The 140,234-nt window shown below is 50.1% G+C and overlaps 3 protein-coding genes across 6 annotated transcripts; 2 read left to right on the top strand and 1 right to left on the bottom strand.

Moving 5' to 3' along the window:
• The first annotated feature begins 4,102 nt into the window (after positions 1–4,102).
• Positions 4,103–40,027, top strand: PSTPIP2 (proline-serine-threonine phosphatase interacting protein 2). 3 transcript variants are annotated; one of them, XM_044431080.1, is made up of 15 exons: positions 4,103–4,463; positions 17,140–17,240; positions 17,681–17,758; positions 18,759–18,793; positions 20,364–20,470; positions 22,253–22,315; positions 23,112–23,210; positions 24,005–24,050; positions 26,132–26,211; positions 27,146–27,244; positions 28,074–28,170; positions 28,819–28,897; positions 30,260–30,294; positions 38,520–38,582; positions 39,425–40,027. In XM_044431080.1, exons 1-14 carry the CDS (start codon positions 4,431–4,433, stop codon positions 38,570–38,572), a joined length of 1,005 nt encoding a protein of 334 aa, XP_044287015.1. In that variant the 5' UTR covers positions 4,103–4,430; the 3' UTR covers positions 38,573–38,582; positions 39,425–40,027. The 3 variants fall into 3 exon arrangements, with proteins under 3 accessions (XP_044287015.1, XP_044287014.1, XP_044287016.1); XM_044431079.1 differs by lacking the exon at positions 4,103–4,463 and having other exon boundaries at positions 15,946–17,240; XM_044431081.1 differs by lacking the exons at positions 4,103–4,463; positions 22,253–22,315 and having other exon boundaries at positions 15,946–17,240.
• A 7,434-nt stretch (positions 40,028–47,461) lies between these two features.
• On the top strand, positions 47,462–113,494 carry EPG5 (ectopic P-granules autophagy protein 5 homolog). 2 transcript variants are annotated; one of them, XM_044431077.1, is made up of 44 exons: positions 47,462–47,538; positions 53,438–54,328; positions 56,421–56,664; positions 58,009–58,145; positions 59,752–59,859; positions 60,084–60,157; positions 60,625–60,730; positions 61,535–61,649; positions 62,751–62,901; positions 64,698–64,853; positions 67,280–67,437; positions 67,975–68,129; positions 70,337–70,477; positions 71,454–71,618; positions 73,026–73,145; positions 74,691–74,950; positions 75,636–75,776; positions 76,700–76,844; positions 77,510–77,707; positions 78,493–78,603; positions 78,785–78,904; positions 79,038–79,204; positions 81,448–81,675; positions 83,041–83,164; positions 83,510–83,654; positions 84,405–84,576; positions 84,898–85,060; positions 87,232–87,374; positions 89,320–89,476; positions 90,160–90,357; positions 90,951–91,164; positions 91,933–92,090; positions 93,653–93,860; positions 95,186–95,261; positions 96,481–96,584; positions 98,751–98,926; positions 100,325–100,510; positions 102,799–103,008; positions 103,499–103,643; positions 104,200–104,442; positions 105,304–105,523; positions 108,821–109,036; positions 110,455–110,569; positions 111,087–113,494. In XM_044431077.1, exons 1-44 carry the CDS (start codon positions 47,482–47,484, stop codon positions 111,267–111,269), a joined length of 7,704 nt encoding a protein of 2,567 aa, XP_044287012.1. In that variant the 5' UTR covers positions 47,462–47,481; the 3' UTR covers positions 111,270–113,494. The 2 variants fall into 2 exon arrangements, with proteins under 2 accessions (XP_044287012.1, XP_044287013.1); XM_044431078.1 differs by lacking the exons at positions 104,200–104,442; positions 105,304–105,523; positions 108,821–109,036; positions 110,455–110,569; positions 111,087–113,494 and adding an exon at positions 103,761–104,180.
• A 3,007-nt stretch (positions 113,495–116,501) lies between these two features.
• SIGLEC15 (sialic acid binding Ig like lectin 15) lies at positions 116,502–130,800 on the bottom strand. Its single transcript, XM_044431356.1, has 5 exons — positions 130,661–130,800; positions 129,705–130,088; positions 125,808–126,167; positions 118,404–118,434; positions 116,502–116,900 (listed from the first exon to the last, which is right to left on the bottom strand). The coding sequence occupies exons 1-5, from the start codon at positions 130,710–130,712 to the stop codon at positions 116,828–116,830; spliced, it is 900 nt and encodes a 299-aa protein (XP_044287291.1). The 5' UTR covers positions 130,713–130,800; the 3' UTR covers positions 116,502–116,827.
• Positions 130,801–140,234: the final 9,434 nt, after the last annotated feature.

The following is a 140,234-nucleotide window of genomic DNA, read 5'->3' as shown; positions in this document are numbered from 1 at the left end:
CTTTAGCTGAGGAGGGGGCTTGGTGGCAGATCCCGCTTTGCATGAAGAACACCTCAGGTTCAAGCCCAGGCATCTCCCAGCAGGCCTGGGAAAAAATCCTGCTTGAAACCTGACGGGCCATTGCTGCACTCGGGGTCCAGAATGCTGGGCCAGCTAGGCAAATGGTCTGGCTTAATGGCTTCTCATTCACAGAATCATAGAAGAGTTGGAAGGGGTCACGAAGGCCATTGAGTCCACCCCCAGCTGTTGCAGGACATCAAGTCACACCATCCCACTCAGAGGGCTGCCCAGTTTCCCCTTGAATGTCTCCAGTGTGGGAGAGCCCACCACCTCTCTAGGCAGCTGGTTCCTCTGTCGTGTTGCTCTGACAGTGAGGAAGCTTTTCCTGATGTCCAGCCTGAATCTGGGTTGTTGCAACTTTTGAATGGATATTCTGTGTCCTACACTCTGGCATTAGTGAGAAGAGATCTTGACCTTCCTCTTTGTCACAGCCTTTAAGGTACTTATAGAGGGAGCTCATGTCCCCCCTCAGCCTTCTCTTCTCAAGGCTGAACATGCCCAATTTTCTCAGCCTCTCCTCACAGGGCAGTGTTTCCAAACCCTGGAACATTTTTGTTGTCCTCCTCCAGACCCTTTCTAGTTTTATTACCTCTTTCTTAAATCTGGGTGTCTGGAACTGGACACAGTATTCCAGGAATATTGGGGAACTACTTCTCATGATTTGGAAGTAATACTTAGAAACACAGAAACAGAGAGAGTCAGAAGGGGCCTCCTGGGCCATCTAGCCTGACCCCTGGCTCCAGCCAGCTCCACTCACGACATGCATACCATGTGTATGTCTAGCCTATCTTTGACCACCCTTACCAATGGGGCCTCAACCTCCTCCTGTGGAAGCCCATTCCACACCCTCGGGGTCCTGACTGTCAGGAAGTGCTTCCTGGCATCCAAATTGAACCTTGGCTCCCTGAGCTTTGCTGTTAATGCTTCACTTAAGTTCCTCTGGGACTGAACTCGGATCTTCTGCATGCAAAGAGTGCAATGGTGCATCTTTTTCATGCATCTTCCACCATAAATGAGAGCCAGTGTGGTTAAGAGCATGGGACTGGGACTCAGACGATCTGGGTTCCAGTCCCCGTTCAGCCATGGAGCCAACTGGGTGACTTTGGGCCACTCACAGACTCTCAGCCCAGCCTACCTCACAGGGTTGTTGTTGTGGGGATAAGACGGAGGAGGAGATGTAAGCTGCCTTGAGCCCTTTGTAGGAAAAAGGCAGGATATAAATCAGAAAATAAATAAATAAGTTGCGATAAAGAGGGCCAGCCACATCCCACCGTGGTTCAAGGGGCCACCGGACGCCTTGCTGCAAACCCCGCACAGCCGCAAAGCTCTGAGCGAGTGCCCAAGAGAAGCTGGGTCCAACTCAGGCCTCTTTAGACAGCATCTTCTTCCCCACTGCGGCCAATCTGGTGCTTCAGCAGGACGGCTGTGGGCCGGCTGGCAGAGCCACTGCGTCCTCCTCCAGTCGTCCCAGAGCAAGTGGCACCAGAAGGGCTGTTGTGAGAATAAAATGGAAGAGGAAAGGCTGAGCTTCCTTGCAGGATAAGTCTCATGAGTCTGGATGAGCTCCTTGCAGGAGAAGCAGCACTGTGACTATTTTTGGTGGTGGAATATCTTCTCTCCCACGGTGCTCAGACTGGGGAGCTTTTGGGACTTTCTTTTCATCCTGTGGTAAGTAATTGCAAAATCCATCACAGCTCCTGATCTTTCCTAACAAGTCTCTTGCCAGAAATCCCCTTTCATTTACAGCCAGATGATCTTTCACCATGAGGTGAAAAGTTAACATCCGCATGTATTTTATTTTTACAAGCAACTTGAAAAACAGAGGTAATAGTTGCCTGACAAGCTTTACTGGCGTCGGTACTTCAACTGATTCTCCCATTCTCTTTCCAGACAGTGACGATTCTAATGTCAGGCCACCTTTTTGTCACAGTAATATTCCTGGAGGTATGTAGCCAGCAGAAATTCAACAGATGCAGCTTTCTGGTAGACAGAACAGCTTTACCTGTTGGATGCAGCTACCAAATAAAAACATAAGAACCACACTGGAACCACATTTCTGCCATATAAAAACATAAGAACCACACTGAAGCAGCCCAAGGGTCCTTCACAGGCAAGTATTTATACTCCCAGTCTGGTAATATAGTCTTGAGGCTGCCAGAAGGGTGCAAAAAATCCCTTTCACCTTCCATTGGCTGAATAATTTTAAAGAGTGTGGATATCAGTGAATATTAAACACTGTTCCAGGACAAAATGTATCTGCATAATAACCTCCAAAAGACTACTAAATGTTGCCAAATATCTTTAAAAGAAGTTTTAGTTTGATTGCACCACCAGCAATTAAAAGGAAGTTGAGATGTCCAATGGACACCATTTTTTGCTGCCTAAACCAGTAAGATTCACAAACATGACAGGCAGATGCCAAAGCAATGTTCACTGATTAGGTATTTCCCGTTGGTGCCTGTATCAGTTTGGCAAATTCCCTTATGTCCAAAATGTTGGGACCACTTCTTCAGACCCTAATTCTAACCCTATAGATTTTTTCCCCCATAGAATGAAAACTAAACTAAACCTTAACTGAATGAAATCATCTTACCTACTTGGCAGAAAGTCCCATTGCAATGGATATGACTTTCTTTGGAGTAAACATATTGAGGATTGGGACTACTGAGGTGCAATCTTATGAAAGTTGAGATGGAAGAAACACTACAAAAATGCAATTTTGGGGTATAAACTTGCACGGGATTGTCTCTTTCTTCCAGTTCTCTCCACCTGTCCTACAGGTAAAAGAGGGCAACACATTTTAAATTTTAGCTGTCCAGAAGAGACTTTTAACGTCCTGCCACATTTCCAGAATTTAATGCGCAGGGGTCCAGATGTGGACCCTGCTTGTGGTCAAAGGCCATTTTTAATCCACCCATGTCAACCCACTGCCTCCTGCCTTGGCTTTTTTTACTGCATGAAACTGTTAAGAAAGGACAGAAGCCTTTTTAGGTGTAGCCTAGGGCAGCCTCCATCTGGAAGCACCCCTCTTTTTCAGCGGCAATGGAAATTTTAGCAGAAACCACCTTCCGCAATTGCAGTGTATGGCTGTGAAAGCTGGACCATAAGGAAGGCTGAGTGCAGAAGGATTGAGGCCTTTGAATTGTGGTGCTGGAGGAGACTCCTGCGAGTCCCTTGGACCACAAGGCGATCAAACCGGTCAGTCCTAAAGATCAACCCTGACTACTCTTTGGAAGGCCAGATACTGAAGATGCAGCTCAAATACTTTGGCCACCTAATGAGAAGGAAGGACTCCCTGGAGAAGAGCCTAATGCTGGGAACAATAGAGGGCAAAAGAAGAAGGGGATGGCAGAGGATGAGGTGGCTGCATGGAGTCACTGGGGCAGTTGGTGTGAGCTTAGGTGGACTCCAGGGGATGGTGGAGGACAGGAAGGCTTGGAGGGATGCTGTCCATGGGGTCGCGATGGGTCGGGCACGACTTCGCGACTAACAACAACAACCACCTTCCGCAAACTTGGCGTGCCCGGCTACTCCCGCGCACACAACAGCACCCCTGTTCTCTGCAGAGGTGTAAAGTACAGCTCCCATGCGCGCCACACCTAAGAAGGCGACCCGAGCCGGGCTGGGTCACAACCAGGACCGGGTCATCCCGGTGCCGCCAACCGGCCGCCCACGGGAACCCAGGCACGGGAGGCGCGGGCAGCAGCGCCCTGCCTCCCTCCCTCCCTCCCTCCCTCCCATGTTCCCCAGGACGGAGCGCATGGGCGTACGGCCTCTCATATGGGAGGGAGCGTGGCCCGCAGGACGAGGCGCCCGGCAGCCTTCTGCTCCGTGCGTCCGCGCAGCCCGCCTCGAACGCCGTCCCGCCGGGGCGCCGTCCCGTGGAAGCGGCTTCCAGAGCGTAAAGCGGCCCTGTGCGCTAAGCCTCCCACGATCCGCTCCTGCGGCGACCCCTTGAGATCCCGGGCTTCGGCGAGGGGAGGCGAAACGCCCCGCGCCCGCGCCCGCCCCTCGGAGCGGAGCCATCCCGGCGGCGCTTCCCTTTCCCGGCGGGGCGCCGCTCCGGTCCCGCCGGCCGCTCCCCGCTGCATTCCTCGCAGCCGCCACGTCCTTTTTAGGAGCGGCGGCCAGTCGCGCCTCCCGCCGAGCAGGCCCGGCTCCGCCCGGGGCCACGCAACCCGGCGCCGCTGCTCCGGGCCGGGAGGACCGGCTGCCTTGGGCCGGCGCGCGGGCTTTAGGACCCAGCGCGGGCGCGGCGAATTGAGGAACTAGAGCGCCGCCGCCGCCGCCGCCGCACAGCCGCCTTCCCTCGCTCTTCGCACCCTTGGCCCCTGGAGGGAAGCGCGCTTCCCGGAGCCGCGGCAGCCAGGATGCGGGAGACCCTCTTCAAGAACAACTTCTGGGTGAGCGGGGCGCGGGGGGCTCCCCCTGGGAGCAGAAGGTCGGTCCAGAGCGGGGCTTGGCTGACCCGACCCCGGCGAGCGGGGGGGACCCCCGCCGCGGCGGGTCCCGCGTCCTGAAGGCATGCGCGGGCGGGCGACTCCCACCAGGTGTGCCCTCACCTGGCCGGGCATCGGTGGGCTGCCCACTCCCTCAGAAGGGAACGGGCAGCTTAGACGGCTTTGGCTGTGGGGCGGTAGAGAAATAGAATAATGAGTAGGGGCATGGGATGCCCTCGCCCAGCCTTTTCCAAGCTTGGCACCCCTCCAGATGTGTTGGCTGGGGACGATGGGCATCCTAGTCCTGTCTCTGGAGGACTAAGGCGCACTGACCCGGAGTCCTGTGATGTCGTGAAGGCTAGCATTGCGCGTGGTGAGTTAGGGTCACACAGCGGAATAATGGAACAGCGTTCCCCGGCTGAGGTCTCGGCTTCGTAGTTCTCTGTAGGCTCGTGGGTGTTGTCGTCCAGTGCGTCAGACTGAGAAAGGCGGATTTGTGGATTGGTGATGGGGCTGCTGCCCCAGAACTTTGAGCCACAAGAAATGCATCAGCTGCTTGGACTTCCCAGGATGTGTGGCTTCCTCGGTCTGCAGCGGCTGGTTAGCCTGCATTACTTCTGCACCGAAGTCTCTTCTCTGGCTCGCTGTCTGTTTTCATTCGCTTGCATGGTCGAGTTCCTGGACTCCGCTGCAAACGCAAGAACATCATAACCCAAGTCTGCACTTGTTGCATGTGCAAAGAGTTCCTTCCCTTCATGGCTGAGTGATCCATAGGCAGGCAAAAAATGCGCGGGGCGATCGATGCAGGGCGATTCTGGATCACGGGGGCTGGGGCTCTGGCTTCTCTTGCTTGAGGAAAAAGCCGCTTCCAGCCTCCGGCTTCGGCTTGCGCGGTGGAGCAGGTACTGCACCCTTTTTCTTGGTTTGTGTGCAGGCTTCTGACCAGAGTTAAATTTGCACGCTAAACCCTGGGATGCAGCTGCTAATTGCTGTGTGTTTGCAACACTTCTGTACAAGCGCCTCAGGAGTTTCTCTCCCTGATCTGGGGTAGCCTAGCAGCAAGCAGAGCAATCCGAGACAGGCTTGCTCAGAAGCAAGTTCTGCTGAATCCCATGGGACTGGCTTCCTGGCAGAGTGTACTGGATGGGGGAGCTGCTGAGAACTTCTCAGGCAAAAAATTACCTGCTCCACGAACTTGCCAGATGGCTTTGCCCTGCGGCTATTTGCTAATATGACTGATTCTCAGATAGGGCTGTTTTGACAGGGCCTTTGCCCCATTCTATTCCACAGGGCCCTGAGTTTGCCCAGTTTCATTGCCCTGGAAGGAAGCAATTTTCAGCTGGATTATAGCTGGCACAGGAAGGGCTCTCTTTCTCAGTATCTCTCCCCTGCAATATCTCCCACACGAACCCAAAATGTCCTCTGCAGGGCAGTTGGGCTGAGAAAACAGTTTTCCATGGGTTGGGGATGAACTGGGCCACACTGCAGATTAATTGAACAGTTAGTTTTGTTTGCAATGATACGGGTGAGAAATTACTGGCTCGGTTTGCCTTCTGTGCAGTCCTACTAATTATTTTTAAATCCCCCCCAATAGATACAAATTAGTACATGCAGATTGCATGTAAATTTGTACCATATTAAATCTGAGTCGTATCCTGAACTTGGAATCTTTTAAGTGCCTAGAAATCACCGCAGCTGCAGGCAGGTGTGTGATGTGTAGACTCGGATGTTGGACCGGGACTTGGGAGATTCAGGCTTAGCCATGAAGCTCATTGAATGACTTTGGGCCAGTCATGGACTGTAAGCCTAGCCTACCTCACAAGGATGTTGTTGGAAGGATAACAATGGAGTGGAGGAGAACTGTGAAAGCTGCCTAGAGTTCCTTGCTAAAGGAGAAATGTCAGGATAGAAATGCAACGCAATAATGAGAATGTTGCGTGAACGGGGGGGGGGGGGTTGCCATCGTCTTTCCAATCCATGGGATGGGGTGGTGATGATAACAATAACAGCCATTTTTCAGGGTTAGTGATGCAGTTGTTGCATTTTTGCACCTTCCACCTGCTGAAACTCTTTGACTAGTTTGCAGCAATTGAAACTATAAAATACACAATGGGAGGAAAACCAAGCAAGTTTAAAAGGTTAAAGCTTGAGTATGGATTTAGAATGATCGTTAAGCAGAACCTAGCAATGCTGCAAGGGTTCAGAATACAGCACCAGAAACAGAACTGCAGAAATGGCAAAACTAACATGCCTGCCACTGAGAATAAGCTGAAAAGAACACAGTGGAGGTGCCAGGAAGAGCCTCTTTGGAGAGCGTGTGCTACCCTTGGAAGGGCCTTTATCTGCCTTTCTTTTGTCAGGACCCGGCAGAGAATGAGCACTGCGGATGACCTCCGGGTTCAAGCAGCAGGCCTGGCTTGCGCACGCACAAAATAAACCACTTATTAACCACCTTACAAATGCCGCTCACAGCTTGACAATGTGTCTCACCCTGGCAATGATGCTTGGTTCGTTAGTAAATCACGCAGCAACCCTAAGACACCCCAACCAGCCACGCTTGCCCACTTGGGACCTCCCAGCCAGGGCGATGTCTGTGCAAATGCGCTGAATGCTCAGAGCTATGCTAAACATGCACGTGCTGCTCCAGTGCCTTGAAATTTTTGCCTTGGATTTTGAAACTCTTGAAGCGTTGGCCTTGGTGAAAAGGGTGATGTCACAGCTGATGCGCACAAATGTGGAGCATCCTATGGGTTTGCTGGAAATACTAATTTCAGAAGTTGCAGCATTAGAGATGCAAACCTGCATGGGTTTTGGCGGAAAGCAGTCCTGCAACACCAGCATTCCCCAGCCCCTGATTGTGTCCGGTTCTCCCATACTGTGTCCAGAGTTTTGTGTCAGCTGTTTTTCTGCCAGGCTGTTTCAGTTCCAGCTCTGGGGCAGTGGAACTTGCAAAAAGGTGTGTGTTTAGCTTTGCATATGCTTCCCCATTTGGTATAAAAATGACAACCCCACCCTCACTCATGTTCTAAAAGTAAATAAGGCAAATACTTAGCCGAAATATTCAAATAGGGCTTTCTGTCGTGGGCCAAAGAGGTGTGTGCAGTTGTGTGGTCAGTGGCCCAGGAAATCTGGGTTCTCTTTCCCATGCATCCGTGAAGCTCACTTTGGGCCGGTCACAGACTTTCAGCCTACAGGGTTGCTGTAATGATGAAATGGAGAGGAAGGCCATTTTCGGCCCCTCTGGGTCCCTTGCAAGAGAAAGAAAGGCGGGATATAAATGCAAAAGAACAGCAGCAGCGGTAACGGTGAGGAAAAGGCAGTGGGCACAGGGATGTCTTGCTGGCAAGCTTCTCTCAACCCTGTTGCCATTGCTCACAGCCAATAATCCTGGCCTACTTTGCAGGATTGCAAGTGGGAAATTGCAGAGATGAATGGATTATTTTAATCTGTCTTTCCTGCAGATACAGAGCAGATTACCTGTACTGACGTTTTCAGCAAGTGATCCGAGACCGATGGTGGTGACAAGAAATAGGTTGCTAAGACTTTAATGACAAACTGAAAAATAAATTCCAGCAGCAATTAAAGAACCTAGATGTGAAACTGCTGATTTTGAAACAAAAATACGTAATGTACCCTTAAAACCCACTTCTGCACCAGAGAACTGGAGAGTGACTGATGTAATGCCAATTTTTAAAAAGGGATCCAGGAAATTACAGGCCACTTAGGTTAATGTCTCTTCTGGGCAAACAGTTGGAAAGCATTATTAAAGACACAATTCTCAACATGCAGGGGAAGAACTTGGGGAAATAAAGTTAACAGGGCTGCTGTAGAGGGAAGTCCTGTCTTACGAAGCTTTTAGGGTTGTTCAAGGCATCCTACTGGAGACACCAAAGACTTCTGAGTAACTTTAGCACTCATTGGATAAGAGAAAAGTCCTTTTATGGATCAGTAACTGGTTAAAGAAGAGAAAGCAGAGAACAATGGAGTCCCGCGGGGATGGGTGCTTTTTAACCTGTTCATTAATGAGCTGGAGTTCAGAATGGGCAGTGAGGTGCCAGGTTTGCTGAAGGCATGTTTCGGGAGGTTAAAGCAAAGAGCCAGTGTGGTGTAGTGGTTGAGAATATGGGACTGGGACTCAGGCAACCTGGGTTCAAGTCCCCACTCGGCCAAAGAGCAACTGGGTCTCTTCAGGCCATTCACAGACTCTCAGTCCAACCTACCTCACAGGACTGTTGTGGTGAAGATAAGATTGAGAGGAGGAAGAGAAATATGGCAGCTGCCTTGAGTTCCTTGAAAGGAAGAAAGGTCAGGCTATAAATATAAGAAAGAAAGAATCATTGTGAAGAACTCTGAAAGAATCTTTCCAAAATGGGAAGATGGGCATTAAAATGGTAAATGTAGTTTCGACATAAGCAAGTGTAAAGTCATGAATACTGAGCCAAACCCCTGCCCAAAAGCGTGTATACTCTGATGGGTTTGAGCTGGCAATGCCTGACCAAGAAAGGTTATGGGGTTTGCGACCGACAGCTTGGTGAAATCCAGTGGGATTGGTGGAATCCCCTCTCCTGGTTGTTGGGAGCACTTACGTTAGAAGGGAGAAAGGCCGGCCCCAAGTGAAGCAGGGTGAGGCAGCTGCCTCAGGCGGCAAATGCTCGGGAGAGGGCTGGCCGGAGCGCGGTGCCATTTTCCAGGCCTCCCGAAACGAACCTGCTGCTCTGCAGTTTGGTGGGAAGAAGCCATCTTGTCACCAGTGCTGCTCAGCCACTCATCTAGTTGGACTCTGTTCATGGGATGATGCCCTTTGCACCAACCCTGCGAGGGAGGATTACGTTAGGAAGGCCCGGAAGAAGCCTTTGCTTGAAGATGGAGTGGATGATGTTTGGCGCATGAGGTGCTCAGGTGTTGGGTGATGCCGCCTTTGGTGGATCTGCTTAGCCTCTTGGGTCTCTTAGCCACGGTTTGTTCTTTGGAGCTTGGATGGAATGGCGTCTGTATGGGGAAAACGTTGCTAAAATAACATGGGGGAGTTTGCGTGGATGAATTGTTGGGGCAAATGCCTCTCCCTGGGGAGGAGGTGATTTATATCAGTGGTCTGCCATCTGGCATCCTCTCTATAGGTTGGAATGCAGCTTCCATCATCCCCAGTCAGCATGGCCCTTGGCCAGCACACCCAAGGGGAGCTACAGTGGTGGGGAGAAAGCTGATTTCTGTCTAGCTATTCTGTGAGAAGGCCACAAACAATTACCTGGATTTGCACTGGGAGGGAGTGTCCGAGGGAGAAGAAACAACATTTATTCCCAGAATCTCTTCCTAACAGTACAGCAAATGCTTTTTATTTTGTCATTTATATCAGCAATCCCAAAACCAAAAGCTCCAGCACAGAACAGGCTGCTAAATACTCCAGGCAGCAGGTCACATGCTAAGAGCTGATGGAAACAGTAATGCTCTGTTAACCATTTAGAGATGGGCTGAGGAAACCCGGATCGGCTGCCGTCTTGTAGTTGGCAAAGGTATAAGGAAACAGTGTCTAGAATATATGAATTCCCTTATCACAGCCAGTTCAGAGGGCAGGGAACCCGGTGGACTACAGCCCCCATTTTCCCCAGCTATTTGCCACTCTGGATGGGGCTGATGGGAATTGTTGCCTGTCGAGTTACCCTTGCCATCAGAAGGCTGACTCCTCAAAGACTGATCCGGTGGTCAGCTGTTGGGTGAAACTGTCGACATTTATCAAGAGGAGACCCAAAGAAGTGGACCTGGTGCTGTGGAAATGGACCCTTTGGGCCAATGCCAGGCCCCAGTCCTCAAGTGGGGGCCACCCGCTCCCTCAGTAGCTCAGATCTGGGTCTCTGAGCCACCATTTAAATCTCCCACAATGCCCTCCAACGTAGCGTTTCTCCACAGCATGGTTGAAATCTTAGACGCCCTCTCACCGGATGGATTACAATTACAGTCTGCCTTCCCCATAAGGACCTTCATTTTGCCAACAAGCCCATGAGGCAGGTGTGTGTGTGTGTGTGTGTGTGTGTGTGTGTGTGTGTGAGAGAGAGAGAGAGAGAGAGAGAGAGAGAGAGAGAGAGAGAGAGAGAGAGAGAGAGACTGAGCGTGGTTTGATCCTGGGTCTTCCCAGTTCAGTCCAGTGCTAGAACCAGTATACCACAGTGGGCCGGTTTCCCTGTTATGAAAAGTGCCCATGAGACTTCCTCCCTGGCCACCATTTTGAAAACCCAGGCCATGGTGGAGGCCACGCCACGGCTTGCCGTTACATGCGAACCAGGCCAGGGTGGTTGCTGAGATGGGTTAGGAAGCCACCTGCTGCCCTATCCCAGACCGTGTGGCAGCACCCCGTGGCTGGATCCATGCGTGGTAACCAGTGTGGCGTTCTTGTGCAGTTCTTGAAGTTTTCAAATGCACAAAGGCAAGCCCAGCGGGGAATTTCACCCAAGGTGGCTTGCATAAGAAGCAAGCCACTCTTGGTGGGATAGTCCAGGGTACGGAACAGCTTTAAGCCCAAGGACTGGATTCTAATTGGGAGATGCATTCCAAGGGTGGAGGAGCTCCAAATTACCTTCAGATAAATAACTACCCCGAGGGGAAGAACTGAGCAAAAGCCAGGAAGCCACCGAACAAAGAGTCCTCAGTGGAAAAAGGGAATCATAGAATAGAGTTGGAAGGGGCCAGGAATGTCATCGGGTCCAACCCCCAGCTGTTGCAGGACACCACGTCACACCATCCCACTCAGAGGGCTGTCCAGCTTCTTCTGAATGTCTCCACTGTGGGAGAGCCCCCACCTCTCCAGGCAGCTGGTTCCACTGCTGCATTGCTCTGACCATGAGGAAGCTTTTCCTGCTATCTAGCCTGAGCCTGGGCTGTCGCAACTTGAATTTATTATTCTGTGACCTACACTCCCGTATCAGCGAGAAGCAATATTGACCTTCCTCTTTGTGACAGCCTCTCATTCTTCTCTTCCCATAGCTGAACACACCCAGTGTTTCCAAACCCTGGACCATTTCTGTTGACCTCTTCTGCACCCATTCTAGCTTTTCTGAATCTTTCTCGAATCTTGGTGCCCCGAACGGGACACAGTATTCCAGATGAGGTCTGACTAGCAAGGAGTATAGAGGAACTACTACTTCTGGTGATTTGGAAGTAATATGTCTGTCAATGCGTCCCAAAATAGCATTTGCCCTTTTTGCCACTGCATTGCATTCTTGGCTCATATTTAGCTTGTTCTTCGCAGTAATGCTAAGGTCCTTTTCAAGTTCTGTTGAGCTGCATATTCCCTGTTTTGTGTCTATGCATTTGTTTTTTTCCCCAGCTGGGGAGGGACTGCTTCAGGAGCCCCAGAGGGCTGATTGGGGAGCCCAGGCAGGCCGGTTTGATGGCCTGGTCCTGCGGTTGGAACTGGAGAGACCACTGCAAATGTGGCTTCCGATCTGGGGAAACCCTCTTGATCCTGCAGTGATGCAGTCCAGGGATTTTCAGCTCTGGGTGTCATTGCCTGGAGCCCATGAAAGGCCTTCTCTTTGGATGGGGAATCGCATAGTTCAAAATGTGGTAGACCAGTCCTGCTGCCCGTGAGTGCTCGTCTTCTTGTTGGCCCCAGAGTCAGGTTCTACAGAGGCTGTGAGAATTGCGCCAGCTTCCACTTCTCATTTCTCAGGCTTTCGGAAGTGCTCCGCATCTCTCACTTCCTTCTCGCCACAACTTCTGCCTTGCCCTTGCCTTGCAGATGGTAGCCAGGCAGCAATGGGAAGACTCAGGGAAATTCTCCTGCTCTCATTACAGGCAAACCGGCCCATGTGCGTGTGGGAGGACTGTGAGCTCCGTTCAGTTTGGACCTGGGTGTTCTTCCCAGTTTAGTCCGGCGCTAGATCCAGTATACCACAGTGGCTTGGTGCCGCAACTGGCGATGCTCGTCCCTGTTGTGTTGCCTGATCCTAGTCCCTGTGTTCTGGCCCTTTGTGTTCTTCATTGTGCTTGTTTCACGCCATTGTGTGTGCGCGCGCTGTGCTTCTCCAAGGACTCATGAGCAGAGGACTTGGCACCTCGAAATGGCCCGTCTCCGTTTCCCACAGATAGTCCTGCAAGAAGCTTTTCCGTTTCTAGCTGTTCCACAGAGGGAGACCTAGACACACCCCAGGCTTGCGCTTTGCACTCACGCTTCTGCCTCCTGTGCCGGTGAGGAGCCTGTGCCATGTGACACTAACCTGGCGTGTTCGCATCACATCTGAAACTCCCTGGCCTGTCAGAAGGCCCTCTGGCCGGTCCTTTTCCTGGGTGGTGAGTTACTGACTGAGATTATGGGTTACAAGGGTTGCTAGCTGGCCTAGCAAAGCAGAAAGCAAAGCCACCTGGACTGTTCCAGTGGCTTTAGCTCCAGGCTGATCAGGTGTAAACGGTGGGCAGAACTTGAGTTGTTAAAGGCATAGGAGCATCTAGCAGGTACTGGATGGTTGTGAACAGAAGATGCAGTTGACTGGACCTGCTGAAAATCCTGTGGATGCGGAAGAGCAATTGCACAATAAGATCCCGGTGGACGTCCTAGGATTGTTTTAAGGCTCTGAAAGGTGCCGTTAGCCTCCTTCAGCTTGGCATGCTGGCTGAGTAGGGCTGGGACTTGTAGTCCAAGACTTCCAGGGGGCATCAGGTAGAAGGAGGGCGGTCCACTCTGATGAGCAGGAATGCTCTGCCATCTCGCTGCACTGGGGATTGGACCCAATGGCCTTCTTGGCTCCTCCTGACTCTTCTACTCTGTGATTCTGTTCTGTGATTACATGCACGTCCCTCCTTCCTTCCTCTTGCAAGGAACCCAAGGCAAAGTGCGCCTTCTCTGCATTTTACCCTCACAACAGCAACCCTGCGAGGTGGGCGAGGCTGGCCTGAAATGGTGCAGTGAGCTTCACGGCCAAGTAGGGACTGGGCCTGAGATAAGATCCAGCGCTTGCACTGTTGTACCACACCGGCTCATTCTCTCGCACAAAGAAAGACGTGTCTCTGTATGAGTCCCGGACCTTCTGCTTTCACCTGGCTGCGGCCACTTCCGTTTTTCTCCTTTTTCAGACATCCTGCACATAAATAGCGCTCCTCAGATATCATCCTGCTATTGCTCATGTGTCTTCTTTGCTGCTGAAGAAAGGGATTTTCAACCAAGCTGCCTTTCGTTGGGACCTGGTCTTTGGAAGCTCGTTCTGTTGCCTTGAATCCTCTCAACCATTGAAGCATTGAGATGAGGCAGCCAGAGGATCTTTGCTTCCTAGGCAGCTGTTTTAAAATACTTTGCAGGTAGAGCTGCAGCTTGATCCTTGGATAAGCCTTTGAGGGAATTCATCTCTTTGAAGGGAGCTTCTCACCCAGCTTAGGTCACCGGCTCTTGGAAAAGGTCAGGCCATGATAAGGAGTTCAGACCGTAAGGCAACCTTCTCCAACTCTTTGCCTTCCAGATACACTGGATTACAAGTTCCACCATCTCCAGCTGGTAAGGGAAGCTGGCAGGGGATGCTGAGACACCTGCTTGAGGAGGCCTGCCTTGAGATGTGGCAGGACTCTTTGGGGCTGATGGGACCTGGCAGAAACATAGAAACAGAGCGAGTCAGAAGGGGCCTCCTGGGCCATCCAGGCTGGGAATGATCGGACCCGTTGGGTCACGCGCATCTTGTGGTGGAAGGCTGCTGTGTCCATCTTCTGTAGCTTGCTTGGAACAGTGCGAACGCCTCCAGGGCTACACAGACATTCGTACATAAATGTGCCATGTCCGGTGTGGTCTTCCGGTGATGCATGGAGCACCTCAGCAGCACACGCTGTACTTATATAAGCTTCTGGCTGCAAGAAGCATCTCTCTGTGTTTGGTGTGTGTGTGTTTGGTGCCTCGGAGAGCCCGAAGCTCAAGCCATCTCCCCACCAATACATGTAAATAAATGAATCTATGCATGGCCTGTAGTTCTTCTGCTGTTATTGGAAAGCATCTTCGTAACGTCTGGGCTTGAATGACGTCCGGAGTGACTCAAGGGAGGCGTTCATAACTTAGCTCAGTGAGCGTCTTCTGGCTTGGCTGCTTTTTGTGGTTTATGCACAGGGCTGGTCCAAGGCCTTTTGCTCTCGGAGCTCCAGCAGCCAAGAGAACCTCTGCAGCTGGCTGGGAAGGTGGGAGATGCTGCCCAGCAGGTCCAGAGGGCACCGTGTTGGGGAAGGAGGGCATTTCTGGGGCAGCGCAGTATTGGCATCCCGGGGCTGCCAGCATGCAGTAGCCTGGGGGAAGAGCACGGCTGGGGTGGCTGCCCATCTGGAGCTGAGCGTGCCCTGCGTGGCGTTCATCCTTCGCCACGCAGCTGCAAATGCTCCAGGGCAGTTTGGAAAAGGCCTCCGGAGTTCCTTTATTTTTCAGCCATCTCCGACCTTTCACTTCCTCCACGAGTTACATCAAGCATGTCGAAAGCTCATTCTGTGTGAAGCAGCCTCTGCTTCTCCTGTTCCTCTCTCTTGGGGCCTGCTTTCAGTTGCGCCGCTCCTTCTCGGATGGGGGGCATCCTGTGTGATGATCGCAAGGCAACTCTGCCACTGCGCATCCGAGTGCAGCCCGAAACAGCCCTGTCCTCCTGGGGGATCGCTTACCAGCAGGCTTGTGGGGCACTCCCGGGCTTTGCCAGAGATTAACCAGGGGGAAGGGGAAATAGAATGGAGCAACCTCAGAAAGCACACGGCTGGTTAGGAACTTCCCTGCGCTGCAACTTTTTGTTGCAGGTGCTACTTCTTCCTTCCAGCAGTGAAGTTTCTGGTGCTGTGATATTTACTGGTTTGGCGATGAAGCAGGGCAGTGGAGAGACACGCTTGGTTTCTCCATATTCAGGGAAATTTCATCTCAATATTGTTTAGGAAACAGGAAAGGAGCACTTTTGAAAATTATTATGCTGGAGACCTCAGGGAGGTGGGATTCTCTACTGTTTTATTGCTTTTTCCTATCATCATCATCATCATCATCATCATTATTATTATTATTATTATTATTATTATTTCATTTCTATACTATTGCACAGCTGAAGATGTCTGGCAGTTTGAAACATTCCAGGCTTCCCACACACAATCCTTAGTAGCATGTGCAAGCCGAGTTATTCTTAAATGCTTAGGAGCAGGACAAAAACCCTTAGCTTTTAAACCTGAAATTTTCTTGTTAGGCATTATACCGGAAGATATTAGCAAACAAGAAATGTATTTGATGCTACATTTAATCACAGCGGTGAGGATTGTGCTTTCTCAATACTGGAAGTGAGGAATTACCCACTGAGGAACTGATTTTAAAAAAGATTCTGGACTGTGCAGAAATGGACAGATTGACTCTATCACTGAAGGAGAAAGAAGATACTGACTTCTATCAAACTTGGGACCTTTTTTATGACTGGCTGGAGAAACGGGACTTGGCTTAGATTTAAAGATGTCTCTATAAATTGATTTGAATATGATTATAGAATGTTAGAAAGATATGTTATAGGGGGCTGACCCAGTACGTCCGATGTATTTGATGATTGATGTTTTTAGTTTTTAGTTTAAAATCTTTATTAAAAAAAATGCTTAGGAGCAGGACCAGAATTAAACACTGACAGTTCTTGGGACTTGCAAAGGAATTTGGCAAGGAAAAACTCTTTCAACCTGAGGGCCAAATTCAAGTGGGGAGAAAGTCTTGGCGTGTGCATGAGTGTGAGCGGCTCACAGGAAAAGAGGGCGTCTCTTCAAATGCCGGTATATTTTAGCTTAGACATCTTACTGCAAGGAGAAATGCCTTAGGAGAGTCATTTCGAGCTTTTTTAGAATGGGGAAACACATAACCAAAAGCCGAGAATTTGCCCATGGATTCGGAGCAAGAGGAGCGTGAGAGAGGAAGGGCGAACGCTTGTCTCAAACTCTGGAGGGCCAGATTTGCTCTGGATTTGACCCAAGGCCTGAGGTTCTGCCCTCCAGCAGTAGAGAACAGTGTGGTGTAGTGGTTCTAGTCCCCACTCAGCCATGGAGCCAACTGGGTGACTTTGGGCTTGTCTCAGACTCTCAGCCCATCCTACCTTGCAGGGCTGTTGTTGGGATAAGATTGAGAGCAGGAGGAGGAAGATGACCAAAGTCTCTACAAGTTCTTTAAAAGGAAAATGACAGGATATCACTCTAACGGATAAACAAATAAATAGGGAATAGTGGACTATCCTTGAACAGACACTTTGGACAGAGGGGACTCAAATTTCCATGGGAAGATGGGCTCCTGCTGTGGGAGGGAATTCTCAATTGTATTTTCTTGGGTCAGTCCCACAGCATGCCTAAGGGACAAGTCAGAGTTGCAGCACCTTTACAGAAGGGAAACTGAGGCTGGCACTTCTGCTGTGTGGCTACGTCTGTGAACTGGAGGGGCGGATATGTGGCCCCCCAGATGTTGAACTTCAGCTTCCATCATCCCTAATCATTGGCCAGATGGGCTGGGGCTGATGGGAGTTAATGGCCATCAACCTTTGGAGGGTACTGGTTTCTCAGCCCTGTTGGAAGCCCTTCGTGGGGTTAATGGAAGGGGACATCCTGCTTGACTTTAAAGCCCAAAATGCCACGCAGCCCATGGAGAACCATTTGTAATCTTATCCTAAGCAAATTTTTCAAACTCTCTGCTCAGTGTGGGGACCTCATCAGCACAACCGGCTATGACAGCATCATCCAACACCTCAATGATGGCAGGAAGAACTGCAAGGAGTTCGAAGACTTCCTGAAGGAGAGGTATGTACCAGTGCCATCTCCGGGGTCAGCAAAGACCCTCGCTTCTTTGATCTTCTCCCAAACCGGTTGGCCTTGGTGATGCCTAAAAGATGCTGCCTCAGCCCAGCAGTGTTTTTTCAGAGCTCCATATGCATTCCCGCAGCCCCGTCGCCAAACCTTTCCCGCCTAAACATGTGATAATTATGCTTATAGGTGCTCAACAAGAAAAAATATTCTTGGCTTTGCTTTTTAGGTTTTGCCACGCCTGCTATTCCTGGCTAAGCTCGCATTGGGTTGTTTTGGCATGTACTGCGAATAGCTTCAGGGCAACCAGGTGCTTCCCTGGGGTTTTTCCTGGTGGCCACCCTTTGGATAAAATTCCACCTTCTTTTCTTGGTTCCCTCTCCCACTCCCTGCTTTTCTGCCCAGTCCCTCTAATGGCCTTGCTTCCCATGCAACAGGGCTTTGATCGAAGAAAGATACGGGAAGGAGCTCATCAATTTATCCAGGAAGAAGCCCTGCGGACAGACAGAACTGAAGTGAGTCCATGAGCTTCTTTGAAAGGGTGTCTTTTAAGAACTTGCCTGGCTCTGCTTCTCTGCTCGGAGAAGCTCTCTCCCAGACTGAGGACTGGATTCGGTTTAGAAAAAGCCCTTCAGGCCACATTTTGGTGGCAGGACAGGCCAAAAGCGTGGTGGGGGAGCAGTGGAAAGGCCAAGGGCAGGACAGGAGATAGAAAACTGCCAGCATGGTTGAGCATTCGGTTTTACGGCCAGAGCCTGGATTTCAGGGCTGGAGGGCAGCTGGGGGACCTTCTCCCATCATGCCCTCGCTCTCGTCCCTGCTCCACCTTGCTGGCTTGGCAGGCAGAGAGAATGGGCCGCATCCTCTTCTGGCCTCCTTCCCTATTGTCTGGGGCAGAATTGGGGACAGGTGAGCAAGCAGGTGGCAAGGAGGGGCAGGTCGGGGGGTCCCAGTGGCAGCCCAGCCCTGCCTTCTGCAGACTCAAGCCCTGCTCTCAGCTCTTGCACCCTAGGGCCTGGCCTAGCCCTAGTGAGGGACCTGGCTGTGGGCCATTAGCCCTCCTGCCCTCCCTCCCTTGATATCCTTCCTATTTCTGCAAGGAATCCAGGGCAGCTCACCTAACCCTCCTCCTCTCTCCATTCACTCCGCACAACAACCTTGCCAGGTAGGCCGTGCTGGACATGAGTGAGAGACCCACAGTCACCCAGGGTGCTTCGTGGCCAAGCCGGCACTAGAGCTGCCTCTTCCGCTCCCGGCCCAGCACTCTGAGCATGGCGCCCTGTGGGGCCTCCTCCTCGCAGGGCGCTTCAGGGCCACGTGTACGATGTGCGGCTGAACCTCTCCGGCCACGTGGTGCTTGGGGGTCTTTCCCTGCCTGTGCTGTTGGAAGGGGCATTGGAGGAGCAGGGACCGTCTCACCAAGTGTTGAGAGTCGTTCAGGTCATCTGAAACTCGCTTCAGGGTTTCCAGCCTCTCAGACTTCTGACCTTTCTTTGTGGTTTTTCTTCGCTTCAGCACCCTGAGAAGAGCCCTGGAGGTTTTCAAGCAACGTAAGTAGCCAGGAGTAAATTTGCGAGCATCTGTGACCTTGATGCAAACGTGGGCTCACTCTGCAATCAGTGCATCCAAATCCATCGCTAATTGCAGGTTGTCTTGGAAAAATGTCCCATATTGTGTATCATTTCCTCTGTTCTTAATTAAACTGTCTTCAGCGGTTTTTCGTAGGCCCCATTTCCTCCCTAGAACCATTACAAGGGAATGTGGAACCTAATCCACCTTTCGAAGGTGGATGGAGGTATTGAGTTCTCATTTACAATTGGAAGGGGCACAGCTCTGCAAAAGAAGTACTCCTGGGACAGGGAAGGGGGAGATGCAGAGAAATGCCCCAAAATAGGGACAGCTTCACTAAAGCAGAGGATGAACGACGCACCAAATTGCACCTCCTGATTTATATTTCTGCATGCATGCTTAGATGTAATAGCTAGACATAATAGCTAGAAGTACAAAATATCTCACCTTGGTGGGGAAGATGGTGAACAGATGAGCTGTTTGCCTCTTAATCAGGTCTCTGGGTGTTGTCCATGGACCACTTTGAGAGCCCCAGTCTCCCTTTTGAGGGCTTTGCTCTTCAAACCTGACTTGCACTGCCCATAAGAAGGGAAAGGGAAAGGGAAAGGAAAGGAGAACAAGCTCAAAGAGAATACTGTTTTCTGACAGCCCTTCAAACAGAGGATTCCCGTCCATAAATTAGGAGACCTTGCCACCCTAGCAGAGTGGCCCTGTTGCTTTCCTCTTAGCCACTTCTTTGGTACAGCTGGAGACAGAGATGATTTGGCTAAAATTAAAGAGAGTGTTGCCAGTTTCATTCAGGGCTCCCTGGTCTCCCCCCACTCAATCATGTTGTGTATGGTGACCACACTTTAACTCTTAATTAAACCATGCAGGGTGTAATAATTGGAGACAACACTCAGACCCTAACCTGCCAAATGTGCCCAGAGCCTGTTTCAATGCCGGGGCCTAGACTTGGTGGGAGAGGATGAAAACAGCTGTCCTTTATTTTGCCAAAAGAGCTAAGCACAGCAGAAAAGCTGCCTGCAGTGATCTGTTTTATTTACATAAACAAAGCCGCTTCTTCCTGCAATCATGGACAGCTGCTGTAAAGCGAAGGTGCAGAATCCCTTCCAGCCCAGGGCCAAAATCAGCTTTAGAGGTGGGCATCACACGGTGGGTGGGACTGGAAAGAGGTGGGGCCGAATGCAGAAGGGGCAGAGCCAGGATGCTAAAGAACACAAATAGGACTTTTTGTTGTAGAACTTTTCTCTGCCTAAACAGGCATAGTAATTCTACTGTAAGAAGAGCAAGATGGAGTAGCTACACATGACTTTTTTTCCTGGGAGCCCTGGAGCATCCCATCTAGCAGCACCCTTGTGTTCCTCCCGTGCAGGACATGGCAACGAAGGCAGGGTGGGTGATGGCGGGCAGCGATTCCAGTTCCTGTGTTTCAGCCTCAGTGTCCCATCTGTAAAACAGCAGGCAGGGTGATTTTTCTCCCAGCGGTGGTGGCTGGGAGCTGCCAGATTGCGACCCGTGTTTCCTCACCGTGCTCTTCCGTGCTTTCAGAGGTGGACAGCGTGGGTCAAAGCCATGTCCAGTTGGCCCAGATACTACGAGAAGAAGCCAAGAAAATAGAAGACTTCAGGGAGAAGCAAAAGCTCCACCGTAAGAAGGTCAGGAGCTCTTCAGTAAAATCTGGAATGGGGTCAGTGGGTAGGACTGCTGCTTTTACCCAGGTCTGTGTGATTGACGCTAATGGGGATTCTAGAACATGTCTCTGTCCCTCCGAAGCCTGAGAAGAGGGTCCACAGACCCTCCGTGTCTTCAGCGTTGATTCTAGCTGGAGCCCAGTCTGCGTTGTGATGCCCACTAGAAGGAAGAGGGCTTAATATTGTTGCTGCTGGTGTGCATCTCTGTGCCTTACTTATTGAGTCATTAAAATATTTCCATCCCATCTTTATCCGAAATGGATTTCAAGATGGCTTTCAAACCAGAAAAGCAACAGCATCTTGAGATACAAATCCAATGTATAACAACATGTAATAAAAGGATTCCATTGTATGATAAAACAATCAACCCTTAAAATACCAAGGGAGCCGAGATTCAAGGTGGATGCCAGAAAGTACTTCCTGACAGTTAGGACCTGAAGGCATGAATGGGCTGCCCCAGGAGGTGGTTGAGGCCCCATCGGTGACGATGTTCAAGGGTAGGCTAGACATGCACATGGTGGGCATGTCATGAGTGGAACCAACTGGAGCCAAGGGTCAGACTAGATGGCCTGTGAGGTCCCTTCTGACTTGCTCTGTTTCTATGTTTCTACCAGCTGAATAAAAAGGTTTTGACCTGGCGCTGAAATGAATAAAGCATCAGCGCCAGGTGCACCTCTCTGGGGAGCAGGTTCCAAAGCTGGGGTGCCAGCACTGGAAAGGCCATTTCCCAGGTAGCTGCTCTTCCAAACTCCTTCAGAGGGAGCTCCCAGAGAAGGACCTCTGCAGAAGAGCTTAGTTTGGGCGGGTGTATATGAAATGAGATGTTCCGTCAAATATCCAGGGCATAAACCATTTAGAGCTTTGTATGTCAAAGTTAACACCTTGAAAGGGTATGAAATTTGAATACCTGCAAAAGGAAGCGAATTTAAAATAGGTTGTCTCATTTGGAGAGCAACTGTATGGACCCTAGGCAGTCCTGAGGAGGCCACGGGGATCCTTCAAAGCCCCAACCTTGGAACCGTGGACCAGGCCCCTCCGTTCCGCATGTGTTGGCTGCTTCTCCGAGGTTGGAAAAGTGACCTTGGAGAAGGGGAAAGGGAGTGTTCTGAGGCACAAGGAGGGGAGGAGACGGGGTGGGGGGTGAGACTCCAGCATATTCTGGTGGCACTCCAGCTTCCTTCCTTCCCCCTCTGAAGTGTTGTGGCAAGATGGCCAAAGTCGGCCGTCTTGCTGAGCTGCAGAGTGTGAGCGGTGGAGATCACCTCCCAGGCCTCGGGCTTTGTGCCGAAGGCCTCCGTGTTTATGAACGACAAAGGCACAACCCACTGGCTTTGCACCCTTTGCAGTTCATACACAAGCTGAGCGTTGTGCAGAATATACAGTCTGTAAGTGGTCACCGGCAGGAGGTGTCTTACGGCTTCAATCTTGGGCATACCTATATGCTTAAAAACAGAGGAAGAAGTCCGAAAGAGGCTACCATCAGCTGGGTATCACAGAGCCCACAGGCAGCGTCAAGCCCCCGGGCTTCAAGCATCTTCTGAACTCTCTCAGGTATCAGAAGGCCTGACTTAGATGCTTGTAGCAAGGAAGTGTGGATTTGCTTTGAAGCCGAGGTGGAAGACAAGACGCAGCATCTCTCTTTCTTGTTACTCCTGTGTGGTCTTCTGTTCTTAGAAGGGAAGACCGTCTCCTTTCTTCTTCCTTCAGTGCAGAACAGATGACTAATACTGGGTACTTTCTCGATAGGTTGAACTTATAATGGATGCCATTCATAAAAACCGGAATATGCAGCACAAGAAGACTCTGGAGGTGAACCGTTGTTCTCAAAATATGACATCAGACCCGCGTCCCTCATTTTCCACTAAGCTTGTATGCAGGCTCAGCGATGCCCAGACTTTGCATAGGAAAACGAGGGAGGAATAATTTCAGTATCCTGTGGATATTTCAACAACTGGCCAGAAACAGATGGGATTCCCTTCTTGCTGGTTTGGTGTGCCCCTTTCCCTCACAGGTCCCTCCTCCCCTCCGTCTGGAAAAATTCAGTCCTTTCCAGTTTGGGAAAAGAACGCTAAGAGCAACTTCATTGCCCTTCCCTCTTTTGCTAAGAAGGTTTTGTAGGTTTCCTGCTTTGCAAAACCTGTTTGACCAGTGTTAAATGTGGGTCAGAAGAAGTGTGTGGATACCATGGGAAGTGAAGTGAAGGTCTGACTCTCTTCAAGCCTCTTGAGCTGGGGAACGAAACAAACCGATGTCCCAAATGTTGTCTGAGAGCGTGGGGCCCTTTCATTTCTCAGCCATATGCTGGCTGTGGTGGATGGGAGTGGCAGTCCCACACACTGGAGGGGGCTGGGTTGGGGAAGTCCGAATGATTTCCTCTGCACTGTTGCCCCTTTTATCTGGTCTCTTATCCACTCCATTTTTATCCTCACAAAAACAGCCCTGTGAAGTAGCTTTGGCTGAGAGTCCATGACTGGCCCAGAGTTACCCAGGGAGCTTCATGGACAAGCGGGAACTAAATGCGGCTCTCTCGTGCTCCAGTCCAGCACTCTAACCACTACACCGCACTGTCCCCTCCTGCAAACTCTTATGTTTTGCCTTTCCACAGGCCAAGAGGCTGTATGAGCAGCGGTGCCGGGACAAAGATGAAGCAGAACAGGCCGTCCATCGGAGCACCAACCTGGTCACAGCAAAGCAACAGGAAAAGGTAACTGAGAAGTAACAGGTGTGGGCGGATTGAACCGGGACAGGGCTGAGGCAGAAATTGTCAGGAAAACAGAACCAAAGAAGGGAGAACGGTGCATTGCAGTGGTGACCCCTACTTTCCAGGCCGTGTGGAGGGGGGCAGGGTTGCAAAGAAAAAGCAGGGGGTCAGTGCATCGAGTTTGCAGGTCTTTTAAAGACAAAAAAAGTTTAACAATTACTTATTAGGAAAACATGGAGGTGGGCAGAGAAAACCGAGGGGTGGCCAGGCACCTCAGCGGACGCTCGGTCACCAGTCCACCGCTTCTCCATGATCGCCTTCTTTTCATGGCCTTCAGCCTCAGCAATTTGCAAGGATGTGTTCTTGCAAGGTTGTTTTTCAGCCATATCTTGGTAGGGATGTATAGGCTACACACCAGACATAAACTGGTGTAACTCCTTTGCCCTGAGGAACCCTGGGGGTCTGGGAGAAGTGAAGGGTTATAGTACAGAGCTATCAGCCTTATCAGGATGCAGCCCCTTCTTATTTTCAGCTTTGTTTGATGAAATATTTGCTAATGTGCACATACACACCCATCAGGCTGCACTTAATTCTTCGGGCCTTAAGCTCAGCTTAGTTGTTGGTGTCAGCAGTGCCCGGAAGTCGCAGTGAACGTTACAGATCTAGGGAAGGCTGAGCTGAGGTCTCCTACTCTTGCTCAAGAAGCTGGCGGGAAACCCACAGGGTCCACTTTCTTCCAGAGAGTGGCTATCCTATTGTAGTCCTGACGGCTCCTTTCCACTTTGCTTCCCTTCCAGCTCTTTGTCAAGTTGGCGCAGACAAAAACAGCTCTGGAGGATTCGGGTGAGTGGCCGTGGGGAGTGCAGTCGCCAGTGTTCGAACTGACCTCCGCTCCTCTGCCCTCTTAACAGCGACTCGCTCTGCAGACGTCTCTGTGCCACGAAAGGTGCCTGGCATGAGATCCAGCCAGGATTAAGCAGGGACCAGGTTGGATGCTTGCGCCCCGTGTGTGGCAGAATATGTCATTTCATGCAAGCCGCAGGGTCACCCGGCTCCCTGGATACCGTTCTCGACTGCCTCCCTCTGCTTGGTGTGCGAGCACGGGGGGGAGAGGCCGAGAGGGAGGAACACAGTGAGGAAGCTGGGTTCAGACAACACAATAACAAGCATTTTGGCAATATCCCACTCCGCCCATGACTGGGTTAGCATGGTGTCTGAATGCTGCAGTTCTGCAGACGTTAGACACGTAGAAACAGCGCGAGACAGAAGGGGTCTCCCAGGCCATCTAGTCTGACCCCTGGCTCCAGCCGGCTCTGCTCATGGAACCCCCAGCCTGATTGTCCGTGTTGCCGGCTCTTGGATCCAGTCCTGCTCACCATCTGCGGTGGCTCCTACAGACTTTTGCTGCTGGTCAGTGATTATTCCTAGGGGGAAAACTCGCTATCCCGCTGCCTTCTGCACTGCCTCAGAGCTCTCTTCCTCCACACACGCACCAGCCTACACGTAATGTGCAAACTCCCCAGGGGAGAGACCTGTCTTTTGTTCGTGCTGCCCCCTCTGGTGCCATGTGCATTGATGCCGTGCCCCTCTAGAGAAAAAAACAGCCATTTGTCCGCCAGGTGAAGCTTGTCCCATTAAACAAGCATGGAGAACCCAAGAGGTTGTGTAGGCAGCCTGGCCTCTCTCTGGGCCCTGGTCTCCTGGCTTGGGGCAGGTCTCCTCCCTTGGCAAATGGTCGAAGTGGCTCTCCTGAGGCCTTGTGGCCGACAGCAAAAGCTTGGGCTAAATTCCAGTGGTGTTTTGGCCCTGCTCGGTGTGCCTTTGGCCTCGCTCCGCTGCCTGATGGCCTCACCAACGCTGGAGCATGTCCCCTCAGCTTTGCATAACTGATTTCGGCCCTCGGGTTGAAAGACATCCAGCACCCTTGCTTTAAAAGCCAGACACGGGGGAGAGGCTTTAGGCCAGCGATGTTAAGCCATTTCGGCAGCCGGGGTGTGGCTACAGGGCTGAATTTAGATGATCTGCTCTCTCGAGATTACAGGTGGGGAAACTCAGGAGAAGTTTCTAGTGGGTGAGGTTGGGAGGCTAAATTTTGGTGCTTTTCTCCCTTTTCTTTAGCATGCAGAAATGGTGTTTTTCTTGACTCCGCTGCCGAGAAGGTGGCGTGCCCGATGGCGATGGGGCATGGTTTCCCAACAACACTCTGTTCCTGGAAGGCCCAGTGGGACGGAGTGTTGCTCCTGGACACCGTGTGAGGCATTGCTGGCCCGGGAGCTCACGGAGAATTTTGTCACGGGCAGGCACCCGCTTTCCAAAGAGTTCAAAGCATGAAACCCCATGGCCATCTTGTAAAGCGGGCGTGAGGGACCTCTTTCAGCCCGAGGCCAATTCAACGGCAGAGAAGCCCCCTGGGGCCTCAGCCCAGTGGTGGGCGGGGCCAGAGGCAAAGGGGGCAGGGCTAAATGCATGCATATTTCGAGCTCTTATTGCTGGTCGTGCAGCTTTAGCGGAAGAATTTCAGCCCTTTTGGAACGGGAAAGGCTACATAAACGTGGCAAAAGCGCCAAACAGCTGCTTGTCGGACAGGAAGGGTGTCGCCCGCTGGCCCAAGTTCAACTGTGCCAGCCACCATTCCCGCAAATGCTGCTGAGTTCTCCTGTCACCCGCTGAGAGCCACGCGAACGTCCACAATTTTGCAGGGATGAGGCAGGGCTGATTCCACCCCTGTTTACTTAGGAGCCTTGAGTTGCCCGAAGCACGAAATCTGGCTGGTTATTCCTGGCGGGACACAGGATCTCTCCTTCGGCCACCAGCCCACAAGTCAAGACATTGTCCGTTCGCTGTCCTTTAATGCTTGGTCTAGAATTGTCCCCGGCCGCTCCTCCAGCGTGACCGGGACGCTCTCCTCTGTTCTCCGATTGCAGACAGGGTGTACCAGATGAACATCGGTGCTCTTGAACGAATCCGGGAAGAGTGGCAGAACGAACACATCAAAGCTTGTGAGGTAAGAAAGCAGCAGGAGGAGGAAGATGTATTTGCCCCTGCTCAGAGCTGGGGCGGGTAGTCCGGCTCAGGGAGACCTTTGCCCTTTTGGCACAGAAAGGCAGGCCAGCCATCCTGGGTTGTCATGCCGATTCACCCCAAAAAGGGAAACTCGTCCCCCAGAAAAAGAGGAACCTGGATTGCATATGACATTATGAGCAGAAATACCGTGCATCTCACAGTCGTGTGAAAAACTGCGGGTGTAACCCATGTGCCTTGCTCAGTCCGCTGCCCAGCACCCAGCGCTGATGTCCTCAAGGCTCAGCATATCCTGGATTGTTATCCCAGACTCTGACCGGACAGCCCTGCAAATATCTTTTCCCTGAAGATATTCCAAATGGTTCTCTTTCTACAAGGGTCATGGCCAACTGGGGCATTGAATTTTCACTTCCTCGTGGATGGTTTGAGTCAAAAATGGAGGTTTCCAAACCTGCTCAGCTAGGGCTGGCGAATTTAGGACCAAGGAAGGACAGGGGTGTTGAGATGAGTCTGATGGTTACAGGCAGACTCTGTTCAAAATCTGGAGTAGCTTCTCCAGAGCTACCCTGCCCTCTGCAAAAAGAAGAAAAAGAAAAGGAATAATTCATGTTGAAGTCGTAAAATCCTGCCTGGCAGAATGCACAGCGTAAGCTATGTCCTTCCAGTGGCTTGTGTGGTTTGTGAATTATTTTAAAAGTTGCGTCACAACATTCCGTTCTTCCTGAGTTTCGGTTCAGGTGTTTTCTTTGCCAAGGTTCTAAAGGTTTTGTGACCATTTTATATTTCTGGCTCTTCCACCCCTGTGCTGAGACAGGGGACAGTTATTTTAGAAAAAACAACCAAGTGACCCTTTTGGAAGGAATTCCATATTCACGTTTTGACTTTGGCTTTAATGCTTCTCCTCTTTAATGCTGCAGTTTTTTGAGAGCCAAGAGTGTGACCGCATAAACTACTTCCGGAATGCATTATGGCTTCATGTCAACCAGCTCTCCCTGGAGTGCGTCAAGAATGACGACGTAAGTAAGGCTGCTTCTGCCTGGGTTTCTGCAGCGGTTTCCCCAACTTTCTGGATCGAGCGCTTTCTTTCTTTTTTGAATAGCCTTGTTGCTCCTGCATCCTCCTGTGAGGAGCCCAAGCCTGCTATGCATCCTCCTCTTCGCTACAACAACAACCCCGTAAGGGCAATTAGGCTGAGATTTGGTGATTGACCTAAAGTTACTCAGGGAGCTTCCAGGCCAAGTGGGGACTCGAACCTGGCTCTCCTAGGACCCATTTCAGCCCTCTCACCACTACACCACACTGCCTCTCTGTGCAGATGTGCATTAATGAATGAGATTTATTGCACATTGCAAATTCCCCCCTCAGCATCCCAAGATCTTTTCCACAAATCTGCAGAATCCACATGACTGAGAAAAAGCCAGACTGTTTGTTTGTTTATATGTTTAAAGTTTTTATAGACTGTCCCATTACTAACATCTTGGGAGGGTTTACAAGAAGCAAAGATAAAAATGAAACAGCATCCACCAAGTCACAATAAAATCACAATGAATACCAATTAAACATTAAGGTGTTAATGTTTGCAGAATCTGCTGGTTGGATTCATGGAAATCCAACCCATTTGCTTCTTGCCCTGAGACATTGTGAAGGGCGGGATATAAAATCTCTGAATGAATGAATGAATGAATTCTGTAGCACACCTGGTGCCTGGAGCAGCACTGCCCGCCTAGGGAGCGGGCCTGGACCACGGCGCTGGCTGCAGGGGCCTGAGAGCCTTTGCTTGGAGCCGCTAAGCGCTTCCTGTTGGCTTGGCCATTTTGGAAGAGGACTCCCTTTTGCGTCTCGCAGAGTTACGAGGAGATCCGGAAGAGCCTCGAGCGGTGCAGCATCGAGAAGGACATTGAGTGCTTCGTGAACATCCGCAGGACGGGTACCCTCCCCCCAGGTAGGTGGACGGGTCTTGGGTTTCTGCAGTCCCCGTGACCTGAGCTGGTGCCTGACGCCCATCTCTCCTTAAATGTGGGGTCTGCCCCATTCATGCGTCAAGGGACAAAGGCCCAGAAGCCACACAGCTGTGTGTGTGGGGAGAGCTCTTGCCATCCGTGGCCTTCTCTTGCACTCTCTTCCTCAAGTCACTTTCTTCCCTGGAAGCTGGCTGGGATTGGGGTGCCGTGGAGGCCAGAAGCACTTGCCACAGCGAGTCTGGTGCCACCAGCTCGCAAGGGCGATGAACGGCTGGTCTCTTGTCTTTTAAAATCAGATTAGAATACCTAAGGACCCTCGTCCTGTTGGAGAGTTCCTCAGTGCTGGAGAGTTCTCCAGGGGCTTGTAAGCATCCAACACAGAGCAGAAGTAGTGGTGGATGCGATTTCCACCTCTGTGAAATGCTTCTCGCTCTGCATTTCGGGAAGACGGCGATTTTTGGAAGGCCGGGGAGCCAGGAGGAAGCTGCGCATCCTGGCAGCTCTGTCCTTCCCCCCTCCCCCACCTGCAAAATGCCTCCTTTGCACAGTATCCTCGCGCCGTAGCCTCGCTGCTGATCTTGCAGGTCCGTTTGCAACCCCAATCCTTCCTCCCTTCTCCACCCTTGCAGCTCCGGTGGTTTATGAAAATTATTATAACTCGCAGAAGAATGCTGTCCCAGGAAGGAATAATGCTCCAGCCCCTGGAAGGTGAGACTCATCAGACCGCTTGGAGTGGTTTATTTAGTTGTATTTGTGCCGTGCTTCTCTGCTGAGATGGGCTTAATAGGAAGCCACAAGAAGGCACAGCAAGACGTTCCCTGGGGCCTCCCAGAACATGCCAGGGGCAGCCTGGGAACTGCGCCCGTGCCTGCCCTTGCAGGCTCCCCTGGCTTCCCCGCTGCCCTTCTACCTCCCTGTCTCCTCCTCTCCCGCCGGGAGAAGGAAGAGAGTTGCCTCATGGGGACCGAAGCATCACCACGCTCTGCGACCGGTCCTGCCATTCCCCAGGGCGCCTGTGATCGTATGTGTGAAGGGCCACTCCTGACAAAGTCCTTGCCCCGAGGAGCCTGCAATCCTAAATGCAGGAGAGATGACAAAGCAGGGGTGAAGAACACGCGGGCCGTGTGTCGCTCGCCCTGGCTTGTTTGTGCGCCCCCCGTTGCTGCTGCCACTGAATTGGCTGCAGCAGTGGCGAAAAACAGAAGACGGGTGGGAAACATGATGTCCCTCTATGAGTCCCTCAAAGGCTGTCACAAAGAGGAAGGTCAAGATCTCTCCTTGCTGGCGCCAGAGTGCAGGACACAGAATAATCCATTCAACCCAGATTCAGGCTGGACATCACGAAAAGCTTCCTGACTGTCAGAGCAGTATGACAGTGAGACCAGTTGCCCAGAGAGATCGTGGGCAGAGACATTCAGAAAGAAACTGGTGTAAATTGGAGTCCTGAAACACCAGAGGATTAGACCCAATGGCCCCTTCCGACTCTGCTATCTATGAATCTATGGTCATCCCCAGGTGGTTTGGCCATAGTTCCTGGCAGTAGGAGCTTTAAGCTAAAGACGGCGGTTATTTTGGCTCTTCTCCTTCAGCCTTTAGTCCCCCCCATCCTAGACCTGCTGCCCCCAAGAGCGTCCCTGAAATGGAATTTGGCCCTGAGTTCATACACTCTGCATGACAAAGCCCCGATGGCCTTCGTGTGCCGTTCTAACTCTCCTGTGATTCTGTGGCATCGACTTTGCAGGCAAATATGGTGCCCCGGGAGCAGGTGCACATTTGCCATCACTGCTGGGCTCCCTGGAGCTTTCCGGGGGCGAGTCTGTTTCCCAGGCCCGTGCACCTTGCTTCCCCGCCAGACTGCCTGCTCTTTGCCACCATCGTGGTGCATTTGGGGGCTGTTCCAGGATTGGCCCTTGCAAGAAGGCCAGGGTGCAGCCCCCATTGGATCCTGACCCCTGGAGCTTGCCTGGGACCTCAGGAAGATGGTTGAAAAGCAGACGGAGCAGAAAATGCTTTCTGTACCAAGGAGAGAAGCACTCCTGGTCTTAATTTGTGTCTTTCTTCTGCTTGCAGGAGGCCAAAATTGCCCATCCCAGCCAGCGGACCAGGTAAGCAAGCAAGCCCAGTGCCTTTCTGCAAATCGAGATGCGCTGAGGAAGCCCCTTTTGCCGCTCTTTGCTGCGTATCCGTCTTCCCTCTCCTTTTCAGCTCAGGCCTAACCCAGCAAGAGTTGCACCAGGCCAAGCTTTGATCCTGGCCTATGTTGTGCTTCCGTGGCAGCCAACCAGGTGCATTTGGGAAGCTGCAAGCACTGCGGGAGGGCACCCTGTGACCCGGCCTCCGATTTCCCATTCAAAGCAGCTGGGGGCAGACTGGGACTGGGATGCTTGCAGCCCAGAATTGTCGGCACTGACTGGCAGCAGCCCTGAAGGTTCAGACGGGGCTTGTTCCTGGCTGTACTAGAGATGCCCCAGACTGGCCCCAGGGCATGGCAGCACCAAAGCCCCACAGCAGAGAAAACGTGGGTACACATGCACTTTCTCCAGTGGGTCGTCAGCAGCTTAAAAAGCATGGGATCCAATACGTTAAGTGTTTTGGAGTGCTGCGTCCCAGTTCTGGGCACCGGAGTTGGAGCAGGAGGCAGAGAAAGTGGGAAAGGTTCAGGGGAGGGCAATGAAGGTGGTCCAGGGACTGGGGACAAAGTCCTGTGAGGAGAGACTGAAAGACCTGGGCGTGTCCAGTCTGGGGAAGCCTGGGGGGAGACATGGTACTTGGAAGCTTGTCCTCAGTCCCTCCAGAGTGCAGTAACGGAACCATGAGCTCAAGTTACGGGAAGGCGGAGTTCAGCTGAATGTTGGGAATGCTTCCTGACTATAGACATCTCGCTCAATACGAGAATGGACCCAGTGACCTCGGGAGGCCATCGGCTCCCCCGGGGCACTGGAGATGCAGCTGGACAGACACCTGGGAGGGATGCTTTGACTTGGAGGCCTGCCTTGAGCAGGGATTGGACCCGATGGCCATCAGGGCCCCCTCCAGTTCTCCTTCCTTGGGATTCTGTAATAAATAGCTGAATTTTAAGTGGGAGAAGCAGCACAGGTGATAAGGTTTAAGCCCCACTCCTCCAAACACTGCACGCTCGGTCTAAATCCCCCTATCCTACCCCTAGCTGCTTTTAATAGAGAGAGGAGAGGCTGAATTCTAGGACCCGACAAGCCTGGCTCTGCGTTTCGGGAGTTCCCGGTGTGTCCCGTGTGGTCTCCACCCTTTTAAGACAGCACCGTCAGGGGGGAAGGACTGCTTAAGGAGATGCGTTGGTGAAGCCAGGGCAGCTGGCTTGTGGCTTCCCAGATGCTTTGGCTGACAGCTCCCATCAGCCCTAGCCAGCAGTAAGGGGAGATGGGAGTTGTGACCCTCCGGACATTTTGACCTACAAGCTTCCCGTGCCTGCTTTAAAGAAGAAGAAAGCTGGCCTGGGATTTGGGAACAGAACAACCTCAGAGAGGATAAAGTTGACACTTCCAGTTGTGATAGAGCACAATAGGGCGCTTAAGCTTGGTTGGGGGTGTCATCACACTGGATTGGCAACTACACAAAACCCTATTTCTGGCCTTTCCTTGGATGATTCTCAGGGAAGAAGCAAAGCACACACCGAATGGCTGAATTGCTCACTTCCGAGTGGACATGTGTCTTTCGTGAAAAACAGTTATGGCAGGTCATGAGTCTGAGCAGAGACAAGGTTGTATGGACAGGTGGGGAGAAGACCTCCTTCCCCTCCAGCTGTTTTCCCACTTAGTAACACCTCTGTAAATTCTTGTACAGCTTGAGGAGGATGGGACTCTGCTGCAGTAGCTTCACTGGGCACGTCATGAGCAGGCAGACAAGGTGTACGGTTTATTGCTCCTCCAGACCTTGTGCCTGAACCCGGAGCCTTGTGCCGTTGGGTTTTATTTAAAAACACAAAAAGCCAGCCATGAAGACTTAGTTTTAGCCTAAAAAAATTAAGTGTGAATGTGACAAACGGGACTGGAAGCATCTATGATATACAGAGACGCTAAGAGGGGAACCTGCCGTTGCTCTTACAGTTCCCTTTCCTTGGAATGACCGTTGCATGAGAACACTGCAATTTCTCTGGTAAAGGTCTCATTTCAGAACTGCATTTCTTCGTCGTGGCCTCTGTGCATCACACATATGGGTTGCTGTGCCTGCGCAGTGCCTAGGCCGGAAGATTAGAAAGCTAACGGTTTTTGGCAGGAAAACTCTGCTCCCCTCCCCCTTTGTGGTATAAATAGAGCGGAGTGTCCGCCATTTTGCTCAGTCTTTGCGACCGCCGTTCGCTGTGCCTCGTGCCTGTTCGTCTCTTGCTATAGATCTGTGCCTCTTCGCTGTTTTTTCTCAAAAAGTTTAAACTTCTCTTACTCCAAGTTTGTTCTTCTCCCCGATTCTGTCCGTTTTCTTCTTGAATTCTTTCTCTATATATATATAAAAAAAAACACCAAAAATATTATCTTACCCTCTATACTGTCCCCTTTTCTTCATTTTTCCGCGATGGCGCAGTGGGCGGCATTCCGCAAGTGTATTGAATGTGGATCTAAAATGTCGCCGGCCGATCCACATGATCTATGCCTCCTCTGCCTCGGCGAGGGGCATAGGACCGACAAGTGCGGTCATTGCTTGGCGTTTACCAAGCAGGCACGAAAAAATAGGGAGAATCGTCTCAGAAAGCTCCTATGGGATCAGGCATTAATGCAGTCCGACCAACTGCTCCTACGGCCTGCTTCCTCTTCGTCCGCGCCTCCTCAGCGCTCCTCCTCCACCGTGGGTGCTCCGGCGAAGCGTCCTTCCTCGACCTCTGCCGACTCTCCTCAGCATCCTTCGGACGAGGGCGCCACTTCTATGGGGGCTCAGTCGCTGCCTTCTCCCCCGACTAAGAAACGGGAGAAGTGCAAGCATACCAGTCTGGATAAAACTTCCACCCATAAGAAGCTGAGGAAGGAAAAGGTGGATAAGCCCGCTCGCAAGAGCAAGAAACCTGACCGCCCAAAACAACGAGGCTCAGGTTCATTGGGCTTTTCGGTATCGACGGCCGCCACGGTACTGACCCCCTTGGGACCGGCCCTGCAACTCGTTATGCAGGTGACACCACCGGGATCCCCCAGGCCAACCACTCGGCCTGAGAGCGTGCATCCCCAGCAACAGGAGGAGCCACTACGGGAGTCCATCTCTGATGGCGAAATCAGAGACTCCCCACCGAGGGGACGCTCACCAACACCCATGCCACCGACTGAATCTCATGTGGCCTCAACATTACCTCCCAGAGGTCGCACCTGTTCATCCGAGTGTTGAGATGAAAGTTGGTTGATTCCGGGATATGGTGCTCCCCCCGACTGGGGTGGGTACCAGCCATATCCCTATTTCCCTCGTGAGCAGAGATCACCATCGGTCCTGAGGGATGTGCCATCCACTCCAGGCGTACGGAGACGAGGCGCCCAGCCTCCCCTGAAACCTCCTCCTCCTCAAACGACGACCGGCCGCATTACATGGAAGACTCCGAGGACTCGGAGGTCGACTCCACATCCCCTGATGTGGCTGTCGCATATCAAGGGCCTGCTTCACCCGACGAACCTCATGTTTTGTTCACAGAGCTCATGTCCCGCTTGGTTCATTCGCTTGAAATTGAAGCCCATCAACAGCCAGGCCCTTCGACAGATCGCTTCTATGACGTCGTTCGGGGAGAGCAGTCCGCATCCATAGCTCTGCCGCTTATAACTACACTGCACCAGGCTATGGTCCAACCCTGGGACCAACCGGCCCAACCACAAGCGACCTCCCGCAGATATGAGGCTATGTATAGAGTTCGGGACGATGACATTCCCTTCCTGCTCCATCACCCAAAACCGAACTCTCTTGTGGTTGAATCCTCCCAGGGCAGGGAGTCCAGGGGACATACCGCTCCTCGGGACAAGGAAGGGAGGAAAATCGATATGCTTGCGCGCCGAGTCTATGCGGCCTCTGGACTCGGCGTGCACATATCGAACTACGAAGCGACACTGGCACGTTACCAGTACTTTATCATGCAGAAACTGGATAACGTCGCTTCCTCCCTTCCAGACCACCAAGTGGACCTTGCCAGGGTTTTTATTAAGGAGGCAATGCAGGTGGCGGTACAACAGCTGTCTACCGCTCGTCACCATGTAGACACCGATTCAAGGGCCCTCGTCAACGCCATCTCGCTACGCCGACATGCGTGGCTGCGCAATTGTAATTTCCCCGATGAGATGAAGTGCAGAATCGAGGAAATGCCTTTTGATGGTACCGGTCTGTTCCACCAGAAGACTGACTGAAAATTAAAGGCGATTCATGAATCACGCCTAACCGCACGCCGCATGGAGCTCCCGCAAAAACGTAAGTGGCAGTGGCCCTGGTCGTCCTACCGGAATCGCCCATATTATCCACGCCAGCAAAACTACCCTCGAACCCAACAATACCAACAACGGCAGCGTCAGAGGCAGCAAGCACAACAGCGTTTTTCCCAAGGCCGTAGGCGATTCGATACCGATAAACGCCCACGTTGATGGCTTGCGTGAACCATCCTCTCTATTCCAGCACCACCTTCCCTTCTACCTTTTGGGGACCGGCTCCAGGGCCGACTCCCCATTTGGGAGTCCATCACATCTGATAGGTGGGTGGTATCTATCATCTCGTTCGGATATAGGATAGAATTCGATGTTATCCCTCCTTCGAGCCCGATTTGCTTCACACCTTCTTCATCGGTGCTACGTGATGAAGTCTCACAGCTACTTCTCAAGGGAGCGATTCGAAAATTGTCCTGCTCGGAAGGATTGCATGAATTCTATTCCAGATATTTTACGGTGCCGAAAAGGGACGGTGGTCTCTGTCTGATCCTGGACTTACAAACTCTTAACAAGTACATCAAACCAAGGAAGTTCCGGATGACCACTTTACAGAACATTCTTCCATTATTGAAAAGAGAGGATTGGTTCGCCTCACTGGATTTGAAGGATGCTTATTTTCATATTTCCATCCATCCTTCACACAGACGCTTTCTACGTTTTACTGTCGGATCCGACCTGTTCGAGGTTAACGTCCTACCCTTTGGCTTGGCCACAGCCCCTCGAGTCTTTACAAAGTGTATGGCACCGGTATGCGCACACTTGTGGACTCGCGGAGTACAGGTTTACCCATACTTGGACGACTGGCTGATCGTCTCGCAATCCGAACAAGCTCTCTTGTCTGATATACAAATGACCTGCGCTTTGTTCGATGCTCTCGGCCTCTGCATTAACCGCGACAAATCGACCCTTATTCCCACGCAGGTCATCGATTTCATCGGGGCACGACTCGACTCGACTCGACCCAGGAAAAAGCTTTCCTCCCACCGGAATGTCAGAATGCTTTATGCAGCCATATTCATCGGATTCGACTACACGGAACGGTTCCAGCCTTGTCTGTTCAGAGACTACTAGGACATATGGCTGCTGCTATTGCCATTGTCCCGTATGCCAGGCTACGTATGCGACCCATTCAACTGTTCTTCAACGCTGCCTTTCAACCGCAACAAGATCCTGCCACCAAGCAGATTTGGATCCCGCCTGCAGTCCTTCACACTTTAACGTGGTGGACCATCACAGACAACCTGTCGATCGGCACCCCGTTTCGGGCACCCCGTTTCGGGCACCCCGTTTCGACCACCTCGGCCAACGGTGACTCTGTACACCGACGCATCCCTCCTGGGATGGGGTGCGGCATGTTCGGGACTTCGGGTCCAAGGTACTTGGAACCGATGAGAGGCGAGGAAACACATCAACTTCCTGGAACTTCTGGCAATTTTCAACACCCTCAAGGCTTTCAAGACTGTGTTACGCCGTCAAATTGTCCAAATTGCATCAGACAATATAGCGGCAGTTTTCTACATCAACAAGCAGGGGGGCACAAAATCTCCAGCCTTAGCACACCTATTGATGGACATTTGGGACTGGTGCATACCGAGGAACATCACGCTTATGGTGGTTCACCTGGCTGGAACCGACAATGTCGAAGCAGATACATTAAGCAGACAGGTGTCGACAACACACGAATGGGAGTTGGACAAACAACTTTGTGAGGGACTCTTCCGCCTGTGGGGTTATCCGGATGTGGACCTGTTCGCCACGCAACAGAACAGCCTGTGTGCCCTTTACTGTTCCAGAGCGGGTGTCGGGCCGGGATCGATGGGAGATGCTCTCATGGTCCCTTGGAGCAACATGACTTTTTATGCGTTTCCTCCAATCCCACTTCTGACGAGAGTGGTAACAAAAATAGCCCAGGACAGGGCCACGGGGATACAACTGACTCCGTGGTGGCCGAGACAACCATGGTTTACCACTCTCTTGCTGCTGTCCAGAAGAACGTTCCTTCATCTACCAACTCTCCCGCACTTGTTAACACAACAAGGAGGAGCGATCTGCCATCCAGATAAATTCTCTCTGAAGCTGACGGCATGGCAAATCACCTGATTCACGTCACCGAGTCGGTACCGGGGACACCTCACGCTACGGGTGACCTCACTCAACACACGGTATATGCAGCCCCGACTTCGAATTCGACAGCGAATATCACGATACCGATGCCTCCCGACAGAGAAATTCAGGCGATTATCGAATCTGCATTAAGACCGTCCACTCGTCGTTCCTATACGGCTAAATGGAGAAGATTCTCCTCTTTTGCGGAGTGCCATTCGTTCTCCCCTGCAACGGCTTCAGTCACCAGTATCTTACAATTTCTTTTACATTTGCATCAGGAGGGACTTAAACCGTCATCCATCAAAGTTTATGCAGCCGCTATATCCCATTATCGTGGCACTATACACGGGTTATCAGTCTTCTCACAACCGCTCGTTCGGCGTTTCATTAAGGGACTACAAAATTTGCATCCGTCTATTCGCCCTGCCGTGCTGACGTGGAGTCTTTCTGTAGTACTCCAAGCGCTTACCAAACCACCGTTCGAGCCTTTAGCAACTGCGGACTTACACCTGGTGTCATGGAAAACTGCCTTTCTAGTAGCGGTTACATCAGTACGAAGAGCTAGCGAGCTTTGTGCTCTCCTCATAGACCCACCATTTCTGAACTTCCATAAGGAAAAAGTTGTCCTTCGGATGGATTTCTCCTTTTTATCCAAGGTGGCCACATCGTTCCCCACATCAGGATATCGTTCTACCGGCTTTCTTTCCATCATCGTTGACCCCGATAGAATGTGCTTTACACACACTTGATGTTTGCCGCTGCTTGGCTTTTTACAGATCCCGCACTGAATCTTTTCGTACTACTAATAGACTTTTTGTTAAATACTCCAAGCAAAAAAAGGGATCACCAATATCATCTCAGAGACTCTCTAATTGGATCACCCAGACTATTGTCCTGGCTTATCAGCTATCGAAAATAGATTTACCTGTCTCTCCAACTGGCCATTCTACACGAGCGGTAGCGACCTCGTCCGCTTTTGCCGCAGGGGTTCCGTTGCAAGACATCTGCAGAGCTGCGATCTGGGCTGGTCCATGTACTTTTGCCAAGCATTATCGGCTTGATGTACGTGCCAGACGGGACTGCTCTTTTGGTAAAGCTGTTCTCTCATCCATTCTTTGATGATGACACCTCCCTCCACCGAGTCTGGTAAGCTTGCGAATCACCCATATGTGTGATGCACAGAGGCCACGATGAAGAAAAGCAGGTTGCTTACCTGTAACTGATGTTCTTCGAGTGGCCGTCTGTGCATTCACACAACCCACCTGCCGGCCCCACTCGGTGTTGGTGAGTGGATATCATGTTTTTTCTCGGTACCATACTATAATTTGCATCAGTACCATTTGGATTATGTCGCTGGGTGGTTATTTTTTTTCGGTACCGAAATATTAACGGCATCGGTACCGGGAGGTTATATCGCTGACTAGAGATTGTTCTTGGTACTGTACTATAATTCACATCGGTACCGTGGGAATATAATGGTGTCTTATCATTACTTTATTTTTAACCTTTAGAGGGCAAACGTGCGGTCTTCAAGACTGAGCAAAATGGCGGACACTCCACTCTATTTATACCACAAAGGGGAAGGGGAGCGGAGTTTTCCCACCAAAAACCGTTAGCTTTCTAATCTTCCGGCCGAGGCACTGCGCAGGCGCAGCAACCCATATGTGTGAATGCACAGATGGCCACTTGAAGAACATCAGTTACAGGTAAGCAACCTGCTTTTCCCAGGTTTCCTGGGTGGTTGGGAAATTGGCGTTAATTATGACTTCTTAGGCATACAGTGCTCATTGCTCATGCTCTGGATTTTACAGTGGACCCGGAGTACTGTACTGTGGACGGCTACAGCTTGATACATCATCACTAGCCTGGAAAGAGTAAGTCTGTGGATTGCAGAAGAGACTTGTGTGTGGGTGGGAAGGGATGCTGAGGGTTTGCCGCTGTGCTGAGCCGCATTTCCTGCCATTGGCAAATGTTCGAGGCTGGGGGCTGGGAGAAGGTTTCCACTCTGTTCTGTGTCTTGAGCAAACTGCGAGGCTGTGAGAAATAGGAGGAAATACCCTTCAGTCTTGCAATATCCAGAAAGTGAACCTGGGTGCTCAGAAATGCTGAGGTTGAAAAGTGAATCTCAGGAGCTGAGCGTGTGACGAAATTTCTCCACTGAAGCGGAATATTCTGGGACACTTGTTCCCATGGCCTGATCTTTGCTTGCCTGCCCTGGGCCTCGGAGCTTGTTATGCATTTAGTGATAGAATCTGGAGGGACCCCAGAGACCATCAAGTCCCACCTCCTGCTCAGTGCAGGCTCTGTAGGGCAGAATGAAGCATCAGGATTTCTGGCAGGTGGCTGTGGGGTATCTGTACTTGGCTTCTCCCCTCCTTGCTTCCTGAAATCCTCCCCTTCCCCCTTTCCTGTGGTTGCTTTCCCACCCTTGGAGTGCAGCTCTGCAGCTCTTTCCATGCCAGCTGTAAGGGAATGGGGGTGTGGTGCGGCCGTTCCCAGCCTGGGGAATTGTCCCCAGCCTCAGATCTGGGGATCTGATCTATCCTGCAGCCTCCCAGATGCGATTATGTGGTTATGTGGTCAATGGAATGCTGAATTGACCACACTCGGTGATGTGGTCAGTGGAATGCTGAAGTAGCTTCGTGAGAAAGTCATGCCGTGTACGTCCTCGGAAGTCCCCTTCATGCTTTGCTGACAACTTTGGTTTTTTCTCTAGATCTTAAAGGTTTCTTGCCATGCTGTACCTCCATGAGGAAAACAGATCAGAAAACAGCAAGCAAGCAGTGCCGGAGCTGTGCCTTTTCCGTCTCTCTTCACGATCGCGATTTCTTTTCGGCTGGATTCATTCTCCTTTTCAAAACCAAGACCATCTGGAGATACTATCCTTCTGCAACAGAGGATGTGCACAGAGCAGAAGAGTGGTAAAAACCTGGGACTTTTTGGTATCAAATTCTGCAGACAGATTCTTTTTGATTTCAGGGAAGGCAGATAGAAGTTTTATATCTTAGAGATTTAGGTTTGGATATGCAAATATATGTGCAGATTCTCATGTAGTTATGAAACCCAATGGATGTCCTTCTGGAACTTGCTATTTCCCTACCTGACCTACCTTACAGGGTTGTTGTAAGCGTACAATAAGGGAATCACATTATGTTGTCCTGAACTCTCTGAAGGAAGCATGGCATATCGTGGCAAAAGCTGGGGATGCAAGCAGGGGAGGCTGTTTTTTAAAGTGTAAGTCCAGAATCTTATGAAGTCGAGAGCAAAAGGACCAAAGGACTTTGTAATTATTTTAAATAAATATTAATAACAAGTTGAACACTTACTTGCCTGTGTATGGTTGGGTATCAACGTGCAGGAATCAAAAGATTCGTATTTAAGGCGATTCATCTTCTGTGCTGGTATAGGGAATCTGAACCCCAGAAGTACAGAGCCTAGCTTTTTGAAATTCTCTCCTTGCATTAAAGAGAAAGAAATATCGTCACTAGTCCTCATGGTTTTGAGGCTAGAAAGTGTGTGGGTGCAGTTTGCTGTGATCCAAAGAAAGCCACTGCGAAGTTCTGTGCTATGGACAGACCTCTGCTGTTCCCAGCATGGCTTTCAACCCTTCCCTTCACTCCATAGCTCTGACACACCCATTTCGCAGGCATCGATCCATGTTTGTAATGCTCAAAATATGTACAGAATATTAATTTGGAGTCTCTGCCCATGGGCATTTATTTTTGAAATTATGCTTACACATGATGCCTCGTTCCTGGAACATGCCTCATCACAGCAACACTTCCCAGTATGTTCCCACTTATTGAATTCAGTGGGGCCTCCTGCTGTGTGAAAAATGCATATGGATTTGCTGCCTGCACATTAACTTCCATATAGCCTGAAGTGCCTGATCCTGCCTAATCTTGGAAGCTAAGCAGGGTTGGGCCTGGTTGAAACCTGGATGGGAGACTTGAGTATATGATTCTGTGATTATTGTTGTAAAGTATCCAGAAAGGATAGGCTTAAAATTGAAAAATTTAGGCTTAAATTGAAGAAAGTAGGGAAAAGCACTAGTCCACTCAGGTATGACTTAAATCATATCCCTGATGAATATACAGTAGAGGTGACAAATAGATTTAAGGAATTAGATCTGATAGAGTGCCTGAAGAACTATGGACGGAGGTTTGCAACATTGTACAAGAGGTGGCAACTAAAACCATCCCAAAGAAATGCAAGAAAGCAAAATGGCTGTCTGAGGAAGCTTTACAAATAGCAGAGGAAAGAAGGGAAGCGAAAGGCAAGGGAGAAAGAGAAAGATACACCCAATTGAATGCAGAATTCCAGAGAATAGCTAGAAGAGATAAGAATGCCTTCTTAAATGAACAGTGCAAAGAAATAGAAAACAATAGAATAGGGAGGACCAGAGATTTCTTCAAGAAAATTGGATAGGAAGGGAACATTTCATGCAAAGATGGGCATGATAAAGGACCAAAATGGCAGGGACCTAACAGAGGCAGAAGAGATTAAGAAGAGGTGGCAAGATTACACAGAAGAACTATACAAGAAAGAGCTTAACGTCCCTGATAACCACGATGGGGTGGTCACTGACCTCAAGCCAGACATCCTGGAATGTGAAGTCAAATGAGCCTTAGGAAGTCTGAGCAACAACAAAGCTAGTGGAGGTGACAGTATTCCAGCTGAGCTATTCAAAATCCTAAAAGACGATGCAGTAAAAGTGCTACACTCAATATGCCAGCAAATTTGGAAAACTCAACAGTGGCCACAGGATTGGAAAAGGTCAGTTTACATTCCGATCCCAAAGAAGGGCAATGCCAAAGAATGTCCAAACTACCGCACCATTGCACCCATTTCACATGCTAGCAAAGTTATGCTCAAAATCCTACAAGTTAGGCTCCAGCAGTATGTGGACCAAGATGTACCAGAGGTACAGGCAGGATTTCGAAGAGGGAGAGGAACTAGAGATCAAATTGCCAACATACGCTGGATAATGGAGAAAGCTAGGGAGTTCCAGAAAAACATCTACTTCTGCTTCATTGACCATGCTAAAGCCTTTGATTGTGTGGATCACAACAAATTGTGGCAAGTTCTTAAAGAGATGGGAGCACAAGACCATCTTATTTGTCTCTTGAGAAACCTATATGCGGGTCAAGAAGCAACAGTGAGAACTGGACACGGAACCACTGATTGGTTCAAAATTGAGAAAGGAGTTCGGCAAGGCTGTATACGGTCTATTTAACTTATATGCAGAGCACATCATGAGAAAGGCGGGGCTAGATGAATCACCAGTTGGAATTAAGATTGCTGGGAGAAATTGACTTTTAGATTGTTAAAAAGGTTAAATATTTGGGAATTTATCTTACAGCTAAGTGTACCACTCTGAAAGAAGACAATTATGATAAACTATTTAAGGAAATTAAGAGTGACGTGGAAAAATGGGCTAATTTGCAATTATCCTTGCTGGGAAGACTAGCACTAGCTAAATTGAATATCTTACCCAAGCTTTTGTTCCTATTCCAAATGATTCCCATAAAAATTGATAGAAAATTTTTTGATGATTTAAATTTTCAAATCTCGAGATTTATATGGAGAAAGAAGAAACCAAGGATTAAACTAAAAATACTTCAGGAGGCTAAAGAGAATGGGGGCTTTGGTCTCCCTGATTGGATGCTGTATTATCAAGCTTCTGTTTTAACGTGGCTAAAAGAATGGATAACTTTAAGAATTAAGAGAATCTTGTATCTCGAAGGGCATGATTTGCAAATGGGTTGGCATGCTTATATGTGGTATGAAAAGGCTAAGGCACATGGCTCTTTTTTAAGTCATTATATTAGGAAATCATTAATGTCGGTGTGGGAAAAGTTAAAGACAAAATTGTATAATAAATTACCAAGATGGCTTTCACCAGTGGAAGCACTTGTATATCCAAATGCATTGAACTTTGAAGCGATCCTAAGATGACATATTGGATAATGATGGAGGATTGAAATTGAATTTAGAAATACAAGAACAGGGATCTAATATTTCTTGGTGGCATAAGGTGCAGATGCAATTGAGATATGCTAAAGACTATAGAATGTGGGGCTTTTATAAAGATTTAACAGCATTTGATCAGGTGATGCTTAAATCAGATGAGAAAAGGATTAAAAGACTATATAATTTCTTACTAGATAGGAGAATGGAAGATGAACAGGTTAAGGAAACTATGATAACGTGGGCACAAAACTTTGGATATAATATTGAATTAGATAAATGGCAAAAGCTGTGGAAGAGAAATATTAAGGTAACATTAGCAACTTCATATAAAGAAAACTTGTATAAAATGTTTTATAGATGGTATTTGTCGCCAAATAGGCTAGCCAATATGTTTCCAAATATGTCAAATGGATGTTGGAAATGTAAACATAAATTAGGTACTTTCTATCATATGTGGTGGACTTGCGATAATGCGAAAAAGTATTGGATTAAAATACATAAATGGCTTGAGGAAATTTTACAAAAATCCTTAGCTTTTAAATCTGATGTTTTCTTATTAGGCATTATACCTCTTGATATTAGTAAACAAGAAATGTACTTGATTTTACATGTAATTACTGCGGTGAGGCTTGCATTTGCCGAACACTGGAAAAGTGAAGAACCACCCACCGATGAACTGATCCTAAAAAAGACCTTGGACTGTGCAGAAATGGACAGATTGACTTTGTCATTGAAGGAGAAAGAAGATACTGATTTCTATCAAACTTGGGACTCTTTTTATTATTGGCTAGAGAAACGGGACTTCATATAGATTCAAATATGTTTTTAAGTTATCATAAATAGAAAAAATGTGGGGGCTGACCCAGCAGGTCTGATGTTTCTAATGACTGATGTTGTTTTTAGTTTTTTTTGTATTAGGGTTATTTTGAATAAAGCTTATTATTAAAAAAATTGCTGGGAGAAATATCAACGACCTCAGATATGCAGATGATACCACTCTAATGGCAGAATGTGAAGAGGAATTAAAGAGCCTCTTGATGTGGGTGAAGGAGGAGAGTGCAAAAGTTGGCGTGAAACTCAACATTAAGAAAACTAAGATCATGGCATCTGGTCCTCTCACTTCCTGGCAAATAGATGGGGAAGAAATGGAGGCAGTGACAGATTTTATTTTCCTGGGCTCCAAGATCACCGCAGATGGGGACTGCAGCCAAGAAATTAAAAGATGCTTGCTCCTGGGGAGGAAAGTTATGGCAAATCTAGACAACATACTAAAAAGCAGAGAAATCACCCAGCCAACAAAAGTGCGTATAGTCAAGGCTATGGTTTTCCCAGTTGCAATGTATGGCTGTGAAAGCTGGACCATAAGGAAGGCTGAGCGCCGAAGGATTGAGGCCTTTGAATTGTGGTGCTGGAGGAGACTCCTGCGAGTCCCTTGGATCGCAAGGCGATCAAACCGGTCAGTCCTAGAGGAGATCAACCCTGGCTGCTCTTTAGAAGGCCAGATACCGAAGATGAAACTCAAATACTTTGGCCACCTAATGAGAAGGAGGGACTCCCTGGAGAAGAGCCTAATGCTGGGAACAATAGATGGCAAAAGAAGAAGGGGACAGCAGAGGATGAGGTGGCTGGATGGAGTCACTGGGGCAGTCGGTGTGAGCTTGAGTGGACTCCAGGGGATGGTGGACAGGAAGGCCTGGAGGAATGTTGTCCATGGGGTCGTGATGGGTCGGACACGACTGCGCGACTAACAACAACATCCAGAAAGCTTCTGCTATGGGCAGTATAGAAATGTTAACAACAATAATATTTGCAGAGTTGACTTCCTGCCCTCCCTGCAAAGGCAAGAAGATTTTTAAAAATCAGAGAAGGGCCTTCTCTGTGATGGTGCTCCGATTATGGAATTCACTCTCCTGAGAGGTTTGCCTGGTGCTGTCACTTTATTCTTTTCGGCGCAAGGCCGAAACCGTTTTATTTTCCCAATGTTTTAAGACCTGACTGTTTCAATTGAGGTTTTATTATTAGTTGAATTTTAGGATGCTGTGTTTTAAATCTTTTACATTTTGTATTGTTAAACTGTACTGATACTTAGGTAATGAGTTGGTCTCCAAAAGTTTTAAATAAATAAATAAAAAGATGCTAGACAGTTATGAACTTCAGCACTTCTCACTCTAGAAAAGGGCAGTGACATGACCTGGGTCATTTTAAACCACTAGGGGTCGCTCCAGCAAACAGCCATCTTAACTCACCTGGACTATTTTCCTTTTCTGCTCCTCGCCACCTATTGCTCCCTTCTCACAGTCAATCGCTATTGGTGGAGAAGACGGGGACGATAGACTAAACAGAGGAAGGGTCCCTCTCTTATTCTGAAGATGCTACTTCCTCGTTAATATTGACACTTTTTAAAAAACTCGAGCTGGTTTTGTAAAACTGACAAAATTCAGAGCTTAACTATGGAGAAATTATATAGCTTTCATCATTGCATTTTTAATTTATGCTTATGTCGTGTTTTAATTAAGGTTTTACTTCCATTCAATCTGTATTTTATTGGTAGTCCTGAAGAATGCCATCATTTTGGCAGAAAGGCAGGCTATTAAATAACACATAAATAGAATTTTGGAGCAACAGCTCTTTCAGCCAGAGAGAAGGAAAATTTATCCCCTTTGAAAAACCATATTGCAAAAATTCTGTTGCTCATAACGGCATGGCAGAGTGCAGCTGAGCCTGGGTTACAACAGCCCACCAAGGTATACCACCTATTTTCCTCTCGTGTTGCAAGCTGGAGATAGGGATGAGCAACATAAGCGACTTTGGAAAACCTGCAGTGCATCCCTCTACATATCGGAACAGGGAATCCGACCCAGCAGTGGGTTTCCGCTTGACTGATGTTTCTGCAAACGTCACTCTACATCTCATGCAACAAAACTTCCGTCCAGTGGACACCAAGATGTCTTGTTTGTCCGACTTTGGCTGAGTCGACCCGCTGCTGGAGGAGGAATACCGCTAATGCTTCTTTGAATCATGTTTCAGCACTTGCTTCCTATGGGGTGGAAGCTATAATACAAATCCACTTCCTATTGGGTATTTTCTGATGTTGGCCTTCTGTTAAGGTCTCTGTTTCTTGGAGGTTAAACTTGGTCAATGCAAATGGACTGACAGCTAAAAGGCAGAAACGACAACGCTGGGAAAGGGAAAGCTTGCCTTCTATGCACAACAAAGATTTAACAATGCTTTCATTTTGAATGGATGACACGCAAGCCACTCTGAAGTGGACTTATGAGTAGATATTTGGCCTGCCTTTGCTGAGGCATGTGTATAACAGATATATCTGGATATGGGTTATTCAAGATGTGTGTGCACGCGGCACACAAATATTTGGATCCCCCCCCGCCACTGATACCTGCAGCTGTTAATTTCAGAGAGTTTATGTTTCTGCTTGCATGTGTGTGTGTGTGTGGGGGGGTGATTTTGTTTTGTTTTGGTGAAATTCACAATAAAAATAAATGAAAAAATTATCTTGATTTTTGGACTGAGGACTTGATAGATCCAAGTTCTCTCTCAGCCTAACCCACCTCACAGGGTGTTGTTGGAGTTCTGGAAGCTCCTTTGGGTTCTTCAAAAGAGGAAAAAATGTAGGCTGTAAATACCATGAAATACTGGCAATAATATTGCCAGGTTTGCACAAGCATTTTGCATTATAGTCCACAATCGCCCTTCTCCTATTGAAAGAATGGAGCTGAGGGTGAAAGGAGGAGTTTACAACACTGTGGAAAACGGAGGACCGAGAACCCTTGCAGGAAAAGCCATTAGCAAAGCAGCAGAGCCAAGGTGCATCTGAAAGCTTGCAAAGGAAACGTTGATCAAGATAAATTTCCGAACAAACTTTCAATTCTCTATTACAGCTAACCAAGGTAGATCCTTTGTTTGCAACCCTTCAGTGTAATGCAATGCAACACCTGCAAACTTGCCTCCACAGTATCATCTTAAGAGGATTGTTTTGTTTTGTTTTGTTTTGTTAACATCTTGCCCAATGTAGATAAATGGACATCTGGGAAACTTGCACCTTTTTTTTGGGGGGGGGGGAGATCATGAGTGAATTGGTCTAATGAAGGTATTACACTGCACACATCTTGCTTTTTTACTTATGGCCAATGTTTTTGGCCTTTGCTTTTTCATATGATTAAAAAAATTGGAGTTACACTATGTAAGTATGCGATTCTCCTGTGACTGCAACCTCCAGCTGGCCTTCCTCTGCCCACCTGCTTTTTATAGCAGTTTGCCCGATGAAGAGACCTGTGGATCTTGAAAGCTTACACATTTTCGGTGACCTCTGAGTTCTTCTAATGAGGGTGGCTCCCTGCTCCCTGCGGGGAGATGTCCCAAACCACCGGAGGGCAACGCTTTCAGCGAAGGGGGATGAACTCGTGACTTGCAGGGCCTTGCTGGTGGTGGCCACAGCACCTCTTCCAGAAGCTCTGCGGGCTGACGAAGAGAGCTGAAGGTCCCGAGGCTCGCCCGTTTGGGGCGGGAGGAGTTCCTGAGCTGACGCGAGGAAAGGTTTTCTGCACAACTCCCCCCACCCCCACCCGCCCCGGCGAAGGCCCCAGCGGAGGAGCCCTGGATCCCTGTGGGCGCGCGGCAAAGACGCCGCAGCTCTCGGAAGCTGGCGATCGCTGGGCAGGTCTACACGAAGGACCGCTCGTGCTCAGGTCTATGGCCGCGGGCGGGGCGGGGCCAAGGGCACGTGACCACCGCTCAGGCGGAAGCGCGCCGCGGCCACAACAACAGAGAGGCGCGGCGGGGATGGCGGAGGCCGTTAGGCCCCGGAGCCGGGCCAAGGCCGGCCGCGGCAGGACCAAGGTAGCCGGGCCGCGCGGGCCCCACCGCCGCCCTCCCCGCGGCCCCCGTGCTCCCCCGGCGGCCGGGCGGGATGGTGGGCGGAGGCGTCTGGCTGGCGGAGACGAGTGGCCCCCCGAGGCGGCTGGCGGGGGCAGCACGGGCTGAATGGGAATTGCAGTGGGGCTGGGAGGATGGGTGCTGTGGCTTGAGGCTCCTGAGTGGAGCGGGGAAGGGACCCTTGGCTGGGGAGAATGGGCGTCGCCGTTCAGGGCGGCCGGCTGGGCAGGGAATGGGAATAATGCTGGAGTGCTCGCCTGCCGGGGAGCATGGGCGCTGGGGCTCAGGGCACCTGGAGGGTGCCCGGCTGGGGAAGGCTGCTGTGGAGGCTCGCTGCTGCTCTATTGGCCTGCCATTGGTGCCGCTCCCTCCTCCTCCTCCTCCTCCTCTTCCTCCACCAGAAGAGCGTGTCTGCTGGATCAGGGCATGCCCAGTCCAGTCTGGCCCCCTCCCTCTCCTGGTGGCCCTCCAACTAGTTTTGTTCCTGTTGGGCTGCATCCAAGGTTGGCTCCTCTTAGGGCAGGCTCATGTGTAATGCAAGGCCCTCTCATTTCAGAGGGCCTGCTCTTACCTAGGACCAGCATCAGATGCCAGAGAGTGTTGTCAGGAGAGACTGTGCCTGGGATTGGGGGCCTCGTGTAACTGCTTTGCCTGAGAACTGGCGGTGGGTTTCTTCCCATTCTCTATCAGAAGAGCAAGGCGAAAGTTGCCCCAGTCCACAACCTCTTCCTCACAGCAGCCAGCCAGAGACCTCTTGGAAACCCCAGAAGCAGCACACAAAAAGCTTCCTCACGGTCAGAGCAATACAACAGTGGAACCAGCTGCTTGGGGAGGTGGTGGGCTCTCCCACACTAGAGACATTCAAAAAGAAACTGAAATACCATCTGAGTGGGATGGTGTGACTTGGTGTCCTACAACAGCAGGCAGTTGGACTGGATGGCCTTCTTGGCCCCTTCCAAGTCTATTATTCTATGAGGTGACAGCCCTTTGCTTTTGTGATTTCCCTGCTAGTGACCTTCAGTGTCATGTTCCCCTGAAATAAGGCTTGTGCATGGTCATAAGGACTTGCAGCTGCTGAGAGATCTCTTTTCTGTGCCTTTGTTCAAACTCCTATATCTTGTAGCACCAATTTCATAACTTTTCTATGTGCTAAAGTAATTTCTTGGTTCTACTCTAGATCTTCAGGCAATTATTTCTTTTTGATGACTTCAAATTTTAGTATTTTGAGAGAGGGGGAGAAAGTGTGTCTTCTTTGCTGTGTCATCTTACAAACACATCTGTCATGTTTGCTTTGAGATGCCTTTGCTCTCCTAATCTTGTTGTTGTTGTTGTTGTTAGTCGCGAAGTCATGTCCGACCCATCGCGACCCCATGGACAACATTCCTCCAGGTCTTCCTGTCCTCCACCATCCTCTGGAGTCCACGCAAGCTCACACCAACTGCTTCAGTGACTCCATCCAGCCACCTCATCCTCTGCCATCCCCTTCTCCTTTTTCTGACAATCGTTCCCAGCATTAGGCTCTTCTCCAGTGAGTCCTTCCTTTTCATTAGGTGGCCAAAGTATTTGAGTTTCATCTTCAGTATCTGGCCTTCTAAAGAGCAGTCAGGGTTGATCTCCTCTAGGACTGACCGGTTTGATTGCCTTGTGGTCCAAGGGACTCGCAGGAGTCTCCTCCAGCACCACAATTCAAAGGCCTCAATCCTTCGGCGCTCAGCCTTCCTTATGGTCCAGCTTTCATAGCCATACCTTGCAACTGGGAAAACCATAGCCTTGACTATACGCACTTTTGTTGGCAGGGTGATGTCCCTGCTTTTTAGTATTTGCCATAGCTTTCCTGCCCAGGAGCAAGCGTCTTTTAATTTCTTGGCTGCAGTCCCCATCTGCGGTGATCTTGGAGCCCAGGAAAATAAAATCTGTCACTACCTTCATTTCTTCCCCATCAATTTGCCAGGAAGTGAGAGGACCGGATGCCATGATCTTAGTTTTCTTAATGTTGAGTTTCATGCCAACTTTTGCTCTCTCCTCCTTCACCCGCATCAAGAGGCTCTTTAGTTCCTCTTCACTTTCTGCCATTAGAGTGGTCTCATCTGCATATTTGAGGTTGTTGATATTTCTCCCAGCAATCTTAATTCCAGCTGGTGATCCATCTAGCCCCGCCTTTCTCATGATGTGCTCTGCATATAAGTTAAATAGGCAGCGTCCCCTAAACTGAAAGCCCCCAAATGCTTTACTTTTTCCTTGATGCTCTTTCCTGCACTATACCAGTTCTGTGATTTCTGCATTGAAATGGGACAGCCAGCACTGTACCCGGCACACTACATGCAACTGCCCTATTGTTTGGGGATAGAGAACAGCAGCTGTGGCTGCTAGCATCAGCAGAAGCAGTTTCACTGTAAGAAGTGATTTGGGGAATGTGGCCATCACATTTTGGGGTTGTTGTGCTTGTGACTATTTCCCTTTCTCACTCCAGGCAGCAGTGAACCCAGTACAATGCACAAGTCTAAAGAATGAGGGCTCCAGCTTTTCTGTGAGGAATTTTCTTTCTCTTCGCTGCCCTTTCAATGTGGCAGGGTCTCGTCTTGCACCTTAAACCTTTAGGGCAGCTTTAGGAATAGAGCAGAACACATTCTCCACTTCACACTCTTGCTTGACAGTTGCCAAATGAGTTAGGAACTATTTCGGTTAGCAAAAAGCTTGCTTGGCCAGCGAGAAGCTTTTCTTCTGTTCTTAAGGTGCTCAAACTTGAGGTTATTCTGCCAATGATAGACAACCAAAGAAAGCACATTGTCACACAACACATGGCTGAACTATGGGATTTGCTACTGCAGGATGTAGCGATTCCACCAACATGGATGGTTTTAAAAGGAAATCGGGCAGATCTGTGAAGGATAAGGCTGTCAGTGGCCTCTGGGTTCGATGTCTCTGTTTTGGAGGCTGCATGCCTTTGTGTATCAGTTCATGGGGAACCAGAGCGGGAGAGTCCCGTCACATTCCTGCCCTGTGTGCAGGCCACTGTGTGAGCAGAATCCAGGCTTATACAGGGGCTGAGTTTGATCCGGCAGGGCTCTTTATGTTCTTCCCTGCTTCCATGCAGCCTTCCCATAGCAGTGCCAGAAAGGGGCTTTTGCAGTTGCTTGTGTGATGAGGAAAGTTTAGGAGCTGTGGCTCTTTTAGCTATATACACGCGGGACTTTTGGTATGGCTGACAATGCCATAACTGACTGAGGAAGGAAAGGCCAGAGAAGAGGGTCCGGGCGGGAAAAAGGAGCAAGACACCTGCCTCCCTTGCCTAGCAGCCTCCTATCCCTGTTACTATCTCTCTAGAGTTCACTTCCTGACACACAAGTGACCAGAGTGGAGGAGTAGGTTCAACCTGCCTCTCCAGGTATGTCTTTGAGCAGGACCTGGGTGTGCTCTCTGATGTGAGTGGGTAGCAAAGCACCGCACATCTCTGCCCAGGGCAAAATCCTCCCCTGCCCTGCCCTGCCCTGCCCTGCCCTGCCCTGCCCTGCCCTGCCCTGCCAGGGATCCTGCAGCAGGCCCTGTTCTGCTGAACTGATAAGCTGCAGCCTCTCCTGGGTCTTCGTAAAAGACGGGGCAGTGCTGGGCACTGCATGGGATGCTTGATCTATGTACAGGGGCTTTTCTTCAGAGCAGCCTTCCTCAGCCAGACACCTGCTGGATGCGCAGGGGTTAGGCATGCTGGGAATATCCATGGCAGATTCAGATGAGGTTGCCTTTGTATGAATTGGACCTGTCGATTCCTCCTCAGACAGATTTTCCCAAGTCTCGTGGAGTCCATGAACTTAGGAATCAATTTTGCATTGGGTGGAGGGGGTGAGTGAATGGGCATCAACTGCTTCACCGATGTACTCATGTGCATTGGTGTAAGTAGAATGCAATTCTGGTTTTAAAAGCCCTTTTTTGTTGGGGGGAAAATAAATCAATTTCGCCAGTGAGCAGACGATGGAAAGAAAGACACCTGATGTTCCAGAAAACACAAGTGGATGAATTCAACATCTTCCACAGAACCTTAGTTGGACTATACCTCCCAGCACAACAGGGGGTGTGGCATGGGGTGATGGGAAGGACAGTCTACAACCTCTGGAGAGTGTTGAGTTGGGAAAGGCTGGTTCAAGAAATGAAGGCTTGGTTTTTGTAAGAAATTGAGGGGCACCCTGGAATAGATGAAGAACACTGCTTTGTGGATCAGGGTGGTTTTTCTGCCTAGAAAGAGGTCAATTCTGTTCTTCTGTGCGTGTCCGAGTGGCATGCAGTACGCCTTCAGCCTGGAGTACTGTGACTCTCATGTGGATGTCCTTAGGCTCTTGCTTGCATTCATGTTTTGGGTCCTCATTTTTTTAAAGAAACATTTCTACAAACTGAGTAGGCATTTCATAATGAGGGAAGATTGTTTATAAGAAGTATTTCTTAACATGCTTGTTACAACAGTTTCAAAGTGGCTTACAGTAAAAACTCTACAAAATACAACAAAACATTTAAAAAGCCCCACACAGCATAAAATGGCAGATTAAAACACGCAGAATGGCAGTTGAAGCCTCCCCTCCATCAGACAGCAGATTTGGCAATTAAAAGGCTTAGGTCAAAATATGCTCTTGTTTGATGGGTAGAAAATTCAGTTCATATGTCCTGATTTTCTACCCATCTCACAGTGTCCTGATGGTTTCCTTGCCTTCTGAAGCAGCTTTTTGGTGGATATAAAGAAATACCAGCAGTGGGAAGGCAGAAAAGCAGGATCTGCTCATGGGGGTTAAGATTTAACCCATAATTTGTTGAGAATCAATGCATGTTGCAGTATTCTGCGCAGTCCCAAGTGGAGGGTGCCAACGCTACTGATTTTTTGGGCATTATGCTGCTCTTTTGTGTATTCCTCTTTAAAGGGCAGTCTGGAATAAGAGAAAAGGCAAGCAGCAACAAAACCCGGGAGGGGATATGGGTGACAGATGATGAAGAATCGAAGATTCCTCCTTAAAATCTAATGGATAAAACTTGGGAGATGGTGTGATAAAAACCTTGGTTGGGTCCAAGCGGAGCTGTCAGAAGTGGACTTTCCCCCTCTTTCTTTCCACGGCAGCCCCTCCAGGTCCCTAAATATGTTACACAAAGAGTTCGGAGACCTCGCTGAATGCTGTGAGCTGAGGTATCGGGTCAGGGGACCTCACCTCCCCATGTGGTTGGAGGGAGCTCTGTGAGCTGAGGGCTTCCATACCAAAGGAAGTTTGCCTTATACCTATTCTGTAATATTGTAGGCAACCTTTCTTTAATTCTCTCAGAACTAGTATATTTAATATACTTTTGTGAACATTGCATTATGCTCCTTTGTATTATGTCATTCTGTTATATTTACATCATTACATGTGATAGTTTTAGCATGTTGCCAACTACCCTTAGATCTAGTGATAAAAGCTAGTACAGGTGTACCTGAAGTAAGCAAATAAGTTAACATTGCACAGAGATGGGAAATTCAAAGTTTTTATATAAACTAAGCTGATGGAAAGTCTGGTATGAGCTATGCAGGACTCTTATTTGCCTGACTGACCCTGACCAATAAGTCTACATAAGTTAGGGGTCTGACACATGTTTGCTGGGATCCCTGAGTTAGCATGTGATCCTATACATGTTAGACAGAAGAATCCTATAGCTACAGCCGCAATCCTGCCTAGGGAACACTCACAGCTGCAGGGCGTTTTTTTGTTTCAATATGCATTGGATCACACCTTTTGTCCTTTAGGGCTTAAAGCGAGAAGTTCCCCTTTCCCATTGGATTTTTGATGTGTTTATTAGCTCCTGGCTGTTGTTTAGATCCCAGATACTTTAATGTTGCTCCTCTTCTTTCCACTAGGAAAAAAAGAAAAAGTATGAGGAGGAAGCAGTCCCCCCTCAGCTTTCCCTTCCTAGTACACTTAAAGATGAAGAAAGATTTCCACAATCCAGCGATACCCAAGTGGAGCATTGTCCACAGCCCAGGCTCTGTAGTGAAGTGGTGGAGAGAGAAAATATGAAGCAAGTCCCACTGGAAGAGCAAGCACTAGATGCAGAAGGATCCTCAGTTGCTACGCAGTCAAACCCTCCAACGCAGGTGGAAGAATCCAGAGCCAGGACCGTGCAGGAGGGAGATTTGCAGGGGAAAGCCTCCAGTCCTCAAAATGTCACGGAAGCAGATGCTGCCAAAACAGGGACTAGCGGCTTATCTGAAAAGAGCCCTTCTTGCACACCCCCACCAACAGCAAGTGCCCAGCACCGCGAAACTGAGAATGTGTGGCATATAAAGGATTTGCTGCCCTGTTCACCTGAAGAGGGTTTTGCCACTGACTCTGTCCCTGTCGAAGAGGTCAGAGAACATGTTGAGAATTCTGGTGTCCGAAAGCTTTATCCAGACCTGCCATCGGAGATCTTCCATGAACAGCTCTCTGGGCTTGCCATAGAACCACGGCTAGCAAAGGGAAAACTTTATCCTGAGATCCTGGTTGAACCAGAGCTGTTGCCTTTTAGCAAAGAGCAGCTGAAAGTCTTTGAGCCCTGTTCCTGGCTGGAGAATGTTGATTTCTACATGGAAGAGTTCCGGACTGTGGCACACCAAGACAGGCATGAGTTCTTGGAGCTGCTGCTGAACTACTGGCGCTGTCGGAAGCAGCTGCTTCTGGCAGAAGCAGAGCTGCAAACCCTGACCTCGGATTGCCAAAGCATTAAGGGTCGCCTCTGGACTTTTAAGGATGAACAGAAGTCCGTCCAGGTGGAGTAATGGAAGTTGGTTGTTAAGATTGGGTCACAAGTTCCTTAGAAGAGGCCTTTCTCAACCTGGTGCTTTCCAGATGTTTGGATCACAGCTCCCATAATTCCCCGCCAGTTTGGGCAGTGGCTGAAGATTTTGGGAGCTGTGATTCAACACATTTGAGGTGCACCAGGCTGTGAAAGGCTGCCTAATTTCGGCCCTTTCCAGGCTTGACCACTTCAGTATCAAGGTGTTGTTGGGGAATAACAGCAAGGGTGTCTTCTGCCAAGAGGACTGGTGAGGAATGAACAGAGTGATGGAGAAGGGACAGGCTTGCCTGCATGGAGCTCCTGGTCACGTGTGCTGACCAGGTGAGTTGTAAAATACAAGCATCTCTATGTAATGTTAGTTCTTTTCTTGTGGTGACACCACAACATGGGAAAATATTCCAGCACGCACACACAAAAGTGTACTGTGAACTTCTTGCTTTTAAATAGCATTTCAGTCAGTTCAAAGATGTTGACTGTGGACCATTTGAAACTAGCATCCTCACACTGAGACGTGGGATTTAGGAAATCAGAGGAAGCCCCTTTATAGACTGGTTTTCTTCTAGCGGCCTCTGATTTCTATAAGAGTGCAGACACATGAAAAGAGTGACCTTTAGCTCGATTTGACTGTGGTGTATTTAGTCAGAACTTTTTGGTTCTAGCAGCAAGACAGTTGGAGGAAATCACACAGACTTGGCCTGTTTGCCCCCTGCATGTGATAGAGAGGGACTGCACGGGTACATCAGACACAGGGGTGCTATTGGTATATTTCCGCACTGGGCAGGTGGTTGGGCTTGGTGGCCTGAAGGGCCCCTCCAGCTTCATGCCCCAGGTGACCCTCTTCATGTGTGTCCAGAGCTACCCACCAATATGTCCGATCGACATTTAAAGCTGTCTTAGTCGATAGCCTCCATCACATCTTAAGGAAGTGAATCCTGTATTGTAATTTATCTCGGGCCCTGAATTTACTGCCCAGCCTTGGCTTTTGCTAACTCAGAGCTCTTGTGTAAGAATTATCCTTACCGTATCCTATTTGCATATCCATGTGTACGAAACAAAATGGGCTGTTTTTAAGAGGTAAAAGTTTGTCGCTGCCAGCTTCATCAGCATGGTTAATTGATTAAAGGTACAGTCCTATGCACATTGAGACAGAAAAAAGGCCTTCAGTTCTCTGTAGTTGCCCAGCCGTTTTTTCCTGTCTAAATTTGCATAGCACTGTGCCCTGAAGGCACAATCCAAGCAGCATACTTTTTGGTCAGGGAAACTTGCAGCTGGGCTGCACAGATGCAATTCTTTTGTGCTCCAAAGCAAGCTCTTGAGTGAGCACAGGGGTATGCCATGTGGATGCAGTTCATTCTGTATCCCAGCTTCATGAAAAAGGTGCTCTGTGCGCCGATATTTTGAACAGTGTATGCATACTTAACTAATGCAATGAGCGCATTGGTTCACTGAAAGGCCATGACCAAAAAGCACTAGCCCTCTGGGAAAGGCAAATTTCAGTTATACTTTGTAATAAGCTTCCCCTACCCCACCTTTACGTATAATTTCAAATTAGGTTCTGATGCGTAAGAGCAGCGCAGTCCTGGGAGTGTCTGCTCAGAATTAAGTTCATTGGGCTTCCTCTCAAACACTTGGGTATAGGATTGCATTCTTAATTAATGATTGCGGTCAGCTAGCTTAAAGCTGACTTAGCACTTCTTGTACCCCATATCCTCAAAAAATATTCGGAGCTCTTAGCTGCATGCTTTCCACAGCCACCCTTTTTGTTTTTATCAAACAAAACCACCATTCCTAATGTTCCCAGGGCAGGAGCACACCAGGCGTGCTGTATTTGAAACCATATTTCGCATCGTGTCTTATTGTCCTTAGCAGGTAGTCCCCATCACGTTGTTCAGCCTGCAGATCTTAGAAATAGCGACACAGAGAAAACGAGGATTCCGCACACGGCAGCCAGCGTGGGCCCAGGCTCAGCGGCCTCGTTTGGGATGGCACAGCCGGAAACATTCACGCTCCCGCCACCGTCCTCCTCGCATGTTGAATGTGCGGCACCTTTGTCTCCCCTGCAGGGCGTCTGTGCCGACCAGTGCAAGGTGTCCGGCCACCATCGCTACCAGACGGTCGAGATGAGTGAAGGTGCCTTGGCAGAACTACGGAGGGCGTTTGAGGTCCAGGCAGGCCACGTGCATCAGACGCTGGCCTTGCATTTGTACACCGCCCTGTTGTCCCGCCTGCAGGTGGAATCCTACCTCTACGGACTGCTCAGCAGCTCTCCCTTGCTGGCGTCTGTGGGCCTTCGCCAGCAGGAGCCAGGTGTGTGCCCCAGGTTGGCCTTCTGTCCCCAGTGGGAGTCTGCAAGATCTCGCAATGCACGCGCGGGGCGTGGGATGCTGCCTGGGGCAGCAGCAGTGGTCTGTCGTAAGGAACCCCACGTTCTGTGGGCTGCCTAATTAATCAACAACTGGCAGGGCTTGGGGACTCCCTGACCCAGTGCTGAACTTGCATAATTGAATCAGGGCAGAAAATTTGGGAATAAAATAGATGCAATCCTTAACTGGTGTCTGGTCCGGGTATTGGACTGGATGAGGGCCAATAAATTGAGGCTTAATCCAGACAAGGTGGAGGTCCTGTTGGTAGGTGGTTCAGCCTTCCAGGTGAGTGATTTCTGCCCTGTTCTGGATGAGGTTGCACTCCCTAAAGGGCAGGGTAGGCTGCTCGGGAGTGCTCCTTGACCCTGACCTGCCCCTGGAGCATCAGGTACTGGCAGTGGCCAGGTGCGCTTTCCTTCAGCTTTGGCTACATCAGCTGCATCCCTGCCTGGATGAGCAGTGCCTGGCAACGGTGACCCACGCTCTGGTAACCTCCCGTTTGGACTATTGCAGTGCGTTCTACATGGGGCTACCCTTGAAGACGGTCTGGATACTTCAATTGGTCCAGAATAGAGCTGCTAGGTTATTAACAGAGACCGGCAGATATTCCCATATCATGCCAGTCATATATTGCTTACACTGGCTCCCCACTGAAGTTCGGGCCTGATTTAAGGTGTTGGTAATGACCTATAAGGTCCGAAACGGCTTGGGTCCTGGATGCCTGAAGGAGCGCCTTCTTCCCTATGTGCCGGCCCCCTTGAGACCTGAGGTGGAGGCCCTTATCCGGGAGCCCTCCTTGAAGGAAATCAGGAGGGTAGTTACTCAGAGAAAGGCCTTTTCAGCAGTGGTGCCCCGACTGTGGAACATGCTCCCCAGGGAGCGTATTTGCCTGGTGCCATCTCTCTTTTCAATGTTAGGTGAAGACCTTTCATCCTTGTTTTTATCACTGTTTTAGATGCAGTGTGCTGTGTGTTGTTGTGGTTATGGTTTTTGTTCTTTGTTGTTGTTGTTGAGCTTTCATGTGGGGTCCACAGATTTTGGCAGGCCTCTGGTAGTCAGCTGCAATGTAGGTCTTCCTGCCCATCTTACTCTTCTCCTAATGAGGTGGGATTTTGTTTGTGATGTGTCACAGCGTCCCTGTGAGGTAGGCTAAGTTGGCCTCATTAGGGCTTCACTAAGTGAGCTTCACGGCTGCCCAGGGCTCCCTGGCCCAAGCCTGGCACTCTGCATCAGAGCAGGCTGGGTCTGAGCTCTGCTAATTCTCCTCCTCTCTCTGCTCCCCTCGAAGGCCTTACACAGACAGAAAACATCTCATTGGACTTGGGGCCCTTGAAAGAATGCATCAGTGTTCTCTTCAGTTTCACCCGCCGCATGATTGAGGATCCTCAGTTTCAGGGTGACGTTCTCTCGTGGCTTCGGAGGCTGGTGAGTAGCTCAGGAGAGGCCATCCTTGCTGTTATTGCACTGCGCTTACGTCCTGCCTTTCCTCTTACAAGGAACCCCAAGGGACGTGCAGTCCATTTTATCCCAACAATGACGACAACCCTGTGAGGTGGGTTGGACTGAGAGTCTGGACTGGCCCAAGGTCACCCAGCTGGCTCCATGGCTGAGCGGGGACTCGAACCCCGGTCTCCTGAGTCCCAGTGCAGCATTCTACCCACTACACCACCCTGGCACACCAGATCACCCCTTTCATCTCTGCTGTCACTCGTTTCCCCCAGCAGGGTCAAGGGAGGCATGGGAGGGATATGGCAGCTTGAGAGAATCGATCATCAGGAATCATCAGTCCATGTTTGAGACTCCAACTTTAGCCCCCGTTTCAGAATTGTATTGGGGCAGGTCGAAGGCGTCTTTGCTTCTGCATGTGGCTGGAGTGAACTTTCCAGTTCGTTTGAGCGTGTGCTTTCACAAAATAAAGTTGGGCCGTTCCTGAGTATTACATGAAGACTTTGGTAGAAAGATGTGGCTTTGGCCAAGCACGATGCTGGAGGGAGGGCCGTTTTGTGATGGAGGCTCTGCCTTTCTCAGCCAGCACTTCTTTCCATGTGTGGCATTGCAGCTGGGTGCTGGGGGAAGCATTAGGGCATGTCCTCTCCAGGTCCTGCAGGTTCTGAGCTGAAAGATCCTTGGGACGAGGAGAGAGGGTCACTGCTTTGTGGCGGCCAGAGGGAAGCCTGGGCCACCCTTCGTTCCGGTCCTGGCTGGTGGTGTAGCAAAGCAGGGTCCCAGGCGCTTTCTTACTCAGAGAGGTGCTGAGATCACCTGCCACCCATCCTGCCAGGCTTCCCCTTCTGGTCTTGGATGGACAATTAAAAGTGCATTAGCTCCACAGAAGGTCCTGCTCCTGAAGGAGAGGAGAACTCTTGGAACAGGGTTGTTGCTAATGATCAGCGCAGCTGCCTGAATGTCTGGACTTCCCCTGGGGAATGGCGCTCGGGGCTGTGATGAAGGGCACCTGCGTTTCAGAGGTTGCCACTGTCCTGCTGTTCTTGGTCAGAGAATGAAGGGCCCCAAGGTTGCAAGAACGCCTCCAGCAGAGGCATGTGCCTGGCGACATCCCTTGGCTCGAGGCCCAGCCACCACAGGGTGCCTTCTGCAGCAGGGGTGCTGCTGGACTCCATCTTCCCTCCATCTCAGGAGAGCATAGCCACTGGTTGTAGTTGGTGTGACTTGTGGACACTTTGGGGTGTCTGTTCTACAGAGGTCTTTGTTCTGTGTTTAAACTACAATTTAAAGCCTCACCTTTTCTCCTGGGGTTCTCATGCCCTTCTCTGTCTTTCCCTCCCTCTCTGCTTTCACCTCTTAGATTGTAACCCTCTTGGTGCACAGCCTGTGTCCTTAGCTAGTTTTATCTATGCCCCCTTGGTTGTGTAGATGCCCTGGAAGTGAATAAATTAATAGTGTCAGTAGAAGGCAGAGCCTTTCAGAATGTGTGGCTGGTGTGGGGAGCATGATTTAGAGTTTAATTGTGGCTTTGTCTTTCTCCCCATCTTTAATTCCCTCTGGAATTGTCTCTCATCCGTCCCTGCAGGTGTCAGTCTTGCAAAGGGTCGGCTGCCCAGGGGACCATCTCTTCCTCCTGAACCACATCCTTCGATGCCCAGCTGGTGTCAGCAGATGGGCTGTTCCATTCATTCAGGTGTGAATGTTTACTCTTTCCTTTATGGTGGTGGGGCCAGAAGCCTGGTCCTCACATCCCATTTCTGTAGTGGGTGAGCAGCCTCTGGCCCTGGAGGTTGCTCCTCTGGCCACAGGGGCTTTTACTCCTTCCTTCTGCAGACCTGCATGCTCCCCATCCCTGTGATTCCCAACCTGGACTGAAAAGATGCCGTGTCTTTAATTCTATTCCCTTTTTACTTTCAGATTCGCGTTCTGGGTAATCCATCTGGGGTCTTTCATTTTATGCAATCCCTCGCTTTGCTTATGTCTCCTGCCAAGTAAGTACAAAGGAGAAAGAATGTGAGACCAGGTCGGGGTGCTGAGCCTTTCTCAGCCCCAGGACTGAATCTTGTTTGATTGAAACTCAGGGGCCACACACCTGTGGCAGACAGGTCTGCAGGCAGAAGGGCTGTGCCAGAAATGCTTACTAAATATTTTATACTTCCAGAATATTTAATATTTTAGTTTCAAGCTCTTACTGGCTGTAAATAAATCTTAGGAGAAGCATTTCATTCTTATAAAATGAGTGAGGAAAACTGTACAAAACCAAGGAAACAAAAATGGGGGGGGGCAGGACTGGGAAAAGGTGGTGGTCCCACTGGAGAACCCAAGAGGGGAAAGGTGTATGGGAAGATGGATTTGAAATATCCACCTTAGAATATTGGCCAAGGCAAAAAGAGCTTTCCCTCCCTCTTCTGTTCTGCCCTCCTAATTTTCACAACATGTCTTACCTTGTAACCTGCAGAAATCGAGCAGAGTTCATGTGCCATATGAAGCCAAGTGAGAGGATGACCTCCTTATCGGGCAATGAATCTGGAAACTGGACTTTAGTGGATGAAGCTGGAGAAGAGGTATTGTAACTAATTTAGGCCTCAGTTGTTCCTCTGTGTCTGATCTACACAGGACTAACATTGGATGCTACCCATTGGGTTCACACCAGAGGGGACAGGAACAAAGCAGGCAGCCATTTTCCTGTTTGACTTTTTTCTGCTGGTTGGACCCACTCCTGATCATGTAGTGGGCATTCCACATGGAATCCTCATGGTGGATCCTCGCCTTTGGCGAGTGGATACATGGACACCCTCGTGATAGGGTCTCACTCTTTTCTCAGAAGAGCACAATCTGGTTTAGAAGGTGGGGCAAAGGCTGGGGTGCAAAATGTGGCCTGCACCTAGTTCTGTGGAATCGAATTCATCTTTTAGAAAAATGCTGGATCCCCCACTGGAATTGAGTGAGTGAATGAACACTGGGCCAGGCTGGAGCAAAATGTAAAATGGCACTCCAAGAGGAGGACCAGGTTGAGTTACTGTGGCTCAGGGATGTTAGTGTGCAGCACTTAAAGCCACTCTGTAGAGTTGCATCAAAACCTGGATCAAGATGAACAATTTATTTGAATATTTTTATGGGTGTGGAACAGGTGAGCAGAGGGAAAAGCAAACAGCATGAGGTTCGCAAGGGCAGAGAAAGTTTGGATTTTCAACTTGGCCTGATGTTAAATGTTTGGATTTTAAAGCCAGCATTGATCTAATGAAACGTTGCTTGCTTATCCGTAGATCCCTATCATTTTCCTGCATCCTTGTGCTTCCTTATTGACACTGTGCTCTTCCTTAACAATAGAAAATGCAGCCACTTGATGTAATCCTTTTCCCTTCTAGGATGAAGATCCAGTTACGAGTTGGGTTCTTCTTCTTGAAGATGACTTGGTTGCGTTTTTGTCCCAGTTCCCCTTTCACGAACTCTTTCAGCATATTCTTGGATTTGATTCTAAAGGTGACCAAATTTCCAAAAGAATTTCTGTCTGTAGTCATCACCTGGAATGTCTTTGTAATAACATTTAATAATGTTTTTATTTTGCAAAAGGAAAAAAAAATGATGGGGATTATCAACAGAGGCAATTGATCTATACGTATGTTAAAAATCGTACACATGGTAGGTTTCTGTGGCATTTTAAGAGCACAGAACAACCAGCCAGAGATTTATTCCTTTAATTTCCAACTTTGAGTGCTACTGCTTATGATGTGGAATGTCAAGCAAGTTCCATGAGACCATAACACGGTGCCTTCACGGTTTGGGGGCTGGGGCAGTGAGTGTCGGAAAAGGCATTTCTACAAATGAGTGTTGCTCAAATGGATCATGTGCTTATGCTCGTCTTGGATGTTCCATTTCAGAGTGAAGCTCTGTGTGTGTGCGTGTGAGTGTGAGTGTGTGCCCTCACGAAGGGTGGCCTGCGCGACTTCTCTGCCATCAAAACATTCCCTTCGCTCAGTGTCCAGTTGACTTTATTGCGCGTGAGTGTCGGGCAGTTTGCCTTTGCCGCTTGTGGGAGAGTTTAAACTCGCAATCCACTGTTTGTTTACTGGACCTCAAGGTCTGAGCATACGTGGGTGACAGCTCTGAGAAGTCAGTTTTTACTGTTTGGATTTTCCTGCCCTCACCTTTTGTGCAGCAGCGGTTGGTGGTGTTTTGGGGTTGGGGTTCAGTACCACAGACAACTCCTTGAGAGTTAAGTTGAAAGCCCAGAGTGGCCACTCCACCCCCCACTGACACTGGAGCCATTCAGCCCCTCTTCCTACACATGAAGATTCATCCCTGTGAATGGAAATGAAAGTATGTTGACCTTGTTGGGTGAGGAACAGGAAGGGGAGTGTCTCACCCTTTCCCAGCCTGGTGCACTGTTTGCTTTGGAATGCAACTTCTAAAGGCAGTGTGACCATTAACTGCCCTACCTCAGTTTTCCCAGTAACTTAGGCATTATTTTAAACTGGAGTATATGACAACAAGTTTCCTTATTTTCTTTAACTAGGTCCAGATTTCTGCCATCCGTTTTTTGGATCTGCTTTAGCCAACTCTGAAATGCTTTCTGTTGCACAGGTGTTTATGCTCCCGAGAAAGCCACACCCCAAGAGATGATGAAAATCTTTGCATTTGCTGATTCTTTAGTGGAACTTCTGGCTGTGGGGCTGGAAACGTTCAACCGAGCCCGTTACCGGCAGTTTGTGAAACGGATCGGCCGCCTCATCAGGCAAGGAGCAGGGCTTGATTGTTTGGGGTGTGGGACCAGGCAGTTTCATGGTCAGAGGCCGTCACTGACCGATACTAGGTTTTGGGGCTGCAGAGCTGGTCCCCTACCTGCCTTGGCCCATCAGCCTGTTTCAGAAAGGCCGACTGCTTTGTTCTAAAGTGGGGTTGGGCAACTGCTGGCCCTCCAGACGTTTCGCTGTCAGCTCCTATTAGTGCCACCTAGCATAGCCAAGATAAGGCACAATGGGAGTTGTGCCCCTCCAGTTGTCTTGGGCTACAGGTCTCCCAGCCCTGCTTTAAGGGCAGCTGCATGCATTTGGCTTCAGGAGAAGCGCACCGTGCTTTGAACTAATGCAAGTGTTGGATTTATGACCCCAGCCCACAGATCATTTCCCACACAGCCGCAAACCAAAAGCATGCCTCCACCTGCAAGGGTATGATGCTGTTAAACAGGAAGATGTGCTGGCGGGAAGGGGCGAGACAACAGAACGAAGAATATGAAAGTGACTTGTCAGGCAGAATAAAATGGCTTGCGCCTGATAAAGAAAAGGGCGGCCTGTGAAAGCTTGTGCTGCAATAAGAAAGAACCAGCGTGGAGCAGTGGTTAAGAGCGCAGGATTGGGACCCAGGTGATCGGGGTTCTAGTCCCCGCTCAGCCATGGAGCCAGCTGGGTGACTCTGGGCTGGTCATATATTCTCAGCCCGACTTAGAATCATAGGATCATAGACCAGCAGAGTTGGAAGAGGCCACGAAGGCCATCGGTCCAACCCTGTGCTGTTGCAGGACACCACATTACACCATTCCTACCTCGCATGGTTGTTGTGGGGATAAGACTGCGAGCAGGAGGAGGAGAAGGATGTAAGCTGCTCTGAGTTCTTTAAAAGGAAAAAAGTCAGGATATAAATCTAATAAAGCCTATTGTTGTTAGTTTTCAAGGTGTTGCAAGAATAAGAATAAACTACCACAACTTGCTTTTCTAGATAAGACAAAATGGAGCTCTAGTTCTGCAGAACATTAGCCCCCAAATCCTTGATCTTGTTAGAAGTGTATGCAAAAGCAACATTGCTTCTGTGTTGCTTTTGTTTGGCATTGCACAAGTCCCTCCGACAAACAGGAGGGTGCTTCTGTAATTTCCCTATAGCTTCCCCATGTTCTCTTTATTTCTAGCATTTAAGTATTATGTTTCAGGAAAATCCTCAAGGTGGTTTACAGGAATATTAAAGGTTCTGCGCATGTATAAATCCAAATAAAAGAATATGCGTTAAGGTTTTTTAATGACGCTAAGGACATAAGGCTATGCATATGTTTAGACTGGAAAAAGAGCCGCGGTTCCCAGTTCCCCCGCACTTTGCTCAAGGTGTTGCAATGCAGCCATTCCTGACCCTTGGCTGTGCCATTGGGGACTGTTGGAGTGAGGGATTGGAATGAGACAAGCCAGATGCTGAGCTCCTCCTGGCTCAGAACTGCCTATGCGGACTCTCCAGGGTTTCCGACAGGAGCACTTCCTTGCCCTACCTGGAAATCCCAGGAATTGAATGTGGCACCTTCTGTGTGCCAACCTGGGGCTCTGCCACTGAGCTGCAGCCCTTCCCTCCCACCAAAAGGGGTCGATAGATAGCCCGGCCCACGGTGGCTCTTCAGAGTGTGCAGAAAATAATAAATTGTGCTCTGCCTGGTAGGCAGTCGGGATGATGACTGGACGGGAGTGGGCTAGTTTGCCTTTGTTAATGATTTGTAGCGCCCTGGGTTCTGCTTAATTCTTTTCTCCCACCTTCCGTATCCATCTGGGTCTGCAGGATGACGCTTTGCCACGTGAGCGATCACTGGGCCCAGTATATCAGCCGTGCTAAGGACTGTGGCTACACCATGCACCCTTACTCTGTCGAGAAACTGCAGATCGAATTCGATGAGCTCTTTCTCAGGGCTGTTCTGCATGTGCTGAAAGCAAAACGGTAGGAAGAGACGGGGGCAGGTTGGGTGGGGGCATTAGCTGCTGAGAGAGTTTTTGCTGACTCTCGCTGACATAAGGTGGGAGCTGTGAGGGCAGGTGGGACCACTGATGTGTATCCTCAAACGCTGGGGAAAGGTCCTCGTTGGCTCCTGTCAGCAGTACAGATAATGGCCAAGCAAGGAAATGGCTTTTAACACTTGCAGTAGGAAATTGCCTACATGTGAATACAGGGAAGTCAGCCTATGTCTAGGTCTGTCTGTTCTACCTATACATTTTACCATACAAGTGTGACACACTTATTTGATATGCTCATAGTTCACCATTCCCTCCAAGGAGTACACTTTCCGCTCTTTTTTTGTCCTCACAATACACCTGTTAGGCTGAGAGTCAGTGACTGGCTCAAAGTCTCCCACTGAGCTTCATGGAACCCAGATGGGTCTTTCCAGTCTGGTGCTCCACCCCGTACCAAACAGGCTCTTGACAGCCTGTGACTGTTTCAGATTTTGCAGTAGTTAAAAAGCAGCAGCAACCTCTGTATCTTCTTCAAAAAAACAAACCACGTGTGGGAGGTGTGTCTGCGCAGAAATAAGTGGAATGTAACTCCGAGACGAAGCTCCGACTGAGCTACTCAGCGGGATCATCAGAGCCAGTGTGGCGTAGTGCTTAAGAGCACGGGCCAGGGAATTGGGCGGTCTGGGTTCTAGTCCCCACTCGGCCATGGAGATCACAGGCTGACTTGGGGCCAGTCACAGACTCTCAGCCCATCCTATCTCACAGGGTTCATTCATTCTATTTTTTTGTAAGCCATCCTCCATGCAAGGCATCTTGGGACAGCTCACAGTCAAAACAGGATTGTTGTTGTGGGGATAAGACTTAGAGCTGGGGGAGGAGAATGATGTAAGCTGCTTTGAGGTTTTTTTTAAAAAAGCAGCAGGATATAAATCTAATAAATAAATCATCCTGTGGCCAAGACCATTTGCCGTGCTGAGGACAACTCTCCCGTCTGAGCAGCAGCTGATTGGAGCTGAGCACTTTCCTCAGAAAGAGAGCATTAAGGCACAGTTGTATGCAAGTTTCGGCATGCTGGGAGGTTTTCTTTCTAAACCCTTTTCTCTGCAAACCTGCATAGGTTTTTTGTATTTTTTGTATTTTTGTATTTAATGGTAATTTATTATGTGCTATTGTATTTCAATGTATTTTATTGTGTTGTAAGCCGCCCCGAGGCTTCGGCAAGGGGCAGCATAGAAATGTAATAATAATCATAATCATAATCATACTAAAAAATAGGGTCGTGCCCTTACTCAGTACTAAACTGAGGAAAGCATTTATGTCCAATCAGCTGCTGTGGCAAAGAGGGAGCCCATGTGGACCAGCGGTTCCATATCCCTTCCTTACCGTATTTTCCATCAGTGGGCCAGTTCTGCTGCTTATTCCATGAGCAGGGCTGCGAAAGCTCAATGTTGTTCTGTCCAGGGGCGTAGGACACCATTTCCTGCAAGGTTCTGGTCCTTGCTGTATTCCACCAAGTATTCCATGCTGCGCTGTTACGAGCTGTCGGCCTTTCCCACACCTTTCTTTTGATTGGCCGCCTAGATTGTGAAGGGAGTCAGAAAATCCCCTCTCTTCCTCTGTTTTGGCCCTCTTTCTCCTCCTCAGCCCTCTGCTCCAGACTTCTTACAAAGAATTCTGTATTCCTTGGAAAACTGTGAAAGTCTGTTTTCAGAGTTTTGTGGTGCAGCCCTGGAGATAGGCTTCATTGGCCTGATTTTATTCGCTAGAATGCAAAGAGGCCTTACGGGATCAAGCCAGAGGGCCACCGAGCCAGCATGGTTTATTCCCCCAGTAGTGCCTGCCAGGGGCTACCTGAGAAGGAGGGTGTGATGGAAACAGCCTTCCCTTGTCCTTTGTTGCCAGTGTTTAGTGATCAGACAGGGGGGAAGAAACCTTAGTCTGTGCAAACCGTGATGAGCCCCGGTGGCCAGAACAGACCAGCTTTTCTTGTGCTTGGGGATTCTGAGAGTGGTAGTTCTGGGGGGCAACAGACTGGGGAAGACTGGCGTCAGCGAGACTTCCCAGCTCTCCACTGTCGTTAACTTGGCTTTTGCGGTTCCTTTTCCTGACCTCTCACCTTCTTCCGTATTCAGTTTGTGGGTATTCTTTGGTTGCCAGCCTTCAGAAGAGGCCTTCTTTTCCCAATTTAGTACATACTGATGATAAAAAGAGCATTAAGCCAGAGGGAAATAGAAATGCGCCCATTCTCTTTTGGTGCCATGCCAGAGCTGTGTGTAAAAAAAGAGATTGCAGAAATCCTCCTTGTGGGGAGAGATGTGCAGCTGCAGAGACATGGGAAGGCACGGGCGAGATGCACACTCTCTGACCATGGGAAGTGTGGCAAAGCATTCCTTTCTGGCCTCTGGGTCCTGACAGGCTGGGGGTCTGGCTCTTCATGTCCGAGATGCCCTATGGGACTTTGTCCAGCAACATGCTGTGGAAGCTGTTCTTCATCATGCACTGTGCAGACGACGAGAACCTGGAGAGGACCTGTGCAGCTCTGCAGCCTGCAGATTGCAAGCGCAAACTCAAAGGTACTGCCTCTTTCTCTTTCCTAGGCAGGCAGGCAATGCAGCTAGTGCACCTGGCCCAGGCTGCCTCGCGGCAGGGGAATTCTGATAAGTGTTCCCTCCACCTCCCATGGGTGAATCATCCGCTAGGCAGCGGGACGACCCAGGGCCTCTGCAGGTCCACAGAGGGTCTTGCATGGCTTGCAGGCTGACCAGAAGCAGGAAGCAGAGTGAAAAGTGCAGAGAGCCAGCGTGGTGCAGTGGTTAAGAGCGCAGGTCTGGGAGCCAGGAGTTCTGGGTTCGAGTCCCCGCTCAGCCATGGAGCCAGCTGGGTGACCTTGGGACGATCTCAGACTCTCACCCCAGCCAGCCTCACAGGGCTGCTGTTGTGGGGATAAGACTGAGAGCCGCAGGAGGAGAATTGCATCACATAAGCCGCTTGGAGTTCTTTAGCAAAGGATGTGGGATGGGATGCGAATCTAAGTCAATACATAAGCAAGCAAAGTACCCATTCAAGCAGCACTTTCAGCATTTGAGTTATAAATAGATCCTTGTCTGCAGACCCAGCCCACCTGGAGCATTTTGAGAAGTATCTCCAGGCGATGAACGGCTCAGAGGAGATATGCCTGTTGACAACGTTTGCCCAGATGGCTCAGACAAAACGGAGGGATGTAGATGAAGACTTTGTCCGAATCATTGTGCTGGAAATTTACGAGGTGAGCAGAGGGCAGTGGGATAGGCAGGTGGTCTCCGTCAGGGTGGGCAGAATGCTCAGGCATGAGGGGGACTTCCGTGTTGGTGCGGGGAGGCTGACCTGTGAGCTGGGAATTCCCTGCTTTGAATTCGGGCGGCTGCTGCTGGCAATTTACTGGAGGGGCATTCCTAGGTAAGCTCAGACAGAGGGGAAAAGGCCTGCAGCTCCTCACCGAACTCCAGTCAGCTGTGCTGTGAGCTGTAGGCCTCCCCCCGCCCCTGTTTAAACGTAGCATCACACCCGAGGGGACTCTTTCATCTGCATTTATTTATGCATGCGTGTTTAACAAAGGCAGAGCCTTTGTTACCTGCCTAAAGCTGTCTAGTAGTGCATGGCAATTTACAATGTAAAGAAGGCAGGAAGAATAAACTATCGTGTTAAAATGGGGCGTCCATCACAACAGTGGCTGGTCAAATGAGGGCGGCTCCCTGAAATGAAGATTTTGTCAGGATGTACTGGGAACGGAGCGTTGCCTGGGCTCACTCGGCGCCCCAAGTAACCCACTGCTGCTTCTGTCCTGATTTGCTTTCAGAGCAGCATCTCCTCAGCCCTCCAGAAGTGCCGGGCGGCTGTTTTTGAATTACAGGCCGACACATCTGGAGGGCACCAGGTTGGAGAAAGCCTGTGGGAAAGTATGGGATTTAGTGAGGTGTGCCAGCGGCTTCAGAGAAAAGATGTTGTTGAACGGCTGTATGTAAACTAGGCCATGGAGTTTCTGGGTGAGCTTGGGAATGATCTCTCAGCCTTGGATCACCTTCCCCAAACTTCTCCAACATGGAGATGCCGAAACAGGCCTGCCTTAACAGGTGTTGTCACCAGGGTTGCTGGATGTGTGTACAGGAAGTATTGCTACTTCTGCTATGGGAGTTGGGAGGATAGCCACAGCCACACATAAGACACTTACTTATTTATTAGATTTATATGCTGCCTTTTTTCTTGCGACGAACTTCAGAGAAGCTGACATCATTCCCCTCCTGCTGCTCCCAGTCTTCTCCCCACAGCAGCAACCCTGTGAGATAGGTTGGGCCGAGAGTCTGTGACTGGCCCAGAGTCACCCCGTAGGCTCCATGGCTGAGCGGGGACTCGAACCCAGGTCGTCTGAGTGCCAGTCCTGCGCTCTTAACTGTTGTACCGCATGGGCTCTCATAGACTGATTGAGCTGTACCTGCCACTGAAGTGCAGATGGGCTTGAAAGCAACTGTTGCTTTGTGCAGTGCTTGGGGTCTCCTTTCCTGGGATTCCTGTGCATCAGGATGGCAGCACATTGGACTGGGAGCCTAGGAGACGGGGGTTCCAGTCTTCACCTGGCCATGGAGCCAGTGGGGTGACTTCGGGCCAGCCAAAGACACTCAGCCCAGCCTACCTCTCAGGGTTGTTGTTGTGGGGGTAAAACTGAGCAGTGGAGGAGAATTATGTAAAGGAAACAAAGGCAGGGTATAAAAATATAAGAATAAATAAGCAATCCTCTTCTCCCCCTACCGCACCCCAATTTTCCATTTTTCTGAATCTGCCTCTTAGCATTCTGTAGACCCCAGTCACACGTTGGACTGTTTGAGCTTTTCCGTTCTCTGTTCTGGGTTCTTATTCCCAAAGATGTTTTGGTGCTTCTGCAAACCTTGAGATCTCCCAGCCTGGTGGTTCCCCTCTTGTGTGTGTGTGTGGGTGTGTGTGTGCTGCTTTGGCTGCAGAAATAGGTACATTAGGAGCTTCATTTGTGCTTTGCACACTGAACAGTCTTCCTTGCCCAGTGCCCTCTCAGAGTCTGAGGCGTCCACTCCCATCAGCCCCAGCCAGCATGGCCAGTGGTTAGGACTGCTGGGGATTGCACTCCAGAACATCTGGAGGGTACTGGGTTGGCGGAGGGTGGGCCAGGCTGAGGCACACACAGGAGTTTAGCTGCTGCTTTGGCAGGAATTGTGCCCTTGAGTGGGCCAGCTCACCTGCTTGCTCCAGGTGGGCAAAGTAACACGGACCTGGAGGAGGAAGGGCTCCCTGGCTGCTGTTATCCTGCAGGCAAGACCCCAGTGCAGAGTCCTTTGAACAGCCGTCGAAAAAGAAATGATTTGCTCACTTGGACTATCCAGCTGCTTGCATTTCCTGGTGCTGAGAAAAATGTGGAGCCGCAGTAAGAGGGAGGGTGTTTCCACTTCCCTTCCTTTGTGTTTTCAGGTGTCCTATGTCAGCCTTTCCACCAGGGAAACTTTCTCTAAGGTTGGCCGGGAGCTCCTGGGAGCCATCACCGCCGTCCATACAAGCATGATTTCTGTCCTGCTGGACCGAGTCAGAGACACCATCCAAAGGGTCGGCATGGTAAGAAGCACGCTGGGTTTCGGGTCGTTCATTGGCCAAGGATGTTTGACCAAAGCCATAGCATGCAGAAGATGGAAAACTTCTAAACCCTGCTAAACGCCATTTTAATTGTTAACAATATTTGCTTATTTATCTGGCCAGGGCGACTTCTTTTATATTCTTTATTTATTTTATATTGTTAATTTTAATTGTATATTGTTATTTTTGTATTTTATTGTATTTTATTGTGTTGTAAGCCACCCCGAGGCTTTGGCAAGGGGCGGCATAGAAATGTTTTAATAAATAAATAAAACCATGTTGAGAAGCAGACTTTCACTGTGAAAGAAACATGATTTCTCACCTCCAAGACCTAGAAAAGTATGAACTTAAAAACATTCCCAAGTTCACAGGATTGTATCCAATGTTAGCCCTCCTTAGAATAGACTAAGAGTGGACAACTTGCAGTCTGCAAACCCTCACCTACTTTTACTTATTTAAAATATTTCTACCCTGTCCTACACGAAAATCATCCCAGGATGGCTTACAAGAATTAGAACAATAAATAGACAAAGCAATAAATAACAACAACAACATACATAATACCAACAAAAAACAAAATGTGACTGTAACAATTAAAACCTGGCAGGAATGACAAAATCTCTTTGCAGTCTTGCTGACGGCATTCCCTCTGCATTGCCCCGTAAAACCGCAGTGGCCAATACTGGGCCCCATTTCATAGCCTTCCTCGGCAATGCTATTCCCCCCCACCCCAGACTTTTGGGGAGATTGGCTCAAATGTTAAGGTGTTAAAAACAGACAGACAGACAGACAGACAGACAGACAGAGAGAGAGAGAGAGAGAGAGAGAGAGAGAGATTTGTACAATTCAATTAAAGCAAGATATCTATACCAAAGAACCAAGCCACAGTAGCTTATTTTCAGGGTGGGTTACTATGATGACCCAGTGGCTCCAACTCTTGTGTTTTTTCTGCTTGCAGGTTACCCTGTACCTGTTTAAAGAGCTGCCAATGTCTCTCTGGAAGCCATCGGCTTCGGAGGTTGCCCTGATCCGTGACTGGCTTCTGAATTACAACCTGACTGAAGTTGAAAACAAACTAGCTTGCGTTATCCTGGAGGGGCTGAACTGGGGACATTGTGAGAACGTGTGTATTGAAAAAGGGTCTATAACTTTTAATTGATTAATTGGGCAAAGCATTTTAAAAACGTGTGTGTGTGTGTGTATAGTACCAGTCCATCAAAACACTGTAGATGGGGAGGCCTTCCCCTTTCACTCGTGCTAAGGGCAGAGGCTTCCTTTTCCAAGACGATGCCTTCTGCAGCACAGACAGGGACTATCTGAAGTTGCGCTTGTGTTCATGCACATTTTTCTGTGGATTTGATGTACACTAGTTTATCAAGGTTTTGTTAACTGAGCAACAGTTGTCGTTAAATATGAAATTAGGTTCAAAGTGATCTTGAGCCAGCTAGCTATTCTGTTGCAGCCTCTTCTCTGAAACAGTTGACAGAAATAAGAAAAGGGATCCCCATGACACTTTGCTTCTCCCTTCCCCACAAGGCAGAAGATCCTCAAGATCATTATGTAGGACTGCAGCTCCCATCCCATATAGGACATGGAATAATCCATTCAAGCTGCAACAACCCAGATCCAGGCTGGACATCAGGAAAAGCTTCCTTACTGTCAGAGCAATGCGACAGTGGAACCAGCTGCCTGGACAGGTGGTGGGCTCTCCCACACTGGAGACATTCAGGAAGAAACTGGGCAGCCATCTGAGTGGGATGGTGTAACCTGATGTCCTGCAGCAGTGGGGGGTTGGACCTGATGGCCTTCATGGCCCCTTCCAATTCTATTCTATGATTCAATGATCATTCCCAGGTGGTTTGGCCATAGTTCTTGGCAGTAGGAGCTTTAAGCTAAAATAGGCGGTTATTTTGACTCTTCCCCTTCAGCCTTTAGTTGCCCCCATCCTAGAACTGCTATCCCCAAGAGCTTCCCTGATACGGAGTTTGACCTCTGGGCTCATACACCTCTGCATGATCAAACTCCATATTGCTTGTTTTCTCAGAAGTAGGACTGATCTCTCTTCGGATGGTGGCGGCCGCCTCCTCCTCCTCTTTCTTCAGCGTGTAGCAGGATCATGAGTTCCATGTGAGCTGCTGGATCAAAGTGGCCAGTCCGCTAGTTATCCCAGTGTGTGTGTGGGGTGGAGCGAGGCTGGCTTGCATTTGTGCTGTCTGACTGCTGGAGTGACTCAGACTGCACTTCTCTGCTAGTGCAGAGATAAAACTCCTACAGCTCCCAGTATCCCCAGCCAGCCTGGGAGTTGTAGGACTGAGGGACCACAAGCACCATATTGCAGTGGTGGCTGCCTGCAGCCCAAATGTTTCTCTTGGGGCCTCATTTGATTCCTTTCAATGAACTGCTCTAGGGCTGAGTGGAAATTCAGCATTGAAATGGTGCCACAAAAGAGAAGGCCTTGCCTTCAGGGATTGCTTATAGCACGTGCAGCTTAGGCCTGTTTCTCAAAAATAAGCACATTGTTTTTGAACAGGGCATCCTTCATCTGGATCCGGCGGTGCATGCCGAAGTGGCCCTCACCATCCTGGAGGCTTACCAGAAGTACCTCTCTCAGAAACTGTACAGCGGGCTAATCTCCGAAAGCCTCAGACAGGTACCGCGCTCCCTGTGGATGAGCCGGCTTCCAGCTGGGATTCTGCACATTCCTTAACCCTCACCCCACCCCAAACTCTCCTTGTCCATTTTTGGATAAGTGCATAAATGTTGCTTAGCCCTCTTTTCTGCAAAGGGGTCCCCTTTCCCTACACTGACAAGTTTATGACAAGGCCACATGGGCTGAAGTCACTGCTGGATTAGGAAGAAAATGGGGATCTGGTGAAAAACGTGGCCGGGCCATCTTTGTGCCTCTAGGCAGCACGCTCAGTAAGTTATTTTGGAGTTCTTCCTCTGTTAGGCTTTCCCTCTTTCTAATTTTTTTTACTTATCTAAACATTGGCATGTCCCAAGAATCTGACTGCGCACGGACTGCCCCATTTTTGTCATCAAAAGTTCAAGGCTTGGAAAATGAATTCACCTGGGGACATGAACCACTTCGAATGCCAGGAAGTGGTTGCTTTAGCCAAGGCGGGCTGTGAGGAGGCCAGAGACAATCTGGTGGCAACTTGGGGAGAGCTGAGGTGGCCCCCAGCTGGGAGGGGGGTCAATCCAAGGCACTTAGAAATTCCTGGCCAGGACTGGGGGAAGTGAGGGGGTGGAAAAGGCAGGGCATGGATCATTGGTAGAATGAGAAACGTTGTCTGTGGTCTGTGAGGGAAGAGACGAGGCAAGTCTCGCTCTGCCAATATCTCACACAAGCTGGAGATTCCTGATCGATGGAGAATGTCATCCAAGGACTCTGGAGGTGAGAGTTCAGAAGCAGCCGTCCAGGAGAGGATTAACTAGAGAGCCGAAGGAAGGATGGATAGATAAAAATGTCAAAAATGCAAATGACCGCTGTGTTGGCTAGATGAGAAGTTGCAATGCCTCCTTGTTGATAAAAGTGAAATAGAAGTCAGGAAATGTCAATATTCCTTGTGTTCCAAAACAAGGTTATAAGTATCCTTTGTCACCCGAAGAGAGCAAAAGGACCGATCAGTTGGGATAAAGAAGGGGTGTCAAAAGCGTCCAGCTGCTTGCATGCCAGAAAATTAAGCTTCCGGGGAAGTGTTTGGTGTGGCAAGTGCTCTGTTTTGCAAGGACCTCCGGATGCAAACCAGGGAGGAGGCTTCAGCCGCTCCTGGGACTGGGCTTGGAGTGCCGGGACGCGGCCTGAAGCTCCTCCCTCCCCCAGGGTTGCAACGTGCCATCAGGTCCTGTTTGACGCACGGGGGCCCTATGAATTGGAGGCCCTCTGAAACGCCCTTTCCATGGCAGCCCTGCTCAGCAGTTCGGAGCCCAAGGCCGTGGCTTCCTTTGTGGATAGAGTTTGCCCACCTGTCCCTTGGCCTTCCCCTTCTTCTTCTGCCTTTGCCTTCCCCAGCAAGTCTTGCCTTCTCGTGATGTGCCCAAAGCAGGACAGGCTCAGCCCCAGGTAGCCAACAGCTTTGTGCAGCTTCAGCACCTGCTTTCAACTAGGTAGTCCACTGCCAGGAGTGTTGCTGCTGCCGAAGGCAGCACAAGACAGACCAGCAGAGAGCCATGTGGTGTCTGTCTCCTCTAGGTCTCCTACCTGGCCAGCATCGTCCGTTACGGAAAGACTCCAGAAACCTCTTTCAACCAGTGGGCCTGGGGACTGGTTCTGAGATTAAAGCTCCACATGAACGATTACGGCATGCCAAAAGGCTGGCCTCCCATTCCCGGTTCCAGTGCGGTGCCCGAACTGACGGAGTCGCCCGCCTTCCACCCGCTGCTGAAGGCGGTGCGGTCTAACCTGCCCATCGGTTGCTACCTTGCGCTGGCCATGACAACGCTGGGGCACAGGTGTGTGATGGCGGGGCTCCTGGCCTCTGGGCTTGGGATAGGCCCCGCTCTGCCGGCTCACTCGAAGCACTGCCTTTCTGGCTTTCCTGGAAGGTGGAGCGGGCTGCACACTGAAGCAAGAGAGACCGTCCTTTGCCCCTTCCCCTGGCATCAGGGGAAAGGCTAGATGAGGGGGGTGTGTTCGGGTGTTTATTTATTCAAAACTTTTATACCCCGTCCACCCAATAAGAAGTGTTTGGTCTCTTCAAGCCCAAGGAGCCAGTTCTGTTTCAAAGAAGCTCCGGGGGCCGCCCAGCCGTTGCGGGTGGGGCCAAAGACAGGAGGGGTGGGGCCAGACCTAGGAAATGTCCATCGCAAGGCCAGAAGTGAAGACTTGAAGGCATCTCAGCTGTAACTGCCATTGTGGTTGTGTTGTTTGAAGTTAATTTTAGCTTTTGTGTGTGTGTGTGGAATGTTTCCGCTTGAGCTGAACCTGAAAGACCTCTTCCAAATGCTGCTCCCTTTTCCCATTACAACTTCTGGACCATCCTGAGTTGCTAGCGGGGCGGCTGCGATCAGCCCCGGGGCTTGTCACTACGGCTCTCTTGGAGCCCACGGGCTGCTTCCTGATTTCGGCAGGCAGGTCCGTGGTCTTTCCATTTTGTCTGATGTCCCTGAAATCTTGTTTTCTCTCTTCCTTCGGCAGCGTCGAGAAGTTCTGCACTGAAGGGATCCCTCTCCTGGCCCTTCTGGTGCAGACCCGGCACCTGAGAACCGTTGTCCACCTGCTAGATAAAGTCTTGCCTTTCTTCTACCCGTGCCAGTATTACCTCTTGAAGAACGAACAGTAAGCTCCAGACTTTCCCAGGTGTCTAGTGGGAAATTCCCAGACCCCCCTTTTGCAAAAGTGCCCAGGGTGGCTTGCGTAGTCCCAGCCGGCATGGCCCGTGATCAGAATGCTGGGGGATGTAGTCCAAAACACCTGATGGACACCAGGTTGGGGAAGGCTGGGCTACACTGGGAGGCCATAGCTCTCCAGGGCACGGTTGTCTTTCCCAGTTCTGCTGCCTTTAATTTGGAGAAACCTGGGGCTGAGCTTGCTTTTTCTGCAGGCTGCATGTGTTCTGTAGCATAAAGCCGCGGTCCCTCTCCTGACCCTTTGCTTTGGAGACATGAGGCTGGACCTGCGGGAGGGACAGAGGGAATGACGTAGGCCTGGGGAGGGAACCAGTGTCTTTTCAGTCCCAGACAGAAACTGGGATCCCCGGATAGAGATCTTGGCCTTGTCCAGGGCCAGCATAAAGACCAACCTTTTGGACTTGGCGGATCCACAGAAGAGGCATCTCTGTTGCAGCTTCCAATCTCCTATATTGAGGCTTTGCTGCCACCACACAGGCCAAAATTGAGTAGCCTGCCTGCCACATGGGCCCCAACTGCCCCCCATTCTGCCCCCATTGACTATGCTGAATTCAGTGGTGGCCAAAAGGCATTTTGGCCACCACCTGTGGCGCTTTTAGCACCACAGATGGTTAAATTGAGCCTGCACATGGGCAATTTGGTGATTTTTGTCCTCCAGCCACCCCAGAGGTCTGAAAGGGTCAAATCTAGCTCACAAAGAAGGTAAATTTGATCTTTTTAAGGCCATGGAGCAGTCTGCCACTAAAGCTCGGCAGCACACTGGCAACGTACAGAAAGAAACCAAAGATTCCACCTTCCGCCCGGTTGCTTTGCTCCAGGAATGAGATGGCAGTCTGTCTGTGCTTTTCCTAGGTTTCTCTCCTGCCTCCACCAGTTCCTTCAGCTGGACAGCGGTGTTCCCCAAGGGATGACGCAGCAGGTGACGCACAAGGTGGCTCAGCATCTGACAGGGACGAGTTTCGGTGAAAACCTCAGACTGCTCAACTGTATGATTCAGGTCAGGAGTTGGAATGGGAAGGAACAAGTGTCTGAAACTGGAATCCTCGATTCCGTATAGGTCAGCCCAGGCAGCGCAAAATGAGGTGCCCCATATCTCCAATGGGATGGGTGTGGTGTCTGTTCAGACATACCAAAAAGGTATTGGATGGGACCTTTCTTTGGTCAAGCATTCTACAGGTGTAGGATACAATCTCTGCTGATGAAGACGTACCTTCCGTGGAGAATCTTGGTGGCCACCAAGATGTGGTCATGGAACATCTGGGTCTTCCCTCCTGCTCCGGGTTCCCCTACTGAATGAGGCCTGGCAGGTGTCTAGCAGGGAACGCTTGACATAACGGGATGCTTGTCTAAGAGAAAGTAGATTCAGTTCTTGGAAGAAGCATGTAAATGTGATGCCGAAAAGGCATGTGGGGAGTCACTGGGCTGCGTAGCAGAAGAGCATGACCGTGGGTGCTGGACAGCCGCGGCAGGTCCCATGTGCTGAGCACATGGCCCAGGGCAAGGCTTTATGGAGTCACGTGCCCCTTCCACGCAACAGCCAGCTGATCGCCTCAGGAATATGGCTGCCACAATTGGATGTTGCGCTTAATGGATAGGAGAAAGGGGCGGGCCCTCCTCTCTTGATCACGAGCGATTTGACTGTTCTCCCTTTTATCCGAGCAGAGTCATATTTTCGTAAGCAGCCATCCCAGCGGCGTCGGGCCAGTGGCTGTCTTGGAGTTCTGGGTCCAGGCCCTCACCAGCCAGCCCCTCTGGCACAGGGAGAAAGCCGTCCTCTGCTTGATGGATGACTTGTGCCAAGCAGCGTTCCAGTTTAACCAAGAGGACTGCGTGCAGAAGCTGCTGTACCAGCAGCACAAGGTACGGGTGAAGCCCGCTTCCTCACTTCCTAGTATCGGAGCACAACAGAGGCACAGGGGTAGCTTTTAAAATTCCTCACTCCTTATGACAGCTCAACCTGCCTTGGAACATGGATAGTTTTTCTGTAGGGTCTCTCTTTCTTTGGCATTTTTAGGTTTGTCCTTGTTCCCTAGTGCAGGACTGGGCGCATACCTTGAAAAGCAGCCAAGATGCCCGTTTGTTTGGCATGTAGATGCTGTTTGGCATCCCATTACTCTGCCATGGGGAGAACTTGTCCATTTGTGGAATGCACCTGTCTGTCTGTGGCCATGCATGGAAAAGTCTCAGCTGGAGGAACTGCCATTCCAATGGCCTTCTGCATATAATGGCTAATGTCATTATGCCCAGTGCTCCCTGATCAGTAATAATGACAGGCTTCCAACAGGGATTAGACTAATCAATGGAAGAGAAGGCTATCAGTATACCTGTTGCTGAAGAACAAGGGCAGGAGGGAGCAGTGGAACACTTGTCTTGCTTGTGGGGTCCCACTGGGGCACTTGGCTGGCCACCACGCAAACACTGTGCTGGACCAGGTGAGCCGTCCACCTGTCCAGCGTAGCGCCTCTTACGACAGCTCAGCGAGGGACAAAATACGTTCCCAGAAGTTCCATCATGGGATGTCAGATTCCAGGAGAGGCCTGCAATCCTGCCAGGCTGCCGAAATCCCCATGGCTTTTCACCCCCTATAGTCTACAGCAGCACAGTGTCTTCTCACCAGCATGCTTTGTCTCGTCCACATCTCCCAGAATGCCTTGGGCTACCACTGCGACAAGGGGCTGCTCTCTTCCTTGGTGAGCTGGATTGTGGCAGGCAACGTCACGCCTTCCTTCATCGAGGGGAACGCCAATCCTGCGCAGGTAAGGAATGCCGTCCAGCTGGCTCGCTTGCGTGTTGTCGCTCCTTGACTTCTCGCTGTAGAAAACCATCGGCTGCTGGCACGGACATGGTTGGTGGCTCTGAAGGGCCATGCAAGGGGAAGAGGCACCATCCGTTCTGCTCTTTTCCACCCTGGCAGGCTTCTCCTCATTTACTTTGCAGGTTTGGTTTGCATGGACAGTCCTGAATATGGAGTCTATATTCGAAGAAGATTCCCAACTGCGCAGAGCTGTGGAAAGGGAGTTAGTCACCAACTCTTTGACTCCTGATCAGGCCCTGAAGGTAAAACCGAAAGGTTGTCTTGTGATTAATGACCCCTCTAACCCTCCCCTCCACCTTCTAAACCTCAGTGTGGAAATTGACTTGGTGGAACAAATTTTGGAGCCCGTGTAAGAAGCCTTCTACTTTCTTGCAGAAAGTTCAGGCTCAGCTGAAGCTGCCCATAGTACCTTCTCTGCAGCGGCTGCTGATCTACCGTTGGGCTCATCAGGCGCTGGTTACTCCAGCGGATCACCCCCTCCTTCCACTCATCTGGCAGAAATTCTTCCTCCTCTACCTTCATCGCCCAGGGCCGCAGTATGGGTGAGTTTAACCTCTGGGGATGTTTGGATTTAATGGAAAAAAATCGCATGTAGAAGGTCCCAGATTCAAGCCCCCAGTTAAGACAAAGAAAAAGGGATTAGGTAGCATTGGAAGACATCTCTGTGTTGGAATCCAGGTCAAATCTAGCCAGGGAGAACAAATGGTATTGTGTTAGAAAGACAAAATGTTTGACACAGGCTTCCCCAACCTGGGTCACCCTGGATGTGTCAGAACTGAAGTGCCCGTCATTTCCAGCCTCCATGGCCAAAGGCAGCTGGTGAAACTCCAGTTTATGCTGAGTTGCCAGTTCCCTTTGAGCTACTGATCTTTTTAGGGATATAGGCTAGACAGTGGCTTTGCCAAAGTCAGTTTCTTGGCCAAAGGGGGACTAGAACCTGGATCTCCCAAATCCCAGTCCAAAGCTGTAACAGCTACACCACCCTGGCTCTCCCTTTGAAGGGTTTTTCCTTGAGTACAGGGCTTGTGTTCTCTGTGAATTGGAACTCTAACAAAGAGGCCAAATAGAGATTTAAATAGAACTGATAGTCATCACAACCACAGTAGAATTTTGCTAAAATGCATTTCAGCATCTCTTTCTTTAATAATTTTTCCCATCCAGCAGTTGGATTCATATCTCTCTTGGCTTTGTTACTTTTTATTTTATGAAACTTCACATTGCTTCACATGATCGGAAACTAAATCTTAAAGAAATGTTACAGGAAAGGATAAAATATCAAGAAAGGAGACGAAACATATCCCTGTAGGACAGAGAAAAGTCCTGGAGCTCCAAACAGTCATTTTTTCTATCTAAATATGCATAGGATTGCATTCTTTATATATAATAGTAGTTCGTTAGATGATACAGTTATTCTAAAATGTCCATCCTCTTCCGCATCTGATACTAGAAACAAATAGCGAAAATTGCCCTCTAAAGTCAGTCACAAAAGGCTATCAAAATGCCCTGGAGAAGGGAAACACCTTTGCCTTGTGCCAAAAGGATTCCAGAGTCAGTACCAGGTGTGCTTTCCTGGGGAGGTTGCCACAGAAAAGACATGTTCTGTCTCTCCCACCTTTTGAACATCTCTCAGAAAGCGCTCCTGGCAAGTCCAGGTGATCACTTTTCGACATGCTGGAGCAAGAACTGTTCACATCCCTGGTCGGGTTTGTCTGATCCAATCACCCTTGGTGGCTTGCATGAAATGGCATCTGGGTAAGGGTGGGTTGTTGCTTTGGTTATCAAACCACTGAGATGCCACGGCTGGGGGAGGGGAAGCAGGCTGTTTACACATAAGCCATTGTGTAAATTGCCACATGGGGCTTAGCAGAGTTTACTGGATGCCCCTTTGGATATGTAAGTGGCTGTGTGCAAACCCAACATCATGGGTTGCTCGTTTATTAACCACATCAGCATCCCAGCCTCTTCAGGTTTGGACAGCAGGAGTCATCAGTTGAAGCTTGATCATGTGACAGGCAGCTGTGGGTGGGTGTCTGCAAACTCAGTGTCTCAGAAAGCCAGTGTGGTGTAGTGGTTAAGAGCATAGGACTGGGACTCAGGCGATCCAGGTTCGAATCCCCACTCAGCCATGGAGCCAACTGGGTGACTTTGGGCCAGTCACAGACTCTCAGCCCAACCTACCTCACAGGGTTGTGGGGTAAGATGGAGGAGGAGAATGATGTAAGCTGCCTTGAGCCCTTTGTAGGAAAAAGACAGGATATAAATCGCAATATAAATAAATAAATTTAAGCCACCCTGGGTGATCTTGATGCAAACCAGTCATTCTTTGCAAACTCCAGTACAAATGGACCTGCTTTGCAACCTCCTGGACTTGTGGGACCTTAGTTACCCACTGACTTTCACACTTTTGAATGCTCCAAGAATTTCCCAACTGAATCAAGTATCAAGATACATGTAAAAGCACATATGTTTGAGAGGAAAGCATATCTTAGGAATGCAACTTTTGGAGAAAAATGCATTTTGAAACATGTCCTCGATTGCACACTTTTGTCAATTTTTTAAAATTTCAGGTCAGTGTAAATAAAGGATGGTGTGAAGTTTTCAGTGAACATTTCTGAAAGCAAATAGTGCCGAAATAGACATAAGTTGTCTATCCTTCCTGCATATCCTTTCATATGCCTAATGAAATGCATTGCATATCAGCACCAGTATTTAAAAATACAGTTGGCAGCTTCTTCATGCGAGGTTGCTTGTGTTGGTTGTAAATGACAAAGATTCTGCTTTCAAGGTTACCTGTAGATGGCTGCATTGGAAAAAGGTTTTTCCAAAGTCCTGCTCAGCTGAGCCTGTTAAGCGACCTGAAACAGCGACTGATCGAGGTGGCGGATTTCCACCACTCAGCCAGCAAAGCCCTCCGACCGGACAGCCTGGCTGCCGGCAGTGAAAGCTCTGTGGGAAAGGGACCCGGCAGGTCGGACCACCTGACTTCCCCTGAACTGCACAAGGAGCTTGTCAGGTAATCCGTATATGTCTAGCTTCTGTATAAAAGGCTTTGCTCGTAGATGCCATTACTTCCAGCAAATCTGCAAACGTAGCTTGCCCGGGCTGGTGCAGAATCTGAGCTGGTGCCTTGCTGCGCCATGTCTGGTCTGCATTTGAACAAGGGGTTTGGCTGGGACCCCTTCCTGGAGCTCCCTGATCCTCCAGCCCTCCTTGCCACAGGGGACTCGGGGGCTGGCAAACAGGGATGCTTGCGGGACGGCAGCAGGGCTGGCAACTCAGTTCCCATTTGGTTCTCAAGGGTTGCATTCTGGTGGAGGGGGGAGTGGAGGGGGCCGGGGCCAGGAAACCCTTTGTATTTCAGCTTCAGGGTCTCTCTGCTGGTAGGTAAAGATTTAGGAGTGGCATAGCAACCTTTTTTGGAATTGGGGTGGGGATGGGGGACCTGCATGAACGCTAGCAGAGCACAGAGTGATGGCTGCTTGGGGGAAAAGGTAGGGGCAAAGGAAGGAGCGTCGCCACTTGGGCATCCCTTCAAGGACCGGATTTGGCCCGTCGGCCTTAAGTTCAACACTGCTGCCTTCTGTTTTGCAAATGTTTTGGGGAAATATTATGGGGTGTGCAGTTCAGGCCTCTTGGGGGCCTCACTGTTCCTCAGAATGAATATGGGGACCTCCCCCCACCCCAGTCAAGGACAAATTGGCAATTGTGGACAAGCCATCATCTGTGGAAGCTATTAATTAATACATTATCATTAATAATGTACTCATAGAGGAACTGATAATCAGTTTCTGCAGAAACATAGAAACAGAGCAAGTCAGAAGGGGTCTCCTGGGCCATCTAGTCTGACCCCCCGGCTGTAGGGTTCCCTGGAATGCAGTTTGAAGTCCGTCTGTTGTGATATTTCAGCAGCCCACCATGACTTAAACTGTCCCTGGGTTCTTCCACTGATCCTGCTTGTTATGGGTGCCATTTCTTCTTGGGGGCCCACAAGCATCCTGTTGCTTATTTTGCATCTTAAGCAGAACTTGGATTTAGCTTTTTGTTGGTGGAGTTATTTTGCTTTCATTTTTTAAAAAATATTCATATTGTAGCTTTTAAAATGTTTTAAAATTGGCTTTTGAATTTTATATCCTATTTATGGCATGTTATTGTTACTGTATTTTTATTTATTTAGGCATTTCTGTACCATTTGATTAGCACAGAGCTCTCAGAACAATGTATAAAATTCCTATGGTTATTTCTCTGTTGTTGTGAACTTCCCAGAGAGCTCCAGCTGTTGGGCAGTATGGAAATAATAGCAGCAACAGTAGTATAACAGGTGAGTTTGCCTTAAAGGCCCTAGTTTAGGCTCATGCTGTGGACTTCTTTTTGCTTTTAGGCTCTTCAACATTTATGTTTTGTGGCTGGAAGAGGAGAGCTTTCAAAAAGGGAACACGTATATTCCCTCCTTACCAAAGCAGTATGATTCCCACAGGCTTGCCAGAGTCATGCAGAACCAGCAGGTAAACAGGATGGCCCTGTGGGGTGAAGGACTGTGGGCTGACAGCTGTCGAGAAACATGGCGTTCTGCCCCCATCCAGAGTAGGAGGGGCCCTTCTGAGACCTAGCACTCAAGGGCCACCTCCTCCTCCTCTGATGAAGCTTCGTGTGTGTCAAAGCAGGGGACATCCAGAGCACTTGAGCGGAGCAGACTGCCCAATGTGCAGAGCCCCCCAGAGATGCTGGACTACAGCTTCCATCATTCCAGTTCCTTCGGTGCCCAAGCAAAGAATAGCAACTGCATCAGACACCGTCTCCTGCCTTCCCTTTGCTCACCTGTGCTTTGTCTGTCTCTTGTCACACCGTAGGATTTGTGGACGGAATTCGTCAATGTTGAACGCATTCAGCTTGAGCTCCAGGAAGCACTAGACTTCTGGCTCCAAGTCAGGGTAGAATCGCATGCGGCCTCAAGCACTTTGTCAGTGCAAACCGACTTCACTAACCCTTTGCTGGGTAAGCTGACATGTAATGGTGTTGGAAACAAACAGAAAAGGTGTTGCCGATGCCTTCCTTTCAGTCCACCTTCTCCTCCAGGTGCTTCAGGCTCAGGTCCCATTTTCCTAGCCAGCACAGCTGTTGGCTGCTTTAAAGGGTTATTTAAAGAAGCCTCTCCCAAGGTAAAGCCCTCACCTGGTGCTGTTAGAGTTCAGGTGAACTAGCAAGTAGGTAGGCAGGGCTGCTGGGAGGGTGCACTGGAGTCAGCCTGAAACTTGTGCTGCTCTGTGACCTAGGGCAGAGGGTGTCCTTTCTGCTGCTTTGCCTTTGGGGAGGGCTGTGCCGGGCAGAGGGTGTCCTTTCTGCTGCTGTGTCTTTGGGGAGGGCTGTGCCGGGCAGAGGGTGTCCTTTCTGCTTCTTTGTCTTTGGAGGGCTGTGCAGCCTCATTCACATCAACCTCTGTGAACTGGAACCACATCTGTAACTTTCCATGAATGTGGAAGTAGCTGTAAAAAAGTAGATCACCATTCTAATTTGCCATGTTTTAAAAGTGGGTATTTGTGCATTTGACGGACGTTCTAAATGCATCATTATATTACTATTTCTTCTATATGAGACAATTGCCAAAGCTGCCAGGCTGCTTTAAACATGGGAGGGTTGTTTTTCTTAGGTGTGCAACGTTTTCCAGGTGCAAATGTTTTACAAACAGCATTGATGGTTCAGGAGGCCAGAGTCGATGATGCGCGTTTTGTGTCTCTCCTCTTCCAGCCAAAGAAAGAATTACCAGCAGTTTAAAGAAGTACGAGGCTCCCCAGCCTTCTCTTCCTCTTCAGCCAATGAAGGCTCCAGTCCCTGTTGTTCCTGCGGCTAGTTTGGTAAATCAAGCGGAAGCCAAAGAACTAATCCGTGCCAGCCTGAGCATCCTGCAGCACCACGCCAAGTGAGAGGGGGGGTTGTTGCTGTGTTTGGGCTCCTCTCCCCTCAGCTCCACTTTGTATGTGATTACTGCCCCCACCCCCACTGCTCCCCACCCTTCTGACGTACTTTTTTTCCTTTGGACTGGGAGAATTGCTCCCACAGTCCTGTATGTAGCGCCCAGCGCTTCATACAGCCTGGCACACTGGTCTCCCCGTGCATCCCTCTGTGCTTTCCTGGATGCACCACCCCAGCTGAAAAAATTCCAGATGCCCCGTAGCCTAAAAGCTTGACAAAATTGCGAGTCAGTGCTTTGTGGTAAATGCCTGGGTCGTTGCTTTTTCAGATCCGCAGCCCTCCGAGAGTCCCAGCACGTCGCTTTCAACAACGAGATCCTGGACACACTGCCAAAGCTTTACACCAACCGAGAAGAACAAATCACCCTCCAGCTGGAGTGTCGCGGCAGCTCCGGCAAAAGTTGCCAGGGAGCAGCTCTTGTAGCAGTCCAGGTTGGAACAGAAATCCCTCTTCCGTTCCCTTTGAGGTCCTCTGCACCCCCCTACTTCCTCCACACTATAGGGAGGGGCTGCAGCTTAGTGATAGATATACAGACTTATACTCCGAGAATGTTTCTCAATGGCACCTTCTCAGATGGGAGAGGAAATAGGTGAGGTGCCACAGGACTCAGTCCTGGGCACAGGGCTGTTCAACAGTTTTATTAATGACTTGGATGAAGAAATGCAGGGAATGATGATCAGATTTGCAGAGGATGCAAAATTGGGTTTGACAGCTGATTGGGTGGGAAGACAGCAACGGAATGCAAAGTGGACGGAATAGGCTGGAGGGCTCAGCTGAAAGCAGCAGAATGAAATTCAGCAGGGACAGATGCCAAGCCCTACCCATGGGGAAAGAGGACCAAATGCACAGGTACAAGATGGGAGATACTTGGCTCAACGATGCTGCAAGTGAGAAGGATCGTGGGACTGTTGTAGAGCACAGGGCGAATACGAGTCAAAATGGGATGTGGCTGCGAAAGGGGCAGATGCTATTTTAGGCGGCTTTAATGGAGGTACCACTTCCAAATCACGTGAAGTGCTAGCTCCCCTTTGCTCAGCACCGGTTGGTTGGATGGTTGGTTATTTATTTATTTAAAACATTTTTATGCCGCCCCCATCGCAACGAAGCCTCAGGGCGGCTCACAACAGGATGCAAAGTACATAAATACATAAATAATAACAATATGACAGTTAAAAAAGTTTTTAAAAAGCCCCCGGTGCATCTCGGCTAAAAATTTAAAATCCTATTATGCGGTTAGGCCTCATCTGGAGTCCTGTGTCCCGTTCTGGGCACCACAGTTGAAGAAAGATGCAGGGAAGCTGGGAAGGGTTCAGAGGAGGGTGACAGGGGTGATGCGAGGACCCTTGCATCACGAGGAGAGGTGGAAAGAGCTGGGCATGTTTAGCCTTGAGAAGAGAAAACTGAGGGGAGATATGATAATTCCCTACAAATACCTGAAAGACTGTTACAAAGAGGAAGGACAGGATCTCCTCTCAGTCATCTCAGAGCATGGAGTAATGGACTCAAGTTATAGGAAACCAGGTTACGGCTAGAGACCTTACTGTGAGAACAGCATGACAATGGAACCCATGACCTGGGGGGCTTTTGGGCTCTCCCACACTGGAGGCATTCAAGAGGCAGCTGGACAGCCCTCTGCCAGGGATGCTTGAACTTGCAGTCCTGCATTGAGCAGGAAGTTGGACTCGAAGGCCTTATAAAGATAAAAGTTTTCCCTTGACGTTAAGTCCAGTCATGTCTGACTCTAGGAGGCGGTGCTCATCTCCGTTTCCCAGCCGAGGGAGCCAGCGTTTAAACCACTGTGCTACCTGCATCCCTGCCGATGGCCTTATAGGCCCCTTTTAACTCTGTATTCTAGGATTCTCTGATCCTGGCAAGCAGGTGGTCCCAGGTTCACTCTGGTCTGGGCATCCACAGGGGAGTCAGATCATGGGAAGAAACCTGTCTTGGCCTCAGAACCTGGATGGCTGCTGCCGTGCCGAGTAGATCAAGCTCTCTCCAAGTAGAACCCATGGGTAGCTGCCAAGGTGCCTTGTCCCTCCCACTTTTTAAAAATCAACACATTTTCTTATCAGCAACTGGGATTGCTGTGAAATAGATCTCTGTTTGTGTTTAGAAGTGTAGGTGTGTTCAGAGGAGCAGTTTAGTGTGTTGAGGCTTGGATCTCATCTCTGCCCCATGCTCAAGATTTTGGGCAGATTACCTGTTCTTTGCCTCACTTCCTATAGAAGCCATTTTGTGATAGTGCCCAAGGCAAGCTCTCTAATTGCCAGGTGTGCCCACAGCTTCAAAGGATTTGCTAGACCTGGAGTAGAAAATACCAGAATAGATGAACCAATATGTTATACTTGAACCAATAGATAATTGTGTGTGAGAGAGAAAGCAGCATTTTTATATTTTCGTTGTCATTTGCTTATGTGTAGCCATGAGGACTTAGACACGGACTCCTATTCCTTTTAAAAAGGAAATTCAGTTTCTCAAAATTGTAGAGGGGGGATCCTGTATCGTTTGATCCACATTTGGGCCGCTGTGATTAAAAGAAAGGTGCTACAGTTAGCTAGTTACTTTAGGGCCTGTGGATAATTTAAGTTACCTCCTGTTTAAGTTTGAAGGAAAGCACAAAAATGACACAATCGATCAGCAGCTTCACGCTCTGAAGAAAGAAGTGAGACACCTACAAGCGGAAGCCACAAAACCTCCTCCTTTGAGAGTTGTGGAAGCTGCCGTTCACACAGAAAACTTTATCACGTGAGTCGCTTGGGTCTTGTTTTGCTTCTGCCATGGGGCCTTGGTGCGCCTGTCTTTCTGACGTTGTGGTATTTATTTATTTATTAAAAACTTTTGTATGCCATCCTATTATACAAGATCTCAGGACGGCTTACAATATTTAAAAGAACAATTAAAACAACAATTTCAATAAATAACAGAACAGAACAATAAATCACAGAACAAACAAGAGCGACTGAACTTAAAAGCTTTTAAAATACTGTTTAAATAAAAATGTTTTGGCCTGGCGCCGAAAAGAGTATAAACTTGGTGCCAGGCATACCTCTCTGGGGAGGACATTCCAGAGTCTGGGCGCCACAGCAGAGAAGGCCCTACTCCGAGTTGATGGCCTTTTTACCTCTCTTAGGGTTCCCTGAGTAGGGCTTCTCCCATAGATCTTAAGGGGCGTGCCTTCAGGTATGCAGGTGGATCGAGCCCACTGCCTCTGCCCAGCACCATTCTTGGTCTGCCTTTCTAAGGAGTGACTGTCCCAAGATTTAAGATCAGTTGGGCATGCTTTGCTTGCATTTCTCTTGAAACTGGCCCATTGGGAGTATCATCATCTTCATCACCACCACCGCCACCAGCACCACCACCACATTTCTGTGCTGCCCATAGCTGAAGCTCTCTGAGCAGGTCACAACATTAAGTCACCCATCCAGATTTCAACCTGGCCTGACCCTGTTTAGCTTCCAAAATCAGGCAGTATCAGGCTCTTCAGGCTAAGTTGCACAGTTCCTACCACATGGGGCAGGGCCCTTTCTGTGGCAGCACCCTGCTTGTGGAACTCACATCCAGCAGACAGTTCTTTCATGCCACTGTCATTTATTGGTCTGTTGCGTTTCTGAAGCACCCAATGGCCAAAGCTCACTGTGACGTTTACAGTAATTAAAACCATAAATTAATGAAAGGTGCTAACAGAACTCTGAAATGACAGTATAACATCAGAACAGGAGCCAAAACTAAACCCAAGCCTGCAGAGGCAAAAGGCATCCTAGGCAGGAAAACCATCCCCTCGGAAATTGCTTTCAGGATGTTCATGGGTCTCTCGGGACCCACTGAGAGAACTGTAGTCGTTCAGTAGTTTGCCTGTTAGGTGCTGAGCACGTGCAGAGTTGCCCTGCTGGCATATGCAGCCCTGAACGGGTTGGGACTGGGCCTTTGGCAGATCGCCTTCCCCAAAGCGGACTGGTACACTCATTGCGATCGTTGAAGAAGGCACGGTGGGTTGCACCGTAAGCTCCAGGCTGCCATCTTGCAATCTGCCACTAGGTAGTGGACCTTCTCAGTGGTGGCACCCACCTTATGTAATAACCTCACAACTGGCATTCAAGAGGTGCCACCTCTAGCATGCTTGAAGTGCCACCGAAGGACCGTTTGTTTACCTAGATCTTCCCTGAGTGAGTTTGCTGCTCTGTTTATTTGTGTTAACATTGTCATTAAGGTTTACATAACATTTTAGCAATCGTGCTTTAATTGTAGAGTAATGTAAATCATAATGTATTTCAGTGTATTTAATTTTCTTGTAAACACCTTTAAGAGGGTCAGAGATATATGTGTCTATTAAATAAAATGATTAAAATATTCTACCAGCCTTGTAAATTTGTCCGCAAATGTTGCCATTGGCATGATGTTTAAATTAATCAGCCAAGGGGACCGTGCCCCATGTTTTTGTGCTTGTCTGTGCTGGGGCAGAAGTCCTTCACCCTGTAGCTACCTGGAAACCAACCCTGCAGTCCAAGGATCGGTAAGGTGATTTTGCCACTTGCCAAGCACATGGAATTCTCTGTAGCTTATGGGATCAGGTGACTTCTGAATGAATGCTTGAACTTCTTAGTGAATAAATGACCATCACCTTGTTAAAAAAATTGTGATGACTGGTACCCTTCACTTAAATATTCTTCAATCTCCCTCCGCCTCCACACAGAGCTTTAATCAACAGCTACAGGCTTCAGTCTGTGCCTGGGATTCACCGAGTTGGGATCAAGCTGTTTTTCACAGTGGTGGAATTTGTGTGTGATGAAACCCAGCGCCACCCACCTACCCGGCAGTTCTTCACCTCTTGCGTCGAGGTCCTGGGCCAGGTACGCTGCTTTGGGACGCATCTCGTTTGCTGTTCAGCCACTGCAGTTTTGACTCCGACTTCTACTGAGAAGTGTTTTTCAAAAATTATTCTAAAACATGAGTTCAGTAATAGAGGGTTCATGGATGTATTTCGGAGAATGAGATAGGGAGAGCTCTCTCTCAGAGCACATGGGAATCTGTATCAGTGTCGGGGGACATTTGATTTGCTGGTTGGTTGTGGCTTAGTTGAAGAAAACACAAAAAGGTTCATTAAGAAACCTTTAATTGGTGAAACTTCCAGCTTTGGAATGCATGGTTTTTAGGTGCAATTTATGAATGTGTAGACACCTGTATGTTTGGACTGCCTTTGCTGAAGCCTACGGCATAGTTATCTTTTCATGCCTTGGTACATATAAAACTATATCAGATAGGGTATCCAGTATATGTGTATTGCAATAGATTTACTTAAGTTTTTGGTAACAACGTTGCAACTGTGTATTTTATTCCCCCACCATTTTTTTCTTCATCCTGGTTAAGGGCTTTTGTGCAAAGTCATCCTGACTAGCCCATCCCTTGTTGGGGGAACTGAAGCAGACGCTCTGCAGTTGAAACATGGGAGAGCTTTCCGCATGAAATGAAAGCGTATAGGTCCTCTAGGCTGTGTCTCTTCTGAATGAGCTCCTGTATCCCAAAATCTCTCCAGGTGTTCATAGCAGGAAGCCCATCTGAGTGCAAGCCAGTGCTCCAGGCCATTCTGAAGAACCGACGGCTCTGCACCCTCGTGGCACCTTATTTTACCCCCGCCGCCTCCCCAGCAGAGTTTGTCAACTTGTACGAGAAGGTTGTGTCTTTCCTTGGCGCTGATGACAGCAGTGATGTCATTTTCATGCTGCTCACAAAGGCAAGACTCTCACAGGCTCCGTTTATGCACAGCTGCTACTTCCTGGGGCTCTCTCTCTTTTTAAATGAGGGCAGAGATGGGGAAGGGCTGCAGCCAATTTGAGCTGTAGCAGAGCATTCGTGTTTCCCTCCACCCACCACTGAATGCCTGTGTGCTCCCCCACACTGAGAACAACCACCAAGATTTCAGTGTGTGTGAACAGTGAATCAGGTCTCCCAAGAAAAGAGCTCCACCCAGAGGTGTTGACCCTCTTTCAGCCAGAGGAGTTCAGGGAAGCTCTTGTGGGCTGTCGTCCAGCAACAAGCAAGGCTGATGGCAAAAGGGTGGGACCACAGGCAAAGAAAATCAGCAGGATTGAGAGTAAAAATCTTCCATCCCGTAAACTAAGCTGTAGGACAGGCATGCCAGCCTATCAGAATGAAAGGACAACGTGCAAACTGGAGAAAAGAAGTGGGGCCGGAGAAGAGGCACGGTCCTCAGCTCTGCTTTATCCTCCTGTAGCTTGAGCTTTGTTTGGTCGGAATGCCCTCCCTTTCTCTTCTGTCTGGTCCGCCGTCCTCGGGGCAACTCTTGTCCTTCCTTCCTTGTTCTAGTTTGACCTCCTGCAGTGGCTGAACAGCTCCAAGCCGCTGCTGTCCGAGCGCACCAGACTTCTGGAGTCCATCCATTTGGCTCTCAAGGCCTGTGGCTTTCAGCCCGAGAAAGACGTTCTGATGCCCTTCTCTGTCTTCTGTGCGCACTGGACGTGCCTCCTCTGCTACCAGTTCCCTGACCATTACAGCAGCGTCCTCAGGTTGCTCGTGGAAAGTAAGTACCACCTGATGGACACCACCGTAAATCTGGCCCTTGGCTGCACCCAGCACCCTGTTCCCCATGGGGGCAGCCAGACACCCGCAGGGAGGCCCAGGAGCAAGGCTGGCAAACGGCATCCTTTTCCCGTGGTTGCCTCCAGCAATATGGAAACGTTTCTGATTCTACAGAGAGGATTTTTTGGGCTTGTGTAAATTATGCAAATCAAGAGACGCAATAGAGCTTTTTTTTTATGACTTATTCTGCAGAGTCTTTTTACGACTTACTCTGCTTCTCCTCATCTTGGTGAGCAGAAGTTGCTGCCGAGAGCTGACCATCGCCTTGAGCTACTCCTCTGGCTTTTGAGAGTTTAGCATGCGTTGGTCCCACACACTTTCAAGCGTCTTCATAAGGGCTAGAAACTTGCTGCATTGTTTTATGGCAGGAGTGAGGCGCCTGTGGCCTGCCAGGAGTTGAACTACAAGTCCCGTCAGCCTGAAGCAGCATGGCTACTGGGCAGGAATGATGGGTGTTGTATTCAAACCCTTGGGGGGTGGGTCCCTGATTTCTGCCTCCTCCCCCAGTTCAAAATAACTAATTCTAGACTGTAATTCAACTTTTCCCAAGCCTGGTGCCTCCCACCTGTGTATAACTACACCATTATGCTGCATGATAGGAATGGTAGTCCAGAATACCTTGTGGAGGGCACTGGGTTGTGTAAGACTGTGGCAATGGAATTCTAATGAATGAGACGCGTTACTGAATGAGCTGGAATTGACCCCTCAGGTTCCTTGGACCAGCTGCTGAGTCCAGACTGTTGGAAGGTTTCCCTTAAGGCCTTGGGTTGTACTTCCACGGCAGATAAAAAGGATGCTGGGAAGGAGGAGACCAGCGAGAGCATCACCTCACACATTTTTGTAGAAACTTTTCTGTCTGCAGAACAGGTGGGTGACCGGTGGGCGGTGCAGCGTCTCTGGGAAGGGTCTTGGGCCGCATCCCTGTCGCTGAGCTCGGCAGGCAGCCCGAGCACGCCTGGCTTGTTTCGCTCACTGAGCCGTGTTTGGCCGCTGTGAGTGGAAGGTGAGGCCTGTCCCTGACCCTGGGTCTCCGGAGGATGCTAAGGGCAATTGTGACAAGTCCTGGACTGGTGCTAACGGCGGGGCATTCTGGGAAGCAGCAGCAGCGGCAGTGTCTGAACCACAAGGCAGGCATTTCCGCGGCCCAGGGGGCATCCCCATTTTACGAGATCGGTGGGTAGCTGGGGTGGGAAAGACCCTGTGCCCAAGCGTTGCTTGTCCCGAAATTTCCTAGAGTGCAAGGCCTTAGGAAAGTGGTATCTAAGGCAGAATGTGTAGACTGAGATGTACTGGTGGCATCTCTGGGTGCTTGGCAGAAGATTGGCAAAAAGCTTGACTCCCAACAGCTGAAAAAGAGGTCAATTACAAGCCAAACGGCACATTGTGTAATATATCTGCCAGGCAGCCAGAAAATCTCTCCCCGTTTTGCAGGTCCATTGATTAAATAACATTTGATTTATTAAATAAATTAAATGACTCTGTCATCCAAAAAAGTGTGTGTGTGAGAGAGGCAGGCATTTTTGTCTTTTGAGGGGGTGTGGAAGGAATTCTCAGCTTTTCCTCTGGAGTGCAAGTGGTACTCCAGGAGAGCTGGGATGTGAAAGAGCAGCACCATGTTTCTTTCACTGGGAGAAGAAAGCTTTGCTTCCACTCGCTGTAGGAGCAGCCGTCTTTTCCCCAAAACAAAAACCTACCTTAGAATACTCCTGGGAACAGCACTGTACTGTGATGTAGCTCGGTTCCTTGTGGGCACTCCTAAGATGAAGAACACTGGTATTGTTGCCTGCCGCTCTGCCGTTGCTTGATGTGTTGGTGGCAAACTGTTTTCCCTCAGTTAAATGAAAACTGCGTCCTTCTGCCGCCCTGCATCTGTCCTTCCCCATGAATAATACAAGAATTTTGCTTGATCAGAGCATCACAAAAGCGTTTGGAAGCCATCTCTCCCTTGCCATCCTCTGAAATGCCAGGAAAAATAAATCTGGGTTGCATATTCAGCCATGAAGTTCACTGGATGACTTTGTGAAAGTGCTTAAGGTGGCTCTCCCTGAGCTCCACAAGCAAAGGATTGGATGAACACATTATAGCCACGTTTATGGTAAAAACTACCAGCTCACGGCACTTACTTTTAGAGAGGGGACTGCCAGGGCCTGAAAGCGGCTTTGAGCTTTAAACTTTAAGTTCTGAAATGGTTCACACAGCCCAACCGTTGCCAACTTGGTGCCCTCTATACGTGTTGGTTGTGCTGGAAGGAATGATGGGCATTGCAGTCCAACAGATCTGTACTGCTGGGGTCAGAAGAGGCTGATGTACCCTGTGGCAGAGGAAGGTCACTAGTGGTCTTAGAAGTGGGATGGTGAACCGCACTCCACCACATCTTCCCAAATTCGCCCATCCTTTTCTCCTCTTCCTCCCCCTCCCCCACCCCACAGGTCATGGAGACAATAGACTGGCTTTCAGACTACTTCTTAAAGCTGCGCTTGTCTTCGCGAGACGTCCAGAGCTTTGGGCTGTTCTCAAAGTGGACTCCGTACATCGCTGAAGTGCAGTGCTTCATGGAGCATCTTGTCAACCGCCTGGTTGATGCGGAATCTTCCGGCTTATCGCAGGAGCCCGTAGGCAGCAGCAGAGTTCTGGCAGGTAAGTCACAGGACCCGGGTGATGGTGGCGTGGGGCAGTGTTGCAGGCTCAAAGAGCTCTCAAGACTGATACCAGGAGAAAGCTCCAGGTGGGGAGTCCACCCAAACCTTGGGTCCGGGTAGAGTCCAGCAACATCTGTTTGTTTGGCGATCTCTTTTGCCCTGCTGCTCAATGACGAAGGTTCCTCAAGAGGCTTCTTGAACTGAGTGAAAAAAACAGTCTCTTCCAAAGTCTTGCAGTCGAAAAGATGGGTCATGAGAGGAAAAATGGATGAGCACAGAGGAGGAAAAAAGCAAACATGGGGATTGGTTCTTGAAGTAAAGATAATAAACCAGCTGGAATGGAAACAGATCAGGGGAGGAAGGAGCCAGATGTGTCTTAGCAGAGCAGGTGGAATGGCCCTGCTTCCCATCTCCCTTCCTGCTTCTCCTGCTTGACTTCAGATTGTGTTCCTCCTGAGCTAATAGAAAGGGGGACAATATATTTGTTGCAATTATATCCCAGTGCTCCTCTGGGCAGCTCAAGACAGCCTCCACAGCATTCATTTAGAGGCCTCCATCCAGGGACTGACTTGATCAGAGCTGCTTAGCATCACTGCAGTATCATGTGGGAGCACAAGACCTCTGAAGGCCCTGAGGCTGGGAAACCTGCCTTTCCAGGGGCCTTCAGCCACCGCTCCAGACACCAAACTGGACCCGTTTCCTGGGCGAAGAAAAGCCAGACGAGTGCAGATCATCGAAACAATGGTTGCTCAGAGGCCGAGTGCATGCTCCATCCCATATATCCCCAGTTGAATGGATCTTCTTTTGCCTTTGATCTCAGTCGTTCTGGACTGTGGGCTGGGGGATGGATGCAGCCCTAAAGCAGCTATGCCTGTTTAAATGGCAGCCCCGTCCTGTTCATGTGTGCTCAGAGGCCTACTGAGTTCCCACTGGGACTTCTACCCTGTTTCAGAGGGCCTAGGGCTGCAGCTGCTGGTGCGTGTTTATTTTGTGTACTGTTTTCTGTTCCTGCAAGTTGCAGGACATCACAAAGACACCTGTGGGGTGGCCAAAGGTACTCCTAAGGTTCCACTGGCATTTCCCATGCCCCTTTGAACATGTCTTTACTCTCCTGAAGGGCTAGAAGCTGACTTTCAAAATAAAAACCAAACCACCGCTGAAGACTGTGGCTGTCAGTAAGCCGAATACAATCTGTGCTTGCACAGCGCAGTTGCTGACAGCACAGCCCTGTGCCTCCCTCTTTCATACAATGTGGCGGATATTTGAATTTGGGAAAACCTCATTTTGCAGAAGTGATGGTTGCTCCTGCTTTTTTCTCCCCAGGATTGCATTCCTTGCATTTAGTCATTACCAAACTCTTCAAGCCTTGGATTGAGGTTTTCGAGAGAGAAGATGCAGGGTAAGCAGATACCTATTTAGTTTGGTCTTTTGCAGAATATAAATAGCATGCACTCCTTGAAAGAACAAACATGGAATTAGTCTGTAAAATAATTTAAATGGATGACACAATCTTGGTTTTTGCGTTCGCGCTTATGGTAACCTGTAACATCCTTACTGGTGTAAATTCATTTTAAAAATCTACAGTGTAGCTCTGTAAATATTGCATATTTATTTAATAGAACATGGAATGTATCTCTTGCAGTATTGCCAGATTGCTTTCATTTTCTTCTTTTAGTACAGCTAAATCAGTTTTTTTTAAAATGTAGTAATTTCTAGACTGATTTGCCCTGAAGCCTAGGAACTATGGTCAGTTTAGGAACAGATAATGAAATACATAACCACTTCTGGTTGAGAGCGGGAATTAGAAAGCTCTGCAGCGGCCACCAAAAGTGCCTTTGCTGCTTGCACTTTGCATATGCCCCATGTTGCTTGCCCCATAAATAGTGCAACCAGAGGGCTGTTCTTGGTCCACCCAGCCCAGTCCTGGCTGCCTTAAGAGAGAGCAGCGCTCTGGCCCCATCCTGCCCTTCCCTGGGTTGGGAAGGGCCTCTTCCTGAGCCCCTGGAGTACCCTTGCCCACCCGAGGAGACAGTTCTGGGCTGCATGGACCAGTGGCGTTCTTGGGTACACGCAGTTCGCTTCCCCTGTTGCTCTGGCTGGCCTCTGTCATTGCAGTCGAGCACCACGCAGCCGGTGGAGCAAGGCTGTGCTTGACAAGAGCAGTCTCTGATAGTCTGCTGGGGGTGTGCAATCAAAGGGACCCTGGCAGCGCATTCCGACATGCAGGGAATCCATGCGGCGTGTAGGCTGCCCCTGAAGGGACTACCAAGAGGGAGCCTGTACAAGGCACTTTTATAACCTGTCCGTTACACTTCGGGGAGGGTAGGGATCACAGGCACTGGAGGGTAAAATAAAGGGGTGGAATAGGATTAAGACAACACAATATGACAAGACCCTTCAGGGCAGGTAAACAGCACATCTAAGGGGGCATCTCCAAAGGAAGGCCTTTCAGGACAAGGGACATTAGCATTAGCATTTCTAAGGTGTACATGATCTGATCGGGAATCCTGTCTTAAGTTTAAAGCTCTTCTTACAATATTCGGCTTTTAACAGCCGCGTTATGACTGAGTTTTCATTTATGTTGTCCTGACATTGGCTAAAATCTGTTCTTCTGAAAGCAAACAGCCCTGCTACCCGTGGTTGGAGAGTGACGCGCCTGTCGCTTCGAAGATGGTGCAGTTATATGTTTACAGCATAGGTATTTTACACGAAAGTTTTAAAGGTAAGCCAAAGTCTTCGTTAATATATGCAGTCTCCTATCGGCAGTGCTCTTTCCTAGGTGAAATCTGGATTGCACCCTATTGCTTGGTTTTGCTTTGAGGTTTGTGCTGCTCATGACCTCTGGGGCCCTCCTCTGAGTGCCGACCCCTCGAGAGGCTTGGAGGGTGGCAACTAGGGGCAGGCCTTTGCTGTGGTGGCCCCCCATCTCTGGAATAACTTCCTTGCTGAGGCCCTCCTGGCGCCAAATTTGCCATCTTTTTAGTGCAAGGCTAAGACAGCCCTCCTTGCGGAGGCCTTTAAAGACCCCCTGGTCATTCAGGAGCCTGGTCTGATTTCCAGGTGCTTTTATTCTTGCCCTTTTATTATCCTTTAATTCTTTGTATGCTGTTTTCAGTTACGTTTAGATTCTTGTTATTATCTTTATCTATTGTATTTTACTGTTTTCATATTTTGTTGTAAACTGCCCAGAGAGTGTTGGCTAAGGATGCTATAACAATGAATTAAATAATAGTAAAATAATAATGCTGCTGTCAGTGGTAGATGGCAATCCTAAAATGATTGCTCCTCCCACTTGCTGCAGCAGGCGGGGCTTATGTAATTAAGTTCAGAATCTTTGCCCATGGCCGTTGGAGAGAGAACCACCCTCTCCCACTTGCTTACCCATCAGAGTCTGGTGCCCTTGGCTCTGTCTTCAGCATGAATGAAATATTTTGCGTAAGAAGCATCAGGCATTTTTCCTGAGTCTGGATTAGGTAATTGGGGTGGGGGGAGCTACTGCTCTCTCTTCAAGATAAGCTGTTCCCTCCCCCAGAACCGCTTTGTCTCAGCTTCTGGTTTTAAAATGAATTGCTGTGCCTAAATGTGGACTTTTCTCCAAGCTGCTCCATCCTGAGGAAAAGCTACAATGGGAACGGGAGGGGCAGAGCCCCCAGTGCAGACATGGAGCAAATGCGGGCAACTTGCAGGGGTCGTGGGGCTGCATCACCGCCTCCCCCCGCAACGCTGCTGGTGGCTGCACCCCGTTTCGCGCTGCTGAGCTTGCCGCCAAAATTCGGCAGCCTAGCAAAAAATGGCACTGTGGTGGTAAATCCATTGGCAGCCGTGGGAAGGGGGCGCTCAGTAGGCACACCACAGAATGCTGGGGGCACGTGGCACATGGGCCATGTGTTGCCCCTTCCCCGCCTCACAGCTTGGTATTCTGACTGAGGAACGCCCAGCCTCCCCTCCGAGGGGGCCGGCTCTCCTTAACAGTGGTGTTGAGTCTAAGAGAATGGCTGTTTTAGGGGCTCTCCAGGTTGATGAAAACCAGTTCAAACTGGAGAAAAGGGGTGTGCATGTGGGAGATGGGCTGCTGGGCAACGGCCTGGGCAAAGAACGCACTTAGGCAAGCCATTCTCACAACCCCTGTGATGTCAGGAGGGGAGGCATAATGATCCACAGGGGCTTCATGGGCAGATGGCTGGGAGGGTCCTGGCTGATGTCCCAGAAATGCAGTGATAGTTCCTCAGAGGTGATGCGCCCCTACAGGTGTCCTGAGGGGACGAGGCCTGCTGGGAGGGGGGCATTCTCCTAGGCGTCAGGCCTGTTTCCCCAGACGCGTTGCTTTCCTCTCCCTCCCAGCTTCACACCTACTTGCATGGGTGAAACCGATTCTAGAATTGGAGATGAGTGAGCTTGATCACCCATATTCTTGTGAATTTCAGGAGTTGTTGTTAGAGATTGGAGGGACTGGATTCAGACTACATGGTAACCCACACTTTAGGGCTGGGTATGGGTTGAATGTCCTTTAGTGTTGAACTGTGGCTTGTTGAAACATGGTTTGCCATGTTGTCTGAACCCAGCTGCATTAACAAGCCATGGTTGTTTAACCGAGAACAACCTGTGAACGCATGATTTGTTGTTGGATTCTGAGCTGTGGGTTGTTTGTAGTTAGCCTTTCTACAAACAATGGTTGATTGAGATCAGGCAACATGATAACCCACTTTTTCGCCACAAACCATAGTTTAATACTCAGGGTTATCATGTCCGAACCTGGCCAGTGGGACCCTTGCTGGGCTATTGATATACTTGTCAATGTCTCAGTTCTCGTGGTCCTGTCTGGCCTTTGCTTACTAAACTTTACTTGGATGTTTCACTCACCTGATCTGCACCTTTGCTTCTACCTTAGATAAGCTGTTGCCAAGTCATCATGGGGCGCTTTGGCTGTACCTGATGTACTATTGCCAGTCGTGCACAGCCCCCAAAATGCCAGAGCACATACTTTATACGTTCCATACTGAATTTCGGCACCTCCCCTGGAAGGAAATGCACCCAGATCGGCAACTGATGGAAGAATTCTTTAAAGTAAGTGCAAACTGCTTGTAAAAACCATAAGAAAGGTTCATTTATTTATTTCTGAATTTAATTAGTGGCAGTATCGCTTGAATTCCTCAGGAGGACATCCAATAGAAGCACAAATAAACCTGCTTAATTCACATTAAAATCCAGCGGTCTGATAAAACAGTTAAAAGCAGCAATCAATTGCAAGCAGCAGAGGCTTATGTAAGTTTGTGGAAATACAGGGAATTTAGGGGCCTGGGAGAGAGAGGGAAGGGAGGAGAAATGAGGAGAAACGAGACGGGGAAGAATTACGCAAGGTGAGCGAGGTTGGGGTAACGATGTGATGCAGCCCAAGCTGCCAGCTGTCCTGCAGAGCCCTGGATGGCCTGGGCCCAGGGCCGGGTGCTCCGTGAGATGGGCACCGAAGGCTCCCTTTCGCAAGCCCACCCACACATCGCGCTGGATGAGCAAAGGCGGAAGGAGAAGCAATCTTGCTCCTCATTCATCCCCCCGGCCCAAGTTGCCAGGGCCCCTCCTGTTGCAGAACTGGCAGATCAGCTGCACACAGCGCATGCTTTTGGGAGCCGGTCCTTGGAGCTGTGTGTCGAACTGGCAGAGCTGGAAGAAATCTGTTTATGGATCGCTTTCCCCGCTTTCTGCTTTGCCCAGCCTGGGGTGTTGGGAGGTGTGGGAGGGTGGCTTGGATCCCCCCACCCCCACAATAATGATTGTCCTTAGGGATTTGAGCTCTTGGGTGTGCATCTGGCTCTCGGAGAGGCACCTTTGGAGAGAAGCTTGCTTAGGTGTGCTCACTCTGGTGCTTCTCCGAAGTGGCAGACCTCCGCTTGGGATACCTGTGTGCTCAGCGCACCGGCTGTTTCCTGCACATAGAAAGCTAGCCTGTCAGGGAAAGGGGTTTCCCTTAAACTTAATGTAGTACTTTTCTATGTGGGGAGGGGAAGCTGTGTATGGATGATCATGCTATCGAGTGAGCTTGCATCTCCCGTCTGATGTGGCGCAGCCCAGACCTCGGCTTCCCCTTTTCAGATCACAGTCGTGCTGCCAAAAGAGTATAATTCCTGCCACTTGAGGCTGTGAGCAGCACGGTTTTTGTAGTTGAAATGGTCTCAGCAATGCAGAAGAAGAAGACTTTGTTTGAACCCTGCAATTAGCAGAGCTACCAAAACTGATTGCTGGATGGGGCGAGGGAACCCAAAAGGGAGGGACACCCCCAAATCAGCCTCATGAGGCATGAAGATACCCAGTGGGGGTGTAAAGCAGGCTGACTGCAGCAAAAACGAAAATAAAATTGTGATGAGCATCTAGAAATGAAGCAGTTAGGCTGCTGAACAGAAGTGCTTCGTGCTGCAACATGTGGTGATTGTTCCCCCGTTGCTGTCTTACTTCTCTCTGCTCTCCTAGGTTGAACGAGGCAGTCCCAAAAGCTGCTTCCTGTTCTTGGGCTCGATCTTATGTGAGGTCAACTGGGTCAGCGTCCTCTCAAGTGCCTGGAGTCCAACCCCCCCTCCGGAAACTCACGACATGACTGTGTGTCTGCTTTACATGGTGGTCCTGCTGGCCAAGGAGGAGCAGCTTGTAACCAAAGAGGTATGTCCAAAGTGAGGCAGCCCTGCCCACCTTTTCCATACTTCCTTTTGTGTGGTGTTGCTGTCGTGAAGTCGTGTCCGACCCATCGCGACCCCATGGACAACATTCCTCCAGGCTCTCCTGTCCTCCACCACCCCTAGAGTCCACCCAACCCCACACCCACCGCCCCAGTGACCCCATCCAGCCCCCTCATCCTCTGCCACCCCCTTCTCCTTTTGCCATCAATCGTTCCCAGATCAGGGTCTTCTCCAGGGAGTCCTTCCTTCTCATTAGGTGGCCAAAGTATTTGAGTTTCATCTTCAGGATCTGCAAGTATATCATAATCTAGTGCAAAAGCCGAACACACTTGCTGCCATCATGCGGCATTTATTTAATTGCAGGGTGGAAGGCTGTAGTTCAAATTTGAGCTACTTAAAACTGGAAAGAAACCGGGACATTGGAAGCTGCCTTGTGCTGAGCATTTGGTCCAGTTTGGGTCCTACTAGCTACATTTTGTTTATTACCTCATGTCATTACATTATTTCCTTTTCTGTGTTATGTTTTGCCATTCTTTTGATTCATCCCTTATTCCAATTTATAAGCTGCTTCTCATCTGCAGACAACAGATCCAGTATTGAGGCCACATAGGAACACACTGACAAGCAAATTAAGTCACATCCATCCTTCAGCCAGCAAAACCCAATAACAGTCAGTTGCATTTGGCAGTAAATCCTAGCTTATTTTATTCTTCTTTGTTTACATTAACAGAGTTGTGAACTCTTCCAATGTTAAATGCCTAGGGAAAATTAAATGCTTCAACTCAGTAACAAACAGCCCAGCAAAATATTGTCCTCTTGGATTGGCAACAAGTCTACTGAGCTTTCCAGGACTGGAGGGATGGCAGCCTCAATCGTCTGGTCTTCTCCAGAAATCGCTGGATTATTAGGGCTCCTGTTACCCTAAGAACGTCAGACAAGCCCTGCTGGATTAGGCAGGGTCCATGTAATCCCTCTTTTTGCGGCTCGTGTGCTGCCCAGAGGGTTCCACAAGCAGCAACACTTGTGCTTGTGTTGACCTATAAAGCCTTAAACGGCTTAGGCCCCTATTATCTTAGGGAGCACCTGCACCCGTATGTGCCTACCTGGCCTTTGAGATCTACGCAGGGGGCCCTCCTGTGTGAGCCCTCCCTTAAGGAGGTGAGAGGGATGGGCGTGAGGAGCAGGGCCTTTTCTGCAGCTGCTCCCCATCTCCGGAATGCTCTCCCCAAGGAGATTCACCTGGCCCCTTCCTCACTTTCTTTTCAGTGCCAGGAGAAGACCTCCCTTTAAAAAAAAACAAAACTAATTGCCATAGACCTTTGTTTTGTATGTTTTACTGTATTCTACTGTTGTTTTTAGTATGTAATATGTTATGGTTTTCATTATGTTTCAATTGTGTTTTTATTTCGTGTTGTGAGCCGGCCAGAGGTGCTCTGCATACACATGTTTTAAACACACACTTTCCCACCTGTGCTGTCCAGCAACAGGTGTGCACAGGCATTGCCATGTGCCGTCAGGTCGTCTCTGACTTACAGGGACCCCAGGAAAGAAGGAAAGCCCCCTGGAATGTCCAACCCACGGCAGCCCTGCACAGCTCTTGTACTTTCCAGGCTGGAGGCTCCTCTGGTGCTGGAGTCGGACCTGGCCATGGGGACCAGTAGCCACTGATCGCCTCCTCCCTCATGAGATTATCCGATCCCTTTTAAAAGTCACCCAGATCTGTGGCCACCGCTACCTCTTGTGCAAGGGAATTCGGTGGTTTCACTGGGCTCTGTAAGGAAGTCCTCCCTTTCAGCAGCCCTGAACCTCCAGATGGCATTGATCCCATCAGGCGTTGGCATTAGGCGAGTGGAGGAAACATATCCCCCTGTCGGGCCTCGCTGGAGCATCCCCTTCCAGACCTCCCTGTTTATGCCACCAGCTGTAATCATAATCCAAAATCTTCAGGATGATGCTGGCTGAGAACAGTCCCTTTCATGGTGCTTCCCCTGCAGTCCACCCACTTTCCTTTTCTGCCCAGCCATCCCAGGCAGGTGTCGGCAGAGAGAACTGGGCTGCATTGACAAGTCATCTATAAACCATCTCCCTCTGTTCCTAGGGTAGAATCGTATGCATGTTTAGGAAGAAAATGTCCTACAACTTCCAGCATTCCCCAGCCAGCCTGGAAGTTGTGGGATCTTTGCTTTTCCCAGCATGCCTAGTAGGTTTCGGTGTAGGTTACGTGGTTGATGGCTGCAGGAATGGACTAATCTGTTTTTCAAACCACTCCAGGAGTCACCGCTGCTCAATCTCCTTGGCCAGACCAGTTCCCTGCCTTGGCAGTTCATCAGCATCTTGTCCTATCAGAGCATCATCAGCTACTTCAACAGTCACTACCCTCCGTCCATTATTCTTGCCAAGGAACCTGCAGCTGACCTGATTGTGAAACTCTTGAAGGCCTCGGCGGGCTTTGGGGCCTCTTCTGATAGCCACATGCATCTGGTGAGCGTGGGATTCTCGTCGGAAGGGGGCTTGTCCCGGTTTCCGCATGAGCATGGCTGGCTAATGAAAAGCGGGAGCCTCAGGACTTCCTTTCTCTAAATATGCATAGGGTTTGTGTCCTGAGAGTACCTTTTTTGATGAGAGTGGGGTACCCCTTTTGGCCTGACTCTGGAATTCAGCTTCAGAGAAGCACTTGGGCAAGCCAAAATGCCAAACTTCCCTGCATACGTGAGGTTTCCGTTTCTACGGCCACTCTCTCAGCCTTAGAAAAAGCATTTCAGCCTTTTAAAAATAGGAAAAAGAGCTATGTAAGATCCCGGAATCTACTGAATGACTGGCAGGTGGGGAAAGGGAGAGGCATCAGCGTGGACAATTGTGGAAGGCCAGATCTAGAACTCCGGCAGGCCAGATTTGGCCCAGGGGCCTGAAATTCAGCGTCCTTGTCCTAGGAGAATCTGGTGGCTGAACTTCTCTTCTTCACTCTTCCCAGGATGCAACTCCGAAGTGCCGAGCCTACATCCGCCAGGTCATCCATTTTCTCAGCATCCTGGAGCAAAGTGGGAAAATAAGCGTTTCTGCCCTGGAAGAGGAGATGTCCAAGCTGCTAGACGATATTGCCATCTTTAACCCTCCAGGTTGGATCTAAAGGGAAACCTGTTTTGTGTGGGGTGGGGTGGGGATGGGTTGGAGAGGAGGGCAGCGTTTCATAATCATACATTTCATCCCCCGCAACCAACACTCTTCTTTCTCAGCCCCAGAGATGTGCCTCACTGCATTGGGCCTGCAGCTGCCCCCCAGAAGGTGCAGGGGCCAAGATGCCCACAGAGCTGTTCTGTCCGTTTTCGGTGATTCCCCTCTGTCCGGGACCGGGCTGGCGGGTGTGCCTTGCCCGCGGAAGCTCTCAGATTCCATCTCTGGCCATCCCTCGTTCAAGGGCCTCGAGAAGAGCTGGAGGGCTGCTGAGTTTGCATTAGTGGGTGGGCTCAGCTTCAGATATTGTTGGAGAGCATGAGAGACTGGAGAACGAAAAGCATTCCTTTCTCCTCTCTGCTGATCTCAGAGACCGTTTCCCAGGGGCGCCTCCAAAGCAGCCAGGACTTCCTGCTGCACGGCAGCACTTCTCGTTCCCTCCTGTAGTTTTGAAGTGGACCCTTCTCACTCACGTTCTCTCTCTGCCCGTTGCCCTCCCAGAGAGGGACATGCAGAGTCGCCACCTGGCCCTGAGCAGCCTCTTTGCAGAGGCCCTGACGATGTTGAACAACGCCAGCGTGGCCACAGCGGAGTCGCTCCAGGTCAGCTTGCGTGGGTGGATCGATGCGACGGTGCATGGCTTAGGGGTGATGCCTCTCTTGACTGCTGCATGCCAGAGCCTGGCGTCCGTCCGACACATGGCCGAGACCACGGAAGCCTGTGTCACCGCCTATTTTAATGAAGGTGAGCTGGAGTCCTGTTGGCCTTTATCACCCTCAACATTATGATGTATTATTTGGTGTTGTTATTTTCTCCTTCCGTTCCTTGCAAGAGGAAGGATAGCAGCATATAAATATAATTAAATAATAATATGAACAGCAATAATAATTGATAAAATACTCATTTAATGCCTTTTATTTTCTGTTTTATTATGTATTGTTGATGCTATTCTTGCTTAATGTTCAGAATTCAGTATCCTGGGAAGTATTTTAAAATGTTAAAATATTTTTAAATCCAAGCTTCTGGTCCTTATGAGACTGGAGATAAACTTGCATAAGGGGGTATAGTAAGCAGGCTGCTGAGAAGGACTTTCACTAGCCAGGATGTAATGTCTCAATGTTTTGCATGATCCTTTACCCTCTCCCCACATGTGCCAAGCAGAATCACACCCAAATGCAAAACTGTATCCACTTTGTATGTTATGTACACACAAAGTGTGCCATTTTGAAGACACAATTTACTCAGGGTATACATTTGTCCATTCTTGGAGTAGCATCTGACTCTTGGGATATCCTTCACGTTTTGTCTTTGATTCTCGTGATGTCTTGACTTCTGTGCCTGAAATGGTTGGTTTAAAGGGATTTTAAGAAACGGCTTCCATTTGAAGGACTGTAGGGTGTGATCCTAGGTATGTTTGGGCACTTAAGAGTCCTGCAGCTCCCAGTGTGCTCCAGCCAGCATAGGAGTTACAACATTTTCTGTCTAAACACAGCTAGGACCGTCGTGTTTGTCAAGCAGCGTTGTGTTCAGGTTCGCTTAACCGTGCTTCCTCCCTCTCCCCCTCTGTCTTGCCTCCCACTCCCCTTACTCCCCTTCTCTGTGAAGACTCTCCACTGGGCCAGGATTTGGGCTGGGGTCCCATCGTGGCCTCCTTACAAGTCCCCGAACTCACTGCCGAAGATTTCCTGAAGGAGTGCCTGTCCCTGGGAGGCTACTTGACCCTTTACGTCTACACCCTGCAGCAGCTGAACGCCGAGCAGACGCAGGCCAATGAAATGCGGGTGCTGTTGATGCTCAGCAAGTGGCTGGAGCAGGTGCATCACAGGTAGGAGAGAACGAGTCGGTCCATTTTCCTTTCTCCCGCTGCTTCGATTTTGCATTCCTAAGTTCTTTTTCCTTAAACACGAAGAAATTTGCAACCCGCTAAATGCTTACTGAAATGAAAGCCTTGCCTGTTGGAGGGCCAGTGTGGCATCGTGTGGGCCTGGGAACCTGGAAGGTCAAGGGTGCAGCTTGTCTTGACTTAAAGTGCTTTGAGACTCTGTTCCTTTAAGGGGTAGTAAATTTCAGAAGAGCACTGGGGTGTAAAAGAGGGTGGTGAGTGGGTGAGGTGATGGAGCAGGCAGAGCTTGGAAGTGTGGGAGGAAGGAAAAAGAGATACCCTCCGTGTGGCCATTCGGCAAATCTGCAGAGTCCAAAGAGGCAGTCCTCTCAGTGGAACCCTGGATAGGGCCGTGAGAGGCAGCTAGGATCCATCAGGACAAAGAGAAGGGAGCAGAATCCCCTTGTATTGTCAAGTTATTCTAAGGGCGTGGGAGGGAGAAGCCGACAGGAATCTGTGTGCAGAGGGGAAAGACTGGACCAAGAAAGGTAAAGCAAGCGCTGGTCAAAGTAGGGTTTGAGAGTGAGGAGTGACTGTGAAGGGCGAGAGTAAGGGAGCTTCATCGGAAGTTGTTACCAAGCAATGTTTTCCTCCCTATGGAAATAAATTGCAGAGCATCTGGAAGCCGGTTCGGTGCTTGTGCAAATCAAGTTTTATTTTGCCCATGGTTAACTCAGCGTCATAGGCTCTCAACCACCGGAGGCTCATCCTCAGGACCACTGTCCAGCAAAGGGGCCTTACAGCCTGGACACAACATAGTGGGAGAGGTGAATTAATAAGGCTGGGGTTAAGGTCCCGGTGGCAGCGGTACATGCCCAGAGAAAGAGAGCGAAATATCAAGAAAGTGAAAGACACGCCATATCCAAACATATTGTGCTTCAATTCTTAGATGGCCTAGTCATGGATGTTTGAACAGAGATCTTTTTAACATTTATATTTCAAATGCATTTTAATTTGTTTAAATGCCAATATATATCACAAGCCCATGTATGATATGGCACACACTAATTAAAAATAAATCAAAACATGGGGAGTGCTCGTGACAAAGCTCTCTGGATGACTTTGGGCCAGTATTCACTCTCAGCCCAACCGACCTCGCAGGGTTGTTGTGGTGAGGACAAAATGGAGCTAAGCAAGCCACCCTGGGGTTCTCACAAGGGGAAAAAGGCAGGATATGCACATAAGTAATAATAATAAATGCACCAGTCACCATCAGTAGGTGCCCAACGGTATGGCGAGGATTGTGCGTGGCAACCCTGCCATGCACCTGTTAATGATGAAGAGCTTGGAATCCAGTTGTTCAGTCATGTGGCTGAACATACCAGGATGCAAAATCAGACTTCAAAGGAGTTAAGACTCTAGAATTTAGCATTTGTCCTGGGACTCGATATTGCTGCTTCACTCTGATTTTTAAAATGGTTTTGGCCCAGTTATGAAGAGCTTCACAAATTTTAGTAAATTCTTACCGAAACTCTCGTAAATTGAAACAAAATTCTCAGTCCTTCAGCCCAGTAATTGGGCATCCTGAGGCTTGTAGTAATGAGGAAAAGAGGATAATTTTTTAAATCCTGACAATGGATTCCTGGATTTCATTTTGTCCTCCTAAAATGCTTGCTTGCTGGTGCTCCACTGCAGTCACCCTTTGCCTTGAAGAAGGACTGTAAGGACTCCAGGAACAACAGAATACAACCCAACCGATGCTCCCCAGCATGCTGTGCCCCTCCCCTCCCCTCACGGCCCCTTTCTTCCAGCTCCCCCGTTGTTCAGTGGTGTCCAGGTGTTGTGCCACATTTCTCCCCTTTCTAAAAGGCTGAAACGGGCCCTTAAGGCTCAGTCGCTCAGTGCTTTAAACTGAGCTGTTTTGGCTCTGTGCCTCTTGACTTCATCCTCACCCACCTCTGGAATGTGGACCCTGCAGCAAACCTCTCTGAAGGAAATCAGACTGAAGGACATTCTGCGCTCCTTGGCAGACTAGCTCCACCATTTCCTACATTCACCGTTCCCGCATTTATTTGCGCTTCCCGCATTCTGGCTCGTAATGATCATCCACAGATCACCTGTGGATAATCTTCACTAAACAGGATGGGGGACGGTCCAAGCACATAAAGAGCGAATGCTTGACTACAGAAGCTTTAATTTCCCAGGAGTGGCTTCCCCCCGCTGGTTCCCATCACAGCATGGAAAAATGGCAGGCCACCTTTGTCCGGCGCTTGCACGCTGTTCCTTTGCCCACCAGTACCGCCTGTGCAGATGCTTTTTTGCCTTGTGGCTCGGACGGAGCTGGCTTTTTGGAAGCCCCTTAGAGGATAATTACCCAGGGAGGGTCGGGTGATATCTCCACGGCAGGCCTTCCCATCCTCTGAGGATCACTCCCTTGTGCAATCGGGGAGGCAGAAAAGGCGGCATGCTTCAAGCGCCTGCTGAAAATGCACCTGCTCGGTTTTCTGTGGCTCTTAATTAAATTAAACACGCCGCTCCGCATTACTTCTGCTTGTATTCCTCTGTACTATCATTTTGGTTGGACTTCTTTTTAATGCTGTATTTTGACTATGATATTAATATGTGTAGGAATTACGTTATACTTAGCAGTTTGCAAGCATCACAAATAATTAAATAATTTTTTAAAGCCGACACAAATATCAGGGAGGAGGGTGGGTTGTGGTTTTTTATGTAGATGGATTTTTTTTAGGGTTAATGAGTGAGGGGGCATGTTCCTCACCTGTCGTTTGATGTCCTGAGAAGAAGCCAGAATGCACCTTTGCCATAAAACCCGGATTTCATCAGCAAAGCGTGCCCCCTTTGGTTCCTTCCTTCGTCCCTGATGCTTGCATGTCCCAGGAGGGCTGGATCCGACCCTCAGTCCCTCACCCCTGCTGTAGCCAAACATTGTGGCTCAGTTGCCTTGCTGGAAATGTCCCGGCACTGGGAAGGTCCAGGCCTTTCTGCGATGGACCTTCAGCCCCATCAGGGAACCACGGGCCCTTCCCAGCCCGTGCTGAGGACCTCCACTGACCCACGTCCTTGCGTGGCACGTGGCAGATGCATATGGGGAGAAGCTCTGTGGATGATCCCGCCATGGGGTTGGCAGAGCCCAGGGAGTCTCCTTTTTGTGAGTCTCCTTCGATGGGGTTTTGCACGGACTTTCCAGGAGGGAGTGGCAGCAAAGGAGGCCAGGCGGGCACCAAGATGGTGGCCAGTGTTCTAACCGTGGCGCTCTCTGTGGCTTGCTTCCCATGCAAGTTCTGCGAAGGACGAAGCCAAGCTGTTCCTTTGGTGGCACAAAGTTCTGCAGCTGTGCCTTCTCCAGATGGTGCAGGAGGACGCGGTCCTGATGGAGTCGGTCATTCGGATCTTGATGTCTCTCCAAGGCAGGCAGAGCCTGCTGGCTGAAGAGAGACTCACGTCGGGGATCCTCGGCGTTCTCGGCCTGGGCAGGAAATCCGCATTATCGAACAGGTAAAAGCTTTGGAAGGAGGAATCCAGCAACAGAGGACGGTGCAGTCACTGGCCTTCTTGCCTTGGTGGGCACCTTTGGAATGTTGAGAGTGCACTGTGGGCACTCTCACAAAATGGCTGCCACGGTGGGATGGGGCTTGCCCATTTGCAGAATGGTGGGCAGGGTAGGCCTGGGTTGTCACAAAACACTCCTTTCCCAGAAACAAATTGGTAAAGCTAAGTAGCCCATCAACATGGGGCCCAGAGGCATTACTGGGAAAAGAGAGATGGAGCTAGAAGCCACCACTTTGCTTTCTAGTAGGCTGGCCTTCCTGTTAAAAGATTAGTCTTCAAACAACATCTAGACAAGGATCAAAGTCAGGGAGTCTGATGTGGGGTGTCCCTGGGCAGACCGGTGCGTGCAGGCGCTGCTTTGGGGACCCAGCTGTAATCTGAATTGGCTTCTAGTGTAGGATCTATTTTATTGCTCCTGTCAAATGACAATTCCCCACATGTACTTCTTACGAGAGCCATTTTCCAGCCCATGGTGTCCTTTCTTCTCCTTGTCATCAGGACCGAATGCTGAAGTGTTAAAGTTGCATTATTAAATTCATACATTGTGGTCTTCTGCCTCTTGGAGCAACATACGAAGTCCACTTCTCATCTTCCTTCTATTCCCCATTTTATCTTATTTTTCAGTCTGTAAGGTTGGCCAGGAATCATTCATTCATTCATTCCTTTGTTCATTCAACCATTACTTACAGGATTCATGCAAAATTAGTCAACAAAAGTGAGATGCAAGTCCACAGTAAAAGGGCTGCTGGGATCGTGTTCTCTTCTTAGAGAGCCAGTGTGGTGCAGTGGTTAAGAGCGTGGGACTGTGACGCAGGTGATCGGGGGTCCGGTCCCCACTTAGCCATGAAGCCAACTGGGTGACTTCGGGCCAGTCTGGACTCTCAGTCCGACCTACATCACAGGGTCGTCGTGAGGATAAGATTGAGAGCATGAGGAGGAGACTGATGCAAGCCACCTTGGGCTCCTTGAAAGGAAAAAGGCAGGATATAAAGTGCATGAATGAATGAATAAAACAGAAAAACAAATAGCGTTGGGCATTGACATGAAATAAGTTTGTTTTCAGCAGGCACTGAAGAACCATCAGGGATTGGCACCTTCAAACTAGACTAGGGAGAGAATTCGGGGTGGGGGTGCCACCCCCAAAAGCCCTTCCTGCAGTTGGCAGATAAAAAATTGGCCTAAGGATGCCCAGAGATGAAATGCACATCATGTAATGAAATGCAGCAGTACATCTGGATCATAACGGCACATTTTAGGCAAAACTAATGGGCAAAGAGGCGTGTGTATGTTTTTTTCTCCTTGATGGAGACTGCTTATCGCGATCGTTTCAATGCCGTCTCCTCTTCCTTTGTTTCTCACTGCAGATTCCGCGTGGTCGCCCGAAGCATGTCAGCCTTCCTTTTGGTGCAGATCCCTATGGAGAATCAGGTCCGGCTGAGGCCTGGCATGGAACTGCATCTCTCTGCCAAAGCCCAGCAGGTGAGGATATGTCATATCCCGCATTTACAGGTCTGCAAGTTCAGGGGAGATTATATACAAAAGTAAAATACAGTGCAAAACGGTCAACATCAAGATTTGCCAAATTCTCCCCACTCCTTTTTAGTGGTGCCATTCAATCCCTGCATAAAGTGATGGTGGGGGAGAGCTAAAAATCAGAAGTTTCAGTGAAAGAAAGAAACAAGGGGAAAAAAACCTGATCACCCGTTATTACAGAAAACGCAGCCCAAAAGCTCTTCAGTTTTCAAGGGTGGAGGGAGAAATTCTGCCTTAATGGAGAGGGGGATTCCGCCAACTCACAAGGATTGTCCCCAGTCTATTCGGCCAAGTACTCATGAAAATAGCAGTGCAGTTATTAAATAAGCAACAATTGCAGCTCAGCATTCACTTACTTTGACTTTGAATAAGAGTTGCGGACTTCCCGAAAGCCCGGTGACATGCGTACGACGAACGCCTTCCTGATGAAGGGAGCCATTCATTTTGCCTCCTGTCTTTGCAGGCGCTGAGCACTCTCGATTCCCTGGCATCAAACAAACAATACGCAGAATACCAAGAGCAGATCTCCCAGGCCTCCCAGTTCATCAAGGACTCGTGCCATTGCCTTCACGATGCATCGAGCCTTCTGGCTATCCTCCTCAATACTTTGTACCCGGAAGTGCATTATCTGGACACCATACGATAAGCCGGAGGCAAAGGCCCCTGGCTGCACTCACGGATTGTCTTCGGTTTGCACTTGCCCACGACCTTCTCCAAGGCGCTCACATGCCCGAGTTCCGCTTTCTCAAAGGGGCCGGGGCGGGGGAGTGGACTGGCTTTTCTTTTCTGCTCTAAAACCTGTGGGGGTCACTCGCGTGTCCACCGAGACATGGCACGTCTCTGGCTTTTGGCAGGGTGAAGTGGCACTCCGGTTCATTTCGATGGGCCGTCGATGGCCGAAGACCTTCACGCTGGATAAGGCTTTAAGGCAGGAGAGCAAGGACTCGGGGGCAGTCAACCCTGCCAGCTTGGTCAGCAGTCGGGGCTGCATGGGCTGGAATGCAGCTACCCTGAAAGGCACCAAGCTCCTGGCCCTGATGTACAAAGTGTCCTTGAGGGCTGATCGTTGCCATTTTGGAATAATGCAGTGTATCTTTAAGTGTGGCTTCTCAGCACTTTTTCAACTTGATTTTGCTCATGTGCCTTTTTTAAAAAAAAGCTGTGAAATTTTGGAGCTAATTTCCATAACTAATTAGAAGGTTGGAATTCCTGCTTTTATTTAAATTACTTCCATTTATCTGTGCTGGATGTTTACAACCCTTTACTGGTAAAATCAACTCCACTGAATTCTGCCAATGTTGTTAACTTTTTCTCCACCCGTTTAGGCAGAGGCTGGATTTATTTAAGGGGAGCGCTTCCCAAAATAACAGAACTTATTTCCTTATCATCTGCTTGGGAGTGAGTCACTTGGTAGCATGTGACTTTAGTAACAAGCAAGGAACACTTTTTTCTGGATTTCAGCATGATGATGGAGAAAATATCAGTTTCACAAGAGTTTAAGAAAATTATGGTTTTCTTGTAAAGGAACTTTATGGATCATGTATTCTGACAGAGAAGCAATCTTTTGGTGCCCACAGGGATCTTCTCTCCTGGAAAAGAGCTCTGTGTGACTCAAAAGCTTGCTTCCCTTCTCTTACGATGCATAATCATGTGACTAATTTTGGTTTCTGGCTGTCAATACCACAGGCAGAATACTGACCACGAAATAAGTTTCTGTTGGAAACCCCTCCCTTTTGTAAACAAAGACTGCTGAGTTGCAATCATACATGGAAGGTTAAATTCTATGGAAGTCAAGCTCACATTTCTAGGTAAATGTCTTGGAGAAAAGGGTATTAGTCAGTGAAGGAGAAGGCAGTGTGGTTCCTCCTGTCTGTCTTGAAAATGTTCGGATGCTGCTGCAGAGCTGACTTGCAGTGTGTGGAGTTAGAACGGCTGCATTGGACAGTTTTTATTTTTCAGAGTGTGTATTTCTAGGTTTACTGTTGACTCCTCTGTTGTCGCCTTATTTGAGTTCATTTTTCTCTTCCTTACCTCCCTGTTGGGGAAACAGAGACCAAAGTGTACCAGGTCCTTTGATCGTTCGTTGTTGGCACATCCTGGCCGAGAGTGGAATTTGGCAAACTGCTTGGGCACATTGCTTCCCTAGTGTGGGCGCCCTCCTTCTCACACCCTCCCAGTTTCAAACACTTTCCCTTTCAGAGCTGATCAGTAAAATGAGAGTGCATTTTCTTCTGCAAAGTAATCACATTTTTCCTGCCTTTCGCTCCACTTAGCAGGTGGGTTTTTCTGTCGTACCTGCCCCTTGATGGACTCATCAGCACCTTGCGCTGGCAAATAAGGTTGGACTGTTTTGTGACGATGTTCAGCCCATTATTGTGGAATTAGCTGGTTCTTGCCTTGCCAGATTATGCAAAGAAGGTCTTTATAGCGGAGTCTTTGGACCCAGTCCTGTGGATTAAGCTTCCAGATAAGCTGCCTCCTTTCCTGCAGTGTCAAAAACCATAGTGGGTGCATGTCAGAGCAGCCATCCCCTGCCTGGATGCTGGGACTGCAACCCCCATTATCCCCAGTCAGCATGTGACAATTGTAGTCTGATCCACCTGGGTGGTGCAAGCTTTGGGGAGACTGTTTAGAGGCGCTACAGACCTCATAACTGGAAAAAGAATGACTGCTCTGCCCTTCCTTCTAACACAGGAAATCAAGGAGTGTATTTTACTCCGCTCAGTGTTAATAATTTAAAAAAGAAACGTGAAAGTGTTGATAATATTGTGTGTGTGTCTGGCATGATCAGTTTTGTTACAGAAGCTTTTTACAGGATGTGTGTTTACACTGGTTTGTGTCTCTGTGAAATAAACAAGGACACTAAAAATATTCTGGGTGCCCCATAAATGGCGTTTTTGTCAATTGGGGTGCAGGTTGCTGGTCTGTGGGCGTGAGGAAGCGAAGGACAAGGCGGGCAGAGGGTGCCTCTCTCCGGGTAGGGAGGGGGGCAGCTTTGGAGGCAGCCCTGGCCCAATTTCCCTTCTGGACACAAGTGGGGGGGCCCGTCAGCAACAAGAAGCCACCCTGTACTGCGCAGCTGTGTCAAGCAACTGTTCTCATTTCCCACCATGCCCCAGAGCAGTGAGGTATTGTGGGAAATTAAATGGCAGCCACACCATCTGTTGGTGCTTTGGACCAGGAAGGAAACATTGAATGCAAGAATGGGCAAATTGTGGCCCTCCAGGCGTTTTGGCCTACTTTCTCATCATGTCTTGCCACTGGTGATGCCAGCTAGGGGTGGTAGAAGTTATGGGCTGAAACTTCTTGGGGGCCGCAGGCTGGATCCCCCAGGGCTGGACCTGGAGTTGTGAGGGGGCAGTGAAGGACTTCAGCAAGCAATTCCGTCTTTTGTGCAGCTGACTGGGGGAGGCACTCCCCGCTCCCTGGGCCCAGGCTCGCCCATCCTTGGCCGCACTGGTGGCCCAGAGCAGAAGCTGGTTATGGGCCCAGGCAGATGCTCAGGGAGGCGGGGGGCTGCGGCTCACTGTCCTCCACACCATGCCATGGCTTCCGCTTGAACCCAGTGAGATGCACCCTGCATCCGACCCGGCAGGCTTTTTCTTGATCACATCCGAGTGCAGAACTCTTCCGTCCCCTTGCTTTATTTGGTGGGGGACAGTAGGCACGTACTGGGAATTTCTTCCACTGAACTTGGTGGGATTTTAAAATGCTCTGGAATGAGCCTCTGGTTTTTAAAGGCCTACAAAACAGTGAAGGATCATCAAAGCTAGGCCTGAGATGCCACCGGTGTCAGCGAACTGGCGGAGTGGAGATGGCAAGAAATCAGGATGGGAATAGAAATTGACGAGAGCATCCATTAAAAGTTTCACTTGGACTAAAAGCTGCCCTTTTCTTTTGCTTTTTAGCCATTACCACCATGGCCACTATCATCTTAAAAAACACGCCTTGTAGTCATGGCAGATTTTTTTCTAATGGAAATAAAGCACCAAAGTAAGAACTTCCCCCAGCAAACAGAAATAGATCTTACTTTACACTTCTGTATGCATAGAACAAGTTACTATGCCATTTACTCCATGCAGGAAAAGGATTACTCATCCTAACTGAAATAGCCATTCCAAATGCAGAGTTAGCTTGCAAATGTGGTCTGGTCACAGCCTTCCTTAACATGCCGGGTGCGCATCACACCCAAGATCACACTCAGATCCGATGCCTTCAGATGCCTCCTTGAACTCCATGTCTTTTTGTTCTCATGCAGTCTGACCTTTAGTTTGCTGTCTGAGGTTGATGAAAGCTGCAATCCAGCGCCCAGCAGGGCACTGGGGTGGCAAGGGCTCTTCTAAAGCAGCATTTGCTAATCCTGCACCCACCAGATACTTTGGACCACAACTCCCAGCCAATGGACCCCCGAGAACTGAAGGCACGAGGTTGGAGAAGACGGTGCTAACATATTGCAACTAAATGCTAAAATGGAAATTCATCAGATCGTATAGAGGTCTCTTTCAAGGGGAGAGACAATTGTGGAAATTGAGGGCAGCAAAAATCATTGCAATGGCCTGAGGAAGAGATGAGCAGTTTAAAAACTGGATTTCACTGGAAGCGCTGGGGGGAAGGCCATGTTTCGGTAGCACAGTGCATGTCAAGGTTTCCATCCTTAACCTCTGGCAGTTTATCTAAGAGAGCTGTGAGAAACCTCTGCCTCAGACATGGTCTGCCAACGGAGGTGGTTCTCCAACAACTTTGAGCCTTCCAAGTGTGTGCTGAACTCCAATTCCCATCATCTCTAAGGGGCCCGGCTGAGTGTGGGTGATGGCAAGTTGCAATCCCTCGAAGGCGTCAATTACATGGACGCAAGACAGCACTGGACAAGTTGGTTCAAACTATTTCTTGGCAGAAAGCAGCTTTCTCTGTGTCTTCATTGTTCTGTGTTCGTATCACTGGTATTCCTTCCTGCTTTTTTCAAAGAATCCATAACCATCTAACCCGGTGTGTATCAAAAACAAAGCAAAAGGATTAACAAGTTCCCTCTGTTTCCATACCATATAATGGATAGCTTTCTTTATTTGACTATTTATTAAATTTAGACACTACCCGACTTGTAAATGCCCTCAGGGTGGTTTGCAGTCATAAAACAGCACAGTTTTTAATCATAAAACCAGAACAGTCAAGATAATATTTATTACATTTCTATGCTGCCCATTAGCCATGGGTTTACAAAGCAAATCCCCAAACCATAAATTAAAGTTAAAATGTAATATAAAACCACAAGCTTAAAGTAAAATAAAACCAAGGTAGTAACCAAGATAAAAGCAAGCAAGATGAAAGATCTGGAAACACACTAGCACTGTTCTGGGTTGTTTTTTCAAACGGGGGGGGGGGGGGGGCTAACATGCCTGGGAAAAGGAAATGGTGAGGTGCTAAGCAAGCCTCTGGTGAGGTCATCCCACTTTGGGGGTGCCACCACTGAAGAGGCCGTGTGCTTGGTAGCCACAGCCCTCAATTTAGCCTCACCCCTTATTTTGGACCAGCTGAAGTTTTCAAAGGCAGCCTCAAATCAAGCCTTTGCAACCCAAATAGGAGGTTGCAAAAGCAATTGTCTTGCTGGAATTAAAGTTGGCATATCAGTCTAAGCTTATAAAAGATGTTCCATGCCTTCAATGTCTGGGCCTGCTCCGAGGTCTCTCCCAATTATCACTCTAATCCTTTAGGGGAGGGTCAACCTCCTCCAGAGCAGGTTCAGTATCACACAAAAGGGTAGAAAAACCACCCACTAACACCACCATCTCAACAATGAATACAAGCACAAAAGTATCAAAAACATGGAAACGTTAAAAAAGTTTGACTCAGCAGTAAAATTAACAGATCAAAGATGAAATGCTTAAAACCTTAACCTTACATCTAAATGTATCGAGATGCAAGGGAGGGGTGCTGAGGGAAGGCCATTCGACAGAAGGGGCGGCCCCAAAGAAGGCCCCGTCCCTGCTTGCCGGCACTTGTGCCCCTGTGGGGGGCAGCGCACGGAAAGAGTCTCCAGAGATTACCTTAAGGCATTGGACAGGTCCATCGCCTGCTGTATCTGCAAGAAATAATTACGGATTATATCCACTTCATTTCCTTTCTATGAAAACACTTGTGGGATTCCATAAAAATGAAGAGAGCTGCATTGTCCCAGATCTTTCACTTGCACACGCTTCTTTAGATCGACTAGGGCACACTTTGACTTAAGGAGTTGATCCTGCAACTGAAGTTTTCATACGGAGACTGTTGCACCTGTTGCCTGCCAATGAAAGCATCGGTATGGTTATTCTCAATTTTGAGCAACAGAATTTAGTTTATTTCTTGCTCATGATGGAAAGAAGGCATGACAGGCCAAATGCGAAGGGTCCTCCGTGAGTCAGGCTCTTAAGGAACCTGAAAAACCCAAGCAGTTCCCTTTTTGACTTTTCTGAGCCTGCAGCATGCAAGTCTGATTCATTTGCTCCCCAGTGAGACAGCTCACTCATGCCGCCGCATCTCCCCTCGGAAGAACTGCATATTGCTAACTCTGCAGGAAGCCCCCAAGGCTTCAGGGTTCATTTTTAGGGAAAGGAAAATTCTCGGACTCTTTGCCCCCAGATGACGTCTCTCTGCCATCGCCGCTGCCGTCCCAGTCCAATTCTGCATCCTAGCTTTGCTGAGCGGTGCTGGTGGCCACCTTGAAGACAGTACCTTGGCAGGTGGGGCTAAAAGGCACCCTCTGAATGGAGGAGCAGGAGGGAAGCAGCCGCATTGCGGCGCTTGGCAGTCGCAGGAGAAAAATGTAGGCACTGGCAGGGCTGATCAGAAAGCAGAGGGGAATCTGGAGGTGCTGGTGGGCCGCTCTGGGCAGGTGGCTGCCCCGGGGAGGCCTCTGGCCTGGTTCTTCGGCTCAGGTCAAGGTGCTTCCTTCTGCTAGGCAGGCAAGATCCTTATTTGCCTCTCAAAGCAGGTGCACATCTTTCGGCCTGAGGGCTGCCTCTGGCATCGGGTGGGAAGCAGGTACAGGTGCCAGTGCATGTCCACCACACACACTCTTCCCCTGTTCTCCTGCGGACACGCATGGTGTTTTCTCCCCCAACACACACACAGAAACGCTTGTCTGTTTATTATATCAATACCTTGCCATTTTTTCCTTCCAAGGAAGGAACGCAAGGTGTCTCACGCAATTCTCCTTGTGCTCTTATCCCCACAACACCGGCCCTGTGAGGTAGGTTGGGCCGAGAGTCTGCGACTGGCCCAGCATCACCCAGTGAGCTCCATGGCCGAGTCGGACAAGAACCCTGATCCCGCTTCTAAATGCCCAGGGCTGGTGAGATCATAAGCCTGTTCTTCACGTATGTATGCATTCATTTGATTAACTGCCAGCCTGTCCTTTTGTGCAGCCAGCTCAGGGTGGAATAAGGAGTGACAAATAGATTTATTTTTGGCCCGTGTGGTTTGGTGACTGATGCTGCACTTCTGGCTTTGGCCAGATCCCAGATCTGCAGAGCACGTGGAACAGTTTGGCATGGCAGGCAAATAGCGCAGGCCGGTTGCGTGTTGCTGCCCTCCCCCGCTCCCTCTTTTTTAAAAAAATAAAGCCTGAATGTGGAAAGCTAGCTCATCAGAGATGCCAGGGGACTGCATCTGTTCCATCCTTTGGAAACCCGAGCAAGCCCCCAGCCCTCCTCGCTTTGGACATCCACCAAGGACACACACGATTCGCCACACATCCAAAAGGCGCAGGAGCGTGCAATGGAGAGGGAAGGGAAGGGTTTCTTACCGTGGCTGGCTATTTTGGGCCATGAGGCTATCTGTAATGCAAGGGACAAAGTTAGAAACCTAGAAACAGAGTGAGTCAGAAGGATCCCCCTGGGCCATCTAGACTGACCCCTGGCTCCAGCCGTCTCCGCTCATGACAGGCAATTCAATGTGTACATAAAAACAGAAAGGAAAAACTAGCATCAGTGTCCTCGGGGTGTCATTGCTTGATGCTCCTGCCCAGACCGGAACCTGCGGCACAGCTCTTCCCAGGGGCAGGTGGCGCTCTCAGCCTGCAAGTGCTTGTAGGGCAGGATCAGGCCAGGAGGAGTTTGCCAGGATGAGAGCCTGTCCGATCTTGCAGCACAGCTGGGAGGTTGGACGACTTCTCTGCCTTGTCCGGCTTGGCTGCGGCAACATGGGCTTCCATGGCGACAGCCTCGTGGCCCCAATCCTGTGCCCAGCCTTGCTTCGGGCTGCGCCACCTCTCCTGCTGCCTAGAGACTGCGGCGTGACCTTCCGGACCGCGCCTTGCCGGGGCCTGGCCTCAGCTGGCTCCAGGCTTGCCCTGCCCTCCGGTTCTTCCACGTCTTGTTGCTTCCTGGTCTTCCTGTTCCTGGCCTGGCCTTTGCAGGCAGCTGCCCCTTGCGGTCCCCCAGGCCCGACCTTTGCCTCTGCGCCTGCCACACCTTGTCCAGCTCTGATCCGAGCCTGTTCCTGGCCCCAGACCTGCCCTGCCCTGCCCTGCCCTGCTGGGGGTCTGCCCCCTGCCTGTTGCACAGCTTGGCTTGTCCCCTGGCCCTGAAGCATTCCACCCCATCCTGGAGCTCCAGCCACAGGTACCTGCAGTCGAGGCGCCGCACCTGGCAGCTCCCCCCAGACTTCAAGGCACAGCAAGGTGGGGCTTCGGGCAGTCCAATGCCTGCGTTTTGGGCTGGTTGCAGAAAGATGGCGCGGAGGAGGCGGGCCCAGGAGGAGGAAGCTCAGCACCTGCTGCGGCCTGGTGAGGCACCCTGGCGGGAGCAGCGTGGGGAAGCAAGGCAATGCCACAGCCCTACTGAAAATCCACCTCCATCTTCTACCCCTTTCCCCTTGTGTGTCTTGCCTGGTTTAGCCTGCAAGCGCTCAAGGAAGCCTGGTCTTGTTTGCGGCTGAATTGGAAGCCATTGCAGCCCATTTTCAACCTGATGCATGAGATTAAAATCCTGGAAATAGCTTCTGAGTGAGCGAAAGCTGAAGAAAGCCTTCCTCAGCCCTCTGGGTTGGGACTGCAATGCCCACCTTCCCTGACATTGGCTATGCTGGCTGGGCTGATGGGAGTTGGAGTCCAAAGCTTCTGGCAGGAGCTCAGTTGCAAAGTTAGGACTAGGGCAGGTCGACCTGGCTGAGGCTCCTCCATGCAAAAATTCCCCAGCAGGTAGCCAGAGAGCTGGCCCTCTTCATCTCTGAGGTTGCTGTATGAAAACTAACTGCACCATGGGGCCTAAAACTCCAGAGCTGGTCCAAGCTTTGCTGCTCGGGGTGATGGTCAAGATGGCGCCCCAGCGTTCTATCTACTGAAGCAAAGTGGCCCATCGATGAAGGAAGTCCGTTTCTGTAAGGCCCTCTTGGCCTCTCAAGGGAGCATACCAAACAGCAGCCTTAAAATACGGCCACCCCCAGAACTGAAACCCTGCAAAAAATACCTAGGTGGAGCCACACATTTCAGAACACCGAAAGCCAAGCCTCATAGCAATGGCTTCGCTGAAAGCCAAGCAGTGAGGGACCCAATCTAACCCCCCCCCCCCCAGGAAAAGGGCTCCACAGCTGGAGGGCCAACAAAAAAGGCCCTGTCTCAAGTTCTCAGCAGCCCAACTGCATTCGGGGGTGCGATCTAGAACAGGGTGTCTGAGCCTCAGGCCCACGGGTTAAGCCTGACCTGCTGGCATTCCAGTCTGGCCCTCCATGTTTTTCTGGTTGGCTGTCTCCCCTTCTCTGACTGCCAACATTTCCGGCACAGCCTTGGACCAAACTGTGCTGGCACTGTGGCCCTGCCTCTCTGCCTTGCCCTTCCCTCCATCCTGGAAGCACGTGCCTCTCCAGCATGGAATCTGGTCCTGAGGCGGGCGGAGTTCCAGCATCTCTGTTGGAAAGGATGAGCAGGCTCCCACAGAAGCAGCAAGTGCGTCCGCCACCGACCTGGGGCCGGTGGACTAGTTTAGGGGGACAGGCAGGCCCGGTGGTCCTCCTCTGCAGAGAATGCCTCGCTCTGCAGCCATGTCGAACCGCCCGAGCCCAAGGACCAGGTTCCACCCGGTGAAGGAAAGCCCCACGCTGGCTGTGGGCAGGGCAGAAGATGGCCCAGCATATAGCACCTGCATTAGAAGGTGATTGTGGCTCCGGCCCAAATGCAGGTGCTTACCTTGACGTGTACGGCTCTAAGCAGCTTAGGCCCCAGTTATCTAAAGGACTGTCTGCACCCGTATCGACACTCACCCAGCCTTGGAGATCGATGCAGGGAGCACTTTTGTGGAGCCGTCCCTCCAGGAAGTAAGAGAGGTGGCCGACAGAAAGAGGGCCTTTCCTGCCCATTCCCCATATTTGGAATGACGCGCCCAAAAACCGCACCGCGCACGCGCCCAAAGACCGCGCCGCGCACGCGCCCGAAGACCGCGCCGTGCACGCGCCCGAAGACCGCGCGAAGACTGCGCCGCGCCGCCGACTCCGCCGCTACCTGACTGCCCTGCCACGCCCCTGCACACGTGGCAGGTGTGCCCGGACGGGGTGGGGCGTCGGGTGGCCGGCGGCTACAAAGTGCTGCAGGGGGGAGTGCCGGCGGGAGGAACAACACCTGGCAGGAGACCGCGCCCGCGCCCGAGAACCGCACCGCGCCCAAAGACCGCACCGCGCACGCGCCCAAAGACCGCGCCGCGCACGCGCCCGAAGACCGCGCCGTGCACGCGCCCGAAGACCGCGCGAAGACTGCGCCGCGCCGCCGACTCCGCCGCTACCTGACTGCCCTGCCACGCCCCTGCACACGTGGCAGGTGTGCCCGGACGGGGTGGGGCGTCGGGTGGCCGGCGGCTACAAAGTGCTGCAGGGGGGAGTGCCGGCGGGAGGAACAACACCTGGCAGGAGACCGCGCCCGCGCCCGAGAACCGCACCGCGCCCAAAGACCGCGCCGCGCACGCGCCCAAAGACCGCGCCGCGCACGCGCCCGAAGACCGCGCCGCGCACGCGCCTGAAGACCGCGCGAAGACCGCGCCGCGCCGCCGACTCCGCCGCTACCTGACTGCCCTGCCACGCCCCTGCACACGTGGCAGGCGTGCCCGGACGGGGTGGGGCGTCGGGCGGCCCGCGGCTACAAAGCACCAGCAGCGGCCGGGGCCGGCGGCCAAAGGGCGTCGGCCAAAGGGCGGTTTGCCGCCGTTTGGGGGGGGCTGTTCGGGGGGGGGCTAGGCTGGCCAGGGGACTTGCTCTTTTGTTGTGGCAGTCCCTTCTGTTGAACGGCCAATTTTAAATGTTTTATAATTTTAAAGTGTTTTAACTTGTTTTTATGGAGTCGTCCCTGGCCATGTTGCCGCCTGAGTTTCCTGGGGAGCGCACTGGCGCCGCCATTGGTGTGGTGATGGGCAATGGACGTAATAGCGGTGGGGGCTTAACGTGTCTGCATAGAAGAAGGAGGGACAGATGGCTGACACCTGTCCCTACTTCTGGTTTTGCTCCCAGCCAGAAGGTGCCAGGGAGTCTTGTCAGTCGCCCCTCGGGCCTGACGGTGTTGTTGTTTAATGCCAGGTCGGCCAATAACAAATCTGCCCTCATCCATGACTTGATTGTGGATGAGGGGGCCGACCTGGCCTGTATAACGGAGACCTGGGCGGGAGAGGGGGGGGATGTTGCCCTCTCTCAATTGTGCCCGCCCGGGTATATGGTCCAGCACTGTTCACGGCCGGAGGGGAGGGGAGGGGGGTCGCTTTGGTTTACCGGGCTTCCATCACTCTCACGGGACTTCCTGTCCCTTCGAGACCAGGGCTGGAGTGTCTCTACTTGGTGTTGGGCGACCGAGACAGATTGGGGATTCTGTTGGTGTACCGTGCACCCTTCTGCCCAACAGTCTCCCTGCCTGAGATGACGGAAACGGTCTCGGACCTGGTGTTGAGGACCCCCAGGATGCTGGTCCTGGGGGACTTCAATATCCATGCCGAGGCTAGTTTGACCGGGGCGGCTCAGGACTTCATGGCTTCCATGACGGCCATGGGGCTGTCTCAACATGTCACCGGCCCGACCCATGAACGTGGACACACTCTGGACCTGGTTTTCTCGACGGGGCAGGAAGAGGGTGGTCTGAGGGTGAGGAATTTATGCTTGACTCCCCTGTCATGGTCAGATCACTTCCTAGTGAGGTTTGTGCTCGAGAGCGACATCTCCCTCTGCAAGGGTGCAGACCCGATTGTGTGGGTCCGCCCCCGGAGCCGGATGGATCCAGAAGGATTCCTGAAGGCTCTGGGGGAGTTTCCGGCTGACAAGACGGGTGCTCCTGTCGAGGCTCTGGTTGAACTGTGGAATGGGGAGATGACCAGGGCTGTAGACACGATCGCTCCTAAGCGTCCTCTCCCATCGGGCAGAGCCCGCTCTTCCCCTTGGTACACTCCAGAATTGAGGGCAATGAAGCAGGTTGGGAGACGGCTAGAGCGTAGGTGGAGGAAATCACGTGATGAATCTGACCGAACACACTTAAGAGCCCACTATCGGGCCTATGCTGTGGCGGTGAGGGCGGCGAAAAAGAGACACTTCTCCGCTTCCATTGCCTCCTCACAATGCCGTCCGGCGGAGCTCTTTCGAGTGGTGCAAGGCCTGGTTCACCCAGGGCCAAAGGAAGAGCTGATTCCACCCTCAAAGGCCCGCTGTGACGACTTTGCCGAGCATTTTAGGGAGAAAATCGCTCAGATTCGTCACGAGCTGGATTCCACTATTGATTCAGAGGTTTTAAGGGAGACACCAACGCTACCGTCTGGTCCAGAATTATTGGATGAATTTCAGTTATTGCGGCCCGATGATGTGGACAAGGTGCTTGGACGAGTACGTCCTACCACTTGCCTTCTGGACCCTTGCCCGTCTTGGTTAATAAAGGATTCCAAGCACGGGATTGGAACCTGGATCTTGGAAGTGGTTAACGCTTCTCTGAGGGAGGGTCGGGTGCCTGCTCCTTTAAAGGAGGCGGTAGTCCGACCGGTCCTGAAGAAGGCGTCACTGGATCCAGGGATGGCCGCTAACTATAGACCAGTGGCCAACATCCCGTTTCTGGGCAAGGTGTTAGAGCGAGTGGTGGCGGGACAACTCCAAGCACTCTTGGATGAAACTGATTATCTGGACCCATTTCAGTCCGGCTTCAGACCCGGGTACGGTACTGAATCTGCCTTGGTCGCCCTGTACGATGACCTGTGCAGGGAGAAGGACAGGGGGAGTGCGTCCCTGTTGGTTCTCCTGGACCTCTCAGCGGCTTTCGATACCATCGACCATGGTATCCTTCTGGATAGGCTGGCGGGATTGGGGGTCGGAGGCACCGCTTTGCGGTGGTTCCGCTCCTATCTCAACGACCGATTCCAGAAGGTGGTGTTGGGGGACTATGGCTCTGCGCCATGGCAGCTTTGCCATGGGGTACCGCAGGGTTCCATTTTGTCCCCTTTACTGTTCAATATCTACATGAAACCGCTGGGAGAGGTCATCAGGAGGTGTGGGCTGCGGACCCATCAGTATGCTGATGATACCCAGCTCTACCTCTCGTTTTCCACCAATCCAGGTGAGGCAGTGGCTGTACTGAACCGGTGCCTGGCCGAGGTAATGGGCTGGATGAGGGCCAATAAACTGAAGCTCAATCCAGACAAGACGGAGGTCCTGTTGGTTGGCGGTTCGGGCTTCGGAGAAGGTGACCTGAACCTTGTCCTGAATGGGGTTGCACTCCCTCCTAGGGACAAGGTCCGCAGCTTGGGAGTGCTCCTCGACCCGGAGCTTTCACTTGAAGCTCAGGTGACAACAGCGGCGAGGAGCGCTTTCCTCCAGCTTCGGCTGATTCATCAGCTGCGCCCCTACCTGGAGTACGACTGCCTTGCAACAGTGACTCATGCGCTGGTGACTTCCCGTCTTGACTTCTGTAACGCGCTCTATGTGGGGCTACCCTTGAAGACGGTCCGGATACTTCAATTGGTTCAGAATAGAGCTGCCAGGCTGCTGACGGGGACTGGACGTTATGTTCACATGACACCAGTTCTCCGTCAGCTTCACTGGCTCCCCATTGAAGTCCGGGCCCAATTCAAGGTGTTGGTAATGACCTATAAAGCCCTAAACGGCTTGGGTCCTGGTTACCTGAAGGAGCGCTTACATCCATATTTGCCCAGTCGCCCCCTGAGATCGGCGGGAGAGGCCCTTCTCCGGGAGCCCTCCGTGAGAGAAATTAGGAGGGTGGCTACTCGGAGAAGGGCTTTCTCAGCGGTGGCGCCTAAGTTATGGAATGCGCTCCCCAGAGAGGTCCGCCTGGCGCCGTCGTTATTTGTTTTTCGGCGCCAGGCTAAGACCTTTTTATTTAAGCAACATTTTAAATGCTAAATACAATTGAATTTTATCTGGCCAGGGCGGCTTATTTTATAATGTGAGTTTTAATTAAGATTATTTTATATGGATTTTAACTTGTTTTATCTATGTTGTAAGCCGCCCCGAGGCTTCGGCGAATGGGGCGGCATAAAAATGTTTTAATAAATAAATAAATAAATAAATAAAATGACCTCCCTAAAGAGATTCGCCTGGTACCCTCCTTGTATTCTTTTAATAGCTAATTCCTCCCATGGATGCTACTATGATCTGTTGAATAAACTATTTGATTGGAATTTCAGACTTGTAATAATCTATAGATTGGTCAGTTTATTAGAGTTTTTAGGTTTTATGATGAATTTTTAGTATCGTAGGCTGCAATGTTGTTGATTCTTTTAATATTGTGAGCTGCCTAGGGATGCTGTTAGTAAAACAGCTGGCAAATAAATATTTAAAGGAAGAAGACGAATGAGGAGCGGCTAATGGAAAGTGGGCAGGCCAGATCACTCCAAACATCGGCATATTTGAGCTCCGGGCTGTGGGGAGTCAGTAACTCAAAGCCTTGGGGAGGGCATTCCAGCTCTTCACGGTGGGGAAAAATGGCACAATAGGCACCAGTCCATGTTGGCTGGACAGAAGGTGGGGCTGGAGAAAGGGCATGGCTGCCTGGGGACCCCCAGCAGCTGGATTCGGGCCACAGGGGGCAGCCCTGGTCCTTGCAGCTGTCTAACCTAACGGTAGAGTCATGGAGCCGAAATGCATTGCCGTTTCCCCCCCTTGGAACTGAGGATGAAAAACTGGTGTGAGGAAGCCCAGACTTCCCCGCTTCCAGCCCCCTGGCTTCCACATGAGTGCAGCTCACCTCCCTTCCAGAAGAAGCCGACCCCGACGATCGCCACCAGCGCCAGTAGCTTGATCCCTAAGGCTACGAGCAAGAGGACCAGGATCCAGGAGCTGTTCTCAGCCTTGAATCTGTAAAAGTAGACAGCCCCCTCTGCTCTTCCATAGAGGTTGGCAGCCGTGCAGGTGTATTTTCCGTCCCGAGTGAGGCGGTGAAGTTCATTGGTTATCTGATGGGCTGTCCTGGAAACGGAGGTGACGTTGCCAGAGAGAGGACCGGTCCACGTCAAGGTGGGTAATGGCTCCCCTTCAGCGGTACACTTTGCGTGGACAGCATGATCCTGGCCGGTCTGGACAGAGATGTTTACAATCCTGGGAGGAGCTGCAGAAGGTGCCAAAAATGAACAACAGCAAAACTCACGGGAGGATCAAGGGCTGCCGGCTAAGTATGTGTGAGTTGCAGTCTGCTCCCATCTCCTGGTTTTTAGAAAATTAATCAGACTCTGAAGAAAGCGGAAAGGAGGGTTTTTCCCTGATGCCTACAAGGCAAGAACTTGGATCCAGCCAGTGCAACTAACTGTTAGGAGTTTCAAGATGCAAAAAAGGAAACCCCTTTTTCAATGCAAAACTAAACAGATGGGATTTTAGATTAGGCAAATGCATGGAGTTTTCCTCCATGGCATTTTCTAATCTAAGCTTCTGAACACAGGTAGTCCCCAAGTTATGAACATCCAGGTTACAAACAACCTGCACTTACGAACAAACTGCTATAAAGTCTATTAATTTTGTTAATTTCTGTGGAAAATTGTCATCACCACAGCGAGAGAAGAAGTGGAAGAGAAGAGCGGGAGGGCCCCTCAACCGTCACCAAAAAGAGGAAGTGACAGGGGGAGCCTCTAAAGCATGCCTTCCCGCCCGTCCCATCCAGAGAGGGAAATCTCTTTGGCATTTCCCTTGTGCAAAGAGGAGGCACTGATGAGTGGTGGGGGGGGGCAGGTAGAGATATTCGTAGTTTTCCCATTTTCATGGGGATCCTAAGATCCTAACACTCGTAAAAATGGAGGGCCGACTATGTGTGATCTCACATATGAATTTGGCTTTCTGTTTTTCTGTTTCCTCGGGGACGGAACTCGTTTGCAACCAGGGACTTCCTGTATATGCAGCCTCTAAATGGAATCCTACCCATGGAATCCCAGCAACCTGGGAGCCACTGTGGGGAAGGTGGTGGTCCTCCCATTGCAGTGTTTCGTTGCCTGCTCTTCACAAGACTGGATTTAGGGATGCGTGAGGAACCTGCTCTGGAGGTGGGAATCCTTCAGATTCCCTGGGCTTGGCTTCCTGGACTCCAGCTCACTCTCTCATGGCCATGAAGCTGTCTTCTTGGTGCTGAGCATCCACGCGGCTGTCCGTGGTGCAGACTTGGTTCATGCAACATGCTGTGAAAGAAGGTGGTTGTTGGTGCAACCGACTTTCCATGGTTTGTAGACTTCCTCCTGGCTCAGCTCGCTTCCTGAGCTGAGAAATCTGAGAAGTCCAATGGACAGAAGCCGTCTCGATTCCTGGGAAGATCATGGCCTCCCTAGCTGGACTAAATAGGCCTTTGTTCTGGCCACCTAGGACTCTTCTTAGCACCTTATGTTCCTTTCCTGGGGGGTGCGAGCCTTCCCCATCTGTCACTCTTCAGACATATGGATGACCCCCTGCCTCTGACAGAGACCCCCCTTGCCCCATGGCAGCTGACACCTGCATAATTTTCTCTAGCTTTATCTCACTTCTTTATCCCGCAGAATTGGAAACCCTTGACCTTGAATGAGCTGGCTGGTCCCAACTAGGTAATTTTCTACTGACTTGCCCAGTGACAGAAAAAATTGAGGCTATCATTGGACAGAGCAACCATCAGTCTCTACAAAGGGACTGCTTTTACTGAGCAGGGATATTCTCATGAAAAGCCCTTCTGAAGCTCTCCTGCATACCATCTAATTGGAAGGCAGATGCTCCCTATCTAAGAACATCTTGCAAAAAAGTCACTGTATGCTTTGGAATGCAAGACTGTATTCGAGGAGGTAACATGGCTAAGCTAGACTGACTTTTTGTTTTCTTTAGATTTCTGTGCGTGTGCGCAATTCTTTCCTTCCCTGCTTCTCCCCTCCTTGTTCCTCTTTTCTTCTTAAATAAATATTTACCTGGATTTCTGTAAAAGGAATTTCTCACTCAACTCGTTTTCATGTGAAAGCTGCAGGACTAGAAAGCTACTGCTGGTGTTTAAGGTTTTTAGAGGGGTTTTTGGAAAGTTCTTTGTTTCTGGGCTTTGGGAAGGAAAGCCCAAGACAGGTGTCTTTTTCCTTTTTCCTGGGCTGAAGGGAGGGGTCCTGGGAAAGAGGCTTCTGAAGCTCCCCAAGAAACCGGCGAGGTTAGAATATGGTGAGAGGTTCGCGCTGGCTGGGGGCAGGCCATCATTGTTTTCCTGGGGAAACCAGTAGAAGGGCAGAGTGGGGGGAACACTCGTGCTTCCTGGGCTCATAACAGACCTCCTTCATCCTCAGATGAACACAGCCAGGGGTTATGGGAGCTACAATCCAATGCCTCTGAAAGGTGCTATTTTGGGAAAGTCTTCAGGACTGTATGGCTTCAGAGTCTCACAAAATACAGATGAAATAACCCCCTGTAAAAACTGCTTCCTGAGGGAGATATTCCACAGCCAGTTGGCCTGGGCCAGGGGCCAGGGCCACCCCCTTTGTGTCGGATAAGTGCATGGGGGCTCTCCGTGAGGCGGAAGGAGTCCCCACTTTGAATTCCAGACATTAACACAGAAGGAAGGGGAGTGTGGAAGAAACCTTGGTCTTGCTCTCCTGAAACGTAGAGGGAGCAGCATTGTAGCTACAATAAAGTTTTCCCTAGAGAGGAGGTGGGCTCTCACTCTGGGGGCATCCAGGATGCGGCTGGGCAGCCCTCTGAGTGGGATGGTGTGACTTGGTGTCCTGTCACAGCAGGGGGTGGACCTGATGGCCTTCTTGGCCCCTCCTGGCTCTACTAAGCCACGGTTCCCCCAGGCCTCCTCCTCCTGCCTGGGATTAGCGGCTGTCCTCCCAGGAGCTGCTGTAGGGGGAGGGTTTTCCAGCATTCCGGAATTTATTGACTGCTGTTTCTGTTGCAGTGCAAACTATGGGCAATCAGGCCCAACAGATTTGCTAGAAGCTCTCCTGCTGAGAGCTTGCATGAGTGTGTAGACCTGGGTTAACACAACCGCCTGCATTTTGGACTTTCCCTGTGGGCGTGGCTGTGGGGATTGTCCTGAGAAGCACCTGCCTTCCTTTCATTTACCTCTATTTGTCAACTTAATTATTTGGATTTTTATATACCACAATTCCCATAAATTCTGGGTGGTTTGCAAGAGATTAAACCCAACAATAATTCAGATTCAAACTAAAAACAAGCATATGAAATAAAACTAATCTGGGGATGCCTGTCGGAAGAGAGACATCTTTAAACTCGTCTTGATGGTGCCGATTTGGGATACCTGCGGCACTCTCTGGCCAGGCCATTTAAAGGTTTGGGGGCAACCACTGAGAAAGTCCTCTGGGTAGTTGGCATTAACCTTGCAGAGGCAGATCTCAGAGGACCTTAGCTGGTGGGGCACAATGCAGGGCAGAGGAGCTCCTGCAGGTATCTTGGGCCTGAGTGATGAAGGGCATTAAAGGAGGTGCTGCCCCAGGCACTGCACTACCGGAAGGAGAGGCAGAGGCCCGTGGAGGGCTCCTTGGACCCACGGCTGGCCACCTGCTCTGCAAGAGCAGCTCAGCAGGCAGAGGCTGCAAGGAGGGCCTGGCGCAGGGCCGAGGGGCTCCAGCGCATGAGTCCCTGATGCAGGCCCTCCATTCCAACGCTCCGCTCCCTCCGCGCCGGGCGGCAGTTCTCTCACCTGTGAGGCGGAGACGGATGCCCGTGCGGCTCTCATACTTGTCGTGGAGGTCCCCGGAGAACTCCACACGGCAGAAGTACCTGTTGCTGTCGTTCCAGGTCAGGCGGTCAATCTGGAGTGAGAGGTTGTTCTGCCTCGGCTTCCCCAGGAGCGTGTACCTGTCCTTCGGGCCAATGGTGGTTCTGCAGAGGTCGCTGGAGCTGTGAGAGATGCACTTGAAGACGACGGTCCCGTTGTAAGGCGCCCTCACCCGCCAGATGGCCGTCAGGGTCTTGTCGTAGGTGTTGTGCGGGTGCGTGAAAGTGCAGGGCAAGGTCACCGTCCGGCCGAGTTCGCCCGTCACCTCTGAGGGCACATGCATGGACCAGCCTTTGCAAGACACGCCTGGAAGCAAAGCAACCGCACTGAGACTCCCCGGGCGGATATAGGTCCCCAGAATAGCTACTGCTTAAAGCAGCCTTCCTCAAGCTGGTGCCCATCAGAGGTGCTGGGCTGCAATTCCCATCATTCCCAGCCAGCATGGGCAACACTGGAGAGCAACAGCGTGGAAAAAGGTGACTTGAGGGTCGCCAAGTGTCTCACAGAGTCATTCTTTCTGTGAATCCTAATTATTCTCTGTTTTTACTCTCTGCTTTTAGCTTTTTAGAAACTTTCCATTTTTCTGATTTTGTGGCATTTTAATCTTTTTATCATGTTTTTATGGACTGTGTAACCCACCCAGAGAGCTTCAGCTGTGGGGCAGTGTAGAAATGAAGGAAATAAATAATCACATTCAAAGGTTCCCAAGGATCAGCTGGTACCTTAATACCTTTCCCAAAGGCAGAGTGAAGCAGCAGACCTCAGTGAGTTTCAAACGGAGACCGACAGTTATTCCCCACCTGGCTAAATTGGCGGGCACTTAGGCGATTCCAAACAGGCTGGAAGTGCGAAAGAAAAGCTGCTAATGCCAAACTCACCTTTCCTGATGAGGAAAAGCAGACATGTGAAAAACAAGCCCGTGGCTTCCATCTTCTGGGCTGCTCGCTCTGCTCCGTTGTACAGCTCTTTTCCTGACCAGATCAGATCCACACTTGGTCACTGTTTGGAGAAGGGCTGCACGAACATTTCCTCTCTGTATAGTGGAGGACGCTGGACTTCCCCGATCCTGAAAGAGCTGAATTCATTTGACCATGTGCCCATGAGTGGGGAAGCCACGGAAGCTGCTTCTTCTTTAACGAGGATGAGTAGTTTGGCCCTGGAGTAAACACTAACGCAATCTGGAAAAGCGATGCTCAGATTTTAGCATGTTTCTGCTCTCCACATGGAGGGTCGCCCACCCCAGTTATTGGGGCTCTTCAATGCTTAATGAATTGGCAACAAATTCAGAACAAAATTGTTTGGTCTAACACACACACCATTTTATCGGGTTGTCCTTGTCGGGAAAAGCCCAGTAGCTCTCACCTGGACGTTCGCCTCACCCAGCAAAGCAATCCCCTCGTTATGTCCTTTCCTGAGAGCACCCTTGGCCCCCACAAATAGGGCTGTGGATAGGACAGGTTCACTGCACCTGTCCCGTGGTACAAAGGTGTGGTTTTGGTCCTCTTTGTTGGTGCCCTTGTTACCGGGTGAAGGCAATTCAATTCTGTTGAGGGGCTGAGAAGCTCATCTTGGCCATGAGGGGGCAGTAGCGCTCAGAGGAGAAGTCATGAACCTGAACTTGAGCCAAATGGGTGCAAAAGTGACCAACAGCAGCGCTTATCATATCGAGCGTTACTGACCTGCTCTCACGTGAAGTAAAAGAAGCGGAGGAGGAAAAGGCTTGTCATAAAAAGTGTGAGCTGCAATTAAGTCCCTGGAGCACAGCTCATATCCACCAGCAATTTCGTGTGCCTAGGGATGATTTCTGAAACCTCAGTGTCGCAGAGGTGCCATGCCTGTGTTGGGTTGCTGCTGCATTCTTCCATACAGAAACCCCTGCATACAGAAAGCTAGCATGTCAGGATGAAAGCGAAGCTATTTTTCTGCATGCAAGGAATGTTGGTTATTTGCTTGCATTCAGTCAGATGCATTGGCAGTTTCAGCCCAGATGCCTCAGCTTCTCTTTATGTAATATGGCAGTAGATACTGACCAATTTCATGGAGCTGTTGCAGGAAATACCGACTGGGCATTTGTGATGTGCTCTGAACACTCGAAAAATACAGTATTATTGTAGCATTTCTCATTTTAGGAGATTATGCAGCAGCATGGATGTCTAGAACCAATTGTTGGGAATGTTCTTGTTTGATCTTGCCAATCATCCAGGTCTAATTGCCATTTTATAAGAAAGGTGTGTGTAAAATGTGCTATTCAGTGTTCCCTCACTCATAGGCTGTTCTCCTGCAACGTCATTCAGAAATAAGTCCCAGTTAGTTTCATGAGGATGACTCTTGTGTAAGTCTGCAGTTACAGCCTCTGCCTGCCTGCTTGATTCCCTGAGTTCAGACAATAAACCATGCTCAAGGGCTGAGCATGGCTCAAGTGAGGGTTGTCACGAAATTGTGGGTTGTTGTTCAAACACACCTTATCGTGTTGTCTGGACCCAGCTGTGCTAACAAACCATGGCTTGTTAATCACAAACAAGCTCTGAAGGGAACCCATGGCTTGTTGTTGGGTGGTGAACTGTGGGTTGTTCACCAGGGCTTGTTACCTTGGCTGGGTTCAGACAACACAAAGCCCACATTTCAATGACAATCCAAGCTCAATCCATATTCAGTCCCTGAGTGCGGCTTATTTTGATGTCAGAACCCAGTTTCTGTCTATTTTGACAGTCTCCACTTCTGCCCAGGGATGTATGAGGAATCTGCTTCGGGGGTGGGAATCCACTGGATTCCCCCGGCTCAGATCCGTGCACTTGGGTCTACTTCATTGCAGCGAGTCCGACCTGGCACGAAGCGGGCCGAACCTTTGGGCAGGCATCCGCCAGGAGCTGACGCCGCGAACTCTGTGCATGTGCGGTCGCTCTTCTGCACACAGGACTCGTGGGCTTTGTGTGTGCCCCTCATCCTGCAGAGGAGGGTTGCCGGTTGTGCAAGAGCCTGTGAGCATCCATGGACTTCCTCTTAGCCCACTCCCCAAGCCAGGGCTGAGCCTGAGAATGTCGTCTGGCAAGGGCCAGAATGCCTGCTTCTCGGAGTCTGCGGGATCATCGCACGAGGCCTCCTTCCACCCATGTGAATTCGTCCTCTGGCGTATGGCTGCATCCCCCGGCCTCACATGAATAGCACCGAGATGATGGGGAGACCAACCTGGCCCATCCATTGGCTGGAAAGGAGGCCTGGCTGCTGGCTGGGTTTCCTCTCCATTCCAGAAAGAGAACTTGGATCCGACTGGCAGCTGTCCCGAATTCTGTTCTCCCGGTGGACTACCAAGTCTACTGTTGGGAAGCCCACCAGCAGGACATGGCCACAGGGCTGCGATCAAGGGCAGCACTGCCAGGGGCCCCGATCTTGCGAGGTTCACGTAGGTTGCGATGACAGAGCAGGTCTTGCACCCACTCTTGAGCGATGCTCAGGTCGACTGATTTGGCGTGCTGGATCGGACATTTGCTCCCTTCGGTTCTTCTTGCGCTCCTCTTGGGATCCATCTCACCTCTGTGCGCCAGACTTCCTCTCGTGCTGAGTTTGCTGAGCTGAGAGGAAGGTTGCGGACACTCGCGGGATTCCAGTCGCAGAATCTGCAACCTTTTTCTGCAGCGTGTGCAGCACGAGCGGAGGCCACAAGACACACACGGGGAAGAGGGATGCCACTTGCACGGCGTTCATGCAGACTTGATTCCTGGCGAGTGCCCACTCGCTGGCCGCACTCAGCACCGGGTCAGAATAGGGCCACGAGAAAGCAGGCCAGACCCTGGGGAGCTGGGCCGAGGGGTCCGGATGCCTTCCCTCCCTGAAGGGGAGTCCTCAGATCCATGCCTCTCCTTCGCAGCACTGCAGCCTGCTTGTTCCCTCAAAGAGCTGGGATGGCGGGGGGGGGGGGGGGAAGAGGAGGAGGAGGAAGGCTCAGTGCCTGTCAGGCAAGCAAGTCCTAGCAATGATGAGAAGACCAGGAGGGGACTTGGCAGCAGGTAGCCATGGTGGTGAGACAGGAGAGCCCTGGCAGTTGGGCAGCTCGAGGGGGGCCTGCCCGAGGGACCTCAAAACCCAGGAGCCATGCTGCATGGGTGCAGTCCTGCCCATTATCCCCAGCAACCATTGCCGCCTCTGGGAATGGTGGTGCATAGAGACATCATGAGCAGCAGCTGTCAGTCTCCTGGGCTTAGATGTGGAATCTGTGGCCAGGAATCAGCCTGGGAACCCAGGACAGCAGCGACGGAGGAGAGCCAAAGGGGTGGTTCTGAGCACGTCTGGGGGGGGGGGCTGTCTCCGCACAGCTAGCCCACCCCTAGCTGGGACCAAGATGAAGCGCTTCCCAGTAGCAGAGATATGCCTCCTGCCCGGCCTTGGGACTGGGGGCCGGGGTGCACTTCAGGGGAGAGAGAAGCTTGAGGAAAGGGTAGATTTCCCTGGGACCCTGTAGGGGGATGAAGCCCCCCTTCCTGTGTGCTGTGGTGCCAATGAAGCTCCCCCCTCTGCCACACCGCCACTATTTTTTGAAGCCCTCAAGGCTGAGCAGCACATTTAGTTTGCTGCTGGCAATTAAGCAGTGCCACGCGGTTTCCCCCCCTTTGCTTCCTGTGGAGAGACTTCTTGTACATGCAGTGCCCATGCAGTAAAACCTGTATGGATCTACAACCCAAAGAGTCTCTGCTTAATCCACACGCCGTCTCAGGAGCACAGCTCCTCCAGACCTTGACCTGAGCAGCCATTCAGCCTCTCTAGATGGGGAGTCTGGATCACAGCACTGATTTCAGAATTGCGGGCTCTCCTGTTTATTCCACTCAGTGGGACCCGATTTGTCTGCCCCAAAGTCATACCTGGTGGCAACGCAACGCCACTTAAGGGGTAGCAAAGTTTCCCGTGCCATCCTCCTGGCATGGCAGTCACTGGGAGTGAATTCAGTTTCAGGCCCAGTTCCTTCAGCACAAGGCTACCAAGCCCCTTTTTGCTGGGTGCAGAGACCGAAACCGGGGCCTTCCCTGTGAGGTGAGCGCACAGAGCGTTCTGAGGCATCAGATCAAGGGAGTTCCTGCTGCAGCAATCTGTTCCCAGGACAGCCAACCCGAAGCCCGTGGGCCGACCACAAGCAGGACACGAGGGCAACGGCTTTCTCTCGCTCACGTCGCTCAGCACCTGATGTCCTTGGGCTTCCCCCCTTCGACCCTGGGAGTAACGTAGAACCATCAGGATGAGTAGGCATGGACGGTCTTTTCCTGCATGAGTCTGCCCATCTCCTTTTCAGGCTATCAAAACTGATGGACACTCCTGCATAGAAACACAGAAACAGAGTGAGTCAGAAGGGGCCTTCTGTCCATGCTCATGTCCAGTCTATCCTTGAACACCATGGTCATCGTCACTGGTGCATTTCTATTTCGCCTCTTTCCTCTTGCAAGTTGCCCAAAGCAGCTGACCGAGTTCCCTTCCTCTCCATTTCATCTTTGCGACAACCCTGTGAGGGAGTGAGGCCGAGAGTCAGTGGATGGCCCAAGTGGCCCAGAAGCTGAGTGGGGACTCGAACCCAAACCTCCTGAATCCCAGTCCAACCGCTACACCTCACTGGCGGTGGACTCAGTGCTGTGAGGAGAAGCCTTTCCTTTGATCTGTCCCAGCTCCGCCACCCATTGACTCCGTCAGACGACCTCTCTGGGGCCTTCTGAGAGTGGGAAAGCTGAGCCTCCCATCCCGTTCCCCAGGTCCCTCAACGGAGTGATGCACGGCTGCGGGTGTTCCCTGGCAGCTGCTCTCCCGTGCCTGGAGGCTGCCAGCCCTGGCTGGGTGAACTGCCTCTCACCCCTGTCCTCACTGACCCCAGGGCTCACACCAAAGGCTCGTGGTCTCCTTATTTGCTCTGTTTCTTGCTCAATCTTTGCAAGCATTTTATATTTGAATAATTGCAGGGCTGCTGATGGGACCCGCCCTGCCCTGTTTCGAAACGTGCCAGGCCATAAATTGCCGACGCGGGAGCTTTTTCCTATAAAATTTGTCTGTCCCCTTTTTGTGGTTGGAGCAGGAGGTGCATTGAAGAGGGCAGTGGAATTTTCCTTGCTGGGAAAATTCCAGCCAGCCGGTCGGAAGGCAGGCCTGAAGCGAGCGAGGCATCTTGCCCCGGAAGGTGGTACTGCCGGCAGGCCTTTTGGGGGTCACTGCTTCCCCCGCTGGTGGGAGGAAGGTGCACGCCAGACTCGGAGGGGAAAGCAGGCCTGCCCAGCCATGGGGGTCGGGGCCTGTCCAATCCTTGGAGCCTGGCAGAGATCTTAGTTTCCATGGTGACAGAATGGCAGGGGCCACAGTGCTGCTGGACTCTCTCTTTTTTCTGGGTTCCTCCATAAGAACCCGACTAACAATGATACTTTCTTTTCATTTGTATTAATTGATTCATTTACAATTTTTAAATAAATTCATCCATCATTAAACCATCCCAAGACAGTTTACAATAAAAAATCAAAACAATACCATCATAATACCACAATTAAAGATTCTTTTGTGCTCGTACTTGATATATAAATTCAAAAAACCAAGTAACAATTAAAAACTGGGAAAATAAAAAGGTTTTCGCCTGGTGCTGGAATGAATGAAGTGTTGGCACCTGCCATGCCTCTCTGGAGAGAGTTCCAGAATTGGAGCACAATGGCCCCAAAGGGTCTCGTCCCGTCCCCTGAACTTATTCTTCCTGGATTCTAAAATCCAATTTTTTATATCCAGTATGCAAGTAATGGCTGCTGAGATAATATTTAGCCTGCAGCGAAGGATATTTCGGTACCGAATCTTTAGGATTCCTCACTGCTTTGCAACTCTGGTCCGTCCTGGCGCTTTTTCTGCTTCCCTTCATGAGTTTGCCTACTTCAAAGATTCAGCCATTAACAACAGGCAGACTTCCACACGATGGTACCCACCAGGTGTTTTTGCTCATAAGTCCCACCACCCCAGAAATGGTCCGTGTGGGCTGGGGATGATGGGAGTTGTACTCCAAACCATTTGGAGGGTGCCAGTCTGTGAGGCCTTATATTCTCTTATATGGTGTTGCAGTACCTGATCACCGAGAGAACCTGGAGAAGGTGCGGAGGCTTTTCCATGGACACCAGCAAACCTGAAGATACAAAACCCAGGACAGCAAGTTCTGAGTTGTTCTGGTAGTGAAACACTGTGCTGAGTAACAGCCTGGGTTTTTTCAGCACTGGCAGAGCTTTTCATGCACCAAGTCCAAGCATGAAAACAGGATTAAATAAATTAAGTTTCACGAATAAAAGGGAGGAGAAGAAAGGCAGTAAGTAGCGAAAAACTGACAAGCTGCATGTTTCTTCCTGTAGGCTCTGCCCATAATGCAAACCTTTGTTGTAAACCATCCCGAGACATCTGTGACGGGGTGGTATAGAAAAGTTCTTAATTAAAATTAAAAGCTAGGTTTGTGCAGTATAGAAACATAGAAACAGAGTGAGTCAGAAGGGGCTTCCTGGGCCATCTAGTTTGACCCCCAGCTCCAGCTGGCTCCGCTCATGACATGCCTTGTATACCTTAAGAGTGGACCAGTCCAATTGATAACTGAGGCCTGAGCTCTCTGACCAGAAGGAAGCTTTTTATCAGAAGAAAAAGCAGGAAAGTTGGAGAATGAGGAGTTTCTGCGATGGCTCTGCTGTGTCTCAATCTGACCAAAGTTTTGTTGTCCTAAAGGAGAATGCAAGCAAGCTGCCCCACTCAGAAGTTTCATCCTTTGTTTATAGTTTATTTGGAAAAGGGTGGGGAAAACCCTTAAAATGCACTCAGTACCTTTCACTGTAATAACACAATGCGTGATAAACACCTTGGCTCACACCTTGGCATTTGGATAAGGAAGTGCGGGAAATGATGATGAGATTTGCAGATGATGCAAAACTGGGTGAATAGCTAAGACCCTGGAAAGGAGATGCAGAATGATCTTGGTAGGTCGGAGTGCTGGCTTAAAACAACAGAATGAAAGCCAGGAGGAGCAAATGACGAGCGCTGCACCCAGGAAAAATTCCAAATGCATCGTTGCAAAACGGGGGATACTTGGCTCAACAATCCTGCAAATGAGGAGGATCTTGGAAACGCGGTAGATCACAAGCCAAGTGTGAGTCAACCATGTGATGTGGCTGCAAAAAGGCCAGATGCTATTTTGGGCTGCATTAATGGAGGCATCCCTTCCAAATCACGTGAAGTGCCAGTTCCCCCATTGCTCAGCACTGGTTAGGCCTCATCTGGAGTCCTGTGTCCAGTTGTGAACACCACTGTTAAAAAAAGATGCAGGCAAGCTGGAAAGGGTTCAGACGAGGGCGACAAGGAAGATGCGAGGACCAGAAACAAAGCTCTGTGAGGAGAGAGAGAGAGAACTGGGCATGTTTCGCCTGGAGAAGAGAAGCCTGAGGGGAGATAGGCTAGCATTCTGCATGAACTTGAAAGGTTGGCGCAAAGAGGAGGGCCAGGATCTCCTCTCTTGGCATGCAGAACATGGAATAACACACTCAAGTTACACGAAGCCAGATTCTGGATAGATAACGGGGAAATTTCCTGCCTGTTAGAGCCATATGACAATGGAGCCAGTTGCCTAGGGAGGCGGTGGGCTCTCCTACACAGAGGCATTCAGGATGCAGCTGGGCAGCCCCCTGAGGGGGACGCTTCAACTGGGAGTCCTGCACTGAGCAGGGGGCTGGATCTGGTGGCCCTCTGGCCTCTACTCTTCCATGATTCTATGAAAGCGATTACTGGGTTGGGCTGGGACCCAGGAGATCAGGGTTCTAATCCCTGCCCAGCCATGAAACTCCCTGGTGACTGTGGGTGAGTTAATGGCTCTCAGCCTCACCTGCCTGACAGGGTAAAATGTTCTGGGTGTCCTGGATAAAGGTGCAGAGAAGCGCTCACCTTGCACCTGCCCAGAGAAATGGTGTGCGCTAGGATGTCTTTGGGTAAAATGGAGCACGGGCCAACGCAGCCATCCTGGCCCATGAGTCCTTGCAGCCTGCTTTATTTTGCCCAGGCCTCAGTGCCAGGATCTGGCCTTGGGGCAACGGCTCTCCCTTGGAATGTGCGAAGCTGTGAGCCATGGAGGAATGGTCAGGGCGCCTCTTCCTCGCCACCGAGTGTCTGTGACAAGGGCCGCTACCCCTGACGCATCAGGAGAAAGGCTTCCAGAAGGTTTGAGGTGCAGCACCCGTCTTTAAGAGCTGCCTCCTTTAAGACAAGACCGGCTCGCTGCAATGCTGGGTGTTGAAAAACCAGGAAGGGCAGAGTTTCTGGGGCAAGGTGCCGTTCCATCAAGAGGGAGTGATTCCACCTCCCCCGCCCCCCGTCCGCCCGTGTCCTCCCAGGGATGCTACAAGCAAGGCTAGAGCTGCAGTGAGGGAGCACAGCTCCAAGCGAGAAATGTCTGAGTTGCTCACCTTGTTTTCAATTTTGTATCGAAATCTTAAGCTGTTTTATTGCATTCTTTGTGTTTTATTGTATTGCACAAATCGTTGTTAACTGCCCAGAAAGCTGCAGGTCTTGGGTGCTATGGGAATGAAATTGAATGCAAGCAATTAAAGGCATTGCATATCTGTATGGACCAACAGCCAGAGCTCCCTGGGCAAGTTTAGAAGATCACAAGGGTGTATAGAATTCAAATTTCTCTGGGTTCAGTGTATTTTAGGAAATTCTCCTTTGGGGTCATGACAAGCAAGAATGATGGGCATGTTATGTTGTATTTGTGGAAGGAACCCTCTGCCTTCATTAGGATATCCCAGGGAAGAGGCGTGTGAGGAATCCGGTTTGGAGTCAGGATCTGTTAGATTCCCTCAGTCTCCTCAGCTCCCTGGACTCCAGTCCTATTTCTCTCTTCCCTAAGTCTGTTCCTATCGAGTGTTCATGTGGGCGTCCCACCGGTAGCAGGTTCAAGCAGAAACCTACTTCTGCGCATGTGATTTGCAGACTCTGAGTACTTTGCGCAAAGGAGTACATATTCTGTGCATTTTGCACAAAGAATTATGTACACTGTGTACTTTCTGCAAACAGATTCCTGAGTGTTTGAGGGACTGCTCTCAGTTCAGCTCACTTCCTAGCCAGGGCGGAGCGTGGGATGAAGTCTGGTGAGCACAAACGAGTCAGATTCTGACCTGATCTTCACATTCCTATCCTGAACGAATGTCAACCAACTCTAAAAACCACGTCGCTCTTTGATCATTATTCCTTTTGTTTGCTTGGTTTTTGGATACATGGAGACTTGGCTCTGGGAAATTCCTTGCCACAGGTCCATCCCAGTTATGAGACACCTTCCTGACTGAGCTGATGGTCCCTTGGCAGCATCTAGGGGGCCGGGAGATCCTTTGGGTTCCTGACTCTGGGGTCAGCAAAAGTGCTCTGGACCTCAGAGCTGGGGATGAGAACTCACCTTGCAGCTGGGTAGGAAGAACCAGGTTGGCTGCCTCT

Source organism: Varanus komodoensis, unplaced genomic scaffold, assembly GCF_004798865.1.
Source record: "Varanus komodoensis strain SLA01 unplaced genomic scaffold, ASM479886v1 scaffold22, whole genome shotgun sequence".
Classification (NCBI taxonomy): Eukaryota; Metazoa; Chordata; class Lepidosauria; order Squamata; family Varanidae; genus Varanus; species Varanus komodoensis.
This window is presented reverse-complemented; position numbering and strand designations above follow the sequence as displayed.

Coding starts and splice junctions, on each gene's coding strand:
- PSTPIP2 (XM_044431079.1), top strand. CDS start 17,071: ATGCCACGCAGCCCATGGAGAACCATTTGTAATCTTATCCTAAGCAAA. Junction 17,759..18,758: donor TGCGGACAGACAGAACTGAA/GTGAGTCCATGA, acceptor TCTTCGCTTCAG/CACCCTGAGAAGAGCCCTGG. Junction 23,211..24,004: donor CAGCAAAGCAACAGGAAAAG/GTAACTGAGAAG, acceptor CTTCCCTTCCAG/CTCTTTGTCAAGTTGGCGCA.
- EPG5 (XM_044431077.1), top strand. CDS start 47,482: ATGGCGGAGGCCGTTAGGCCCCGGAGCCGGGCCAAGGCCGGCCGCGGC. Junction 77,708..78,492: donor TGCTGTACCAGCAGCACAAG/GTACGGGTGAAG, acceptor CACATCTCCCAG/AATGCCTTGGGCTACCACTG. Junction 78,905..79,037: donor CTCCTGATCAGGCCCTGAAG/GTAAAACCGAAA, acceptor ACTTTCTTGCAG/AAAGTTCAGGCTCAGCTGAA.
- SIGLEC15 (XM_044431356.1), bottom strand. CDS start 130,712: ATGGAAGCCACGGGCTTGTTTTTCACATGTCTGCTTTTCCTCATCAGG. Junction 126,168..129,704: donor CATCCGTCTCCGCCTCACAG/GTGAGAGAACTG, acceptor CACCTTCTGCAG/CTCCTCCCAGGATTGTAAAC. Junction 118,435..125,807: donor CGGCTTCTTCTGGAAGGGAG/GTGAGCTGCACT, acceptor CTTGCATTACAG/ATAGCCTCATGGCCCAAAAT.